The 142,264-nt window shown below is 43.4% G+C and overlaps 3 protein-coding genes across 3 annotated transcripts; 1 reads left to right on the top strand and 2 right to left on the bottom strand.

Moving 5' to 3' along the window:
- Positions 1-34,450: 34,450 nt before the first annotated feature.
- LOC133207227 (zinc finger CCHC domain-containing protein 14-like) lies at positions 34,451-105,653 on the top strand (the record flags this gene model as incomplete). Its single annotated transcript, XM_061343954.1, has 12 exons — positions 34,451-34,742; positions 88,416-88,489; positions 91,630-91,701; positions 91,894-92,003; positions 96,253-96,347; positions 96,442-96,496; positions 97,551-97,824; positions 99,529-99,620; positions 101,632-101,759; positions 102,325-102,465; positions 102,552-103,988; positions 105,281-105,653. Coding segments are annotated over 12 exons (2,826 nt in total), but the record flags the coding sequence as incomplete, so codon positions are not given.
- On the bottom strand, positions 41,771-42,987 carry LOC133207226 (uncharacterized). Its single transcript, XM_061343953.1, is given in 2 exon segments — positions 41,771-42,598; positions 42,601-42,987. Coding segments are annotated over 2 exon segments (714 nt in total). The 5' UTR covers positions 42,940-42,987; the 3' UTR covers positions 41,771-42,223.
- Positions 105,654-113,580: 7,927 nt separating the features above from the next.
- Positions 113,581-125,250, bottom strand: LOC133207225 (microtubule-associated proteins 1A/1B light chain 3B-like). The gene is made up of 4 exons (XM_061343952.1): positions 125,149-125,250; positions 122,758-122,835; positions 116,395-116,501; positions 113,581-114,434 (listed from the first exon to the last, which is right to left on the bottom strand). The coding sequence occupies exons 1-4, from the start codon at positions 125,248-125,250 to the stop codon at positions 114,272-114,274; spliced, it is 450 nt and encodes a 149-aa protein (XP_061199936.1). The 3' UTR covers positions 113,581-114,271.
- Between the last annotated feature and the right edge of the window lie 17,014 nt (positions 125,251-142,264).

Raw genomic sequence — 142,264 nt, 5'->3', positions numbered from 1 at the left:
GAGTAAATGGGCTGCACTAATTACACAACGAGCTCGAATAGGAAATCCCAGTCGTCCAGGCATTCTAGAAGTCATCATGGACTGGCCAGAGGGCAAAGATTTTGGGATGTCACCAGAGGAGGAGGTGATGCGTGCTGAAGAGGCCCCACCATATAATCAGCTGTCAGAAAGTGAAAAGCAATATGCCTTGTTTACTGATGGGTCCTGCCGTATTGTGGGAAAACATCGGAGATGGAAGGCAGCTGTATGGAATCCTCGACGACAAGTTGCAGAAACTGCTGAAGGAGAGGGTGAATCGAGTCAGTTTGCTGAGGTGAAAGCCATCCAGCTGGCCCTGGACATTGCTGAACGAGAAAAGTGGCCAGTACTTTATCTCTATACTGACTCATGGATGGTGGCAAATGCCCTGTGGGGGTGGTTGCAGCAATGGAAGCAGAGCAACTGGCAACGCAGAGGTAAACCTATCTGGGCTGCTGCACTGTGGAAAGATATTGCTGCCCGGGTGCAAAACCTGGTGGTGAAGGTACGTCATGTAGATGCCCATGTACCCAAGAGTCGGGCCACTGAGGAACACCAGAACAACCAACAAGTGGATAAAGCTGCTAAGATTGAAGTGGCTCAGATGGACTTAGATTGGCAACATAAAAGTGAATTATTTTTGGCCCGGTGGGCCCATGACACTTCAGGCCATCAGGGCAGAGATGCAACATATAGATGGGCCCGTGATCGAGGGGTGGACTTAACAATGGACACTATTGCCCAGGTTATTCATGAGTGTGAAACATGTGCTGCCATTAAACAAGCCAAACGGTTAAAACCTCTTTGGTATGGAGGACGATGGCTGAAGTATAAATATGGGGAGGCCTGGCAGATTGATTATATCACACTGCCACCAACCCGCCAAGGTAAGCGCCATGTGCTTACCATGGTGGAAGCAACCACCGGATGGCTGGAAACGTACGCTGTGCCCCATGCCACTGCCCGGAACACTATCCTGGGCCTTGAGAAACACATTTTGTGGCGACACGGCACCCCAGAGAGAATTGAGTCAGACAACGGGACTCATTTCCGGAATAACCTTATAGACACTTGGGCCAAAGAGCATGGCATTGAGTGGGTATATCACATCCCCTACCATGCACCAGCCTCTGGGAAAATCGAAAGGTACAATGGGCTGTTAAAAACTACACTGAGAGCAATGGGTGGGGGAACTTTCAAGCATTGGGATACACACTTACCAAAGGCCACCTGGTTGGTCAACACTAGAGGATCTGCCAACAGAGCTGGCCCAGCCCAATCGGAACTTTTACATATTGTAGAGGGGGACAAAGTTCCTGTGGTGCATATGAAGAATTTGCTGGGGAAGACAGTCTGGGTTATTCCTGCTTCAAGTAAAGGCAAACCCACTCGTGGGATTGCTTTTGCTCAGGGACCTGGATACACTTGGTGGGTAATGCAGGATGATGGGGAAGTCCGATGTGTACCTCAAGGGGATTTAATTTTAGGGGAAAACAGCCAATGAACTTAATTGTATGTTGTTGCCTGCTGTGTAATACTTTAATAGCCCATCAACCAGATGTCTTCAGGCCACCAGCGACTAGCCCTGACTTCCCTCCAACCATCATCCCAAGAGAGAGCGAACTTTGACAGAACCAGACAAGTTCTACAGTAAGGGAATGATCAGCATCAGCAGGCAACGACCCAATACTGCACGCGGCCTCTCCTGTTCTGAAAGACTGTTACAAGAGATGGCGCCTGACATCATGGACCAGATGGAATCAGCAGCTTTATAGGGACTAGTCTTTGCACTAAGATAGAAGTGCACTGAGTTCGGAGTGATGGTATATTGAAAATGTAGGATCTGAGCATGACGTGAATGGTATGGAATAAGGGGTGGATAATGTCCTGGGTTTAGCAGCAGCAGTCATTTTTTCTCCTTCTTGGTAGCTGGTGCAGTGCTGTGTTTTGACTTTCGGGCTGGGAACAAAGCTGATAAAAATGATGTTTTGGTTTGGCCAAGGACTTTGTGAGTCTCATGCTCTGCCAGGGAGAAGGGGAGGCCGGGAGGAAGCAGAGACAGGACACCTGACCCAAACTGACCAAAGAGGTATTCCATACCACAGCACGTCATGCCGAGGGGGGAACTGGGAGGGACCCGGAAGGAGAGGGGGTCGGCCGGGTCGGACTGGTGGTTCGGCGCGTGGTATTGTACTCCTTTCCTTTGCTGTTTTCTCTTATCATTGTTGTCGTTGGTGGTAGCAGTGGTGATTCGTATTGTACACTAGTTGCTAGACTGTTCTTATCTCAGCCCGTGGGAGTTGCATTCCTTCGATTCTCCTCCCCACCCCTCTGGGAGCGGGGAAAGGGGGCGGCAGCCCCTGGGGAAGGGGGGGGGCGGACTAACGCCTGGCACCACTCACTGGGAGTAAGTGAACAAGCTGTTTGGTTGGGTTAAACCACGACAGTTCTTTAAAAATCAGGAAGCCACGCCCCCAAACACATGCCCCAGTAGCCCCCCGCAGTCGAAGCCCCGCCCACATGCATCATTACAAGCACACATATTCACGCTGTTACTTTTCAGTTGTGCCCAAATGATGTTTAGCAATCATTGGTTTTTCTCTTCCCCTATCTCATTCTGCTTGGGGTATTCACGGTCAGCTCCTGTAGCTGAGTCGTCAGGTTCCTCCATTCGTCTGTCCAGCTCATGGCAAGGATTAACAAACTTTGCAGGCAGTCGCCATAGGCCTGTAGGCAGGACACCAATACACTGCCTCCTCCAGGTTGTCAGTTCTTGAGAAGCAGACAGGTTAAAGGAGGAGTATGCTGCATCATTTCTCCCCCCACCCCCGTCTTTTTTTTTTTTTTTTTTTTTTATCTGCCACCATCTGCAGCATCTGATTCATGACCTTCCTCCAGGTGGCCCCCAGATCTTTAGTGGGTTCATTCCCCGCAATGGTAGCGTCCCACAAAGAGTCCCCAATTTCCCTCCATTATGTAATGTTGAACATTAGCTATGGTTCCTTAAGATGTCCTTTCTCCTTCGCCCACAGACATAGCTCTCTGAGCTTTTTCGTGCTCACACTAGCCTCTCGCTTAGCAAGTAATTATTTTAAAAGTGTGAGTGCCGCCTCTTGATCCATGGTGGATTTTAGAGCGCGGTCTTACCCGTGCAGGTGTGGGTGCGCAGGCCACATCAGCTGTCTCTCCTAGCCGAACTTCACTGCTTTTGCCTGTAGCAGAGCTTCACTGCTTTTGCTGGTACACACTTACTGCACCTTCGACTCCTCCGCTTCCCCAGTCTGTGCCTTTGCTGCAATGGCGGGACGCAGATTGGAGAAGTCCGAGTCTATCCTCGAGGCCCCATCTCGGGCGCCAGTTAAATGTTGGAGAGAGCGACCCGAATCAAGAAGACGCCTCAAATAGAGTTAAGCTTATTGTTCGATTTCTTTTGAACATGGGGACCGAATTCTCATCAAATAACATATTTTTATTTTTTTTTTCCCCAAAGTTGCTCACCCTGCTTTGCATGGCTGCAAACGCCGGAATGCTCAGCAGCAGCTACAGCTGCCTGCCTGCTTCAGCAGCAACCATAAATATCTGCCGGCAACCGCACTTTTGCATTAACCCTTTCTTGCCTGAAATGTTAAACTACTATCTATTAGAAACTTTTACATGAACCCAACAACAAAAAATACACAGAACACTGTCTGCCCTCAGCATACACACACGCACGTATGAGTTCCCACAAGCACAGTCCACACAACTACAATATTTGAAGCAAAAAATCCCAACAACCATTACTTCCACTACACAATCCCACGTACAGAATGTGGCACAAGGACCCTGTGGAGACTAAGAAGAAACCAGCTCCAAGAAGCATCATCGCAGTGCAGGGTGGCAGGCTCAACCTTAGCGGGTGTCTCCGCAGAGGCTCTGCTTTCCCCCACTTCGCATGACGCTTGGGCTTTTATACTGACCCAAATGCACACTCATTCCGACACAGGTGGCCAGCCTATATTGGAGAAAGTGGCCAGCAGTATTTATAAAAGTCTCCAAAGGTCGATAGAAACCTGGACATACTTATTTTTACCAACTTCTAGTACATGAATATCACAGACTGTATTAAATGAGTTGTATATGAGGTCATAAGTCCACAGCCCATCACAGTCCACCCGATACCCCTGATAAGAGCATACGAAAGACCTTCGCACCACCGAAAAAGCATACAGTACGTCTGTATCCCGCACTGGTCTTGTTTCCCTGGAGGTTCGGGGGGGGGGGGTGTTCTTTTTGAACGACATTCAACTGTCTTGTGGCCATATTTGTCACATCTAATACATTTGTCAGCAAAACCAGTAACCCCACCCTGAGGGGGGCAGGTTGCTGAACTGGTTTTCTTTACAGTACACTGCTTTTTAAAATGTCCCATCTGTCCACAATTATAAAATCTCATGCCTTTAGTACCCACATGATCGCCCTAACCTTATTGTAGAAGGGGTTTAACAGCAGCGGCAAAGGCAGTAGCCATGTATCCAGCCTTTTCCTCTGCTGTGCCCACTTTAAATCATATCTGAAGGTGGGGAGTAAGCAACAATTGAGCTGTCATACAGATATCATATGCTGCTAAGATCATCATGGCTTAACTTCGTGAACGAAGATTTGGGAAGGGCATTTACCTGCGCTTACTACAAGCGCGCTGATGACTAAGAAGGCCAATGTGGGATAGGCAAATCCGGCTACAAAAAGCACAGCAGAAGGTCTCCTTGGGTGGAACAGGTGGGGCGCGATTCTTCCTGCGTTGTCTTTTCTCCTCGAGACTAGTTCTTCGTGAGCACTCAAAGGAGTCAGCGGCATTATGTATGGTGTGCCTCCAAGTCTCCCAATTGGAGGCCAAGGTGGACCACTGATGGTAGTCAATATGGCCAAGGCTAAGGTATTGTTTCAGGGAGTCCTTGTATCTCTTCTTTGGGGCACCTCTCTTGCGGCTACCAGTGGCAAGTTCACCGTAAAATGCGATCTTGGGGAGGCGGTGATCCTTCATTCTAGAGACGTGCCCTGCCCAGCGCAGCTGCAGTTTCAGCAATGTGGCCTCGATGCTGGTGACCCCTGCCTGTTCGAGGACAGTGACATTAGACACATAGTCAGTCCAATGGATGTTTAGAATTGTACGGAGGCAGCGCTGATGAAAGCGTTCCAGGAGTCGCAGGTGATGACGGTAGATGACCCATGATTCAGACCCATATAAAAGAGTAGACAATACAATGGCTCTGTAGACACTGATCTTTGTACTTTTCTTCAGGTGTTTATTACACCAGACTCTTTTATGGAGTTTTCCAAAGGCTCTATATGCCTTTGCTATTCTGTTGTCTATCTCTTTGTCGATTGTGGCATCCGAGGAAATGATGCTTCCCAGATAGCTGAACTGCTGAACTGTCTTAAGCTCTGACTCGCCGATGGTAATATGGGGATGGCGATAATCTTCTTGGGGTGCAGGTTGGTAGAGGACTACTGTCTTCTTCAAGCTGACTTCCAGCCCAAAAACCTCAGCCGCCTCCGCAAAGCAAGATGTTAAACGCTGCAGAGCTGCTTCTGTGTGGGCAACAAGGGCGGCATCATCAGCAAAGAGCAGTTCACGGACAAGATGGTTTAGGGTCTTAGTGTGGGCCTTCAGTCGCCTTAGATTGAATAGGCTACCATCGGTACGATATCGAATATAAATGCCATCTTGTTCGTCGAGGTCTGCTGTAGCCCTTTGGAGCATCATGCTGAAGAAGATTGTGAATAAGGTCGGTGCGAGAACGCAACCTTGTTTCACACCATTGGTTATTGGGAAAGGCTCAGAGAGTGCATCACCATACCTGACTTGGCCTTGCTGATCCTCATGTAACAGAATAATCATTTTCAGGAACTTGGGGGGACAACCTAATCGTTCTAAGATCAGCCACAAGCCTTTCCTGCTCACAGTGTCAAAAGCTTTGGTGAGGTCAACGAAAGTTACGTATAACCCCTTATTCTGTTCTCTACACTTTTCTTGCAATTGTCTGAGAACAAATACTATGTCTGTGGTACTTCTATTAGCCCTGAAACCACACTGACTTTCAGGTAGAAGTTCTTCTGCGATAGCAGGCACTAGTCTGTTCAATAGTATTCTTGCAAGAATTTTACCAGCAATGGAGAGCAGAGTTATAGCACGGTAGTTTGAGCAGTCTGACTTGGCACCTTTTTCTTATACAGGTGCTAAGATATATGCAGAAGAAATATGTGCGATAATTGCCTGAGTATATGATGATTTTAACCCATAGGATGTTACCGGTTGAAGCGCCTCCTTTACTACCTTTAAATCCAATGCCTTCCACTCCTTTCCCCCCTGTGGTGTGTTCAACACTGGGAATGCCGAGGGACCCATAGCCGAAAATTCCCCCATAAAAATTGCATCTTTCATCATCCCGACAGCATTTAGCAGGTTTATTACCATAATCCCCTACCCCGTGCCCAACACCCCCCTCCCACTCCCCTTTCTTTGCTACTGGATTGTAGGGGGGTGGGGCAGAGGGTTCAGAGGTTTCTTTTGTCTCCAATACTTCTAATTTCTTCAGCAGCTGTCGCAGTTGACCATCCCTGAGGCTGGTTCGACGAGCCGAACTGTCTGAACAGTCTGAGTCTGAGTCAGGGTCAGGAACGGGGGGGGCACAATTCTGGTTCTGCTGGAGACTCTGGGTCTGCTTCTAATTCCGATTCGGGGTCTCCTTCCTCTGGGTCGGAGGTGACTGCCTTTGCACTCTCTGCCTGTACTTTTGGGCGTGTCATTTCACTTTATCTTCCCCCTTATGCCGAGGAGGATTCTGCGATGCCATGCCAGGCACAACGGGGGGGGGGGGGGGGCAAATACCATAGACATAGCACTCTTCTCTACCTCTGACTAACTTTGTGAAGGAGCAGCGGCCAGGAAAACAGATGCCACTGCTGCCCGTTCCGATTTCATTTCGTTTAAAGTCTCAGTTATCCATCTCCATAACTGTCCTGGGTTTAGCAGTGGCAGTCATTTTTCTCTTTCTTGGTAGCTGGTGCAGTGCTGTGTTTTGACTTTCAGCTGGGAACAGAGCTGAAAAACAATGATGTTTTGGTTTGGCCAAGGACTTTGTGGGCCTCATGCTCTGCCAGGGAGGAGGGAAGCTGGGAGGAAGCAGAGACAGGACACCTGACCCAAACTGACCAAAGAGGTATTCCATACCACAGCACGTCATGCCCAGGATGTAACTGGGAGTGGCCCAGAAGGGGCTAGAGTGGATTGCAGGGTTGGAGGAGGTATCGGTCGGTGCTTGGTCGGGCTGGGGGACAAGTTATCGGTCGCCTGGTGATGGGGTGTTGTATTCTCTTCCCTTGTTATTTCATTTATCATTACTATTATTGGTGGCAGCAGTAGTGATTTGTGTTATACCTTAGTTACTAAATTGTTCTTATCTCAACCCGTGGGAGTTGCATTTCTTTTTTATTCTCCTCTCCGTCCCTCCGAGAGTAGAGGGAAGGCAAGAAGGGGGGGGGAGTGAGTTAACAAGCTGGTTGGTTGGGTTAAACCACGACAGTTCTTTTTGGTGCCCAACGTGGGGCACGAGGGGTTGAGATAATGACAGATCTGACCGTCACAATGCTGATTTATTGGCTCTCAGAGTTGTTCCTCTTGATCTCACACCGTCAGAATGTTGTAACTTACTTAGAGCCGGTATTTGCTGTGTTAGTGTTTATCAAGTGTGGGGCTTGGGCTAAGGTTTCTGTCTCACTGTACTTTATGGCAATCACTTGTAATACGGGTGGGCTCCAGTAGCAGGGCGGGACGGACGTGGCCGTGGACTGGTACCTGGCCGTCTGGCTGCTCCTCACCGTCCTGGCCCTCGCCCTCGCCTCCGTCTGTCTGAGGCTCTGCAAAGCTGAAGGGGAGCGGCCACGGGGACCTAGCGGGAGTGGGACCGGAGGCCTGCAGGGAGCAGCTGCCGGTGGAGGAGGTCGGGGTGGTCGAGGAGTGGAAGGAGGCGGCTGCCGAGCAGCGGGAGAAGGCGGCGGAGGAGCCGAGCCCCGCGGTCGAGCTCAGCCCAGCGACGGCCGAGAGCATTCCCCGGCAGCTGCCCGCCGAGCCCCAGGAGGATGCAGGAGACCCCGCAGCATTTCCCAGCAAGGCAGAGGAGGAAGAGCTGGACTCAGGAAAAGGGAAGCTGGTGGTGGGAGAGCCGGCAAGCACAGCAGCTACACCAGCCCCAGTGACAAGTACAGCAGCATCGCTTGAGAGTTCTGGTTTTGGATGGCCTTTGGGTATCCTTGGGACCTGCCTGCTGATTGTAATGGGGATCAGCATGTTGGCACACACACAGAGTGTGTTTTACCCACCACCATTTAGTCTGATCTCAAAAGTTAAACAGAGTCAGGTCTGGGTTTTGTCTGGGGTTAGACAACGATATGGGAGGACCAAGAGGTTTCCCCCAAGGCTGGACAGTCATGAGTGTCAGGGCATGTGGGACAGTATGGGCAAGTATCTAGTCCACTGGGCCCCTCCAGTGCTTTGGAAGCATTGGAGATGGAAGGACAGTGAATTATTTTGGCCTGGTGGGCCCATGACCCTTAAGGCCAAGAGAGCAGAGATGCAACATCGAGATGGACTCATGATCGAGGGGTGGACTTAGCAATGACACTATTGCCCAGGTTATTCACAAGTCTGAACACTGCACACAGCCTCTCCTGATCTGAAAGACTGTTACAAGAGATGGCGCCTGACATTATGGACCGGATGGACTCAGCAGCTTTATAGGGACTGGTCCATGGACTACGATGAGAGTGCACTTAGATAAGAGCAATGGTATATTGAAAATGTGGGATCTGAGCATGACGTGAATGGTATGGAATAAGGGGTGGATAATGTCCTGGGTTTAGCTGTGGCAGTCATTTTTCTCTTTCTTGGTAGCTGGTGCAGTGCTGTGTTTTGACTTTCAGCAGGGAACAGAGCTGAAAAACAATGATGTTTTGGTTTGGCCAAGGACTTTGTGGGCCTCATGCTCTGCCAGGGAGGAGGGAAGCTGGGAGGAAGCAGAGACAGGACACCTGACCCAAACTGACCAAAGAGGTATTCCATACCACAGCACGTCATGCCCAGGATGTAACTGGGAGTGACCCGGAAGGGCTAGGTGGACTGCAGGGTTGGAGGAGGTATCGGTCGGTGCTTGGTCGGGCTGGGGGGGGCAAGTTATCGGTCGCCTGGTGATGGGGTGTTGTATTCTCTTCCCTTGTTATTTCCTTTATCATTACTATTATTGGTGGCAGCAGTAGTGATTTGTGTTATACCTTAGTTACTAAACTGTTCTTATCTCAACCCATGGGAGTTGCATTTCTTTTTGATTCTCCTCTCCGTCCCTCCGAGAGTAGGGGGAGGGCAAGAAGGGGGGGGAGTGAGTTAACAAGCTGGTTGGTTGGGTTAAACCACGACAATAACGTAGAATACTTCAGAGCTTCCTTTGACCCTTTACTAATCTCATCCCACAACGCCTGACCTATACGTTCCCATTCAGAAACCTCAAAGGTCGCTTGCGCTGTGGGGATAAAGCCACGATCACGGGCCCACTTTAACAGCCTCTGTAAGGTGGCACTATCATGTTGCAGTCCTCTCTTAGAATATGTTGGAGGAGCTCCATCACTGCCTGTTTCTCTTTGGATAGCAAGTGCCCCTTCTCCACCCCAGCCGCTCACCTGATCAGGGCGAGATCCCTCAGTTTGCAGATGTCTGAATTCACAGCGCCGTGGCAGCGCCAAATTTCGGCTGGCTCTCCACCCCCTCTTCTTTGATCGGACCTTCAAACTTGCACGCCGCGTGTTACCGATCTGAGGGTCCCTGTTCGGGTGCCATTTGTCGGCGTGGGAGTCATGGACAACGCAGGAACAATCAATGTGATCAGCGAATGCCAATTTATTACAAAGCTTTAACTCCTTATATACCATTTCTTACAGGCACTTACAGTGATTTGGCATATTATGATTGGGTACATGTCTTGAAGACCCTCAGCGACTAACACATAATTGGTCAAGCACAGGTGTGAGAACTTGACCTCGAAAGTTTGCCAACAGTCCACAGTTCTCATTAACTCAGTGAATTACAGCTTCTTCTTATCTTGCTTGCTTAGGCTTCCTCGGGCCTCTCCCAGCCTTGCTGTATCTTTCAGGATTATTCAGTTTATGTACCAATTATCCATTCTTCTGTGAGAACACCGTCTCCAAAGAGAAAAATACCTGTTACAGCTGAACCAAGGACTGTATCCACCCCTTATTTCACACCATTCATGTCATGCTCAGATCCTATTTTTTTCAATATACCATCGTTTTTTGTCTTATGTATATATGTATGTATAATACACACCCGCCCACACAGAAAGAGATATCATTCCTTAGTCCGTGGACCAATACCTATAAAGTTGCTGAATTCATCTTGTCCATGATGTCTGGCTCCGTCTTTTGTACTCATCTTTCAGGGCAGGAGAAATGGTGTGTAGTGTTGGATTGTTGCCTGCTTACTATACCGCTGAACTTGTCCCTGCTGAGCTCCTCTGGTTTCATCAAAGTTCATTCTTTGTTGGGATGATGATCAGAGGGAAGTCAGGCTCAGATGATGGTGACCTCAGATGATGGTGACCTCAGATGATGGTGATCAGCAGTTCTGCTGATGCTGGCTTTTTCCATGACTTTATTCTCTGCTGATGATCATGACAGCACGTATTTTCTTTTTAAAGCCCAGATTAGTGATGGGCATCTAGCTGATGGGTTATAAAAGTGTTATATTGCAGGCAATAGCATATAATTGAGTTAATTGCCTGTTTTCACCTAAAATCAAATCCCCTTGAGGTACACACTGGACTTCCCCATCTTTCCACATTACCCACTAAGTACGTCCAGGTCCCTGAATAAAAGCAATCCCACAAGTGGGTTTGCCTTTACCTGAAGCAGGAATAACCCAGACTGTCTTCCCCAGCAAATTCTGTATGAGTACCGCAGGAACTTTATCCCCCTCTACAGCAAGTAAATGTTCTGATTGGTCTGGGCCAGCCCTGTTAGCAGATCCCCTCGTGTTGATCAACCAGGTGGCATTTGGTAAATGTGTATCCCTGTTCTCCTGATAGACAAGGTAGGCAACAAAATGACCACACACTAGCTGTATAATATGCAGAGTTTATTAAAGAAGCACACTAAAGCCAATAAGCACACTAAAAGCAAGCACAGTAATGTGAATTAGGTATCTCTATATATAGTGAATAAGTACAATAAGGCAAATCGGAGATACAGGTATATAAGTAAAGTACCAAAGTAAGTTAGCAATGCATTAGGTCATTACTGTATAGAGAGAATAGAGATTAAGAAGAAATATATCACCAAATACGACTGAATCATCATCCAGGCCCAGTAGCCTGCTTCAGACCAGATGGCTTTACCTCTGGGCTGCCACTTGCCCTGCTTCCATTGCTGCAGCTACACCCGAAGGGCATTTGCCACCATCCATGAGTCAGTAGAGAGATAAAGTACTGGCCTTTTTTCTCATGCAGCAATGTCCAAAGCCAGCTGGATGGCTTTCACCTCTGCAAACTGACTTGATTCACCCTCTCCTTCAGCAGTTTATGCAACTTGTCTTAGGACACTTCATACAGCTGCCTTTCATCTCTGATGCTTTCCAACAATATGGCAGGACCCATCAGTAAACAAGGCATACTGCTTTTCACTTTCTGACAATTTATTATATGGTGGGGCCTCTTTAGCATGCATTACCTCCTCCTCTGGTGACATTCCAAAAACATTGCGCTCTGGCCAGTCCATGATGACTTCTCAGATTCCTGGATGACTGGGATTTCCTGTTCGAGTTCGTTGTGTGATTTGTGTGGCCCACTTATTCCATGTAGCATCGGTTGCGTGATGTGTAGAGAAGACCCTGCCTTTGAGCACCCAGCCCAGCATGGGTAACCGGGGTGCCAGGAGGAGCTGTGCTTCGGTGCCAATCACTTCCGAAGCAGCTCGAACCCCTTCATAGGCTGCCAGTATCTCTTTTTCAGTTGGAGTATTGCCAGCCGCGGATCCTCTGTATTCCTGACTCCAAAATCTGTGGGGTCAACCTCGAGTGTCCCCTGGAGTTTTCTGCCAGAGGCTTCAGGTAGGACCATTCTCCCTGGCTGCGCTGTAAAGCACATTTTTCACATCTTGCCAGGTCCATACTGGTCTAAGGGCTACTGCATGAACTGTCTCATTTAATTTGCTCAAAAGCTTGTTGTTGCTAAGGGGCCCATTTGAAATCATTCTTCTGAGTCACATGATAGAGAGGGCTTACAGTCAGACAGTAATTTGGGATATGCATTCTCCAGAACCCCACAACACCCAAGAAAGCTTGTGTTTCTTTTTTGTTAGTTGGTGGAGACATTGCTGTTCTCTTGTTGATCACATCTGTGGGCATCTGGCTATGTCCATCTTGCCATTTTATTCCCAAAAATTGAATCTCCTGCGCAGGTCCCTTGACCACACTCCGTTTTATGGCAAAACCGGCTTTTAGCAGGATTTGGATTATTTTTCTCCCTTTCTCAAAAAATTCTTCTGCTGTATCACCCCACACAATAATGTCCTCAATGTATTGCAGGTGTTCTGGAGCTTGCCCTGTTCCAGTGCAGTCTGGATCAGTCCATGGCAGATGGTAGGGCTGTGTTCCCACCCCTAGGCCAGTCGATTCCAAGTGTACTGGACGCCCCTGAATGTAAAAGCAAACTGTGGCCTGTATTCTGCTGCCAAAGGAACTGAGAAAAATGCATTGGCAGTATCAGTTGTGGCATACCACTTGTCTGCCTTTGACTCCAGTTCATACTGAAGTTCTAGCATGTCTGGTACGGCAGCACTCAATGGTGGTGTGACTTCATTCAGGCCACGATAGTCTACTGTTAGTCTCCACTCTCCGTTAGATTTTGCACTGGCCTTATGGGGCTATTAAAGGGCGAGTGGTTCCTTCTGATCACTCCTTGGCTCTCCAGTCTACAGATCATCTGATGGATGGGAATCAGGGAGTCTCAGTTGGTGCGATGTTGCTGCCTGTGCAGTGTTGTGTTTGCAGTTGGCACTTGTTGTTCTTTGACCTTCAGCACCCCTACAGCAGAAGGATCCTCTGAGATACCAGGCAAGGTGGGCAGCTGCTTAATTTTTTCCAACTCCAAGGCAGCTCTACCAAAAGCCCATCAGTACCCTTTTGGGTCTTTTAAAGTGTCATCACCTGAGATAGTGTATGCTAAGGATGCCCGGAGCCTCTGGACCAGTCACAATAGGGTGCTTTTGCCACTACTTCCCAGTCAGTTTGATTTCAGTCTCAGTAGAGTCATTTCTTGGGATCCCCCTGTCACTCCAGAAATAGAAATGGGTTCCACCCCCTAATAGTTTGAGGGCATCCTGGCTGGAGGCAGGGCCCCTTTAATAGTGATCCTAAGATTCTCCACTTTGCATCTTTTAGAAAGTGATGAGAATTCCTTATCACAGAAGCTGGAGTAAAATCACCTCTTCCAGTCCTTCTGGGAAGCTGCTCACCCAAGACCGGAATAGCAGCTTTCTTGGGAGGATCATCCTTGACCACTGTTCTACAATTCACACACCCATTCCTCCAGAGCTAAGGTAGGTTTTCCATTCCACTTTCTCATGTCTTCTCTATGATCCCACAGGTAAAACCTGAGGTGGCTCATTGAGTATACCTCCTCTATGTTCTCCCTCAGGCAGTAGGGTGCATTCTGTTAGTAGCTGAGATGTGGGTTGGTACACGTAGGGAGCTGGATAGATCATTTCTCAGTTGTTTGAACTCCTGGGACAGTTTTTCCACAGCTGAAATGGTGGAAGGGGTGAGATAGTCTTCGAACTCTCAGAGTTGATGACTCACTTCATCCACTCTTGGTGCTGTTGCCTTACTCCAGGTCATTGATGCTAGTGAGTGGGCATATGATGATGGCGCACACCATGTAAGTTTCCACCTTATGGGTCATATCTATTCAACTTTGTATATATCTGCGGATGCATTCCCGGCATCTGGCCTACGATAGATCATTATCTTTGGAGGATGATCAAGGGACTGGAGCACCTCCTGTATGAAGATAGGCTGAGAAAGTTGGGTCTGTTCAGCCTGGAGAAGAGAAGGCTGCATGGAGACCTCATAGCAGCCTTCCAGTATCTGAAGGGGGCCTACAAGGATGCTGGGGAGGACCTCTTCACTAGGGACTGTAGTGATAGGACTACAGTTGGTAATGGGTTAAAACTTAAACAGGGGAAGTTTAGATTGGATATAAGGAAGAAGTTCTTTACTGTAAGGGTGGTGAGGCACTGGAATGAGTTGCCCAGGGAAGTTGTGAATGCTGCATCCCTGGAGGTGTTCAGGGTGTTGGACAGAGCCTTGGGTGGCATGGTTTGGTGGGAGGTGTCCCTGCCCATGTCAGGGGGGTTGGAACTAGATGATCTTAAGGTCCTTTCCAGCCCTAACTATTCTATGATTCTATGATCTCTAGAACAGCTAATTCCCTCAGGTACTAGATGGCTCTTTCTATCCTGGTCTACTTGGCTGAACAACTCGTAACATCATCCTTGTAGGGAAACCGTTCCTTGACAGCTGCCAAGAGCCACCTCCAGAGGCTAAGGGCCCATTTCTCTTTTGCAGTCTCTTTGTCAATTCCCCCTTCCCTAGCAAGTGATACCAGCTGCTTGGCTTCCCTACCTTCTAGTTCTTGACTGTCGGCCCCATTGTCCCATCATCAGAACAACCATGTGACGATGTGCTCTCCTGGATGATGGGTGAAATCTTTTCAGGTATTCCGCAGTTTGGTTGAGGTCCAGGATTGAGAAGTTACCTCTTCTTTCCCTTATTCCTGTAGTAATCCCTCTTGATCAGAAGGTCCCCTGTAGCACACACAATGGGTCTTTCTTCACTGCACGAGTTGTTCTTTGTGGCTCCCGTTTTCTTTTCCTCTTGCTTACAGGGGCAACTGGTGTTGGCACGGATTGGTGTTTTGGTTTATCTGCAGTGTCTTTCACTGTAATTGGAGTGGCTGCAGTTTCTGTCATCAGAGGTGGAGTGGCTGCAGTGTTTGTTGTTGGGGTTGGTGTATCTGCTGTGCTTTGGGGTTGAGTATCTGCATTCTGTTGCTTTGTCATGAGATCCAGTTACATCTTTTTTCAGAGACGCTCTGTATGCATAGGCCAAGCCCCAGCATGTTGCCATGATTTGTCCCTCTCTGATATTTCCAGGGTGACAGCACACTTTGTCTAAGTGTTCTGCTAATTTTTCCAGATTTCGCACTTGTTGAGGGTGAAATTCCAAAGCAATGGAGGGGCCACTGGCCTAGGAGCTTGCCCATATGATCCCACACACCCTGCCACTTATGACTGTCCAGCCTTGGGGAAGATCTCTTGGTGGTCCTCTTAGATTGTCATTTAACCTTAGACAAGACCCAAGACTGACCCTGCTTAACTTTCGAGGTCAGACAAAATAGGGTGTTCTCAGGATGGTATGGCTGTGGGTAAAACACGCTGTATGTGTGGCAACATGGTGATTCCCAGTAAAAGCAGCAGGCAGGTTTCAAGGGTATCCAAAGGCAATCCAAAACCTTTGGAATTCTCAAATGCTTCTGTTAATGGCCTGGTGGGTGAGCAGAGGGTGTGAGGGAATGTCTTCTTCATGGGTTGATCCTGTGAGGAGTTAAATAAAGATGTGTAATTGCTGAAAATTCCCATTATATGCCTCCCAAAGTATATAGGTGATGACCACACTGAGAACGTAAGCCAGACCACTTTCATGATCAATGATTCTAGCGTATTACAAGTCATTACCATGAAGTACAGTGAAACAAGAACCTTAGACCAGGCCCCAAAGTTGGTAAACATTAAACAGCAAATACTGGCTGCAAGTAAGGTATGACATGCTGAAACTCTGAGACCAAGCACAATGATTCTGAGAGCCAATAAATCAGCCTTGTGATGAGTGACTATTAATCCGAAACAATGAATGCTTATCACAAATACAATTAGATACACTCTGGTCAGATCTGTCATTATCTCATCCCTTCGAGTCCCATGTTGGGTGCGACAAAGGACTGTAGTGGTTTAAGCCGAGCTGGTAACTCAGGACCATGCAGCTGCTTGCTCACTTCCCTGTCTCTGCTGCTTCCCAGCTTCCCCTCTCCCTGGCAGATCATGACACTGAGAAAGTTCTTGATCGGAGGTAGCATTACTTAGCAACAACTAAAAACATCAGTGTTATCAGTGTTGTTCTCAGACTGAAGTTGAAAGCACAGCACTGCACCAGCTACGAGGAAGGACAAAAATAACTGCTACAGCTGAACCCAGGACACAAATTATTTGGGATCATGAGTTGCGTCCCTCTATTGGGAAATAGCAGCTTTTTTGCCTAAGAATGCCAGTGTTGTGTCATTGCCATCAAGCTCCTGCTGGAGCATTTTAGAATCATAGAATAGTAATGGTTGGAAAGGACCTTAAGATCATCTAATTCCAATAACCCTGCCCTGTAGCTGTGCTTGGGCTTGCCCCAACACAGGTGTAGGACCTGGCACTTGGCATGGTTAAACTTCATAAGGTTGGCATCAGCCCACCCCTCAAGTGTGTCAAGATCCCTCCGGACAGCATCCCTTCCCTCCAGCATATCAACCGATCCACATAACTTAGTGTTGCTAGCAAACTTGCTGAGGGTGCACTCAAATCCACTGTCTGTGGCGCCAAAAAATGTTGAACAAGATAGGTCCCAACACTGATCCCTGAGGGAAACCACTGGTCTCCACTTTGATGTTGAGTCATTGACCAAAACTCTTTGTGTGCGGCCATCCAGCCAGTTCTTTATCCACCGAGTGGTCCACCTATCAAATTGATGTCTCTCCAATTTAGAGACAAGAATGTCGTGTGGGACACTGTCGAACGCTTTACACAAGTCCAGGTAGATGACGTCAGCTGCTCTACCCCTGTCGATCAGTTCTGTAGCCCCATCATAGAAGGCCACCAAATTGGTCAGGCAGGATTTCCCCTGAGTGAAGCCATGCTGGCTGTCACCAAGCACCTTGTTTTCCATGTGCCTTAGCATGCCTTCCAGGAGAATCTGCTCCCAAGGTTTTGCCAGGCACAGAGGTGAGACTGACTGGTCTGTAGTTCCCTGGGTCATCCATTTTTCCCTTCTTGAAAATGGGGATTATATTTCCCTTTTTCCAGTCATCAGGGTCTTCACCTGACTGCTATGATTTTTCAAATATGATGGACAGTGACTTAGCAACTTCTTTCACCAGCTCCTTCAGGACCTGAGGATGGATTTCATCAGGTCCCATGGACTTGTGCCCATTCAGGATCTTAAGATGGTCTCGAACCAGATCCTCTCCTGCAGTGGGTCTAAGGTCTTCATTCTCACAGTCCCTGCGTCTGCCTTCCAAGACATGGGTGGTGTGGTCACAGCTATTCCCAGTGAAGACTGAGGCAAAGAAGTCATTAAGAACCTCAGCCTTCTCCAAATCCAGGGTAGCCAGTTCTCCTGATTGATAGCTTCTGGAGAGGACCCACATTGTCCCTAGTCTGTCTTTTGATTGGTATGTACCTAGAGAATCCCTTCCTGTTATCTTTCACATGCCTTGCCAGATTTAATTCTAACCATGCCTCAGCTTTCCTGACTTGGTTCTTAGCTTCCCGGACAACATCCCTGTGTTCTTCCCAGGCCGCCTGTCCTTGCTTCCACCTTTTATAAGCTTCCTTTTTCCTTCCAAGTTTTCTCAGCAAAATAGGATTGTTCAGTGTTAAAGACCTTTGTGTTGACCTCAAAATAAGTTGCTTTTAATACTCCCTAATATGAAACTGGCAGGAACAGAGTTGACTTTTTCCTCCTACCAGACTTCACTGCTCCAATCCCTGAATTCACTCTTACATGTTGCCTGCATCACCCTCAAGCATGGAGGTCAGTTTATGGTTATGAAAAAACTTTTTTAATGGAGACTTCCAAAGCAAATATTGGCAGAAGCATTTACCTGTGGGACTTTCCCAGTGTATCACTGGCTGTTTTCTTAAACTGAGTTTTATGTGAAAACATTTTCCTGCCTGATCAGTGTAATCACAGTATCACACAGTATGTTAGAGATTGGAAGGGACCTCAAAAGATCATCTAGTCCAATCCCCCTGCCGGAGCAGGAACACCTAGATAAGGTTACACAGGAACATGTCCAGGCGGGTCTTTAATGTCTCCAAAGAAGGAGATTCCACAACCTCCCTGGGCAGCCTGTTCCAGTGTTCCGTCACCCTCACTGAGAAGTTTCTTCTCAAGTTTAAGCGGAACCTCTTGTGTTACAGTTTGTACCCATTTCCCCTTGTCCTATCATTGTTTGCCACTGAGAAGAGCCTGGCTCCATCCTCGTGACACTCCCCCTTTATATATTTATATACACTAATAAGGTCACCCCTCAGTCTCCTCTTCTCCAAACTGTAGAGACCCAGCTCCCTCAGTCTTTCCTCATAAGGGAGATGCTCCACTCCCTTAATCATCTTAGTTGCCCTGCGCTGGACTCTCTCCAGCAGGTCCCTGTCCTCCTTAAACTGAGGGGCCCAGAACTGGACACAATATTCCAGATGAGGTCTCACCAGGGCAGAGTAGAGGGGAAGGAGGACCTCTCTCGACCTACTAACCACCCCCTTTCTAATACAACCCAGGATGCCATTGGCCTTCTTGGCCACAAGGGCACAGTGTCGGCTCATGGTCACCCTGTCGTCCACCAGGACCCCCAGGTCCCTCTCCCCTAATCCTGTGTAATGCAGGACCTAAATTTCATATCTAACTATGTATAGAAATTGTATTTTATTCTCTTGGGTTCTGTATCATTGTTGCATGCGTACTGTAGGTAGTAAGCTGCGGAGAAGGACTTGGGTGTGCTGGTCGATGAGAAAATGAACATGAGCTGGCAGTGTGCGCTTGCAGCCCAGAAAGCCAACCGTATCCTGGGCTGCATCAAAAGGAGCATGACCAGCAGGTCAAAGGAGGTGATCCTGGCCCTCTACTCTGCTCTCATGAGACTTCACTTGGAGTATTGTGTGCAGTTCTGGTGTCCTCAACATAAAAAGGACATGGAACTGTTGGAACAAGTCCAGAGGAGGGCCACGAGGATGATCAGGGGACTGGAGCACCTCCCATATGATGATCGGCTGAGAAAGTTGGGGCTGTTCAGCCTGGAGAAGAGAAGGCTGTGTGGAGACCTCATAGCAGCCTTCCAGTATCTGAAGGGGGCATATAGGGATGCTGGGGATGGGCTCTTCATTAGGGACTGTAGTGATAGGACAAGGGGTAATGGGTTAAAACTTAAACAGGGGAAGTTTAGATTGGATATAAGGAGGAAATTCTTTCCTGTTAGGGTGGTGAGGCACTGGAATGGGTTTCCCAGGGAGGTTGTGAATGCTCCATCCCTGGCAGTGTTCAAGACCAGGTTGGACGAAACCTTGGGTGAGATGGTTTAGTGTGAGGTGTCCCTGCCCATGGCAGGGGGGTTGGAACTTGATGATCTTAAGGTCCTTTCCAACCCTAACTATTCTAAGATTCTAAGAAACTTAGCCCAAAGCCTCCAGCCAGTAAACACTAACACAGCAAATACCAGCTGCCAGTAAGTCACAACATGCTGAAACTGTGAGATCAAGAGCAACAAAATTGAGATAGAATAAATCAGCATTGTGATGAATGACTATTAATCTGAAGAAATGAATGCTTATCACAAATACGATTAGACACACTCCGGTCAGATCTGTCATTATCTCAACCCTTCGTGCCCCATGTTGGTAGCCAAAAAGAACTGTTGTAGTTTAAGCCCAGGTCGTAAATCAGAACCATGTAATCTATTTCCTCCCCCGTTCTTCCCTCCGCTCTTGGAGGGATGGGAGGGAGAACTGAAAGAATGTAACTCCCACAGTTTGAGATAAAAACAGTTTAGTAGCTAAGGTATAACACAAACCATTACTGCTACCACCAATAATAGTAATAATAAGGAAAATAACTAGGGAAGAGAATACAACTGCTCACCGACAGATACCTAGCCCAACCCAGCAGTGAACCAGCCCTTCCGGGTAGCTCTCACTTCACATCCTGGGCATGTCATGCTCTGGTACGGAATACCTCTTTGGCTAGTTTGGGTCAGGTGTCCTGTCTCTGCTTCCTCCCGGCTTTCCCTCCTCCCTGGCAGAACATGAAGCTCAGAAGGTCCTTGGTCAGACTAAACATTTGAGCAGTAACTAAAAACATTGGTGTTATCAGCACTGTTCCTAGGCCGAAAGTCAAAAACACAGTGCGGCACCAGCTACTAAGTAAGTATGCTAAGTAGGTATGCTTTTATTCAGCGCCGAGACGCATGGGGATGGTTCCTCCAAAGGCATGCGTGCCTCAGTGTTGTTTCCCTCTACATTTATTCTCTAAAGTTATACATATTCATAAGGTTGCGCAATATGCCTATACATATTCATGTCTTATCCCCGCTTTGTATTATAATGAGCTAGAAGGTCCTTTGCGCCTGCACAGTGCCCTCTCTGGTCGTGGGCAAGGGTCTCAAGATGAAATAAATGAGTCTTCCTCTTGTGAGTAGGGGTCTTCAAGATGAAGTAAACGAGTCTTCCTCAAGCCTGAACTTTTCACCTCTGGCCGTCACGCATGCTCTTTAGGAGTCTGGTCAAAGTCCAAACCACAAAGCTGATCTTCACTGGAACTAAGTAACTGTTTCTCCTCTTATCATTCTATTTCTTCCCCTTATCAATAGCCTATTGTCCTGGTACTGCATGGCAAGCTTGACAGGTATTTGCAAACAGTGCTTTCTGTTAATCAGGCAGAATTCTTTTAACCCCCTTGTACAACCCCCTTGTACAACCCCCTTGTACATTGGTCAGCCCTCTGCATCAGTCCCCCCTGTTCTACAAAGTGAGTAAATTCCTTTACTCTTCAGACAAGTTCCTTTTTCCACCAACTTCTGCGCACGGTATCTCTCAGTGCCTTACTATGTGCTTTTTATAGAGAGGTCAAAATTATTATGCGTTGTAACGTCCGCCAGTTCCAAACAAATAATCCAATAGACTATATGAAACTAATATTAACTAATATTAGAAGGACAACAATGGGGTGACACAACATATTCAGTATACCAGTTGCAGTTGGTGACCATCCAAAAAGTACATCCCACCAATGGTGGCTTGTATCTTGTCCTACCCTCAATAGAACTTTGCTTATTTCTTCTGCGTCATGATGGATGGTAATTAAAGTTTTCTTTCTGTTTTCCTGCAGCCCTCTTATTATATTTATCAGGTCTGGATGTTCTATTAATTGTCTTATCAATGTAAGGTCCATTCCAGTGGGGATAGGTAATAGCTCGTGGTAGATTGTGTACTTGGATTTTATCAGTTGGTGGGATACAGCTGGTGCTGAATATGTAAAGTCACACCCAATAATCTTAACAAAGTTACAAATGCACAAATTAGAATGATTCTTAACAGTTACGGTTTCGTTATTATCTATCTTGATAGGAGCATAAGCAGTTGTCGTGGTTTAATCCCAGCCAGACAGCTTGTTCACCCACTCCCCCCCCCCCCCTTCTTGCCCTCCCCCTACTCCTGGAGGGATGGAGAGGAGAATAGAAAATGCAACTCCCACGGGTTGAGATAAGAACAGTTTAGTAACTAAGGTATAACACAAATCACTGCTGCTACTACCAATAATAGTAATGATAAAGGAAATAACAAGGGAAGAGAATACACCACCTCATCACCAGGCGACTGATAACTCGCCCCCCAGCCCGACCAAGCACCGACCGATACCTCCTCCAACCCTGCAGTCCACCTCGCCCTTCCGGGTAACTCCCAGTTACATCCAAGGCATGATGTGCTGTGGTATGGAATACCTCTTTGGCTAGCTTGGGTCAGGTGTCCTGTCTCTGATTCCTCCCAGCTTCCCCTCCTCCCTGGCAGAGCATGAAGCCCACAGAGTCCTTGGCCAAACCAAAACATCATTTTTTTCAGCTCTGCTCCCAGCCCAAAAGTGAAAACACAGCACTGCACCAGCTACCAAGAAAGAGAAAAATGACTGCCACTGCTAAACCCAGGACAGCAGTCCGTAAGCATAGGCAGCCTTGGCCGATGTATGCAAGTACAGTTTTTTTAGTGATGTCTGGATGAACTTCGAAATGACAAATGCCTTGTTCCACATCAAGGCATATGTCCTTAGCATTAATTGTGTTACCCTCACAAATGAATCCCTGTTGCTCTCGTGTAATACAGGATTCCATATTTACAGTTTGCCATTTCTCATTTATCTCTTAAGCTAGAGCCCACACCCTATGTTCGGAGGGATAAAGTACTGCTTATTCATTATTTAATCCTAATGCAATAATGGGGTGGATGGTTTAAATCGTTGCATTATGTATTGTAAGCACAAAGGCAGTAGCCATATTTGTAGTAGGGTCATAGGTGAAATTTACCAGGGTCCACCAAGATTGAAGTTTTCTTTCCAAATCATTAGCATTATCCCTAACAACTTTTTGAAATTCAACAGGGAAAACCTCTTCACTTCTTTCCCTTATAATTAAGGCAGCTACCAACTGTATCCATAATTGCGCCTCTATACTACTAAGAGCCAGGGATATGTTGTTCTGGGCCACACCTAATGCATCTGTTATCAACCTTTGGTCCTGTTCCTCAGTCTTTCTCCATTTTGTTAACACTTCTGAAACTTTCCACTGACTAGTTCCTAATGCTAGTAGAGAAGACTGGGGGGGTTGTCGGAGCTTTGTCAAGTCACTGGTTGCAGTGGCCAGTTTATTCATTAGTATTTCTGAATCGATCCCATTTAGGACTCCCAGTCCTGTTCCTAATATCCCAATCAGATCCCTTCGTTCCCTGCTTTTAAAGGGCACTTGTCTTTGTGACCATGCTGTCCATCCCTCAAAGGATGTTTTCAGAAAAGGGGAGCAGGCTGGTTGAATTCCAGAAATATTAGTTTGCATTAGTAATTCAACCCGTTTAAGAGACCATTCTGGGTTGAATATCATTTGCTGTTGGCCCGTGTTCCTTATTACATATGGACCGATTTCATAAACTTTGGGTTCTGAGGTGCTAACCCTTTGAATGGTTATTACTCTGGGGTGAACCTGGGTACTAGCAGAGGTTGGAATGGCAGAGGTGGTAAGGGACTTAACATTCATTTTGAAGAGAAATTATATCACTCTTGTGTCACGATCCCATAAACAAGCTAACTCAACATTCTGTGTTAATGTAAAATTAACACATTCTGTGTTAATGTAAAATAACTAAAGCAATCTGCTTCAGTTAGTTTTTCACAGATTGTCACCTGTTCCTGTTAGCTGGGGAAGTTTGGACTCTAATTTGAGTTGGCTTCTTGTGGGTGGCTATATTTCTACGTTTTAATGAGTTACATGTCATATTGTCTCTATCACAATCCAGTCGGCACCCTATACTGACTGATTCTCCTATATTTCCTTGAATTATTCTCTGTTCCAGAGGTACATGAGGAGAGGGGTATATTCTTTGATTATCACGTAAGACTACTATAGTTAAGGTTAGATGTTGTATCTCAGATTCCAACCCTATGTATCCTGTTTACCCAGGGAGGCCTAGATCCCAAAGTGGATCGTGTATAACCCAACTTGTAGCTTCCTCCCCCTTGTGGTATAATATGGTTGTACATAAGACTTTGACTAGAATTCTGCAGATTAGATTGCTGAACATTTTACCCACAACACATTTATCTTGCACAAATAAGTTTTAGTTTCAGTTCGTTACCGCCTGGTGCGGCTCTCCAAGGAGCCTTTGGAGCCTTCTTAACTCAAGTGTGATGAATCCAGGAGTTTTGTTCCTTAATTTTGACAGCTGTGAAGGTCGTGAGTAATACTTGGAATGGTCCTTTCCACCTTGGCTCGAGATCCTCTTCTCCTACGGATTTGAGGGATTTCACATACACATAATCTCCAGGCTATATATTATGGACTGGGCTATCCAGTCCCCTGCTCCGAGTTCCAGCCACATGTTTTTCAGTTTTTGAGTTGTTTCCCCAGTTCTGTTATATAGGTACTCATATCTTCCTCTCCTACTTGGGGAGAGGTTCCTTGTTGAACTCCATATGGTCTTCCATATAGAATTTCAAAAGGACTTAATCCTTCTCGTGTTCTTGGTTTAGTTTGAATCCTCAACAGGGCCAATGGAAGTGCCTGGGGCCAAGGTAAACAGGCTTCTTGGCCTAATTTCACAATTTGTTTGATTAGATGATTCATTTTCTCCACTTGGCCACTCGACTGAGGGTGGTAGGGAGTATGAAGTTGTCAGTCAATGCCCAAATAATTGTTAATTTGCTGTACCACACTTGAAATGAAGTGTGGTCCCCTGTCTGAAGATACAGTGGCTGGAACCCCATAGCGTGGTATTATTTCTTGTAGCCATGTCTTTGTTACCTCTTGGGTCTTTGCACTTCTAGTCAGAAAGGCTTCTGGTCAACCTGAAAAGGTATCTGTTAATACCAACAAATGTCTATACCCTGCTTTTTTTGGCAGTTCCGTGAAGTCAATTTGCCACTGTTGTCCTGGTTCATTACCTTTTCCAATTTGGCCTACTTTAAGTTTAGGAGTATTTTTGGGATTTGTTTGAAGGCAGAGATCACACTGGTGAGTTACTTATTAAATAGTAGCATACAGATTTCTAGGCATAATTTTGCTTATCAAATATATATGCAAGGCATCCACTCCCCAGTGTGTTTTTTGATGTTCATTCTTTACTAAGGACCATAACAAAGATGAGGGAACAATTATCTTCCCCTGTGGTGTACTAGCCCACCCTTCCTCATTAAATATTCCACCTTGATCTACAATCAATTTCTGATCTTCCTTATTATAGTTTGCCTTACCTTCCGGAGAAATTTTCCCATCAGGAATTAAAGCTCCTTCAATTGTTATCTCACCTTTTGCCTCTTCTTTTGCCTCTCTGTCCGCCAGCTCATTTCCTTCCTCTAATTCTGAGCTCACTTTCTGGTGTGCCTTGATGTGCATAATTGACACCTTCTCAGGTAGTTGGACCGTTTCCAACAGTCTCAGTATTTCTTGTTCATGTTTAATGTTTTTTCCTCATGAATTCAACAGTCCTCTCTCCTTCCAAATGGCTCCATGTGCATGCACAACCCCAAATGCATATCTTGAGTCTGTACAGAAGTTTAATCTTTTCCCTTTTGCTAGTTCTAGAGCTCTAGAAAGTGCGATCAGTTCCGCCTTCTGTGCGGAAGTGTTTATTGGCAAAGGTCCAGATTCTATTACTTCTCTGCAGGTGGTGACTGCATACCCAGCATGCCGCTTTCCACTGGTGATATAGCTGCTCCCATCAGTAAACCAGGTTTCTGAGTTGTCCAAAGGGGTATCCTTCAGGTCTGGACAGCTGGAGTATGTGGCTTCAGTGGTTTCCAGGCAATCATGGTGTACAGGTTCTCCTTCGTTTCCACTGAGGAAAGAAGCTGGGTTGACAATGTTAGTTACCACTATCTCTGTATCATCTTGTTCCACAATGACGGCTTGGTATTTCAGGAACCTCTGAGGGGAAAGCCAGTGCCCGCCTTTCACTTCCAACACTGCAGACACTGTATGGGACACTAGCACTGTCATTCTCTGGCCCAAGGTAAATTTGCGTGCTTCTTGGATATTCAGCATGACTGCTGCAAAGGCTCTGAGGCACCCAGGCCATCTTTTGGCCGCTATGTCTAACTGCTTAGAAAAATAAGCAACTGCTCATCAGTATGGACCCAAGTCTTGTGCTAGTATTCCCAGGGCAATCCCTTGTCTCTCATGAGAAAATAAAAAGAATAATTTTCTCACATCCAGAAGTCCTAGAGCTGGAGCTGGCATGAGAGCATTCTTCAGCTGGTCAAAGGCCTGCGTGGCCTCCTTTGTCCATTGGAGGTCTCTATTTCCATTGACAAGGAGTGTATATAGGGGCTTTACAAGCAGCCTGTAGTTGTAAATCCACAGCCTGCACCACCTCGTCATACCCAGGAAGGTCCGCAGTTCTTTTATTGTCCGGGGTTTCGGGGTTTGACATATTGCTTCCTTACGATCTTGTCCCAAAGTCCGTTGTCCAGTGCTAACCTCATAGCCCAGGTAAATCACTTTCTGTTTCACTACTTGGGCCTTTTTCTGAGACACCCTGTATCCCTGGAGTCCCAGGAAATTTAAGAGGCTTACTGTCCAAGCCACACAGGCCTCTTCTGTCTGGGTGGCAATTAGGATGTCATCTACGTACTGCTTCCCTTCTTCCAGCGGAGCCTTCCAGGACTCTAAGTCTTTTGAAAGTTGTTCTTCAGAGTGGGGCTTTTCTTAAGTTTTTGAGGCAACACCGTCCGTGTGAACTGGGTTTTGCACCCACTTTTAGGGCTTTCCCATTCAAATGCAAAGATTTTCTGGCTGGCTTCATGGAGAGGGAGGCAAAAGAAGGAATCCTTCAAATCTGGAACGGTAAACCAAGTTAGCCCTGGTGTTAAGCATGTTAGCAAAGTGTATGGATTTGTTACTATGGGGTAAAGATCCTCAGTTATTTTGTTGACAGCTCATAAGTCCTGTACCACACGGTATGACCCGCCAGGTTTACGAACAGGTAAAATAGGGGTGTTGAAATCAGGCTGGCACTCCTTTAACAGTCCTAATTGTAGGAAATATTCAATTATTGAGTAAATTCCTTCTCTGTCTTCCTTTTCCAGGGGGTACTGTTTAATCCTGACTGGCTGTTTTCCCTCCTTGAGCTTTATCTGTATCGGGGATGCATTTTTGGCCCTTCCAGGTATGTTTGTAGCCCATACCCCTGGGAATACCTGATCCAGTACATCTTCCCTGACTTCTTCCTCAGCATGATTGGCAGTTAAAACTAAACTTAACATCTCTGTATACTGCTGATCATTTACTTCTAAAGTGATCTCGCCTCCTTTGAAAGTAATAGTCACTCCCAAATGCTCCAGTAAGTCTCTCCCTAGGAGAGCTTTTGGGGAATTAGGCATATATAAGAATTTATGAATGCCCCATTGCTTTCCCAATTGATATTTCAATGGTTTACAGAAATGCGCCTTCTCACTTTGGCCAGTTGCCCCTTTTACCATAATATCGTCATCCCCTAAGGGCATTAAGGCTTTGTTTAAAACGGAATATGTTGTGCCCCTATCGACCAAAAACTCCACTTCCTTTTCCTCGTCCCCTAGCTTCATCATAACCAGTGGATCTGCTAGGGAAGATTCCCCTGGTCCTAGTCATTCTTCCTTCACATGCGCGACCACCCTCCCTTTAGTGGCCTTGTTTGGATGGAGGTTCCTTTTGTTTTCTGGACATTCGTTCTTTCAATGTCCAAACTTCTTACACAACGCACACTGATCTTTACCCTGTTGGGGTCGTTGTCTTTGTTCTCTTCTTCCTCCTTCTTCCACTACTGCCATCAATCTCCGCATTCCTTGATTATAACCTTCCTCCCGGTTACTGAATACTCACCATGCCTCATCCAGCAAAATTTCTAAATTTCTTCCCTCCGTTGGTTGTAACTTTTGGAGTTTCCTCCTAATGTCCCCAGTAGATTGTCCTAGAAATAAAGATATTAACTGCTGTATTCCTACCTCTGACCCCGGGTCTAATGGCATATTACGGCGCATAGCATCCCTTAATCGATCTAAGAATTCCGATGGTGATTCTGAAGGGCCCTGTTTCATCGCATATAGTGCTGACCAGTTTATGGTCTTTGGTATTCCTCTCTCGACTCCTTTTACAATCCCTTTTTGGTAAGCTTGTAATTTTTCTAACTCTGTCGAATGGTTTGGATCCCATTTTGGATCCAGAAGTGGAAAAAATTCCCTTACACCTTCTTGTTTTACTTTATAATAGTCCTCAGCTAGATCTTCTGCTGTTTTTAATATCAGTTGTTTTTCTGTTTCTGTTACTGCTTCTAATAGTAACTGCATATCACTCCAGTCCGGATTATGTTGCTTTACAATGAACTGCAAATGTTTCGTAGTGTTTACGGGATCATTATGATAATCCTTTGCCACCTTTTTCCATGCTTCCAAATCCAAGGTAGAGAAAGGTACTTTAATTAGCACTGGAGCTCCCTCAGGTCCTAGTGCTTCCCAAAGAGGTGCTTGCAGGACATGTTTTTGCTGTTTTTGTCGGGTTTGTGAGGAGACCGAACTCCCTGGGGGAGTAACGGTGTCCTCCGAGTCCATGTCCACCTGTCTCTTTGGTGGAGGCTTAAACACATCTATTAATTCCTGGTCTACATCTTGGTGAGTTTTATCCTGTTTGGTACATCTCTGACCTATATCACAGGATGAACAGCATCGCTTAGGCTTAATTTTAGTTTTTTTTATTATCCCGTTCCAGGGCTAATACGAAGGGATCCTGGGGTGGTATTATTCCACAGGCCCTCTGCCACTCCGGGTGATTCCGGAGGGTGAAAATCATATCTGTATATGATACCTTATCCCATTTCCCTTCTCTTCTTAAGAATAAAATCAACTGTAACATTGTGTTATAATCTAGAGTCCCATTAAGTGGCCACTTCACTCTGTCTTCTAGTTTATAAAGTGGCCACCATTGATTACGATATTTAATTAAAGTTCTCATATTTTCTGTGCCCCCAGGTCCTGCAATTTCTTTCCAATGTGCCAGAATGCATCCTAGGGGGCTCTTTTTTAAGATTTCTTTACTCTGACCTGTTCCCATTTTTATTTTCTACTCCATAATCATCTTTCTTCAAATTCTCTCCAATATTTCTTGCAAACCCTTTTCCATTTCTCTTTCCTAACTTCCTGACAAATCCCCAGGACTCTGTGGCTCTGTCCACAGATTAATCCACTTATTTTTGGTCCCAAGGAATGGCCAGCCGGAAATTTCTGATTATTTTCCTTTTTATATTTTCTAACACATCCAGGACAGTATCTAGCCCACTGGAATTCTGAATGACTATAAAAATAAGCTTTGCAGTGGACACACTGTCACAATAGTCACACAAAATGCCACTTTTAACATATAGTTACAATCCCACAGGACACATGTAGAATCTTTTCTTGGTGTCTAAGGACCTGTTCTGGATGTCGCACCAAGAATTCAAATTTCATTATCTGCCGTAAAGCTAGCCACTGTGGGAGGGGTAGTTGTTCCCTCCCCTAATTCTTAAACTGACTTTGGTTACAAACAAGACACACAAGACAAAAGACAGAAAACATAAACACTTCGTCTGTCTCCGGCTGCTCTCCTTGCGGAGAACATGGAACCACAGATTAGGACTCCACACTCGCTTCGTAGCTATGCTACGTCTCAGTCGCACAAGAGTACACACGGGATCCCACACATTCACACAGCGGTTTTGCTTACCCTTCTGCTTCCACTATGGTCATTAGCAGGTCTGTCTTGGCTCCCAAAATCTGCGATGCAGCGAAAACCGGAACTTGCCTGGTTTACGGCCACCCCCAGGTGACGAGTTCCTGAACTCACCCGACCCACCCTCAGGATCACTAGCGGCCACTCTATCGGTCGTCAAGTCCCCTGCTTGCAAGCCCTACCTGCCAAAAGGAACTACTCTGTGTGCCAGATGTCTCTGTGCACCTTACCAGCAGCCCCGGGCCAAGCGTAGGACTTATAGACCCCCAAAATTACTAACATAAATTTCAAGCATACTGTTTTTCTGCAGTCAGCACAAGTTGTTGTCTGTCCCCGCAGTGAGTGGACGAGAAGCGGAGATCCTCCAGGCAAATGGCCTGGGGAGCCTAGGATATCCGCCTCCCAGCCGGTCCTGCAGTTGACAGAGATCTCTTGTCTGGCTCTCCAAATTGATATGCGGATAGACTCACCAACTCGTTAAAGTTGTAAAGTATCACAGTATCACAGTATGCTAGAGATTGGAAGGGACCTCAAAAGATCATCTAGTCCAATCCCCCTGCCGGAGCAGGAACACCTAGATAAGGTTACACAGGAACGTGTCCAGGCAGGTTTTGTATGTCTCCAGAGAAGGAGACTTCACAACCTTCCTGGGCAGCCTGTTCCAGTGTTCTGTCACCCTCACTGAGAAGAAATTTCTTCTCAAGCTTAAGTGGAACCTCTTGTGTTCCAGTTTGTACCCATTGCCCCTTGTCCTATCATTGTTTGCCACTGAGAAGAGCCTGGCTCCATCCTCGTGACACTCCCCCTTTATATATTTATATACACTAATAAGGTCACCCCTCAATCTCCTCTTCTCCAAACTATAGAGACCCAGCTCCCTCAGTCTTTCCTCATAAGGGAGATGCTCCACTCCCTTAATCATCTTAGTTGCCCTGCGCTGGACTCTATCCAGCAGGTCCCTGTCCTTCTTGAACTGAGGGGCCCAGAACTGGACACAATATTCCAGATGAGGTCTGACCAGGGCAGAGTAGAGGGGAAGGAGGACCTCTCTCGACCTACTAACCACCCCCCTTCTAACACAACCCAGGATGCCATTGGCCTTCTTGGCCACAAGGGCACAGTGTCGGCTCATGGTCACCCTGTCGTCCACCAGGACCCCCAGGTCCCTCTCCCCTACACTGCTCTCTAACAGGTCGTTCCCCAATCTATACTGGAACCTGGGGTTGTTCCTGCCCAGATGCAGGACTCTACACTTTCCCTTGTTATATTTCATCAAGTTATTCCCCGCCCAACTCTCCAGCCTGTCCAGGTCTCTCTGGATGGCAGCACAGCCTTCTGGCGTGTCGGCCACTCCTCCCAGCTTAGTGTCATCAGCAAACTTGCTGATAGTACACTCAATTCCCTCATCTAAATCATTGATGAATATATTAAATAATACTGGTCCCAGTACCGACCCTTGAGGCACTCCACTAGATACAGGCCTCCAACTAGACTCCGCCCCATAGACTACAACTCTCTGGCTTCTCTCCTTCAGCCAGTTCACAGTCCACCTCACTACCCGATCATCCAGACCACACTTCCTCAATTTAGCTGTGAGGATGCTGTGGGAGACTGTGTCAAACGCTTTGCTGAAGTCAAGGTAGACCACATCCACCGCTCTGCCATCATCCATCCACCGTGTTATTTCCTCATAAAAGGCTACGAGATTGGCCAAGCATGACTTCCCCTTGGTGAAGCCATGTTGACTGCCCCTCATAACCCTCTTATCCTTGATATGCCTTAAGATGGCACCAAGGATAAGGTGTTCCATTACTTTCCCAGGAATGGAGGTGAGGCTAACCGGTCTATAGTTACCTGGGTCCTCCTTCTTGCCCTTTTTGAAGACAGGAGTGACATTTGCTTTCCTCCAGTCCTCAGGCACCTCTCCCGTTTCCCAAGACTTGGTAAAGATGATGGAGAGCGGTCTAGCGATGACCTCCGCCGGTTCCCTCAGCACCCACGGGTGCATCCCATCTGGACCCATGGATTTATGGATGTTCAGATTGCTCAACTGGTCTCTAACCCCTTCCTCATTGACTAAGGCAAACCACTCTGTTTACCTGACTTCATCTGAGGTCTCAGAGGTACAGGGCTCTTCAGGACTGCCTCCAGCAGAGTAGACAGAGACAAAGAAGGCATTCAATAACTCTGCCATCTCTGTATCTTCTGTCACCAGGGCACCCATCCCGTTCATCAGCGGGGCCAGGGTCTCTGTCTGAGTTGCTACAGTCCTCTTACTGCTAGCTCTCTTTCTGGAGACGACCATATTGGTCAGCAATGTGACCTACTTGTTCCTCCCTGCGCCTGGTGGGCAGCGACACGTCGCTGCCCTCTCAAAGGCTCTTTCAAGTCAAGGGGCAGGGGGGTGGTCGTCATCACCGTGGGAACGCTCCCCGCCACATCAGCCGCTCTCTCGCAAGGGCTGCTGGGGCTTCGGGAATCAGGAAATGTCGGGAATCGCGATGCCTCTGCGCTATCCCCTCTGATTTTCCTAATCTCTGTTGAACCTCGCAGTCGCTGAAGCATGCCGGCTGCGGCTCTAGCTGGGCTTGCTCCGATCAGCTGACTGTAGGTATGCTTTTATTCAGCGCCGAGACGCATGGGGATGGTTCCTCCAAAGGCATGCGTGCCTCAGTGTTGTTTCCCTCTACATTTATTCTCTAAATTTATACATATTCATAAGGTTGCGCAATATCCCTCTACATATTCATGCCCTATCCCCGCTTTGTATTATAATGAGCTAGAAGGTCCTTTGCGCCTGCACAGTGCCCTCTCTGGTCGTGGGCAAGGGTCTCAAGATGAAATAAATGAGTCTTCCTCTTGTGAGTAGGGGTCTTCAAGATGAAGTAAACGAGTCTTCCTCAAGCCTGAACTTTTCACCTCTGGCCGTCACGCATGCTCTTTAGGAGTCTGGTCAAAGTCCAAACCACAAAGCTGGTCTTCACTGGAACTAAGTAACTGTTTCTCCCCTTATCATTCTGTTTCTCCCCCTTATCAATAGCCTATTGTCCTGGTACTGCATGGCAAGCTTGACACGTATTTGCAAACAATGCTTTCTGTTAATCAGGCAGAATTCTTTTAACCCCCTTGTACAACCCCCTTGTACATTGGTCAACCCTCTGCATCAACTTTAACTGTTCTTCACCTTCCCCCCAAGCTTGATATTTAATGTCTGGTCTTCCTAATGGGAAGTCTTGATACTAAGTTTTTGTTACTGCTGGAAAGCTGTGCTGAAGCAACATACAGGTAAAGTTTATTTTTTGATCAAAAAATAGACATTGTTGAATAGGAAAGCAGGTACTCGTAACCCTGCTTTCTTCTGACACTCATCTGTCCTTCTGGATTGATTTCTTTGCACATTATTTTCTTATGGATGCCAAGTATACAAAGTCTTTAATTGTGCTACTGCCTATATTTATACTGTGTATAAATCTATTAATGTCAGTCTTAAAATGGAGCTTGCAATAGGTAATTTTAGAGTAAAGATGTGCTATTTTTGACTTGCATTATATATTCTGCCTGATGTCAATGTGTAAGGCTAATGGTAGGGTGAGCAAAGTATTGTTTTCAGCTTAAGTTGTACAAACTCACACCAGTCTCACATAAACAGGGTCTGAGTGAGCCTTTTTCCTTACAGGGACCTGTAGCCACTGGTTTTGGTTACAGTGAATAAAGGATAACTTCTCTTGTGATGTGGAGATGCAGGTTTTCTCCTGTGATTTGTGAAAGGCTAAAATTGATGCTAAATTCTAGTTACAGCTCTCTATACCAGGATTTTGCATTGATTCAAAATGTGGCAACTGAATTTCAAGTGATGCATTAGTTAGCATGAGTGCTTTTGTTAGTCTTAACTACCTCTTTAAAGCACACTTTCCTCTTTATGGTGCTTAAACCCTTGTGTTCAGTACTGCTAATATAACTGTTCATCAACTTCTGCTTCTCATTACCTAGAAAACAAGAGAGTAATTGACTTGCTTATGAGGCAGGCATTGAATGTTATACTACAAGTAATAGATGTGGTTTTGTTGCTACATAATTGTGAATGCTCTTATGGACAGCAGCTTGTGGGCAATGTTCAATTCTGCTTTTCCTAATGACCTCTGTTTGTTTCTGTAGCTTTAATGGTGAAAATAAGTTTTCTTATGGTAAATACAGTTTAGAAGGTATATGAAGGCCATGAAGTCTGTTTTGATGGTGCAGCCTTCTGCTTGGGCATTTTTAGTGTGCAATTTTTCATTGAAATAAGTCATGATAGCAGGCTTTTAAATTGCAAAGAACATTATTTTTTGTTGAATTGGAATTCATTCCTTGTATTCTTCATGGAAATACTTTGAAATGACCAAAACAAGAAATTTGTTCACCACTTCCCATTGGCAAGCCAATGTTATTCAGCCATCTCCAGGAAAGCAGGGGTTAATCATGTTAATGGCTACTTGGGAAAACAAATGCTATTACTCAGAATGTCTCCTTCTTCCCCCAGCTTTTATAATGCTGAGCAAGATGTCATGTGCTCTCAAATATCCCTTGGGTCAATTGGGGTCAGCTGTGTACCCTCCTAAATCCTTGTGTGCCCCCAGCCTGTTTGCTGATGGGGTGAGGAGCAGAAGACTGGACTCTCTGTAAACACTGCTCATCAGTAACTAAAACATCCCTCTATTATCAACACTGTTTCCAGCATAAATCCAACACACAGCTCCATACCAGCTACTGTGAAGGAAATTAATTCTGTCCTAGCTACAACCAGCACAGTGCCATAACATAAAAATGGTATTTTCCAAGAGCCCTTTTCCCCTATTTTTTTTTTCTTGAAGAGTTAAAACTGCAGTGTGGAGAGGTTAAGGATATTGCAGTGTTTCTACAATTGACTGCTGTGTGTCTATTGTTTAAAAAATATTTATACTTTAAGTAGCTTTATAGATTAGCCAAAATAATCTAAATTTGTGAATAGCTGCTAACTAAAACAACTTCCCTGAACTGTTACTTGTAGAATATCGGTAGTAACACCCCTTGGTTTTAGAAGAAACAAACTTCTAACTGCCATCAAAGTGTTTCTGCTCACTCTGGAGGAAGGTGTGATATTTGCACATTTCTTCAGTTTATTTTATTGGATTTTTGTGGTTTGTTTTTTTTTTTTTTTTTTTTCTTTCCAGGTCACTCCAAGATCCGAGACCCCCATCAACAGTGTCAGTACTAGTTTAGAAAATGTACTACATACATCAGCACATTCCATTGAGGAGTCATTACCCAAGAGGCCTTCAGGGAAACACTCCAAAGGTGTGTCCTTTTCCACATGCGCACTTCCAATGGGGTAACAAACTCCTATCTCTTGGTGGCAATTGGTGTTATTTTAATTGTGATTGGAGACTGGAATCTTGCTTCTTTACTTCTCAACAAAGGAAGCCACAGAAGGGGTTTTGAAGTAAGGCTATCAGTGAAAAAATCGTCATCAAGAGATAAATATGCTTATTTTTCTGTTGGGGAAATAAACAAGAACTTTCCTTATGAGCTGAAATAGCAGCTTAGCTCTCATGAAATATTCTCAGAGTGAATATCTGACACTATACCACTCATTCTTATAGTAGCAGGTTATTTCTTGGATGAACCTAATGGTGGTGAGTGTTGCTTTTCTGGGGAGAAGGTGTTTAAAACAGCAGTTAGGCTTTTACTTCCACCTTTCTCTTGGTTCCCAAGAATGTGTGAGAAGCTGAGGGAAGAGGAGTGGAAGACAGGAGAGAAAACTTGCACCTTTCTCTGCACGTGTGCACTCTGAACGTTGTTACAAAATAAGTCTTATTTTTGTAATGCTGTATTACATCCTGACCTGGCTAAAACCTGGGCTTAGCAAATTTGAGATAACAAGTATGCATTCCATTTCCACACTCCAGGCTATGATTACAGATATTAAAATGTTGAGGTGAAAAAGTGACTAATAGTATTTTTTTTTAAATGCGTACAAAAAGCACTGTTAAGTGAGGAAAGTCTTTGAACTATGAGCTGCTATTTGTGTAGCAAATAGCTACTCTTTGTGGTATTAATAAAAACAGGTCTATGTGGCAGAGCTAATGTAGGGGCGTTGTGGTTTAAGCTCAGCCGGTAAATCAGAACCACGCAGCCTCTCTCTCACTCCCTCCCCTGCTCCCAGGGGGATGGGGAGGAGAATCTAAAGAATGTAACTTCCACAGGTTGAGATAAGAACAGTCTGGTAGCTAAGGTATAACACAAACCACTGCTGCTACCACCAATAATAATAATGATAAGGGAAATAACAAGGGGAGATAATACAACCACTCACCACCTGCCGACAGATAACCCAGCCTGACCCGGGCAGTGATCTATCCCTTCTGGGTAACTGCCCCCAGTTCTACATCCTGGGCATGACGTGCTGTGGTATGGAATACCTCTTTGGCTAGTTTGGCTCAGGTGTCCTGTCTCTGCTTCCTTCCGTCTTCTCCTCTTCCCTGGCAGAGCATGAGACTCACAAAGTCCTTGGTCAGAGGAAACATTACTGAGCACCAACTAAAAACATTGGTGTTATCAGTGTTGTTCCCAGGCTGAAAGTCAAAAACATAGCACTGCACCAGCTACTAAGAAGGAGAAAAATGACTGCTACTGCTGAACCCAGGACAAGGGGAAATGCACCATCATAGCAGCATCACTAATATATTGCCTTTAAATGTTGGTCTTCAGAGTTCTGTTTCCTTCTCTGCCACTGGCTTGCTGCATAACCTTGCAAATATAGTTTAATGCCACATAAATGGCAATGAATGATTTCAAAGCATATCTTCACTCAGAGAAGCTGATATGGATTGGAAAGTGTTACATGTCTCAAGAAAATGCTCTTAGCTTGCCTGGACCAGGCCTCCTTTTCTGTGACATATTCAACTAGAATCCCAGAAGCTGTAAGCAGCAGTAATTTTTTACAGCAGAATAGTGCTTTAAGTAGCTATTTTTCCAGCTGTAAAAACTATCTGAGTAGAAGAAAATGCAGCACTAAGCAGAAGCATGGCTAAGATTTGTGGCTTCCATCTGATTCAAAATAGGACAGGGTTCAAAACTGTTTTCAGTTGTACTCAGTGGTTGCTATTCCAATACCATATATGCCAAGATTAGTCATGGGTAGCATTTTGTGATCTTTCTGTCTAGCCCTTGTTGGGAAGGATGTGCTTTTCAGTAGGTTTTCCTCTGATCTGTTTTTCTTTTGTAGAATACCTGCTTAGTTTTCAGGGAATGTAGCTTTTATAGATTTTAGAAGAATTTGAATTTTAGAGGAATTTAGAATTTTATAGATTATTCATAGATTGCCTTAGTAATAGCGATAAAAGGAGTCGTGGAACAAATACAATTTTCTTACTAACTGATACTCTCTTTTCTGGTTCACCAGCAACAGAGTGTTGAATTCTCCATGATATATAATCTGTCCAGTAGGGAGTTCTGCCTCTTAAGGTTGGAGTACAGCTGAAGATCATTTGCCTGCCTGGAGCCACCATTGCTCACTTACAGATTTCTGATTCTCATAGCAAATAGACACATCTCTTAATTTAGCACAAACTTTTAAACCTAGAGTACATGAAATTCAGTTGTGCAAGTATGGGTTGGACAGGTTGCTTGATGTTGAAGGTTGTAATTCTTGTGTTGATATTTTCTAGTGAGTCTTGTTTCAGACAGTTTGAGAGGATGGGATTTCTTCTCATGGTCAGAAGTAGTGAGCTGCCCAAGTTCATCATTCCTCTCTTGGCAAAGTACTGGAGCTGGATGTGTCTCAGTGAAAAAGGCTGTAGCTAAACCAGAAGAAAAATGGGAAGCTCATGAAAGGTGCAGTATCCATGTTCTTAGCTGTCTTAGAGACAGTTTGTATTAATCCAGTGAATGGTTTTAATCCTGATTTGCAGAAATGTTAGTAATTTAACTTACTCTGTATGTAGTTGAACAGTGAACAGGTTTATAGTAAGCTTGGACCTGAAAGCTGTCAGTGGCTGTATCTTCCCTAAACCACACTTTGAAAGTAGCTTTTAGTATAAAGTATTTCCAGTTTCTACATTGGAGAGAGATGAGAAGAATGGAGTGTATTGCTGAATACTCCCTAAGCTGTGGTGGAGGTCTGTATGCACTTGTTTGCATTAAGTGGTTAGCTGGAAATTTTCATACATGCTTCATGTAGAGACTTGTCAAATACATAACTTCTGAATAATTTCACCATCCTATCTGCGCAGAATATTGCTGCCTTGGGAAACAAATTTATACAATGAGTGTCACTGCAAACACAGTGGTTGTTTTATGAGTATCAGGTATTTAGAGTTAATTCTAGCAATCAAATCCAAGGGTTAGTGTACTTTAAAAAAAGATGTTTGGATGCTTCCCCTGTGCTAGAAGATTATTGTATATTAAGAAATTTCTTGAAGCCTGTATGTTGCATAAATCACGCAGCTTGGTCTTCTAGAGTTGTAGTTCACTTAAGGTTGCAGGTCTGATTTGGCAGTCAAGACAGTACTCAGGAGTTTTTAATTTAGTTTAAAAAAAAAAAATCAAAACCATTGCATTTCATCTGAAGTCTTTTCTGAATGTGCAGTTGTACTCTGTGCTTATGTAGGCAGGCACTGAAGCCCATTATCTGCCCCGCAAAACCAGGTTAAGTAGCTCACCTTTGGGCTGTGTCACAGCTGGGAGTTCCACATTCCTGGGGTTGCACTTGAAGTCTGGCAAATTTATGTTGTTAACTGTTAATAAGTTAACTTTTGTACTCTCTAGAGATCAGAGTCAGTATGTATTTGTCTTCCTTGTCACTGCCCTTTCCACATAACAATCCTGTCAAGTGAGATCAGGGATTGCTATGACAAGATGCAAAGGGGGGAGGAAGCCGGAGCAGAATGGACTCTTGTAACTGAATGAAAAAGAGGGTTCTGATCTGCCTACTCATGCAATAATTGTGATAACTTTTTTTGTGCAAATACTCAAAGGCGCTCCTTATTGATGTTTGGAAGTCAAGGCCTAGATTCCTTCATGAGGGCAGCCCTTTTGTGGTTCACCGGCACTTTACATGAGGACCAGCAGGTCTACAGCTTGCCCAAGAGTTGCAGTGAGTTGGCTTCAGTGGAAAGGCATGCTGTGTATGGTTACCAGTGGCTCCAGTTTGAGTTCATGACTCACTAATGCACACTTATAAGCACTTTTAATTATATATACACCATATGCCTTGTTCACATACCTAAAATAATGTTTATATCAAGGATATGCCTAAGGGCATTATCTTGAAGCTGCTGAGTGGTTCTTTTTCTTTAGTCTTGCTTGAGCTTCTTGATTATTTTGCCTCAGTAAAGGTGGTAGAATCATACTGCTTGGGCAGCTCTGTCAGTCCCTACATTATTAGCTACTAAACCTGTTAATTAATCAAAATTTCACAGAGGTATTTGGAGTTTTTATTTACAGTAGTGTCATAGAATCATAGAATCACAGAATAGTTAGGGTTGGAAAGGACCTTAAGATCATCAAGTTCCAACACCCCTGCCATGGGCAGGGACACCTCACACTAAATCATCTCACCCAAGGCTTCGTCCAACCTGGCCTTGAACACTGCCAGGGATGGAGCATTCACAACCTCCCTGGGCAACCTATTCCAGTGCCTCACCACCCTAACAGGAAAGAATTTCCTTCTTATATCCGATCTAAACTTCCCCTGTTTAAGCTTTAACCTGTTACCCCTTCTCCTGTCACTACAGTCCCTAATGAACAGTCCCTCCCCAGCATCCTTATAGGCCCCCTTCAGATACTGGAAGGCTGCTATGAGGTCTCCACGCAGCCTTCTCTTCTCCAGGCTGAACAGCCCCAACTTTCTCAGCCTACCTTCATATGGGAGGTGCTCCAGTCCACTGATCATCCTTGTGGCCTTCCTCTGAACTTGTTCCAACAGTTCCATGACCTTTTTATGTTGAGGACACCAGAACTGCACTCAGTACTCCAAGTGAGGTCTCACAAGAGCAGAGTAGAGGGGCAGGATCACCTCCTTCGACCTGCTGGTCACGCTTCTCTTGATGGAGCCCCGGGTACGGTTGGCTTTCTGGGCTGCAAGTGCACACTGCTGGCTTATGTTCATTTTCTCATCGACCAGCACACCCAAGTCCTTCTCCACAGGGCTGCTCTGAATCTCTTCTCTGCCCACCCTGTAGCTGTGCCTGGGATTGCTCCGACCCAGGTGTAGGTCCTTGCACTTGACATGGTTAAACTTCATGAGGTTGGCATCAGCCCACCTCACAAGCGTGTCAAGGTCCCTCTGGATGGCATTCCTTCCCTCCAGCATATGAACAGCACCACACACCTTGGTGTCATCGGCAAACTTGCTGAGGGCGCACTCAGTCCCACTGTCCATGTCACCGACAAAGATGTTGAACAAGACCGGTCTGATTTGGAGAAAACTCTAGGAACATATTTACCAACAGAGTTTTCAAATTGACAAGCTGGTATTCTTTATTGTGGCACGGGGAGACACGGGGGATAACTCCTCCTAACGTGTGTCTCCCTTATTGCTACAGAAGCTACTGGGCATACATGCATATTCATGAGGTTACCTATGAATCACATTTATTTTCCAGAAAGTTTCCTGCATGCGTACAAAATTGTGGTGGCTGGTCTCTGAGTGTCGTTTACTTCTTCCAACAATCTTCATCACTTCTGGCAGCCTTTGAAGCACTTGCAGTAGATGCTCATACCAGCTTAATTGGTTTGGTAGCACAAGAGACATAATAATCCTCCTGTCCTCCTACTTATCAGTTAGTTTAACTGTAGCCCACCCTGGATACTTGCCATTCCCAGATACTCCTTATCCTTGCATCCTTTTCTTCTAGACTGTTTTTCTTAAAACTATGTCAACTATAACAGTTTATCTTGTACAAAAATTCTCAGTATGTTCTCTATCTGCACTCTATTTTTTTTCTATGTATCATGCACCCCACTAATTTTCCATTGCTGTTGTTACAAAGCCATCAAACTTAACATTACATAAAACTGATTCTAAAGGCTTATATATTCCATTTTGTAATTTTGTGCCACCACCTTGTCTCAGATCCCAACCCCGATCCCTGAGGGACACCACTCGTTACTGGTCTCCAGCTGGACACTGAGCCATTGACCGCAACGCTTTGCGTGCGGCCATCCAACCAGTTCTTTATCCACCGAGTGGTCCACCTATCAAATTGATGTCTCTCCAATTTAGAGACAAGGATGTCATGTGGGACAGTGTTGAATGCTTTGCACAAGTCCAGGTAGATGACATTAACTGCTCTACCCCTGTCCATCAGTTCCGTAGCCCCATCATAGAAGGCCACCAAATTGGTCAGACAGGGTTTCCCCTTAGTGAAGCCATACTGGCTGTCACCAAGTACCTTGTTGTTTATCATGTGCCTCCACATGCCTTCCAGGAGAATCTGCTCCAAGATTTTGCCAGGCACAGAGGTGAGACTGACTGGTCTGTAATTCCCTGGGTCATCCATTTTCCCCTTCTTGAAAATAGGTGTTAATTTTCCTTTTTTCCAGTCCTCAGAAACTTCACCTGACTGCCATGATGTCGTGGTTTAAGCATGGTGAGCCATAAATCACACAGTTGCTCTTTCACTCCCTGCCTTCTTGCCCTCCCCCTGCTCCGAGAGTGATGGGGAGGTGAATCAAAAGAATTCAAGTCCCACGGGTTGAGATAAGAACAGTTTAGTAACTAAGGTATAACACAAATCACTACTGCTGCCACCAATAATAATAATGATAAAGGAAATAACAAGGGAAGAAAATACAACACCTCACCACCCACCGACCTATAACTCAGCCCCCGCCCCCCCCAGACCGACCAAGCACTCCCTGATACCTAGTCCAACCTTGCAGTGCACTAGCACTTCCAGGTAACTCTCAGTTGCATCCTGGGCATGACGTGCTGTGGTATGATATACTTCTTTGGTCAGTTTGTGTCAGGTGTCCTGTCTCTGCTTTCTCCCAGCTTCCCGTCTTCCCTTACAGAGCATGAGGCTCAGAAAGTCCTTGGTCAAACTAAACATTTGAGCAGTAAATAAAAACATCGGTATTATCAGCACCATTCCCAGGCCAAAAGTCAAAAATCCAGCACTGCACCGGCTACTAAGAAGGAGGAAAAATGACTGCTACTGCTGAACCCAGGACAGTATCCATCCCTTACTCCATACCATTCACGTCATGCTCAGATCCGACATTTTCAATATACCATCGCTCTTACATATATACACCCACATACACACACAGGCAGAGAGAAAGATAATTTCTTAGTGCAGGGACCAGTCCCTATAAAGCTGCTGATTCCATCTGGTCCATGATGTCAGGATCCATCTCTTGTGACAGTCTTTCAGAGCAGGAGAGTCTGTGTGCATTGTTCACACTTGTGAATCACCTGGGCAAGTGTCCATTGCTAAGTCCACCTCTCGATCTTGAGTCGATCTATATGCTGCATCTCTCCCCTGATGGTCTGAAATGTCATGGGCCCACCAGGCTCAAAATAATTCACCCTCCCCTTCAGCAGTTTCTGCAACTTGTCACTGGGGCCTCCATACAGCTGCCTTCCATCTCTGACACTTCCAAAGCACTGTAGGGGCCCAGTGGACTAGATCCTCTCCCATGCTGTCCCACACACCCTGCCACTCATGACTGTCCATCCTCAGGGAAAATCTCTTGGTCCTCCTATATCGCCGTTTAACCCCAGACAAGACCAAAACCTGCCTCTGTTTAACTTTTGAGATCACACAAAATGGTCATGGGTAAAACACAGTCTGTATGTGTGCCAACATGCTGATCCCCATCACAATCTGCAGGCAGGTCCCAAGGGTACCCAAAGGCCATTCAAAACCTTCAGAACTCTCAAATGATTCTGCTGTACTTGTCACTGGGGCTGGTGTAGCTGCTGTGCTTGCCGGCTCTCTCACCACCAGTTTCTCTTTCTTTGAGTCCAGATCTTCCTCCTCTGCCTTGCTGGGAAATGCTGCGTGGTCTCCTACATCCTCCACTTGTCCTGGGTGCCTGAGACTGGACCCAGCTGAGCTTCCCAAAGGTGGTATCTTGGTCTCCACATCCTCCTGGGGCTCGGGCTCACAGGGCTCAGCGGGCGGCTGCCTGGAAATGCTCTGGGCTTGGCTGCGGGGCTCGGCTTTTCTGCCGCCTTCTCCCACTGTTTGGCAGCTGCCTCCTTCCGCTCCTTGACTGCCCCCCCCTCCTCCACCGGCAGCCACTCCCTGCCGGCCTCCAGCCCTACTCCCGCTGCCATTTGGTCCCTGGGAACGCTCTCCCGGGCTGCTTTGGCCAATGTTGGCTCCTGGGGCCGCTGCCCCTCAGCTCCCTGCAGCTTCACGAAGACGGAGGCGAGGATGAGGGCCAGGATGGTAAAGAGCAGCGGGATGGCCAGGTACAAGTCCACGGCCACGTCCATCCTGCCCTGCTGCCAGAGCCCGCCCGTATTGCAAGTCATTACCATAAAGTTCCAGAAGACAAGAACCTTAGCCCAAGCCCCACACTTGATAAACACTAACACAGCAAATACCGGCTGTAAGTAAGGTTCAACATTCTGAAACTTTAAGATGAAGAGAAACAACTTTGAGATCCAATAAATCACCATTGTGATGAGTGGCTGTTAATCCAGTCAGGTCTGTCGTTATCTCAACCCTTCAGGTTCTTAAGATTGCCTCAAACCAGGTCCTCTCCTACAGTAGGCCTAAGGTCTTCATTCTCACATTCCCTGCATCTGCCTTCCAAGACTTGGGTGGTGTGTTCAGAGCATTTGCCAGTGAAGACCGAGGCAAAGAAGTCATTAAGAACCTCAGCCTTCTCCAAATCCAGGGTAGCCAGTTCTGACAGTTTCTGGAGAGAGCCCACGTTGTCCCTAGTCTGTCTTTTGCCTGCAATGTGCCTATAGAATCCCTTCCTGTTATCTTTCACATGCCTTGCCAGGTTTAATTCTAACTGGGCCTTAGCATTCCTAACTTTGTCCCTAGCTTCCCAGACAACATCCCTGTATTCTTCCCAGGCCGCCTCTCCTTGCTTCCACCTTTTAGAAGCGTTTTTTTTCCCTTGAAGTTTCCTCAGCAGCTGCTTATCCTTCCAAGGAGGTCTCCTCCCTCTCCTGCTTTACTTCCTTCTAGTTGGGATGCAACACTCCTGAGCTTGGAGTAGGTGATCCTTGAATATCAACCAACAGTCTTGGGCCCCTCTGCCCTCTAGGGCTGTATCCCATGGAACCTTACTGAGCTGGTTCCTGAAGAGGCCAAAGTCTGCTCTCTTGAAGTCCAGGGCAATGAGCTTGCTGCACACTCTTCTCACTGTCCTGAGGATCTCAAATTCGACCATCTCATGATAGTTGCAACCAGGGCTACCCTGGAGCATCACATTTCCAACAAGCCCTTCCCTGTTGGTGAGCACGAGGTCAAGCATGGCACCTCTCCTTGTTGGCTCCTCTATTACTTACAAAAGGAATTTGTCTTCCACAGAATCGAGGAACCGTCTGGATTGCTTGTGCCTGGCCATACTGTCCCTCCAAGAGATATCAGGGTGGTTGAAGTACTCCATGAGGACAAGGAATCCTTGCTCCTTATGAATTCATCTTGCTTTTATTTATTCTTGTTTAAAGATTTGTTCTGAATATGTGTACTGGGCAATATAGTTCTCTTATTAAACACTAGAAAATGACCAGCTTTCTGCTAAAGTAAGGTTTGTCAATGAAGTACTTGATTTTTGAGTACTGTGAAGCCTGTTTGGTTTGGCTTTAGTGGGAGTTAGATGATATTTCTGTTTATAATGAATCAGAATCAAGCTACTCTGGAAAAATGAAAATTTTATGAATAATATGCTGGTAAATTCAGCCATGGCAAGGAGTTTGCCTCACTGTAATGCATTCCTCAGACAGATTCCTGATCTTGGATAATGCAATGTAGTTGTCAATATCTAATGTGAGACTATAAACTCATATTTAGTACTATTTGCCTTTTTTATGTCTCTTCAGAAGCACAAAAGGCAACACTGAGGCATGTGCATTCCTTGAGGGACTCTCTTGTATTGGCAGTTCATGTTTATGAGGTCCTGGAAGTGCCTGCTATAGCACATCAGTTTCTAATGGAGGTGAAATTAAGAACCATTACCTCAACAACTATGGAAGCAATAGCATGACTTTCTGTCAGTAATGGAAACAGCATAAGCAACTTGAGCTTTTATTTAAAATTCTATTAAATGAGCAAACCCAGTTTTTCTCAAATCTTTAGGTAATAGCTTAATGCAGCACATCTGGAAAAAATGTAGCAGAGTCAGAATAAAACTTTACCTGTTGGACCTAATGCTTAAACCTGCATTTATACTGAAAATACTTTATAAAGTGAGGGTGTGGGGGAAAGGGAATTTGAAATCTAAGGTCCTTTCCAACCCTAACTATTCTATGATTCTATGATAGAAAACATGTTAGGCAAGACTTTAAGAAAAAATGACGGTGAATATTAACTGCTGATTCTTCTCTCTTGGCAGTTCCTGCTGCAACCTGATGGCAAATAGCTCTCACTAGGACTGGACATTTCTATGTCTGCTGCTTGAAGATTAAGGGCTGTGTGAAACGTTCAGAAATGCTCAGCTGTTCATTTCATCTCTTTAGAACTTAGCACCCCTTATAATATCTGGAAGTGTCTGTTTAAATAACCCTTTTCACTGCCATGTTAAACAGAGGGATAGAGGAATTTAAAATAAATGGTTTGCTTATCCTTACAAACTGAATTGGACAAAAATCAAAACCCACTTTTAAGAGGAAAATAAGTGATTCATGTGTTCCTAGCAAACCATAATGTCCTTGCCCATTTTTTTACATGCTGTCACAAGTGTACTAATGACAAAATGGCAACTTTCTTGTGTATGGCATGCTTCATAAGCTTTTATAGCTGGTTAAGTTTTAGCTGGTAGATATTCCTTCCCTTCCTGTATCAGTTTATTGTTAAATCCCCCATTTTCCAGAGCATATTTTTCATTTTCACATACCTTTACATTTAGATTGTTTTTTTCCAAAAGGTGGTTCTTTGAGGGCGATAGGCTTAAAGTACAGTAATTGTATCAATAGCTGGAGTTTTTACAGGTAGTTGCATATACAAATTAGAAATGTTTACATCCCTCACAGATTTTTTGTGTGTGTGTCCATCTGAAAACTCATGAGAGCTTAAAGTAAATCTTGGGTTTCTTGCTTGACTTTTGATGTCAGCCTTAGAATTCTGATACTGTGGCTTTTCTCTGCAGGCACGGGAGGCTGTTTTCAAAAGAATCAGACTACAGTAAGGAAAAGATACCAGGCTTTGTAGGACTTGAGTTAACATTAGAGGAATTGGTGGTATTGGGAACTGGAAACAAATTCTGGTTTCAAGTAGGGCAGTAAGTCAAGGAGGAGATGCATTTTCCTTAGTACTGAGCACTGACAGGACATACTGGTCTGGTTTGGAGATGAGGAGGTGGGTGGAGAGGAAGGATGAGAACATGTTGGAAAAAAGAAAAAATAAAATATTGTTTACTTTGCCAGCAATTTTCTTTGCTTTCCCTACTACTACAGCAAGTATTTCTTTACTCTGCTTCCCTTCTTTCTAAACTGGAAGTGACCTGTCCTGGGTTCAGCGGTAGCAGTCATTTTTTCTCCTTCTTAGTAGCTGGTGCAGCACTGTGGTTTTGCCTTTCAGCCTGGGAACAGCACTGATAACACACCAGTGTTTTTAGTTGCTGCTCAGTAATGTTTCCTCTGACCAAGTACTTTGTGAGTCTCATGCTCTGCCAGGGAGGAGGGGAAGCTGGGAGGAAGCAGAGACAGGACACCTGAGCCAAACTAGTCAAAGAGGTATTCCATACCACAGCATGTCATGCCTAGGATGTAAACTGGAAGTTACGCGGAAGGGCTAGTTTACTGCTCGGTTGGGCTGGGTATTGGTCAGCAGGTGGTACTGTATTCTCTTCCCTTGTTATTTCCCTAATCATTATTATTATTGGTGGCAGCAGTAGTGATTTTGTGTTATACTTTAGTTACAGGACTGTTCTTATCTCAACCCATGGGAGTTACATTCTTTCGATTCTCTTCCCCATCCCTCTGGGGGGGAATGAGCGGGGACTGCGTGGCTGATTTACGACTGAGCTTAAACCACGACATGACCTTATTTAGTAAATGATAGGGCTTTATTTCCATGGAAGTGATCATTTCTCACATTCAGTATCTGGCACAAAGGAACAGATGGACTACAAAGTAGAAACAATGAATGTAATGATACTTATGGTAGTGAGAGAGATCTTTTGCAAATGGTAACTCATGAGTCTAACTGCAGGGCATGCAGTTAAAGGGGAGGACATTTTAATGAGTGTTCTCCTGCACTTTAACTACCATCTGATGCCAACCTTGATTCACAGATCAGAAGACCGTGGGTGATTTTATTATATTTTTTTAGACTGCAGATTCAAACTCTGAAGTAATTGGTGCTTTGTGTTCTCCAAGGATCACTGTGCCAGAGCTTCCGATTCTTGTGTTCTAGATATGACTGTGCTCAAGGTTTATTGTAGTGTCTTGTTTATGTATCCATCAAGCTGGGGTGGTTCTTGCTTCACATCAGGGCTGGATTAATGTTTGTATGGCTCTAAGGAAAAGCTCTGGTTTATGTCAAAATATTTGGGATTCTTCCAGATGGTGGTCAGAAAGGTTCTTTGGACACTCTTTTTAGACAGAAACAAGTTCTTCTCCTTTGTTTTGTTTAAATAGTTAGATATTATTTCTTAAATTATATGTGCCTTCACTAACCTGTATCTCCTTTTGCTAATAACCAGATATTGAGTTGATTATAAATAGAATCAAAATAAAGAAAAAAATATGCTGAGGAAAGTCAAAGCAGTGAAATTTTGTTTATGTATTAAATTTTATTTGGGGTTGTTTGAAGAAAGATGGGTTCTGTTTCATGCAGGCTTCATGTGGTTTTCATACGCTGCATCTGTTGAAAATGCAAGAGCAGAGACAGATGTTGAGACCTGGATTAAGAGATTTGACAGCTGTATGGTAATGAAAGCATCTAGAGTTGTTCATGGGTTGATGCTAAGAAGTTGAGACTAAAATCTCATTTGCAGATTGTAGGTAGTGGAAACTGGGAGAAGTTTAAGGGGTCATGCTGCCCCAAACCTGTGTGGAGCAGGGTATCTTAAGCATTTGATGCTAGTGCCATCAGATGCATTCCTTCAATGGAGGAGCTGTGGCTCTAGTCCATATGGTGTATCTGTTACTGTGTGCCACACAAGTACAGGAGGAGACATATAGTCAACTTTAGCATTGATGAGGTGCTGTCAGATTTTATTTGTAATTTAATGTTCTCTTGCTCTTTTATGCTGGAAAGTCATATGCTGTAATCATGCAATACATTTGTTTTGATTAAAATGATTTTTTTTCTCAGGTGCTAAGCTAAAAGGTTAATGTTTCATTTGCTTTCTGACTTGTTCTTTTATGTCCCTGGGGAGAAAAAAAGAAAAAAAAAGGCAGTAGACTTGCTGTGCTGCATTACTTTACTGCCAGAAGTGAATGTATTTCATCATTATATGGTGCGGATGCTATTTTTAACAGTAATTTGAAGGGGTAGTCCTGCTGAAAGGAAATGGCATAAAACACAGCAGTGCCTTAGATTATCTCCATTGTGTTTTCCACTTCTGTGGATGAATTAATTTGTATCATTCAAGCAGAGATATGGTTGGACCCCACCATATTTTCAAAGTATTCAGACTTTGTTTTCTTGTAAGTAGTCCTGTGGAAGAGTGTAATAAGTGAACTTTGTCTGCAAAAACAGTAGGTATGAAATGGATATTAGTGGCTTGGGAAGCACAAAGTTTGTGTTCCTTCCTGTCCCTGTTACTAAATAGTTCAGGGATTTGATGGATCTCCTACTACTGCAAAAGATGCTGGGGAACAAGGGTGTTAAACTCTAGTTTTGCTAGAAGTGTGTTTTGCTTCATTAGGTAATGCATGCTGAAGAACCTAGTGCCAAGTGTGGAGTGTCAAAGCTTTAAAACTCTGAGATTTTTACTGGATGAGGTTTTGTTTTGGGGTTTTTTTGTTATGTTTTTGTTTGGTTGGGTTTTTTCCCCTTTCAGTTTCTGGGCACTCTCACTGCCTTGGCAAATACTAATAAAATCTACTTTCATCATCTTTTCCCTCTTACATTTGCTTCATAGATATGTTAGAAACAGTTGTCTAATAGTTGATACTATCTCAAAATAAGCTTAAATGCTGAATTAGAACTTTTTTCTGTCTCTTTAAATTACTGGTCAAATCTTGTCTGGGATCCAGAATGAAGAAACAATGATTTATAAAAAAAGTAGAAAAGGGAGCAAGGATATTAAAGCCTGAGACCAGAGACCTGAAAATGTACAAGAACATAATTGCCAGCAAAAGGAGAACCTCACGGAAGTGGCTGTGCAGAAGGATATCTGTTTTTCGCTGAACTAAGTGCTTGAATGCATTTGTGGCTCTTGGCAAGGCTGTATGTACTCAAGGTTTTGCCTATTCAAGGCCAGGTTGGATGAAGCCTTGGGTGATATGGTCTAGTGTGAGGTGTCCCTGCCCATGTCAGGGGGGTTGGAACTTGATGATCTTAAGGTCCTTTCCAACCCTAACTATTCTACGATTTTATTCTAGATTAGTCCCTGAGCCTCGTGTTTTTACATAGTATGCTAACAGAATATTTTTTCATTGTTAGCAAAATTTTCATGTTATAATTCTTTAAGAAAAAAAAAAAAGCTGATATAAAATTATTTTGTCCTTGATGGTTATTGCAGACTTAGTCATGAGTTTCAAGATGCCAGTACTGTTCTCAAACATGCAGAAAACACCACATGCTTATTTGCATAAGCACTAAACTGTATTGGTCCGGAATAGCTTCCTTTTAAATAAGACTATCTGGATGTATTCATGTGCCTTTGAGTTTGAAATGCACACTGCTGCTGTATTTTTGCTTCGGAGTTAGAAACTCTCTTAACTCCTTTAGGTAGATGAAGAAATCCTTCAGCCAGGGTTGGAGCAGGTGGCATCTGACCTCAGAGCTCTGGTGTTTTATCACCAGGTTGCCCTTCAAGCCAGGGCATGCTGTCTGAGCAGCTGCTGTGCTGTAATCTCGCTGACATGAGTCCAGCTATACTGACATATGGTTACATGCTGCAGCTCACAAGTGGTATTTGTGCTGTAGAAAAAAATATATGAATATATGTATAAATAAAATGTATCATTAATATGTATACATGTAATATTCAGGTCCTGACTTGGTAACTTTTAAGCTTAAACTGTTGCTGGGCAAATCCTCATGTGATGCAACTGTGATTACAACTAATTGTTTTTATGCAGTGGGGACTGGGTCTTGTTAATAAAGAGTAATAGCATATTATAATTATCAAAGTGGGACCTAGAAGACTTAAGTGAATAAAATCTAGTGTGATGAAGAAAAACTAATGGATAGTAGGCAACCTTAACTCAGTTCCCATTTTCCTCATCCTTCCAGAAAAGGTAGTTTGTTGGTAGTTCAAACTGCACCCAAAGGTGGCATCTTGCATTACTTCACTGGTAGGTTCAGGTGTGTTGGTGTGAGACTCGATTTGTCTGTCTGTATGTAGGACACTGCTCAAAGCTTCAAAGCAAAGGCTTTGATTCCTAGGATTCCCAGCTGTGGAGACTACCTGAATGTGTCATGTTTTCCCCATCTGGTTTTCTTTCAGGGTGCATTGGCAAGGTTTGTATTCTCTTTTTAAGCTCAGGGTAAATGTCTCTTCCATGTAGACATAGAAACTTCAAAGGCTTCAGCTGAATTGTGTTTTTTTTTTCTCTGATGATGTTTAGGATTTAGTGAAGCCTGGCATTTCTGGGATTTGACACACTTTAGCACAAAATCTGTCATTAGGAAAGGGCCTACACTACCAAGAGTGTTTTCCATGGAAAACTGACTTTGCAGTTTTAGTTTTGACATTGAATATAGCATTTGGATTGGAACTAATCATCTGGCTTGCCTTGGGTTTGCAGGGGTTTATGAATTATGTGCCAGAGAAAATTCTTTCTAGGGAAATATAAAACTTCTCTAGGATAAGCTAACCTCTTAAAAAATAAGAAAGACAATATTTTCTTTAAAAGGAATCCAAGAACAGCAAATAAAATAATTACTTGATCAGGTAAAACTATACTAAATATACAGCACCCTATTAGTAAGTAAAAGTATTTATATACTAACTTGAACATCTCTCTTGATTGCAGAGCTATTTTTACTACCATGGGCTGTGTAATTAGATACGAGAAGCCTGCTTATTTGAATTGCCTGTACAAGAATGTATGTCAGTGGTTACTGAAGCTGCCTTCAAACTGTTTGGGCTTATGGTCACTTTTGCAGGAGTACTTTTCAAAAGAGAAGTCTACTCTAGTTAAATCAGAGGAGTCAGACACTGGGCAAATTATCCAACCAAATTCACAGCTGTATTCATAACTTACACATGCTTTGCTCAGTTGTATGAAAATAGCTAATTAGCTAATGTTAGATGTACATTAGCTAGCTTGGGGAATTAAATTCTGAAGTTATTTAAAAATGCAGCAGTACCTCAGCCACCAAGCAACAAAATTTCAGCACATGCTTACTTTCAAACACTGCAACTAGTCTGAATTTGTTGTAGGATACCTTTAAGCCTTCAGTGTTGCAATTATTTACCTAAAATCATGCTTGAAAATGCCTAAGTGTTTCCATGGTATTAAAAAACATAGTTAAGTGTTCCTTTCTGGATATGTTCTGCCTGATATTACAAAGAGATACATCTTTGCTTGATTAGAGCTGCTTGAATAAAGGAATATATTTTACCTGTTGCTCAGTTGTCCTTAGCTAATGTCTAACTCTTGGCTCTGTATCATAGAATCATAGAATCACAGAATAGTTAGGGTTGGAAAGGACCTTAAGATCATCAAGTTCCAACCCCCCTGCCATGGGCAGGGACAACTAGCTCTAAACCATATCACCCAAGGCCTTGTCCAACCTGGCCTTGAACACTGCCAGGGATGGAGCATTCACAACCTCCCTGGGAAACACATTCCAGTGCCTCACCACTCTAACAGGAAATAATTTCCTCCTTATATCCAATCTAAACTTCCCCTGTTTAAGTTTTAACCCATTACCCCTTGTCCTATCACTACAGTCCCTAATGAAGAGTCCATCCCCAGGATCCCTATAGGCCCCATTCAGATACTGGAAGGCTGCTATGAGGTCTCCACGCAGCCTTCTCTTCTCCAGGCTGAACAGCCCCAACTTTCTCAGCCTACCTTCATATGGGAGCTGCTCCAGTCCCCTGATCGTTCTCGTGGCCCTCTTCTGGACTTGTTCCAACAGTTCCATGTCCTTTTTATATTGAGGATGCCAGAACTGCACACAATACTCCAAGTGAGGTCTCACGAGAGCAGGATAACCTCCTTCGACCTGCTGGTCATACTCCTTTTGATGCAGCCCAGGATATGGTTGGCTTTCTGGGCTGCAAGTGCACACTGAGGCTCATGTTCATTTTCTCATCGACCAGCACCCCCAAGTCCTTCTCCGCAGGGCTGCTCTGAATCTCTTCTCTGCCCAACCTGTAGCTGTGCCTGGGATTGCTCCGACCCAGGTGTAGGACCTTGCACTTGACATGGTTAAACTTCATGAGGTTGGCATCAGCCCACCTCACAAGCGTGTCAAGGTCCCTCTGGATGGCATTCCTTCCCTCCAGCATATCAACCGAACCACACAGCTTGGTGTCATCGGCAAACTTGCTGAGGGTGCACTCAATCCCACTGTCAGTGTCAGCAATGAAGATGTTAAACAAGACCGGTCCCAACACCGATCCCTGAGGGACACCACTCGTTACTGGTGAGACAAAGGGGCACAAAATCACAAAATGGGGTATAGAAACCTTTATAAATAGTTTTACGTAATGTTAAGTTTGATGGCTTTGTAACAGTAGCAATGGAAAATTACTGAAGTGCAGGATACATAGAGAAAAAAAAATAGACTACAGCTAGAGAACATACTAAGAATTCTCACAGGATAAATCGTTATAGTTGGCCTAGTTTTAAGAAAAATGGTCTAGAAGAACAGGACACAGGGATAAGGAGTATCTGGGAACTGCAGGTGTCCAGGATGGGCTACAGTTAAAGTAACTGATAAGTAGGAGGATAGGAAGATTATTATGTCTCTGGTGCTAACGAACCCATTAAACTAGTATGAGTATCTACTGCGCGTGCTTCAAACGCTGGCAGAAGTGATGAAGATTGTTGGAAGAAGTAAACGACCCTCAGAGACCACCACCACAATTCTGTACGCATGCGGAGAACTCTCTGGAAAATGATGTAACCCATACGTAGCCTCATGAATATGTATGTATGCCCAGGGACTATATAAGGATGGCTTGTATAGCAATACGGGGACACACGTTAGGAGGAGTTATCCCCCGTGTCTCCCGGCGCCACAATAAAGAATACCTGCTTGTCAGCTTGAAAACTTTGTTGGCAAGTTTGTTCCTGGAGTTTTCTCCGAATCAATTTGGCACCCCAGATGGGACCCTCTCTGCTCGGCTGCAGGACCCGCTGAGGACAGGGCTCCCTAGGGCCCTCGGGAATTTTTCCTGGAGGGACCCCTCGACTCATTCGGATCACTGCGGGAGCAGACAAGGACCATCTCATAAAAGGTATTCTTTTTTTTTGTATAGTCTGTAAGGTGCAGGGGGCACCTCGGTTTGGTAAATTGGTTTGGTAAATTGGTTTGGTAAATTGGTTTGGTAAATTGGTTTGGTAAATTGGCTTGGTAAGCGTACGCATGGTTTGGAAGCCTTCCGTAAATCGAGATAAGAAATCTCGTAGGTAAAGGCGTATACCCGGCTGCTAGCGTCCGTTTGGTATACACCCGCAAGAAGCAGGGGGCTTCTTGTGGTTTGGGTCCTGCAAGACACAGGGGGTGTCTTGCAGAAAAGGTTTTGGATTTTACTGGTATACACCCAAAGGAAGCAGGGGGCTTCTTGTCATTTGGGTCCTGCAGGACGCAGGGGGTGTCTTGCAGAAAAAGGTTTTGGATTTTACTGGTATTTGATTTATTTTGTGGCTTGTTATATTAAGGATTTTGGTCTTGTGATTTTGGTATCAGTGACAGACTGTTATAACTAAGCAGGGGGCATCTTGTGATTTAGGTCCTACAAGACACAGGGGGGTGGCTTGTGGAAATGGTTTTGGGTCCAGTGTGCTATCAACAGCCCATAAGGGATTTGATTCAGTGATGCTGTCAGCGTGGGTCCCTGAATAGGTTAGTAGAATCACCCTCCGATACAGTGGGCTGTTCAGTATGGTTCCCACAGTGGGACGCAGACAGGCTGGTCAGACACAAGGGTCTCATCCTTCCTGGGACACTGACAGGCTGGTCAACTATAAAGGGTTCAAGGAAACCCCCCTATTAATGTTACAATATGGTCTGAGCTATAAGGGTTAGGAAGTATTGCTTTTGATTCTACTGGTATTCGCTTATTTTGTGGCTTGTTACAGTAATGATTTTGGTCTTGTGATTCTGGTACTGGTGACAGGATGTTATAACTGTGTTATTAACTGTTGTTTGTTTGGTTGAATTTAAGTCTCTGTCTTTGTCTCAAGTGTTGTAACTGTGTGGAGTATGTCTGGGGATCCCGTCTGTGTGTGTGTGAATGTGAGATTGATAATGGAAAATCAGCAGAGTGAAGAGATCTTGAAAAAGAATCCTTCTGGGTGCATTTTGGCACACTGGAAGAAACTTGGAGGGTCTCCTGAGGGCTTGGTAAATAAGAAAATATTGGTAAAATATTGTAACAAATGGTGGCTTTTGTATACTTTGGAAGATCAGGAAAAATGGCCTAAAAATGGAACTCTGAACTATAATACAGTGTTACAATTAATGTTGTTTTAAGGGGGCAAGGAAAATGGGATGAAGTAATGTATGCAGATATGTTTTTCACTTTAAGAAATCACACGGAGTGACAGACTGAATGCAAAATTAATATAGCTCCGCCAGATTCCTTAATTTTGGCTTTGGAAAAGGACAGGGAAAAACTGAAAGTTAAGCTGGAGATGCTCAGCCTGTGATATTGGGGAAAGATGTTTAAAGTTAAAAAACAGTAATCACGTAGATAGGGTGGAAAATCACGTACCACAGGTACCCCCGAGAGGAGCACCCTCTGCATCTGTCCTATCTGATATTGATAAGGAGGAAGAGATTTCTGTCACTGGCAACAAGAGGCACATCCACATTCAGAGTTAAGAAGGGGTTAAACCAGAAGCGCTGTTGCAGAGGCAGGCATCTGCAGGCCCTGCAGAGCAGGGTGAGCCGCTGTGAGAAAAAGGAAAACAAAAGGGAAAACCAAGGGGGAAAGGGGGGGAGCTCGAGCAGCTCCTGTGTTTGAGTGTGGGAGGAGGGATGTCGGCAGGAGGTGGGGGAGTGGGCTCTTATTTTGTGAAACCGGATCGGTGTGCGTGCGTGCTATGGGGAGTCTGGACGCTGGAAGTAAGACTGCCCGGGGGGGCGCAGTGCCCTGGAGTGGCTCCGGTGACTGAACCGGAGCTAAACTGACATGGACCTGGGGAATCTACCCTAGCAGATCCACTGGTTACATTAAAACTATGAACTAGGGGAAATAAAGTGGAATTTTAGTGGGTACAGGAGCAACTTATTCGGTGTTAAATCAGAGGGAAAAGAATTTGTTACAGATGTGGGAGCTACTGGCCACCAAGAAAAAGAAAAAAAAAGAAAAAAAAGAAAAAAAAAAAGAAAAAAGAAGGCATTCTTTCTGACACCTTTAAAGTACAAATTGGGAAACCAAATAGGAATGCATAAATTTTTATGCATGCCAAATTCTCTAAAATCTTTGTTAGGGCGAGAAGCAACATTTAAGGAAGGCAAAATGGAATTCAGAGTTAAAAACAGTTGATTGCAGTTTTGAGTTTATCTTTAATTCAATAGAAAAGCAAAAAGGAGGATCTCCCTGAAATAGAAGAAATCCTTAATCACGTATATGTGGGAGTATGGGCATCTGAAGTTCCAGGTAAGGCGAAAAATGCTTTGCCTGTTAAAGTGGAAATAAAAAGGGGGGCCTACCCAATTAGAATAAAACAGTATCCCTTAAAATTAGAAGATCAAAGGGAATTAAAAAAAAATTTTGATAAATTTTAAAATATAGATTATTAATTGAATGTGAATCGAAATATAATATTCCTATCTGGACAGTAAAGAAATATGATGAGAAAAGTTGTAGATTGGTTCACGATCTCAGGGCAATCAACAAAATTGCAGAGGATATTCGTCCAGTAGTAGTTAATTCGTATGACTAATTGACTAAACTGAATAATAATCAGAAATGGTTTGCCATCCTGGATTTAAAGGACACTTTCTTTTGCTTACCATTGGCCAAAGAAAGCCACAATTATTGGCTTTCCAATGGGAAAATCCTGACAGAGGAAGGGAAACTCGATTAACTTGAACAGTATTACCTAAAGGGTTAAAAAAACAGTCCGGCAATTTTTGGAAATCAGCTAGCATGAGAACTAGAATCATGGAAGCCACCTACTCAAACGGGACTCTGTTACAATATGTGGATGACCTGTTAATTGCTACAGAAACAAAGGAAGAATGTATCAAGTGGACAGTGGAATTGTTAAATTTTCTGGGACTGAATGGTTATCGGGTATCCAGACAAAAGGCCCAACTAACCCAAACCCAAGTTTCCTACCTAGGATATGAAATAACAGGAGGACAGAGAGAACTTGGAACTGCTAGAAAATAAGCCATTTGCAAGACTCCATGACCGTCAACCTTCAAGGAGCTCCGGACATCCCTGGGAATGACTGGACGGTGCAGACTTTGGATCCATGATTATGGTGTTCTGGTAAGACCACTATATGAACTGTTGAAAGGAAACTCTCCCTCTTTAGAATGGACTGATACAGCAGAGGGGGTTTTTAGAAATTTAAAAACAGAGCTAATGAGAACTGCAGCTCTGTGACTCCTGGATGTGACTAAATCCTTTTGGCTATATTCCTGTGAAGAGCAAGGAATAGCTTTGGGGGTCCTTGCTCAAAAACTAGGACCCTACAGAAGGGCAGTGGCCTTTTTTTCAAAACAGCTGGATGAAGCGAGCAAAGGATGGCCCAGATGCCTAAAAGCTATGGCAGCAGTTATCACAAATATTAAAGAGGCTTGCAAATTTACTTTGGGACAAAAGATTACTGTACTAGTGTCCCATGTGGTATCAGTAGTCCTGGAGCAGAAAGGAGCCCACTGGTTATCTCCTTCACGCTTTTTTAAATACCAGGCCACCACTGTAGAACAGGATGATACAGAAATTGTGGTCACTAGCGTTGTGAATCCAGCATCCTTTTGCAGGAACAATCGACAGAACCACTAACACACAACTGCTTGACCACCATAGAGACTGTATATTCGAGCCGACCAGACTTGAAAAGAAAAACCTCTGGAAGATGCTGATTCTTGGTTTACTGATGGTAGTAGCTTCATGAAAAATGGTAAATGAAAGGCAGGATATACCATTACCACCACTTCAAAGGTAAAAAAAAAATAAAAAAAAATCTAAACCTTTACCTGGTAACACCTCTGCCCAGAAGTAAAAAATAATAGCATTAATAAGAGCCCTGGAACTGGCTAAAGATAATAGGATAAATATTTGGACTGATTCTGAATATGCATTTGGTGTGGTCCATGTCCATGGTGCTATCTGGAAAGAATGTGGACATTTGAACACCCAAGGGAAACAGGTTAACCATGCTACAGAAATTCTACAATTACTGGAAGCTGTTCAGCTACCTGAAGAAGTAGCTGTTATGTACTGTAAAGGACATCAACAAGGTGGCTCTGATCAAGAAATTGGAAATAATTTGGCCAGTTTTGAAGCCAAATGAGCAGCTGAACAATTTCAAATCATATCCTTAATCCCTGATGGCAAACTAACAATTGAAAAATCTAAACCTAGATATTCAAAAGAGGGTAGAAAATTGATCGAGGATCTAAAGGGACAGGAAAATAGAGGGTTGGGCTCAAATACCTGGTGGGCCAATTGTAATCCCCTATAACCAGCTCTGGATGTTAGCTCAGGAAGAACATAATAAAACTCATTGGGGTAGCAACTCTTTGCATAAATATTTAGACAAACAAATTGTAGGAAGGAATCTATACACCACAGTTCAATTAGTGACAAAACAATGTCAGCTATGTCTTAAGAATAATCCTAAGACTGAAAATAGAAATCAAACTGGGACAACTGGGAGAGGAAGTTATCCGGACAGCAGTGGCAAATAGATTTTTCTGAATTACCAAAAAAAAAAAAAGGGGTGGTTATCGATATTTATGGGTGTTAACGGATACTTTTTCAGGCTGGCCAGAAGCATTCCCTTACAGAATAAATAATGCAAAACAAGTGATTAAAATATTATTTAACAAGATAATAAGATCATTTTGGGGTACCAGAGGGAATTTCTTCTGACCGAGACTCGCACTTTAGTGCAAAATTGTTACAAAAAATTAGGAAAAAATTAGAAACTGATTGGCAACTGCATGTTCCATATAGGCCTTAGGCCAGTGGGCAAGTAGAAAAGACGAACCATCTGATTAAACAACAAATTAGTAAAATATGTCAGGAAACAAATTTATATTGGTACCAGGCATTACCACTGGCTTTATTAAGAATTCGAACTAGACCCCGGTCAAAAGAAGAGGTTAGCCCATTTGAGATTTTGTATGGAAGACCGTATCAGTCCCAGTTTAAAGGAGAAAGTCTTCAGGAAGTGGGAGAAGGCTATCTCTGACAGTTTCTGATCAATCTGGGAAAACAATTGGAGGAGATAATAGGGAAAAGAGCAAGAGGTTTGGATTATCCAATTCACCCTTTCAGATCTGGAGACTGGGTTTATGTTAAGAATTTTTCAGGAGATCCTCTACAGGAGAAGTGGAGCGGACTATACCAGATATTATTGATCACCTTTACAGCAGTGAAGATAAAGGAACAACCTGCTTGGATACATTATTCAAGAATTAAGAAAGCACCAGAGCCAGAGAAGACATGGCGGATCAAACCTTCAGTACCCTTGCATATGAAATTGTGTCGGTCATAATTTGGACTCATATGATAACTGGCACAGAAGCTTGGAACCAGAATTTATACCTGAAATTAGTGCAGAATGTTACTAATGTTTTAATCGTAGTGACTGTTGGGTGTGTGCACAGTTGCCTAAATCAGGAGAAAGCCTGAATCTCCCATTAATTGGAGTTCCAATTCCTAACACTGTCTCATGGACAAATTTATGGGTGAACACTAGTAATCTGTATTCAAAGGAAAGTTTAAAATTTGGAATAGTTAATCCTAATGTAGATAACAAATATTATACCTGCGCACAAAGATGTATTACACCAGAAACCAGGGTAAGAAATTTTGCTTGTTTAAATGCCACAGATGTAGGTCACCATTCAAATTACAATCATACAATTAACATAGATGGTATCGTAGTTCAGTGATGGCCCGTTCCTAAAGGGAAAGGATGGTATTGGTTATGTGGAAAAATGCTTATAAGATTCTACCCCCAACTGGAAGGGGGCATGCACCTTAGGTGCTGTAATACCCAATTTTACTATTATCAACAGGTACCCTTCCAGGACCTGGATTAGAAGTTTTGCTAAACGAATTAACTGAGGGTTTAACCCTATTATTGAACGGCACAACTCATTTCACAGTTTTGTAAAAGGGCTAATTCCATCTTTGGCAGTAAGTGAATTAGAGAAGGCAATTGTAAATATCTCGGCAACCATAGAGGAAATGGAAAGTAAAAACATCGATATAATCCAGGCAGAACAACAAGAGATAACTAGCCTATCTAAGGTGATATTGCAAAATTGAATGGCTCTAGACATGTTACTGGCATCACAAAGAGGGGTTTCTTCCATAATCAATGAAAGCTGTTGTTCCTATACAGACTAAAGTGGCGGAATTGAAACAGATCTGGAGGAAATTTGGAAACAAACTAAGATATTTCATGAAATGGCCATGGATGACACCTCCTGGGGTTTTGAAGAAACATGGAAAAAGTTAACTTCATGGTTACCCGATCTCTCCTGGTTGAGGCAACTGGTTGCAGGAATATTGGTGTTAATTATTTTAATATTGATTACTTGTGGTATGATACAATGTTCCCTCTGGTGTTGTAAACGGTCTATGATAAATTACGAAGAATGGAAAAGGAATGAAACTAAGCACCAGGTAGAAATGGGAAATTATTTCAAAAAGACTTTTGATGGTAATGGTAATATATAAAATGTTGCAAAAGAATTTGCAAAAGGACAGAAAAAGGGGGGAATTTGAGACAAAGGGGCACAAAATCACAAAATGGGATATAGAAACTTTTATAAGAAGTTTTAAGTAATGTTAAGTTTGATGGCTTTGTAACAGTAGCAATGGAAAATTACTGAGGTGCAGGATACATAGAGAAAAAAAACAGAGTACAACTAGAGAACATACTAAGAATTCTCACAAGATAAATAGTTATAGTTGGCCTAGTTTTAAGAAAAACAGTCTAGAAGAACAGGACACAGGGATAAGGAGTATCTGGGAATGGCAGGTGTCCAGGATGGGCTACAGTTAAACTAACTGATAAGTAGGAGGATAGGAGGATTATTATGTCTCTGGTGCTAACGAACCAATTAAACTGGTATGAGCATCTACTGCGCATGCTTCAAAGGCTGCCAGAAGTGATGAAGATTGTTGGAAGAAGTAAACGACCCTCAGAGACCAGCACCACAATTCTGTACGCATGCGGAGAACTCTCTGGAAAATGATGTAACCCATACGTAGCCTCATGAATATGTATGTATGCCCAGGGACTATATAAGGATGGCTTGTATAGCAATACGGGGACACACGTTAGGAGGAGTTATCCCCCGTGTCTCCCGGCGCCGCAATAAAGAATACCTGCTTGTCAGCTTGAAAACTTTGTTGGCAAGTTTGTTCCTGGAGTTTTCTTTGAATCACTGGTCTCCAGCTGGACATTGAGCCATTGACCACAACTCTTTGTGTGCAGCCATCCAGCCAGTTCTTTATCCACCAAGTGGCCCATTCATCAAATTGATGTCTCTCCAATTTAGAGACAAGGATGTCGTGTGGGACAGTGTAGAACGCTTTACACAAATCCAGGTAGATGACATCAACTGCTCTACCGCTGTCCATCAGTTCTGTAGCCCCATCATAGAAGGCCACCATAGCTCTCCTTTTGCCCAAAGCATTATTTTATATATTTTAGCAGCACATCCTTGTAAGTATACGTTTCAAGGCGCAGCACCTGTTTAGTGACATGTATTGGTGCTCAGATTTGGTAATGCAGTGGAGCTGTTACACAAATATGTCCAATACAGCAGCCCTTTCTGGATAACTTATTCTGCAAAAGCTTTTTCTGGCCTTAGAAAAGAAAAAAGGCAACTTGTAAGGCAGTTCTCTTCAGTGGCAATGCAGGCAGCTTGGCAGCAGTAATGTGAATGCTATTGCTCTTGGCGTAAAGTAAGAAAATACTTCAAATTGTGTTTGAAGCTGTAGCTTGATTTTGAAAGCAGCTGACTGATTCTTCTGGGGTTTACATTTTCCTGTCCAGATGAAAGTCTTCTCCAGCCTTCAGTGCAGACAGCTTTTTGGTTTATTTAAGCTTTTTGAATCCAGTGAAGTTGCAGAACCATTCTTTAGATTGACTGGCTTTTATGGTTGGCTAAAGTGCTGACAGTATCATTCAGTAGGCTCAAAACAATGTATGAATTCAATTAAATCTTAAAAGCTAAAATACAGACTTTTTTAAATATCTTTTTTTCTTGAGAAACATAAGAAGGTTGCTTAGTTGGCAAGTTAAATAAGCCAAATTGAGGAAATAGCAGCAACGTGAAAACTACTAGTTTGATTGGGGATGAGTGATAGAATTCCAGTGTATTGCTGCTTCCTATATGCTGCCAAAAGCAAACTGATGTCCTTGATTTTATTTTTAAGCTGTGCAATTATTTCCTGTGGAATATTGCAGTTCATAGTCTTAAGTCTGCCTTTTAAATTAAAGGAGTATTAATTTGTCACTTAAAGTCATGTTACAAATGTGTTGTTTGTGATGTTAAATATTCTCTAAATTGGAAGAACCCCTATTTCTAAGGAAGTGTGGGCTTGATGATCAGGTAGTGAGGTGGATCAAGAGCTGGTTGAAAGGAAGAAGGCAGAGAGTTGTGGTCAATGGGGCAGAATCTAGCTGGAGGTCTGTGACTAGTGGAGTACCTCAGGGGTCGGTGCTGGGACCAGTGCTGTTTAATATTTTCATCAACGACCTGGATGAGGGAACTGAGTGTACCCTCAGCAAGTTCGCTGATGACACTAAACTGGGAGGAGTGGCTGACACACCAGAAGGCTGTGCTGCCATTCAGCGAGACCTGGACAGGCTGGAGAGTTGGGCGGGGAGAAACTTGATGAAATTCAACAAGGGCAAGTGTAGAGTCTTGCATCTGGGGAAGAACAACCCCATGTACCAGTACAGGTTGGGGGTTGACCTGCTGGAAAGTAGTGAAGGGGAAAGGGACCTGGGGGTCCTGGTGGATAGGAGGATGACCATGAGCCAGCAATGTGCCTTTGTGGCCAAGAAGGCCAATGGCATCCTAGGGTGTATTAGAAAGGGTGTGGTTAGTAGGTCAAGAGAGGTTCTCCTCCCCCTCTATTCTGCCTTGGTGAGGCCACATCTGGAATACTGTGTCCAGTTCTGGGCCTTCAGTTCAAGAAGGACAGGGAATTGCTTGAAAGAGTCCAGCGCAGAGCCACAAAGATGATGAAGGGAGTGGAGCATCTCCCTTATGAGGAGAGGCTGAGGGAGCTGGGTCTCTTTAGCTTGGAGGAGAGGAGACTGAAGGGTGACCTCATCAGTGTTTACAAATATGTAAAGGGCGAGTGTCAGGATGATGGAGCTAGGTTTTTTTTCAGTGATGTCCAGTGATAGGACAAGGGGCAATGGGTGTAAAATGGAGCATAGGAGGTTCCATGTGAACATCAGGAAAAACTTCTTTGCTGTGAGAGTGACAGAGCACTGGAACAGGTTGCCCAGGGGGGTTGTGGAGTCTCCTATGTTGGAGATATTCAAGGCCCACCTGGACAAGTTCCTGTGTGATGTACTCTAGGTTACCCTGCTCTTGCAGGGGTGTTGGACTAGATGATCTTCTGAGGTCACTTCCAACCCTTGGGATTCTGTGATTCTGACGATGAAAAATGACAGTTCTAAGAGCATTTCTTCTGCTAATGTGGCTCCTAATTTTTTTTTCATTATGTCCATGAAGCTTTAATTTCCAGTGTCTTCCTGTGTGTGTTTGTAGAAGCAACAACTGTCCAGATGACTTTCTTGCTAACTAGTAAAACTAGTTACAAGTTTTTTCCTAGCTGTAGCTTCCTTTTCAAGCAGACATTGTGGAAAAGCTGCTGTCTGCTCTTCTACTTTTAGTTTTAACAGATACCAGCAGAAAACAGGATAGTGGACCCCATTATGAGGCTGAACTGGGTCCTAACAAATCCAGCATACCTTTAAGTTGAGTTCTGTTTTCTCCCTTTTTCTCCATAAAACTATCTTAGGAAGAAAAAAATTAACAACTTAGTCTCGATCTTAAGAGAAGTAATGGCCAAAAAGTGGAAATATAGGGAGCAGAAAGTGATATGACGTGCTCAATAACTGCTAGCCAGTAATTCTTGGGTCATGCACTATGACAGATGCTTCTTGATAAGCTTCAGTTACAGAAATGGGCAAGAAGCAGAGGCCCCTTTTTGTCCTCTGCTAAATTTTCCCTCCTTTTTTTTTTTTTTTTTTTTTTTTTTTTTATTTATGAAAGCTGTGATGGTAATTAGTCCTATCTCCTGAATTTGTGTTAGCAGAATTAGTTTGTGCAGAATACTTGGTTTAAAGAGTTTGGTAATCAGAAAATGCTGCTCCATTTGGAGTCTCAGGTGAATGTGTGATTTTTTTAAGAGTGTTTCAATGAATTTTTTATTTTATTTTTTTGTATTGCTGTGGTCACCGCTAAGTTTCAAAGCTATTGTACATAAAGTAATCTCATCTCTGGAACACAGTCCATGATTTCCTGGATGGATCAGGTTTCATGGAGTATTTTGAAAATACCTGATGTGGGAAGAATAAGCAAAGATCTTATTATCTTTTCATACCAAGGTTTTGGGATCACTTAAGTGTCCCAATTATGCCTCTTCACATGTTTTCTCAATCCATAACTATTGTATTATATAAAAACAGGTTAATATCTTAATAAATTACTTTGCTGTGTCTGGAGAGTTCTGAGAATATGTCATTTCTCTTCACTAATATAATAATGAAAGGTCATTATTATATGTCAACTCAGTGTAGTGATCTGTAGAGAAATTGCTTCATACTTTCCTAGGTTTGACTTTTTCTAGAAGTAGTAAAATAAGTTAATTTTCAAAAAGAAACACTTCCCTACCTGTTTTCCCTGACCTTTAAGGAAATATTCTAAAGGTGGTTCTTGATGCTTTTGAGTGGAAGCTTTTTTCCCTCTAGTATAGCTATAGATAGACAAACTCATAACTGAGTGATATGCACTTGTCACTTAAGTTAAATTTACCTGATGCCTTTTAACTGTTTGATGCACTTACATTCTAAGTGTATTGTTTCCTGTCTTTTCATGTTCTTTCCCTCCCCAAAAGCACAGTTTCTGTAAGTATAAACTATTTCATAGCAGAGAGCATCTCTTGTCATTCCATTATTTGGACTCTGGCCCATCAATATTTTGATGCAGACTGGTATCTCTTAAAAGAAATAGTTTGTGAGTTAATGTGTCATGAAACAATCCAATGTATGATTTTGCTGGTTGTTGAATTGAGCAGAGTTCAAGCTAAATGTTTTCAGTGTCATCCTCTTAATATTTAGGGATTCAGAACCTTTTAGGTCAAAGTCTGAAGTGAGGATTTGGGGACATGCTTCCAGTGAAATCTTCCTCTAAAGGAGTCTTGGGGACAGATCAACAGTGTCACCTCTTTCTTGGCATTGATGACAAAACTATTACAAGCTAATACTGCAGTTCTCTGATTTATTACAAGGGATTTTATTAAATAAACATGAGACTGACCTGATTTGAGGTCCTGGGATATATCATTAACATAAAATTCTCAGCAGCCTGGAAGTTGCTGATCAATACCGGAGTTAGGTAGATCTCAGTTCTCACTTATCTGCTCATCTTACAGACTTTGGCCAACCATTTCTGTATGTGCTTTGAAAACTTAGTATTTGATTTGCAAGTTTTCTTCAGGCTTCCAGTATTGTAGTTAATAAATAATTTCAGTTTTGAGAAGTACGAGGCTAGTGAAATAAAATAAAATTAGTTGGTATGAAAACAGCCGTGGGTGTGGCAGAAGAGCTTCAGTGTATTTGCTGATGTCATCAGTAGCAGTCACTTTTCTCCTTCTTAGCAGCTGGTGCAGTGCTGTGTTTTTGACTTTCAGCCCGGGAACAACGCTGATAACACCAATGTTTTTAGTTGTTGCTAAGTAATGTTTACTCTGACCAAGGCCTTTGTGAGTTTCATGCTCTGCCAGGGAAGAGGGGAAGCTGGGAGGAAGCAGAAACAGGACACCTGACCCAAACTAGCCAAAGGGGTATTCCATACCACAGCACGTCATTCCCAATATATAAACAGGGGGGAGTTACCTGGAAGGCCCAGATCGCTGCTTGGGTCAGGCTGGGTATCAGTCAGCGGGTGGTGATCAGTTGTATTCTCTCCCCTTGTTATTTCCCTTATTATTATTGGTGTTAGCAGTAGTGGTTTTGTGTTATACCTTAGTTACTAAACTGTTCTTATCTCAACCCGTGGGAGTTATAGTCTTTTTATTCTCCTCCCCCTTCCTCCAGGAGCAGGGGTAGGAAGAAGTGGGAGAGTGAGCAAGTGGCTGCATGGTTCTGAGTTACTGGCTGGGCTTAAACCATGACAGATCTTTTTGGTGCCCAACATGTAGCATGAAGGGTTGAGATAATGAGAGATCTGACCAGAGTGTGTCTGTGTTTGTGATAAGCATTCATTGTTTCTGATTAATAGTCACTGTCACAATGTTTATTAATTTGCTCTTGGAGTTGTTGTGCTTGGACTCCTAGTTTCAGCATGTCTTAACCTACAGCCAGTATTTGCTGTTTTAATATTTATTGGCTTTGGGGCCTGGGCTAATGTTCTGGTTTTGCTGTACTTCATGGTAGTGACTTGTAATACACTAGAATCATTGATCATGAAACTGGCTTGGCTTGTGTTCTCAGTGTGGTCATCACCTCTGTACTTTGGGAGGCATGTAATGGGAATTTTTAACGATTACACATCTTTTTTTCTTCCTTGGCTGGTCAATCTATGAAGGAGACTTTCCCTCACACCCCCTGCTCCCCCACCAGGCTATTTACAGCATCATTTGATAATTCTAAATGTTTTGGATTGCCTTTGAATACTCTTGAAACCTTCCTGCTGCTTGTACTTGTTATCAGCACCTTGCTACATATACGGTGTGTGTTTTAACCAGGACCATACCAACCTGAGAATGCCCTATTTGTTCTGATCTTGAAAGTTAAGCAGGTTCGGGTTCACGTCTGGTCTGGGGTTAGACTATGATATAGGAGGACCACCAAGTGATTTTCCCAGAGGCTGGACAGTCATGAGTGGCAGCATGTGTGGGATCGTATGGGCAGGTATCTGGCCCCTCCAAAGCTTTGGAACTTTACCACTCAACAAGTGCAAAATCCATAAAAACTAGTAAAGCACTTAAACGAGGTGTGTTGTCATCCTGGTCATACCAGAGAGGGACAAATGGCAACATGCTGGGGCTTGGCCTATGCCTACAGAGCCCTGTTCAACACTATCCAGCACCTTCAAAGGGAAAAAGATGTCTCTGGATTTAATGGCAAAGCAACAGACAACGCAGATACTCAACCCCAAAGCACAACAGGTACACCAACCCCGACAACAGACACTGCAGCCATTACATCTCCGGTGACATATACTGCAGCCACTCCAGCCACCGTGATAGACACTGCAGTTAAACCAAAGGACCAATCCGTGCCAATACCAGTTGCCCCTGTAAGCAAGGGGAAAAGCAAACATGAGGCACAAAGAGCAACCCGTGAAGTGAAGAAAGATGAAGACCTAATGTACTTACTAGAGGGGACAGCATCTGAACAAAAGTTATTAATAAAGGAATCAGAGGAAGAGGAAGAGGTGACTTTTTGATCCTGGACCTCGGCTGAGCTGTGGAATATGTGAAAAGATTTCAGCCATCTTCCAGGGGAGCACATCTTCACCTGGTTGCTCTGATGCTGGGACAATGGGACTGACGGTCACGAACTAGAAGGTAGGGAAGCCAAGCATCTGGGATCACTTGCTAGGGAAGGGGGAATTGACAAAGAGACTGCAAAAGAGAAACAAGCCTTCAGCCTCTGGAGGTGGCTCTTGGCAGCTGTGAAGGAAAGATTTCCCTATGAGGACGATGTAATGTGTCTCCCAGCCATGTGGACCAGGATAGAGAAATGCATCCAGTACCTGAGGGAATTAGCTGTTCTAGAGAAGATCTATCATAGGCCAGATGCCAGGAATGCATCTGTAGATCCAGATGAAGTCGCATGTACACGACCCATGGGGCGGGAATTTACACAGAGTGTACCATCATTGAATCATAGAATAGTTAGGGTTGGAAAGGACCTTAAGATCATCATCATACACACAATCATTGGCATCAATGACCTTGAGTGAGGCAGCACCATAAAGAGTGGATGAAGTGAGTCTTCAGCTCCAAGAGCCTGAAGACTCTCACCCCGTCCATCATTTCAGCTGTGGAAAAACTGTCTCAGGAATTCAAGCAATTGAAAGACAATCTATCCGATATATCCAGCTCCCCACATGTACTGACCCGCGTCTCAGCTATTAGCTGAAGGTGCCCTACTGCCTGAGGGAGAAGATACAGGTGGTACACTCCACGGGGCACCCTATGGTTTTACCTGTGGGATCATGGAGAAGACATGAGAAAGTAGGATGGAAAACCCACCTCACTTCTGGTGGAATGGATGCATGAATTGAAGAGAACACCAGTCAAGGATGATCCTCCCAAGAAAACTGTTGCTCCAGCCTTTGGTGAGCAGCTTCCCAGATGGAGTGGAAGAGCTGATTTTCCTCCAATTTCTGTGATAAGGAATTCTAATCCCTGTCTACAAGACCTAAGTGCAGAATCTTATGATGGCTATTAGAAGGGCCCTGCCTCCAACCAGGTGGAGGAGGGGGGCAATAGTTTTTACTGGATGTCCCGGGTATGAACTTTGATGAAACCAGAGGAGCTCAGCAGTGACCTGACGAGTTACATGGTGTCATCGGCAGGCAACAATCCAACAGCGCACATCATCTCTCCTGCTTTGAAAGACAAGAGATTTAGCCCAACATCATGGACCAGATGAACTCAGCAGCCTTATAGGGATTGGTCCATATACTAAGGAATTATATCTCTCCCTTTGTGTGTGTGTGTGTGCATATATATATATATATGAGACAAAAGCGATGGTATATTGAAAAATGTGGGATCTGAGCATAGCATGAATGGTATGGAATAAGGGGTGGATATTTTCCTGGGTTCAGCTGTAGCAGTTATTTTTCTCCTTAGTAGCTGGTGCAGTGCTGTGGTTTTGACTTTAGCCTGAGAACAGTGCTGATAACACTGAGATACTGTGATCTTGCTAAGTAATGTTTACTCCAGTCAAGGACTTTCTCAGTCTCTCATGCTCTGCCAGGGAGGAGGGGAAGCTGGGAGGAAGCAGAGACAGGACACCTGACCCAAACTAGCACGTCATGCACAGTATAGAAGCTGGGGGGAGTACCTGGAAAGCTCAGGTAGCTGCTCAGGTTGGGCTGGGTATCGGTCTGTGGGTAGTGAGCACTTGCATTCTCTCCCTTGTTATTTCCCTTATCATCATTATTATTATTGGTGGTAGCAGCAGTTGGCTTGTGTTATACCTTGGTTACTGGACTGTTCTTATCTCAACCCGTGGGATTTGCATTCTTTCAATTCTCCTTCCCATCCCTCCGAGAGTGGGAGAAGGAAGAAGGGGGGGAGTGGCTGTGTGGTTCTGAGTTACCGGATGGCTGGGCTTAAAACCACGACAGAATAGATCTTAGGGTTTTGGGGTTTTTTTTCATTCTTCATCGTAGCCTAGATAGAAAGCTTCTAAAGGATCAGAAAGGTGAAAGCAGGAAAGCTTTCTGAAAACAAGCAAATAAATAAATAATAAAAAACTCTCTTTAAGTTCATACTTATAAGCAGTTTCTTAGGTTCAGTTCAGTTGATCAGTTGATGTGTTTGTTAAACAAAAGCAACCATAAACAACTTTAATTTCATGTTCTTATAGCCAAAAATATGATTTGAAACTTGCAAATAAACTGTTTCTTGTCTGTTTTACTCCCCCTCCTTTGCCTGTATGTATGGGAATATAAATACTGGTGGGTTTGAGGGTTGAGTGGGGAGACTTTGTGGGTTTTTGTTTCCAGTTTTGGACAGTCATATGTTATTACCTTCTGATGTCTTATGGAAAACAGTAACTGAGTAATGCTGCTTTTGAAGTGTTTCTTTTCGCGAAACTAAAGGAGGTAGCATGTGAAAGTCTTGGTGTTACATTTTTGGTTACCACTTTCATGGAAATAAAGATATGGAAAGTATTTTATTAGGTCCCTTTTGTTAAGTAGACCTTTTCAGCAAAAGTTCAATTGCTGTATTTGTGTTTGAATGCCTGTTTCCATGAAGGCACAGCTTCATGAATGAAAATTAATAAGTGTTTAAATCCAGAATCATCAATTATGATTATGTACTTGGCCTCCTATATAACACAAACTAAAGGATTTTATTTAGAATCCTTTCCTGCTTTATATAAATGCTATGATTTATTTTTACTTTTTTGTCTGGTACCATGTCTCAAGAGCTGTACAAGTTCAAGCCAGTCTCTTGACACTCAAATTTTACTACCTCAGTGCTAGAGAACAGTGTTTCCATGCCACAAAAAGTGAACCTACAAGCAGTGATTTAATAAAAAGGAAAATTATGAGCTGGATATGGAGTATAATTACTCTTTCAGATGGTGTGGTAAATTCTTCCTGGTAGTGTCAGTGTCATTCACTTTAATCCAATTGCTCAGCTCTTGTGATGTGCTCCTGGCTTGCAGTCTTTTCTGTGGTTTTCATCTAGTGTTGTACAGAAGAAGCTCTAGGCTCCCATCTATGTTTTCTTTTGGTAAAGAAAATGGCTTAAATAAAGGTGCTGTTGTAAAGCTATTCATGAAATCAAATATAAAACATACTGGTACAAATTATACTGATATGCACAGTAAAACTAGTGAAAGATGGAATGGGTGTTTGATTTAATTCTAGACTGCTGATGTTAGAGCTGAAATATTGGATGTTATGAAAAAAAGGTAGCCTTCGATCAGCACTTATGTGATTATCTCAATTTTATTTTTACTTTTTCAGGAGGAATACAAAAAAAATCTCAGTGTAGACGAAGACATTGATATATCCAGTCCTTTTACTGATGATCAGGGGTTCCTTTTACTGGTTAACAGTGGCTTGATCTAGAAGTTGAAAAAAAGAGTTACAAAAAAAAACAACCTACAATGGGGTATTAAGGTGTCTTCCACAAATTATGTCTCTTCTGCTCTTGCTCATATCCACTGTATGTTTTACACTGACCTGCCAGGAGTGGCTAATCTAAAAATGTTTGACTCAGTCTTTCACTTTATGTAGCTGCTGATATTTTGGGAGGAGGAGGTCCAATATTCTGCTTTTTCAGATGGAGAGGCTGGCATCAAGAAAGCCAGAGGGTTGTATGCCTGGTTGTGAGGAAAGGGGAGTTGTCTGTGTCTTCATGGAAACACTCAACTGATTGATGACAAATGCACTAATACCAGCAAAATGGGTAAAAAAAACAGGGTAGAATAAGAAAACAGAACTGAATAAAATGCCTTCAAACCTACTCAATCTCTTTCACCTGGACATTTTGGACTAGGGAGTAGAGGAGAAGCATCATCGGAAAATGAGAAAAGATGTAGTTTCTCATGTGGGTATGATTTCTTCCTCTCTGCTGTAGTATTTCAAATGCAAGCTTCCATACTTAATACAATTCTATGTACAATTGAAAACTACATGAAGGTTTCTCTTTTGTGTTTAAATTAAAAAAGCAAAGAAAGTAAAAAAAAAACACACTTGGGAAATTTTATTACAGAAAATGCGTGAGTGAATGAAGATGTTTTGTGCTGTAGACTTCAGCAAATGACAGATGCTCAGCTATTGAAAAATCTGACTCCTTGTAACTACAAATGGGTGCATAGGGTGTGGAATATGTATATGTGTGGATATGTTGCAGTAATCTGTCCCTTGCTGAATGATGTTACAAGGCACTTGTAAGCCAAAGGGTGCCACAGCCTCCTTTGCATTTCTCTACCCCTTTCATTTGTCATGTGTGATCTCATCTGACACTTTCACTTGCCTGCCTTAATTCCTAGATAATTATGGATAAATCTCCATGATGAAAAGTCTTCTGTGCCCCTCTGCCAATGCGGCTGTCCTGGGTTTAGCAGTAGCAGTCATTTTTCTCTTTCTTGGTAGCTGGTGCAGTGCTGCGTTTTGACTTTCGGGCTGGGAGCAGAGCTGAAAAAAATGATGTTTTGGTTTGGCCAAGGACTTTGTGAGCCTTATGCTCTGCCAGGGAGGAGGGAAGCCGGGAGGAAGCAGAGACAGGACACCTGACCCAAACTGACCAAAGAGGTATTCCATACCACAGCATGTCATGCCCAGGATATAACTGAGAGTGACCCGGAAGGACAGGGGGTCTGCTGGGTCGGACTTGTTGTTCGGTGGGTGGTACTGTACTCATTTCCCTTGCTATTATCTCTTATCATTGTTGTTAGTGGTGGTAGCGGTGGTGATTTGTGTTGTACATTGGTTGCTGGACTGTTCTTATCTCAACCCGTGGGAGTTGCATTCTTTCGATTCTCCTCCCCATCCCTCTGGGAGCGGGGAAGGGGGGGAGCCCCTGGGGAGGGGGGTGGGACGTGGGCCTCAGTTGCTTCCAGCCTCGCACCACTCACTGGGACTGAGTGCACAAGCTGTCTGGCTGGGTTTAAACCACGACAGCGGCTTAGAAAGCCTAGTAGCGAGTGAGGCGTGTACACTGACACACACAAGCACTTTTCTTGGATCATTTTACAGGGAAGTGCTGGGAGAGCAGACAGTAAGGTATGTCTCTGAGATCTTGTGTTGTGACTGATGCCCTGCCAAGCTGCTCTGTGTGGTTCCTGCCTCATGCACAACAACAAAGCCTAATGTGGAGAACATAGACTGCTTGTGGATGAGTTCCCATTGATTAGTTCCAGAACTAAAGCTCAAATGTCAAGTAGTGCAGATATACTGTCTCTGGCTATCTCCTGAATTAGAAGCAGTAACTTTTTTTGTTTTATTATTTGTTAAATTCAGCATCCTGAAAAACAATAGCATCATGTGTCCTTAATTCCGTATAAAGGCTTTTTCTGGTCAAGGAATCATTTATAGTGATACTGGGTACAGACAGCTCTTTGAGCAATTTCCCATGCTTTTAATAGTAAGTACAGTAAAAAAAAAAAAAAAAAAAAGAAGAAAAAAGCTGTTGCTGGGTGGGTTTTTTTTTTTGTTTCTTTGGTTGTTTTTACTTTTGTCCTGGGTTCAGCTGTAACAGTTCTTTATCTCCTTAGTAGCTGATGTAGTGCTGTGTTTTCAACTTTAACCTGAGAAAAATGCTGATAACACACCAATGTTTAGTTATTGCTAAGAAATGCTTACTCCAATTAAGGACTTTTCAGTCTCTCATGCTCTGTCAGTGAGGAGGGGCATGGGAAGCTGGGAGGAAGTAGAGACAGGACACCTGACCCAAACTAGCCAAAGGGGTATTCCATGCCACAGCACGTCATGCCCAGTATATAAACTGGGGAGAGTTACCTGGAAGGCTCAGATCGCTGCTTGGGTTGGGCTGGGTATCGGTCAGCAGGTGGTGAGCAATTGTGTTGTGCAGCACTTGTGTTTATTGCTGGTTTGTGGGTTTTTTTTCTTCCTTACCTTTTTAGCTTTATATTTTCTCCCCTTGTTATTTTTCTTATCATTGTTATTATTGGTTGTAGTAGTAGTACTTTTCTTTATACTTTAGTTACTGGACTGTCCTTATCTCAACCATGGGATTTACATTCACGCGGGAACCTGCGTGATTCTGAATTACAGGCTGGGCTTAAAACGTGACAGTCCTTTATGGGGCTTGAAGGGTTAAAATAGCAACAGATCTGACCGGAGTGTATCTAATCGTATTTGTGATAAGCATTTATTGTTTGGGATTAATAGTCACTCATCACAATGCTGATTTTTTTGCTCTCACAGTTGCTGTGCTTCATCTTGGAGTTTCATTATATCACACCTTACTTGCAGCCAGTATTGACTGTTTTAGTGTTTATGGGCTTTGGGGCCTGGGGTAAGGTTCTCATTTCACTGTACTTTGATAATGGCTCATAATACAATAGAATCATTGATCATAAAACTGATCTAACTTATCTAGTATGCATTTTCAGCGTGGCCATCACCTTTGGACTTTGGGAGGCATGTAATGGGAATTGTTAACAATTAGATCTCTTCCCCCAGAGGGCCAACCTATGGAGGAGATATCCTCCCCCAACTTCCTGTCCCCCACCAGGCTATTTACAGTAAATTTCAGGAATGTTAAAAAATTTTAATATCTTTTTGATGCCCCTGAAACTAGCCTGCTCCTTTTGCTGGGAAAAAGCATGTTGCTGAATATGCTGCTTGTGTTTTAACCACAGCCATACCACCCTGATAAGCAGGGTTGGGCTCAGGTCTTCTCTGGTTATCTCTTGTTGTGCTGTCTGGATTATATAATGTTTTTGCTTTCCATTTCCTCTATAGTTGCTGAGATATTTACAATTGCCTTCTCTAATTCACTTACTCCCAAAGATGGAATTAGCCCTCTTACAAAACTATGAAATGCGGTGTTCCATTCAATAATAGGGTTAAACCCTCGTTTAATCCATTTAGCAAAACTTCTAATCCAGGTCCCAGAAGGATACCTGTTGATAATAGTAAAATTGGGTATTACAGCACCTAAGGTGCACGCCCCCTTCCAGTTGGGGGGTAGAGTCTTATAAGCATTTTTTCCACATAACCAATACCATCCTTTCCCTTTAGGAACGGGCCACCATTGAACTATAATACCATCTATAGTAATAGTATTGTTAAAAATACTCTCAAGCCAGATTTGAGTATATAAAAAAATTTAATGAGCAAGCAGCAAGCAGACAAAACAGCGCTGGGCGCAAGGGACCTTAGTCCGCCATAGTATCTCTAACCAGTCCTGTGTGATCTGCATATATACAACACTCTTCTTTAAGTGCTACACATACCCCTCCTTGTTGTAAATATATTAAATCTAGTCCTCTTCGGTTTTGTAATACCACTTCTGATAGTGATCTAACGGATTTTTCTAAAGCAGTTATTGATTGTTCAGTTCTTACCAGGTCCTCGTCTACTGCCATTCTTAGTGCTTTAAATTCCTGGCTTTGTTGTATCAATGAAGTTACTCCTGTGCCTACTCCTACGCCCCCTAGGATCATTAAAGTAGCTAGTGTTAATGCCGTAAATGGTTCTCGTTTAGTTAGGTGGTGTTCCTGAGTAATGTATGAATCGTATACAAAGTTTTCAGGGTGATAAAAAATGTTAGGGACTATTGTTACCTGAATACAAAAGTCTGAGGATTCATTAAAATGTTTTAATGATAGGCAAGGTGTAACTCCTATAATGGAGCAGACCCAATTGACATTTTTAGCTGGTAATAACCATTTTGCAGGTTTTTTGGTTTTTTTTTTTTTTTTTTTTCAGTCCCTTTCTATCAGTATTGGCACATAACTGCCTTTTGTGTTCTGGAATCTTTCCTATACACAAACCTTTTCCCGTCACTTGGGTTAATGTAATTCCTGGTTTTTCTGTGTCCCATATGCACTGTGCCGGGTTAGTACCATTTGTACGTTGAGGTTTTTCAGTTACTCCCACAGCCTCATAAAAGGGTGGTTTCACCCCATAACACAACCAACAGTGTTCCGTAAGGTTTGGATTAGTTTTGTTCAACACCAAGTAACTAGCGTGCATTAACTTCCAAAGGGGGTCATTTTCAGGGGTTTTATCAGGAATTTGGGTTATTTGAGTAATTTTCATTTGAGGAGTCATTGTTACCTCAGGAATTCTCGTTGTACTATCCATTGTTTCTTCAGCTAAATCATCCATTAATACCTGGTTAGGGCCTACTGGCAGTGGATCATTTGGGACTATTTCCTTTTTTTATGAGAATTAAACTGCCCTTATCTGTTCCTGATTCCTTATACCTCACTCCCCACACTCTCCCAATTATCCATCCTACATCTCCGGGGTTGGTGACATTTAAAAAGAGGTTTTTACAATTTCCATGTCCTCCCCACCCTTGTGGTGGTCTCCACCCATATGGACCCCACTGAACTTTTAAGTATTCATCTATACTGCTACCCAGTATCCAATCAGGGGCTATGGTTTCACAACCCCAATAACCGCAGTAATAATGATTAGGGTAGTTACAGTGTCCCTTCCCAGGATTTGACTTAGGGCACATGTAGAATCCCAGGTACGCCTAACATCGGGGTCTTGGGACAAGTTGACATAGAGTAGTATTAAAGCTTGGTTCTCCTGGTGTTATTTGGGTTGTGATAACCTGTTGATCTTCAAATCGGAGTAAGGTCCACTTAAAAGGTTGGTGGGGTTGGTAATTCATTTCCTTAGCCCATGGGGTAGATGATATAAGCAGAATAAGCAGAATGTCTAGGATGTGCCAAAAAGGGTGGAATCTTTTCCATTTCTTTGTTATTGATAGTTTTGGATTAATTGTACCAATATTATTCCTCCAATTAGAACCTTGGGTATGTTTTTTATAGGGAACTCTTAAGTCCCTTTGAATATTGAGGCAGTTCTTCCAGTACTCCCGTGTAGCTCCAATGACAGGAGTTAGTTCTCCACAGTATTTTACTTCTCTACCTCGCTTGTCGACTCGGTTGCCTCGAGCCACGAGGGATAACATCTTCTCGGTAGCAGGGGTAGTCTTCAGGAGAGGGAGTGCTATTTTAGGTGTTTGCCTCCGTTTATACCCGGTTCCTTTTTTGGAGTAATAGTTTAATATATTTAATTTCTATATATACGTCAATATATTCTATTACCACTGGTTTTGGCACTCCTGCAGATAACTGATTTTACACTGATCTTAGAATGTTATTGTTTTTGTTCCTTTAACTGAAAATCTCCTGTGACATTCTTTAACAGTAGCTTCCCATTCTTCCTCAAATATTTCCCATAACTCAGGTACCTGGTACGGTTTCCACAAAATACTTTTATAACTTCTACCTTTGCTTCCCCCCAATTGGAATCCAATGGGGACTGTCTACACTTATAACATAATAATCGTCTTCGTCCAGCAGAACAATACCAGTGTTTTTTTTTTACACTTCTCACATTCAATCAGGACCCAAGCAACATGAATTCCTCGATGTTGATTAAGAACGCTTATTTTTCCACATATACAAGGTATATATAGCGGAAATTGCATCTAACGCAATAATTCAACCTTTGGTTGTTCCCAGTCTAAGCTAACTATATTTCCAGCTGATATATAATAAAGTTCCTTCTGCCTAGGGTACTCCTGTATAAAGTCCCATGTATCAAGACCAAACCATTTCAATGCTGGATGTCCTCCAGTTCCCCTGGTATCAGCCGCTTTGAGATCTCTACGTCTTTCTTCTTAAGGTTAATTTCAAATCTTCCGGATTTCCAACGGCCTTCCACTGATCTTTGGGTAAGGGTCCTTTTACTCGTGACACATGCGTCCACCCTTTTTCAGCCGTTCAAATCGCTGTATCTGTAGTCAAGAGAACAAGAAAAGGTCCCTCCCATCGAGGGGTTAAAGGATTTTCTTTCCATGCTTTATCACAACCTCGTCTCTGTGATCTATATTATGTATACGCATGTTGAGGGGTGGTCTTTGTGAGAGTATCCCTCTTTTATGTAGTTTGTCCCTTCGCTTGGCTAAGCAGATCAGATACGGTTCCACTGTTTGATCTCTTATTGCTGGATGGGTTTGAGGTCTCTCTAAATAATAAGGCATTCCATATAACGTTTCGAATGCTGATATTCCTATATCTGATCTTGGATGAGTTCTAAGATTTAGCAAAGCCAATGGTAGACACTTTATCCATGACATCTTTGTTTCAATCATTCATTTTGTCAAGATCTTTTTTATTTCTCCATTCATCCTTTCTACTCCCCCTGAGCTCTGAGGATGCCATGGAGTATGATATTCCCATTTAATTCCTAATTGATCTATTATTTGTTTTATTATTTTAGAAGTAATATGTGTGCCTTGGTCAGAGTCTATCGTTTCAGTTACTCTGTATCTTGGAGTTATTTGTTCCAACAAGATTTTAGCTACAGTTTGTGCTGTGGCTCTAGACGTAGGAAAAGCCTCTACAAAATGAGTAAGATGGTCCACTATAACCAATAAATATTTATATCTTCCCACCTTTGGCATTTCAGTAAAATCTATCTGAATTTTTGCAAAGGGTCTTGTGGCCGCTTCTCGACCTCCAGGTATATGACTCCTTAGCTTTGTCTTATTTACCTTTTGACATATGGGGCAAGACATGGTAATTCCCTTAGCAATATCATAAATACCTATTGTCATATACTGAAGTGCAAATTGATCAACCATTGCCTGAGCTCTCCAATGAGTCTGTTCATGTATTCCTTTCATGAATTGTCCTGCCAAGGTTTTTGGAATCACTTCCCTTCCATCCTCTAATTCCCATTTACCATCCTTTTCTACTAATCCCATCTTTATCAACTTTTCCTTTTCTAATTCAGTAAACTTATGGCTCTGTATTTCTTCTACCTGCTTTATCGGCATTAAAGCTGCCCGTTTAGCTTCTTCATCTGCCAAATTATTCCCCCTTTTAGTTTTATATATATATATATATATATATATACTTTTTTTTTTTTATGGCTCTCTGGTAACAGGGAGGCCATCCTTCACAGCAAGGTCTGGCATGGCATGTGTCCCCACTGCTCCACGCCTGCTGGGTTGCAGCCAACAGCGGAGCTAAAGGTTCTTCTTGGTGGCAAACACAGAGGCCAACCCAGTCTTGCCCTTGATTGCGGTAGCAGGCATTTGGTCAGCCTCAGTCCTTGCACCTTGTTGTCAATGCAGTTTCACCTGCTTCATCCAATAACAAGTTGTTATTATTGCAAGGCACACACACAGATTTACATTAGCAGAGTAACTATTACAGGGTGCAGCAGCATGCTGAAGATGCTAATGGCAGCGAGGAACTAGCTGAAGAAATTTATTACCAGTGGAATTCTCCCACCCTCTTAATTTGTTCCATTACCTGCTCTATAACACTACCATTGTATTAGAATATTTCTATCCTTTTCTTTAGCATTTTCTAGCAGCTACTACAAATTTGCATACTCTAACATCTCTTTTACAAGTGACAAATCTATACAATACAAGGTGTAGTTTCTTATTAACAAGTGGCTAGTAAATACAGGTGGTTTTATACACAAAATCACAGCATCTAACAATAGCTACTTTACAAGCACACATATTCAGTTGCCCCCAAGTGATGTTTAGCAGTCATTGGTTTTTCTCTTCCTCTATCTCATCCTGCTTGGGGTATTCACGGTCAGCTCCTGTAGCTGAGGCATCAGGTTCCTCCATTCGTCTGTCCAGCTCATGGCAAGGCTTGACAAACTTTGCAGGCAGTCGCCATGGACCTGTAGGCAGGAGGACACAAATACACCCCCTCCTCCAGGTTATCAGTTCTTGGGAAGTAGACAGGTTAAACGAGGAGTTTGCCGCATCATTGCCCCTTTTTTTTTTCTTTTTTTCCAAAGCCGCTCACCCTGCTTTGCACAGCTACGAACCAATGGCCTGCTTGCTCGGCAGCAGCTACAGCTGCCTGCCTGCTTCAGCAGGCACCAAAAATATCTGCCTGCAACCGCACTTTTGCATTAACCCTTTCTTGCCCGAAATGTTAAACTGCTACCCATTAAAAACTTTTATATCAACCCAACAAGAAAGAAAAGAAAGGAAAAAGAAAAAAAAAATACACAGAACACTGTCTGCCCTCAACACACACACACACACACACGTATGGGATCCCACAAGCACAGTCCACACAACTACAATATTTGAAGCACAAAATCCAGACAATCATTACTCCCACTACACAATCCCATATACAGAACGTGGCAGAAGGATCCTGTGGAGACTAACAAGAAAACCAGCTCCGAGAAGCATCATCACAGTGTGAGGTGGCAGGCCCAACCTTAGCGGGCGTCCCCCCCCACAGAGGCTCTGCCTCCCCCCACATTGCATGAGGCTTGGGCTTTTATACTGACCAAAATGCACACTCATTCTGACACAGGTGGCCAGCCTATGTTGGAAGAAGTAGCCAGCAGTATTTATAAGGGTCTCCAAAGGTCGATAGAAACTCGGACATACTTATTTTTACCAGCTTCTAGTATATGAATATCACAGAGCCAACTTCCTCCTTATATCAGGCCACGAATTGGCAACAAATTGGGTTCTCAACAAAACTTGCCCAGCCGGGTTCTCCGGATCCATTCCAGAATATAATTGGAAACTCTTTCTTAATCTTTCCAAACACTCAGTGGGGTTTTCATCCTTTTTTTTTTTTCTCTGATGTTCACTACATGCTTTATTTATATTTTGCCCTCTTGGCACTGATTCTCGAATTCCTTGAATTATAATCGTTCGCAAATCCTGCATATGTTCTCTATGCCTTTCATCCTGGTTATTCCAGTTTGGCTGCTGGAGGGGCCATTTTACATCTGTTGCCGGGCCCTGTTGGTGTTGTTGGTCCCATATTCTCATCCCGGCTCGTCTAATCATATCCCATTCCTCTGCAGTAAATAAAATTGCCAATATCGCCTGCAGTTCTTCCCAAGTATAAGTATTCGGTCCTAAAAATTGATCTACCCTCTCAGCCACTCCAAGGGGGTCTTCTAATAAATTACCCATCTCCTTTTTAAATCTCCGAACATTTTCCGAATTCAGGGGTACTGAGACAAATCCTATCTGTGGCTGAGGTCCTCCCATTGAGATTTCCCATAGTGGATATAGGAAGTTTTCATCTCTTTTCTCAATTCTTTTACGAACTGATCGCCTCATCAGTCGCGGGGAAAACTCACAACCCTCAATAGGGTCAGATATATCAGACCCCGTTTCTTTAGGAGCCGTAGGCTGAGGTTTTTCCACCGGGGGTGCCGGTTGGGGGGGGGGCGGAGGAGGTATATAAGGAGGAGGAGAGAAGGGGACCTCTTCCTCTGAATCATTTTCCTTTATTTCTCTCTTTTCTTTAAGAGGATATAGATTCACCTTTGTTTCTGACCCTATCCACAAACGGGCATAATCACTTTCCTCTAAATCAAGAGGCTCCTTTGAATTAACATATATATTCAAGGCTTGACATATCCAATCCTCAAAGGACCCAAAAACCAGCCAATATAAGTGAACTCCCCTAATTTGTTCCCCCCCTCCCCCCCCCCATATCTCCAGACAATAATGTATCATTTTTTTGCCTTATCCTTCCCTTTCCGAGACGGATAGTCATCCCAAAATTTTAGCATAAGCCCCAAAGGACTGTCCGGCGGTATCTGAGGCAACCTTAACTGCACCCCCATACCCCGCATAGGATCAGAAGACTTGCTCTTCTTCTGTCCCATCTTCCGGTGTGCTTCCTTTCACACACTCACTCTTTTCCCTCTTTTTGTGGCCCAGTCCCTCGCGGGATATGGGAACCTCACTGCTCAGAGGTCTGCACTCTCTTCGTCCGGTCGGCTGCTAAGCCCTGTGGACGTCTCACTCACACACACCAGGATTCACAACCCCGACCGAACAGATCTCCGCTTATACTCACGTTTCCGTGACTTCGTTCGGACTTCGTGCACAAAGGATTAAGGGGTTGTGGCCAGTTCTTTTGTCTGTTTGCTGAAAATCAGGCTCGTCAATAGAGAAGTCGAAAGAGAAACCCCGTCGGAGCCGCTTTTAAACGCAAGCGGGGCGCCTCTCCGAAAAGAGTTCTCCGCCGCTCTTCTCTATCCGAGTCACGGCACCAAATTGTTAAAAATACTCTCAAGCCAGATTTGAGTATATAAAAAAATTTAATGAGCAAGCAGCAAGCAGACAAAACAGCGCTGGGCGCAAGGGACCTTAGTCCACTCGTTTTGCGCGCCAAAATAAAAAAAATTCTTCTCCCTTATAACCACACTGGTGCATATTCATGGCGTTACACAACACGTCTATACATATTCATGACCCATCCCCGCTTCCTATGTTAATGAGCTAAGAGTCCTGTGCGCATGCGCAGTGCCATCTGGTGGTCGTGAGCGAGGGTCTTAAGATGAAGTAAACGAGTCTTCCTCGGGTCTGAACTTTTCACCTTCAGTTTTGCACATGCTCCCTGGTAGTTTGGTCTCTGTCCAAATTGTAAAGCTGGTCGCCGCTGGTTTGGAGGGTCCAGACAGTAGGAGCTGAGTTATGGCTCCTTCCTCTTATCAATGGCCTTGGTCCTCTCATCCTGCTCTGGCAAGCACGGTAAATGTTGAGCTCAGGCAGTAACATACACAAGCAAACCTGTACGGCTACCCCCCCTTCGAGGATGCTTTGATGTGCAAACAAGAACTGGTTCAGCGAGATTTACCACATACTCACTTTGATGAGCAAACACACCCCATCACAGTATGATTGCAATTTTAATGGTGACCTACATCTGTGGCATTTAAACAAGCAAAATTTCTTACCCTGGTTTCTGATGTAATACATCTTTGTGCACAGGTATAATATTTATTACCTATATTAGGATTAACTATTCCAAATTTTAAACTGTCCTTTGAGTACAGATTACTAGTGTTCACCCACAAATTTGTCCATGAGACAGTGTTAGGAGTTGGAACTCCAATTAATGGGAGATTCAGGCTTTCTCCTGATTTAGGCAACTGTGCACACACCCAACAGTCACTACGATTAAAAATATTAGTAACATTCTGCACTAATTTCAGGTATAAGTTCTGGTCCCAAGCTTGTGTGCCAGTTATCATGAGTCCAAATTATGACTTATGCAATTTCATACATAAGGGTCCTGAAGGTTTGATCCGCCATGTCTTCTCTGGCTCTGGTGCTTTCTTAATTCTTGAATAATGTATCCAAGCAGGTTGTTCCTTTATCTTCACTGCAGTAAAGGTGGTCAATAATCTCTGGTACGGTCCGCTCCACTTCTCCTGTAGAGGATCTCCTGAAAAATTCTTAACATAAAGCCAGTCTCCAGATCTGAAAGGGTGAATCAGATAAACCTCTTGCTCTTGTCCCTATTGTTCTCTTATTTATCTCCTCCAATAGTTTTCCCAGACTGATCAGAAGCTGTCGGAGATAGCCTTCTCCCACTTCCTGAAGACTGTCTCCTTTAAACTGGGACTGATATGGTCTTCCATACAAAATCTCAAATGGGCTAACCTCTTCTTTTGACCGGGGTTTAGTTCGAATTTTTAATAGAGCTAGTGGCAATGCCTGGTACCAATATAAATTCGTTTCCTGACATATTTTACTAATTTGTTGTTTAATCAGATGGTTCATCTTTTCTACTTGCCCACTGGCCTGAGGCCTGTATGGAACATGTAGGTGCCAATCAGTTTCTAATTTTTTGCTAATTTCTTGTAACAATTTTGCACTAAAGTGCGAGCCTCGGTCAGAAGAAATTGCCTCTGGTACCCCAAAACGAGCTTATCATCTCGTTAAATAATATTTTAATCACTTTTTTTGCATTATTTATTCTATAAGAGAATGTTTCTGGCCAGCCTGAAAAAAGTATTCGTTAAAACCAATAAGTATCAATAACTCCCTTTTTTTTTTTGGTAATTCAAAAAAATCTATTTGCCACTGCTGTCTGGGTAACTTCCTCTCCCAGTTGTCCCAGTTTGATTTCTATTTTCAGTCTTAGGATTATTCTTGAACTGTGGTGTATAGATTCCTTCCTACAATTTGTTTGTCTAAATATTTATGCAAAGAGTTGCTACCCCAGTGAGTTTTATTATGTTCTTCCTGAGCTAACATCCAGAGCTGGTTATAGGGGATTACAATTGGCCCATCAGGTATGTGAGCCCAACCCTCTTTATTTTCCTGTCCCTTTAGATCCTCAATCAATTTTCTATCCTCTTTTTAATATCTAGGTTTAGATTTTTCAACTGTTAGTTCGCTATCAGGGATTAAGGACATGATTTGAAATTGTTCAGCTGCTCGTTTGGCTTCAAAATCGGCCAAATTATTTCCAATTTCCTGATCAGAGTCACCTTGTTGATGTCCTTTACAGTACATAATAGCTACTTCTTCAGGTAGCTGAACAGATTCCAGTAATCGTAGAATTTCTGTAGCATGGTTAATCTGTTTCCCTTGTGTGTTCAAAGGTCCACATTCTTTCCAGGTATCACCGTGTGCATGGACCACACCAAATGCGTATTTAGAATCAGTCCAAATATTTATCCTTTTATCTTTATCCAGTTCCAGGGCTCTTATTAATGCTATTATTTCTGATTTCTGGACAGAGGTGTTTGCAGGGAAAGGTTTAGTTTGTTTTTTTTTTTTTTTTTTACCTGTGAAGTGGTGGTAACGGCATATCCTGCCTTTCATTTACCATTTTTCTTGAAGCTACTACCATCAGTAAACCAAGAATCAGTTCTGAGGGTCGTTTACTTCTTCCAACAATCTTCATCACTTCTGGCAGCCTTTGAAGCACGCACAGTAGATGCTCATACCAGTTTAATTGGTTTGTTAGCACCAGAGACATAATAATCCTCCCATCCTCCTACTTATCAGTTTAACTGTAGCCCATCCTGGACACCTGCAGTTCCCAGATACCCTTTATCCCTGTGTCCTGTTTTTCTAGGCTGTTTTTTTCTTAAAGCTATGTCAACTATAACGATTTATCTTGTGAGAATTCTCAGTATGTTCTCTATCTGCACTCTCTCTATATATTTTTCTCTATGTATCCTGCACCTCAGTAATTTTCCATTGCTACTGTTACAAAGCCATCAAACTTAACATTACTTAAAGCTACTTCTAAAGATTTCTATATCCCATCTTGTAATTTTGTGGCCCCCCCCCCTTGTCTCAACAGTCATGAGTGGCAGGGTGTGTGGGATCGTATGGGCAAGCTCCAAGGCCAGTTGGCCCCTCCAGACCTTGGGAACTTCACCCCTGAACAAGTGTGAAATCCAGAAAAATTAGCAGAGCACTTAGAGAAGGTTTGCTGTTGACCTTGCAAAAGCAGAGGGACAACTTGCTGCAATGTGCTGGGACTTAGCCTACACCTACAGAGCCCTGCTCTGTAAGGAGCAAAAAAATGATGTCTCTGGATCTGATGGCAAAGCAACAGTCAACACAGCTACTCAAACCCCAAGCACAGTAGCTCCCCCAACTCCCAAGACAAGGACAGAAGCTACTCAAACCGCAACAACAGACACTGCAGCCACTCCAACCACAGGGAAAGACACTGCAGCTGAACCAGAGGACCAATCAATGCCAATATCACTTGCCCCCATAAGCATGGGGAAAAGCAAATGAGAAGCAGAAAAAACAAATCCTTGTCCTGGGTTCAGCTTAGCAACAACTAAAAACATCAGTGTGTTATCATCATTTTTCTCACTGAAGTCGAAAACACAGCACTGCACCAACTAGTAAGAAGGAGAAAAAGAACTGTTAGAGCTGAACCCAGGACACTTGTGTAGTGAAGGAAGATGGAGACACAATGAATGAACTAGAGGGGGTAACATTTGAATGAGAGGAATTAGTACAGGAATCGGAGGAAGAGGTAACTTCTCCATCCCTGACCTTGACTGAGCTGCGGAATATGTGAAAAGATGTCAGCCGTCTTCCAGGGAAGCACATCATCACCTGGTTACTCCGATGCTGGGACAATAGGGCTGACAGTAATGAACTCGAAGGTAGGGAAGCCAAGCATCTGGGATCACTTGCTAGGGAAGGGGGAATTGAGAAAGCAATTGCTAAATAGAAATGAGCCCTCAGCCTCTGGAGGTGGCTCTTGGCAGCGGTGAAGGAAAGATTTCCCTATGAGGACGATGTAATGTGTCTCCCAGGCAAGTGGACCAGGATAGAGAGAGGCCTCCAGTACCTGAGGGAATCGGCCATTCTAGATATGATCATTTGTAGGCCAGATGCTGGGAATGCACCCCTAGATCCAGATGAAGTCGAATGTACATGACCCATGTGGCAAAAGTTTACACAGATTGGGTTATCATATGTCCACTTACTGGCAACAATGAGCGTGAGGGAGGCAGTGGCACCAACAGTGGATGAAGAGAGTCATCAACTCTGGGAGCTTGAAGACAATCTAGCCACTTCCTTCATTTCAGCTGTAGAAAAACTACTGTCCCAGGAGTTCAAGCAATTGAAAGACAATATATCCAGCCACCCATGTGTACTGACCCACATCTCATCTATTAACAGAAGGCACCCTGCTGCCTGAGGGAGAAGATATAGGATGTACACTCCACGGGGCACCCTATAGTTTTACCTGTGGGATCATGGAGAAGACATGAGAAAGTGGGATGGAAAACCTACCTCAGCTCTGGAGGAATGGGTGCATGTATTGAAGAAGAAAATAACGGTCAATGATGATCCTCCCAAGGAAGTTGCTGCTCCAGTCTTTGGTGAGCAGCTTCCCAGATGGAGTGGAAGGGTTTATTTCACTCCACTTCCTATGGTAAGGAATTACAATCCCTTTGTATAAGAAGTAAATGAAGAATCTTATGATCACTGTTAGATGGGCCCTGCCTCCAGCCAGGTGGAAGAGAGGGACAATCAGGTTTACTGGACTGTGTGGATGAGATGGCCTGGTACATCAGTCCCACAGGAGTATAAGGCTCTAGTAAATACCAGTGCACAGTGTACCCTGATGCCATCAAGCTATCAAGGGGTGTAACACATTTGTATTTCTGGAGTGACAGGATGAACCCAAGAGCTGACTCTACTAGAGGCTGAAATCAACCTGATTGGGAAGGAGTGTCAAAAGCACCCCATTGTGACTGGGCCAGAAGCAGCAGGAATCCTTGGCATACACTATTTCAGGAGAGGGTACTTAAAAGAACCAAAAGGATACTGATGGGCTTTTGGTACAGCTGCTTTGGAGACAGAGGAAATTAAGCAGCTGTCCACCTTGCCTGGCCTCTAAGAGGATCTTTCTATTGTGGGGCTGCTGAAGGTCGAAGAACAAGTGCCAATTGCAACCACAACAGTGCACCGGTGGCAATATCGCACAAACCAAGACTCCCTGATTCCCATCCATGAGCTGATCCGTAGACTGGAGAGCCAAGGAGTGATCAATAGGACCCACTCACCCTTTAATAACCCCATAAGGCCAGTGCAAAATCTAACAGATAGTGGAGACTAACAGTAGACTATTGTGGCCTGAATGAAGTCACACCACCATTGAGTGCTGCCGTACTGGACATGCTAGCACTTCAGTATGAACTGGAGTCAAAGGCAGACAAGTGGTATGCCACAACTGATATTGCCAATGCATTTTTCTCAGTTCCTTTGGCAGCAGAATACAGGCCACAGTTTGATTTTACATTCAGGGGTGTCCAGTACACTTGGAATCGACTGGCCTAGGGGTGGAAACACAGCCCTACCATCTGCCATATGAAATATATAAACCTTTAGAATCAGTTTTAAGTAATGTTAAGTTTGATGGCTTTGTAACAGTAGCAATGGAAAATTACTGAGGTGCATGATACATGGAAAAAAGAGTACAGCTAGAGTACATACTGAGAACTCTTGTATAAGATAAACCATTGTCGTTGATGTAGTTTTAGGCCCTTATGACTTTAGTACAAAATGACTGTAAGAAAAACAGGCTAGAAGAACAGGACATAAGGATAAGGACTATCTGTGAATGGCAGGCGTCCAGGGTGGGTTGTAATTAAACTAACTGATAAGTAGAAGGAGAGGAGGATTGTTATGTCTGTGGTATTAATGAACCAATTAAGCTGGTATAAACATTATTTACTGGGTGTGCTTCAAAGGCTGCCAGAAGTGATCAAGACTGTTGGAAGAAGTAAAGGGCCCTCAGAGACCACCACCACAGTTCTGTACGCATGAGGGGAAACTTTCTAGAAAATGATGTAATCTCTATGTAGCCTCATGAATATGTATATATACCCAGTGGCTATATAAGGACGGCTTGTGTAGCAATAAGGGAGACGCACATTAAGAGGAGTTATCCCCCTTGTCTCCTGGCACCGCAATAAAGAATACCTGCTTGTCAACTTGAAAGCTTTGTTGGCGAGTTTTTTCCTGGAGTTTTCTCCAAATCAAGGTTGATCCCTCAGCTTTTGGAGTCAAGGATGCAGAGGATCTGAGGCCAGCTATACCTCAACTGAAAAAGAGATACTGGCAGCCTATGAAGGGGTTCGAGCTGCTTCAGAAGTGATTGGTACTGAAGCACAGCTCCTCCTGGCACCCCGGTTGCCTGTGCTGAGCTGGATGCTCAAAGGCAGGGTCTTCTCTATACATCATGCAACCGATGCTACATGGAATAAGTGGGCCACACAAATCACACAACGAGCTCAAATAGGAAATCCCAGTCATCCAGGAATCTGAGAAGTCATCATGGACTGGCCAGAGGGCAAAGATTTTAGAATGTCACCAGAGGAGGATGTGATGTGTGCTGAAGAGGCCCCATCATATAATAAACTGTCAGAAAGTGAAAAGTAATATGCCTTGTTTACTGATGGGTCCTGCCGTATTGTCGGAAAGCATCAGAGATGGAAGGCAGCTGTATGGAGTCCCCTCAGACAAGTTGCAGAAACTGCTGAAGGAGAGGGTGAATCAAGTCAGTTTGCCGAGGTGAAAGCCATCCAGGTGGCCTTGGACATTGCTGACCGAGAAAAGTGGCCAGTACTTTATCTCTATACCGACTCCTGGATGGTGGCAAATGCCCTGTGGGGGTGGTTGCAGCAATGGAAGCAGAGCAACTGGCAACGCAGAGGGAAACCCATCTGGGCTGCTGCACTGTGGCAAGGTATTGCTGCCTGGGTGCAGGAGCTGGTGGTGAAGGTACGCCACATAGTTGCTCATGTACCCAAGAGTCAGGCCACTGAGGAACACCAGAACAACCAACAAGTGGATAAAGCTGTTAAGATTAAAGTGGCTCAGATGGACTTAGATTGGCAACATAAGGGTGAATTATTTTTGGCCCAGTGGTCCTATGACACCTCAAGCCATTAAGGCAGAGATGCAACACAGAGATGGGCTCCTGATCGAGGGGTGGACTTAACAGTGGACACTTGGAGGGTTGGTGTTTGCTTCTTGATGTTATTAAGATAAGTCCATGCACGTTTGATTAGCACTCTGTTATATAGATGAGTGGTATGATAAGGCCATGAGGAACTTTGCATTTAGTGTGTTGTTTGGGTGCTTGTTGAGATGAAGCTGTGCTAAGGCTGGAGTTGAAAGCATCACGCAGTGGTGTTATCAACCTTCCTGTCTGCTGAGCGAGGCAATCCTGAGCTGTGCACCTGAAGGACTTCCACAAGCATCAGGTGCTCTCAAAGCAAGTCCTGGCACTCACCGAGAGTCATCACTTTTGCATGCATTTAAGAATATCTGCTTCATTCTTCTGATCTCTTTGTTTTTTCATAGTGAGTGTTGAAAAAGTAGAACTAAAGGGACTAGCACACAAGAAGAATGAAAGAAATGCTGTATATTCCTTTGAGGTAAGTTGGGGTTTTTTTACTATGAAAGAAGGGAGGATAATAATACCTAAGGAGGATTTAAGTTCTCAAACCTCATTGCTAGATCCCAGAAACTGGTCTAGTGGATCTCCTGTGAGATAGATGGTAGCATTTTTTAATCAGTGATTTGGAAGTAGTCATATGATGCTGGTTATGAACATATGTGGATGATGCAGAGATTGTCTGGTTAGTGGGATACAGGCAAAGTAGATATAGATTCTAATGCAGCAAGTTATGGCTAAGTATATATTTAGGAGAAAATATCATGCCACACTTATAGAACAGTTATCTATGTGCTGAATGCAGAAGCTAGAAAGAATTTAAGTCTTAATATGGACAAATGTGAATTTAAGGCACTTTGGGCACTGCTGCACATACAGAAAAAGAGGTGGGATGGTCATGTAGTTTTGCATGCAGTGCTGAGGGGAATGTGAGACTGGTGTATCCTTCAGGCATTACTGGTTATAAAAGGGGTATTGAGGAGTACAGAAAATAGCTCTGGAAATTATTCAAAGCTTGAGGAAAATGCCATGTAGTGAGAGACTTAAAGAACTTGACTGAAAGATGATTTTCAGTATCATATAAAAGCATTTTCAAAGGTAAGAAAATGTTATACTGTAAAGGGGGCATTAATCTATCAGAAAAAGGCATAACAGGAACTGTGGTCTGGAAATTGAAGTCAGACTAATTCAAACTGGAAATGAGAATAGTTTCTTTTGTATGAGGGTGGTTAGTCACAAGCTGCTAGAAATTGCTTCCCCCCCACACCCCCCCCCCTTTTTACTCATCTTTTGGAGGTCCGGTCATTGCTCAGTTTCTGTGGAGGGATGACTTCATTCTGTGAAGCCTTGTGTTAATAGTGGACACTGAATTCTGGGTGCTGGTGAGCAAGAATGACAAACTGCTTGTCTCCCATCTAGTTGGAATGATGTATTCCAAAATTCAAAACACAAAGCCCAGAAAATGTCTTTGGTTTGCTTAATGAGGCAGCGGAGCCAAACGGTGAGAAAAGGAGAACCTGAAAGCAAACAGCAGAATTTCAATTCTCTGCAACTTCTACCAAAAATAAAAGGTTATTAGTTAAAACTACCACCCAAGATAGAGCATCAATTCACCATCTGCTTGTGGTGTTGACAGTGTTAAACTCTGTGACTTAGTTCATGGATAATGTTCTGAATTTTCCAAATCCCATGATTGTTCCAAATATCAATATTAGAAAGGAGTTTTTCAAGGGGTTTTAAAAAGTCTTTATGAAGTATGCAGTTGTGGTGATTCCAGTTGCATATTAGCATCTTGTAAAGCATCTTTTCCTATTATAAATTTTTCTTTAAATACCAGAAATTGCTTTTATCAGCTTTTTACTTGACAGCTTATAGCTCAAAGAATAGTATGTAGTTTAGTTAAGCTAATAAATTGCTGTTTGCTTGGTTAGAAACCCAACTATTAAATGTTTTGCTTGAGAATAGAAGGTCAGTAGCGTAGTTTACTGTTTTCAGCATCACTTCCCTGTATTTATGGTTCATATTTTTGTTTTATAAGTATTGAAAATTATAACAAGTTGGCAAAATGGTAGTCATAGCAAATATTGGGTTATTACAAAGCTAGAAAGTTCTAGTTTTTTCTGAAATTTCTCATGTGTCGATGCAGGAGTCACAGACAACGCAGGAACGATCAATGTGATCAGCAAATGCCAATTTAGTACAAAGCTTTAACTCCTTATATGCCATTTCTTACAGGCACAGTGATTTGGCATATTATGATTGGGTACATGTCTTGAAGACCCTTAGTGACTAACACATAATTGGTTAAGCACAGGTGTGAGAACTTGACCTCAAAAGCTTGCTAACAGTCCACAGTTCTCATTAACTCAGTGAATTACAGCTTCTTCTTATCTTGCTTGCTTAAGCTTCCACGGGCCTCTCACAGCCTTGCTGTATCTTTCAGGATTATTCAGTTTATGTACCAATTATGCATTCTCCCATGAGAACACTGTCTCCACACTCATGAATCTAAAAAAGTATTAATTTATCATGAATGTAAAAAAAAAAAAAAAAAAAAAAAATACCAAAAAAGCCCCACCAAACAGCAAAAAACCCCACAGGCTTTGTAAAACCAGAAACTGCTTAAGTTCTCTTTATCTTTTCCTTTTTTTTTTTTTTTTTTTTTGTAGCAGCTCTTTAGAGAGGAAATTCCTCCATTATGTAACGTATTTTGAAATACTCTTCTCTCACCAGTCTTTTTGGCAGCATTCTGATGGCTGGAAAAACTTTCTGTATGTTTTCAGTTGTCATTGAAACTAGTGCCATTTGAGATGATGGTCTCCTGATTCTTAACACATAAACCCAGCTTTCTTCCCTAGCAGTTCTAACTGCTGAAGATCCATATTCTTCCCAAATGCCATGAACAGATACTTGGAGTCTGAAGGCATTTATCATTGGCCAGTCTCATGCTGATGTCCTTTGTGCCAAGAAATCCTGGCTTTGGCTCAGTTAGACTAATCATCTATCAAGCAATAAATGCCTTTGTATCTAAGAATGTAATAACTTAATGCATATGAGAAGGGATACTGAATCTTTTCCTTCTTCTAGGGCATATACAAGATGGTGTCTAAAGAGCATAGCTAGAGCAGGAACTGCAGGTTTCCTTTCTAAGGCTATACCTCTCTTTGCAGTGGGGTGATTTACTGCCATCTTCAACTTTGCATGGCATATGGAGTTGTTTAACTATAAATGAGTTCTGTTGTGCTGTGGTGAGTTGTTCATATTGTATATCAGATTCTACAAAGCAGGTGTTTTAACAGTGATGAGAGGAAAAAAAATCTATTACTTAGTAGTCTGTTGCTTAATACAACATCTGCAGTGTGCAATAGCTGTGTAAACTATGGAGTGCTTTTTTAAGCATTTAGAATAGCTGTTAAGTATAATAGCAAGAACAGGGCAGTGAGGGAGAACTGAGTAATAGTTACTTGTGCACAAAGAAAAAAATTTTCCTTATTGCTGTCACACATTGCAAACTTTATTGCAGTCTGGGGGGTGACATTTGATACTTATTATTGATCTTTTGCAACAAAATTTAAATCCCTGACCATTAGTTACTAAACTGAATGCTGTTTACTTCCTAAGGTCCTGTGGTCTGATTCTTCAATGACATTGGTAACCAAATCTTCCATTGAAGTGACTGAATTTATTTCAAAGGTAAAGGCAATATGAAAAGTACTTTGAACATGGAAAGCTGTTTTATTCCTGCATGTAGTTTTTATTAAATGACATTTTTTAAATTAGACTGAATTTCATAAAATGTTTGACTTAAAAGTTATTGTGCATCGAATCTCATATGAGTAACAAGTCCTCTTTTCACTTGTTATTTGTACTATACTCTACATTTAGCTATCTCAGCTGTATCCAGAAGAAAACTTGGAGAAATTCATTCCTTGCCTAGCTGGTCCAGATTCATTTTGCCTAGAACAGAACCACACGGACCTGGAATCAGACCTTAGGTATGCTGGGATTTCTGTTGTTGTGGGGTTTTTTTCTTGACACTTGGCTTTTTTCACCAACTGAAAGAAAAAAAACAAAACAATCATTTTCTAAGATACTCTCAAGAAATTACAGCCTGATCCTAAGCATTATTTCTTGATGTTCTACTAATTCCAGTGCAGAAGAATTTTCCAGGAATTCTTTATTCAGAAACATAGATGGTAATAATATTCAGTATTAAGCTTCCTGGAAAACATTTCCTCATTCCTTGTTCAAAACAAATAGGATTTGCAGAAGCTTGGTTTGAGATCAAAAAATAGCCCAAACTGCTTTAATAAAAAACAAAAAAAACCCAAACCCACAACAAACAAACTCACACCCTAAAACTCAGCAAAAAGATAGCTGCCTGAATAGTCATCCTTCTGTACTGATGGATGGGTTGTGGGGATTCCCCCCCACCACCACCCCTTTAGAGAGGTGTGATTTTTTTTTTTTTTGTGTGTGTGTTTGTTTTGTTTTGTTTGGTTTTGTCTTTTTGTCTCAGTTGTTTTAGGCTGTCATGGTATTTATTTTACTTTACTTTTTAAAAAGTAGGTGTGTATGTATATGTAATAGCATTACATTTGTGGAAGCCATTAACAAATAAAATGTTTTTAAAGCATTAGATAGTACCTCCTCGAATTATCACAAATCGCTTGGCCTTTATCTAATCTAAATAACCATTTAAAAAAGTCTTCATCTGTTTCAGGTCACATCAGTTCTCTCTTTCAAAATACTGAAATAGTTTTGCTAGGAAAATTTGAGGGACTTCATTATTTTCATCTAGTACTGTCTGTATCTATGCAAAGTATTAAATGGCATTTTAAAATACTAACTTTTATTAGAGCTTATGCTGAACACCTATTTTCCCTAAGTTAAGAAAGACCCCTGGCAGAGCCACCATGGATATTGGTTTTCCACAGTCAGAGCCGGAAGATGCATGCCTAGATTAGTTTTCATGGCAAACAGCATTACAGACCAGTCAGTCTCACCTCTGTGCCTGGCAGAATCTTGGAGCAGATTCTCCTGGAAGGCATGCTAAGGCACATGAAAATCAACAAGGTGCTTGGTGACAGCCAGCATGGCTTCATTAAGAGGAAATCCTGTCTGACCAATTTGGTGGCCTTCTATGATGGGGCTACGGAACTGATGGACAGGGGTAGAGCAGCTGGCATCATCTACCTGGAACTGTGCAAAGCATTCAACACTGTCCCACAAGACATCCTTGTCTCTAAATTGGAGAGACATCAATTTGATGGATGTACCACTTGGTGGATAAAGAATTGGCTGGATGGCCACACGCAAAGAGTTGTGGTCAATGGCTCAATGTCTGGATGGAGACCAGTAAGGAGTGGTGTCCCTCAGGGGTCAGTGTTGGGACTGATCCTGTTCAACATCTTTGTCAGTGACATGGACAGTGGAATTGAGTGCACCCTTCAGCAAATCTGCTGATGACACCAAGCTGTGTGGTTTGGTTGACATGCTGGAGGGAGGGAAGGAATGCCATCCAGAGGGACCTTGACATGCTTGTAAGGTAGGCTGATGCCAACCTCATGAAGTTTAACCAAGCCAAGTGCAAGGTCCTATACCTGGGTTGTGGCAATCACAGGCACAGCTACAGGTTGGGCAGAGAAGAGATTCAGAGCAGCTCTGCAGAGAAGGACTTGGGGGTGTTGGTTGATGAGAAACTTAACATGAGCCAGCTTCAGTGTGCGCTCGCAGCCGGGAAACCATCCATATCCTGGGCTACATCAAAAGGAGCATGACCAGCAGGTTGAAGGAGGTGATCCTGCCCCTCTACTCTGCTCTTGTGCAACCCCCCTTGGAGCACTGTGTACAGTTCTCGTTTCCTCAATATAAAAAGGACATGGAGCTGTTTGAGCAAGTCCAGAGGAGGGCCACAGGGATGATCAGGGGGCTGGAGCACCCCCCATATGAAGACAGGCTGAGAATCATAGAATCATAGAATAGTTAGGGTTGGGCAGGACCTTAACATAGAATCATAGAATGGCTTGGATTGGAAAGGACCTTAAGATCATCAAGTTCCAACCCCCCTGCCATGGGCAGGGACACCTCACACTAAACCATATCACCCAAGGCCTCGTCCAACCTGGTCTTGAACACTGCCAGGGATGGAGCATTCACAACCTCCCTGGGCAACCTGTTCCAGTGCCTCACCACCCTAACAGGAAAGAATTTTCTCATATCCAAGCTAAACTTCCCCTGTTTAAGTTTTGACCCTTTACCCCTTGTCCTATCACTACAGTCTGTAATGAAGAGTCCCTCCCCAGCATCCCTATAGGCCCTCTTCAGATAGTGGAATATACTTCATCTCCGAGAAGCGGAGCCGGTTGGGGATTTCAACCATGTTATCCTGGAGGAACTTGTGACGCTCGCACAGAGGCCTGAAGAAAGGTTTGGAGAATGAAGGGCAAGCAAGTATCAGACGTGAACACTGAGAAAAGCTATTTAGAGAATTAAATGATGTATCCTACAGAGTTCCAGAAAGGACAATCAATTCTTACTTTCCTCCAGGGAGAGAGTTATAAAATAGAAGTTACATGTTAAGCATGCATTTTGTTTCAGACAGAAGATGAGCTGGGCACTAAACCACGCTCACTGAAATAGAGTCAAACCTGGTATTTTGAAACTGCAAAGCAAGGTAGAGCTCCACAGTGAAACTCCTCAGGACAACAAGGATCCTCCCGTGCTGTCTGGATTTTCTGGGCTCAACAGCTCACGTAAACCTCTCCCTCTGTGGCAAGTTCATGCTGGGAAACTGGTCAGGCTACTCTCACACTGTGCCAGACACATACCTGTCCATCAGGCTGACATCATTGAAGTAGATGCTGTCAAACACAAATAAGCAAACGTTGGCATCTTGGAAAGCAGCTTTGTGCAAGACAATTAAAGCCTGGTCTGTTCAGCCTGGAGAAGGCTGCGTGGAGACCTCATAGCAGCCTTCCAGTATCTGAAGGGGGCCTACAAGGATGCCGGAGAGATCCTCTTCATTAGGGACTGAAGTGATAGGACTAAGGGTTAATGGGTTCAAACTTAAACAGGGGACATTTAGATTAGATATAAGGAAGAAGTTCTTTACTGTAAGGGTGGTGAGGCACTGGAATGGGTTGCCCAGTGAAGTTGTGAATGCTCCATCAGTGTTCAAGGCCAGGTTGGACGGAGTCTTGGGTGACATGGTTTAATGTGAGGCATCCCTGCCCATGGCAGGGGTTTTGGAACTAGATGATCTTAAGGTCCTTTCCAATCCAAGCCATTCTATGATTCTATGATTTTAAATAGTCCCTTCTGTGCTTTGAGGATCACAGCCTATTGATGAGAATTAAGGAGGGTAAGACAGAATGCATGTTGCTGCAGTTCAACAAGCAACAGTTTCTACAAATCTAGGTTAATGGAGCAGCAATCTATGTTCACAGAGTGATGGTTGTGTCTCTGGAGCAGAGAAAGAAACTGTTCTGTTAAATGCTATATATTTGAAATATTCAGAAATAAATTGTGATTTTTCAAGTTGGAAAGCACATTTGTGTGCATGTGTATAGTTGTATTACTTTTTACTCAAAGACTTTTTAAACTTGACAAAGATATGTTCAAAATTGTCTCTTTTTTAAAACATTTTTCTATATATTTTTGAAATCTATAGAAGATTTGGCCAGAGTTTTTGCATGACTACAAGTTTAGTCATGTTGATAGAACATACTTTATACTTTGCAAAGTTTTAGGATATTTTCCCCTAGAAGAGGCAGGGTAATCCCAGAGAAAATGTGACATAAGTTTTACGGACTTTTTCCCTACACTGCCAGACTGTGCCTCTGCTCTTTATCTCCAAGAGGAGAAAATTAAATAACAGATCTATCTATACTTTATGGTTGTCAGATTCGTGAATTTGAAAGGAAAATTTCAAGTTTATGTTTGAACATTTTCTGCCTTACAGGTGTTCAGTGTTCCTAAATTAAGCATCTTTACCAAAATACTCAACAGAGTTGAAAGCAACACAATGGTAACATGTTTAAGTAGTATTCAGCATAAGAACATCCATACTTTGATTCAGTATTGCATGGTGATATTAATTTCAAAGGTCTTTTATGTTTTATTTTTAAAATTTCAAATTCAGTTTCAAAATGTCATGTACATTCTGTAATCTTTATTGTATAGGCGGCTTCAAATCAAATATAACAGAATGGGGGGGGTTGTTTGCTTTTGATGAGCATGCAGGTATTTGGCACCATTACCTTCCCATATGGTGAAAAATGACCACGTTAGAAAGTTCTTCAGCACTTCATCTCCTTCACAGCAACTTCAGAGTTCAAGTAAGTTTAAATAAAGTTTCAATTTATTTTTTTTTGTACTGATATACATTTCATAAACCAATGCCACTTGTAACTTCTGTTTCCTGTTTTTTAGATCCTGGCGACCCCTCCCTTTATAAAGTAGGAGCTACACTGGGAACATCTGGAAGGTGAAACATTTATTATGCTTAAATTTGCTCTGATTAGTTGTAAAACCCCATCACCTCAGGAGCTATCTGTCATTGGCAGTGGCTCTCTTGCCCTAAGAAATGTGTATATTCAGAGAGAAGAATTTAGGGAAACCTTCTGACCACTGTTAACATGGGAGATGAGATCAGAGGACTGCAGTGTTCCTGCTGGCAGAAAAAGCCTATGAACACCTTCTCTAAGCAGCCTTTCTCTGAAGGTTTAAAGCTTCAACACTTTAAAGTTAAAGCTTTAACACTTCAGTGTTGAGCTGTGGTGATGGATGATGTCTTTGTGATACACTGCTTGCTGCAGAAGTTGTAATGGTCTCAATCACATACTTAGAAGGAATTGTTTTGCATCAGTTGTAGGTGTGTGTCATCCATAGTACAGTTCTTTGTGGGCAAAGGGAGACTAGAGCATCTCTGAAAGGGTTTTTTTTCTCTGTACAGCATATTTGAATGTTTCTTTGTACATCAGGGTTTTTCATTTCAGATGGAGGAGGAGACCTCTTCCAAGGGCAGTAGAAATCAGCTTTTGGAAAAGGAGGAAAGAAATTCTTTTGCCTTTTGTTAGGATTTAGCCAACTCAGAACTCATTCTCTTAAGAGGCAATTTTAATTTTCTCCAACAAAACCCAGGACCCTCCAAGGAGCCAATATTGTGGATTATTTTGCTACCTCCACATGTAAAAATTCACACAGGATTATATTTGGGCTTCATTTTAATAATGCAGAGAATTACAATGAACCGTGGCCATTATCTCTAAACTTATTTTAAATCGCAGAGGTAGTAGAACGTACACTATCTGTGATTCTAGAAGGAAACCTCTGCTTAAGCTAAAGATAACACTATTTGCCCTAAACTGCACTGGTTTTATTGTGCTATTGAACAGCAGAGAGATAAATCTGTAACTTGGATCCAACAGTGAAGGTTTTATCATAAATCCTTGAAGTGGTAGATTTGTATGGCCGTAGTAGCTGAACTATGGGTGAGATGGATTCAGTGTGCTAAACTGAATTATGTTACTGTTTTGCAGACCTATATGTGGAGTGACTGGCATTCAGTCTTCTCAGAATCACATTCAGCACTCAGCTGCTGCCGCCGTTGCACTACCCCACTGTTCCCATGCAGGAGGTACTGGCTCATCGTTGGCCTATCGCACCCAGATGGACACCTCTTCTTCACCCATGTTAATGTCTTCCAGTCCACAGACCCCTCAGACGCAGGAGCAAAATGGGATCTTAGACTGGCTCAGGAAACTGCGGTTGCACAAATACTATCCTGTCTTCAAACAGCTCACAATGGAAAAGGTAGGGCAGTAGATTAAACAAAGGGAGCCGGCTTTTAAATCATACTTATGTTCTCTAGTGCAGAAAGAGAGGCTGCAGACATCTGCATCAACAATTGCAGAAGTTATTAGCAAATACTGTGAAGGTTTTGCTTTCTTGAAGAAATAATATTTTGATGAAAGCCTTTCTATTTTGGCTCTGTGTTGTGTCTGGGGCCTGGGCTGTTCCACAGCTGCCTCCTGTTTCAGAATTCTTAACTGAATGCTTGAAGATCCAACTTGCATGGGGCCTTAGGAGGTATGCTTTGGCTCCCTCTGTTCATCTCTTTGATATGCAGTACATAACTAAAATATGTAAAGATTTTTTTTATTCTGCTGCTTTGTGGATTTTTCTCTGAAAATATTTGGTTATCCTGATTAAAAAAAAAATAGATTCAGAGATTTTTGACATGACCATTAGCATGGCATGTACCTGCAAGTGAACGTGAGGTGGGTTTTTTTTCTGCAGAAATTCTTGTGGAAAACTAATGACTTCTGTATTTGCATAGTAAGAGTCACAAATGGTATCTTTGTTTGCTGGCTTTTATCTAAATGGAATACCTTTACAGCATTTACCCACCTCCATCTATAAAATTAATGTCCTCTTACTGTCTTGAACGCCCTCCAGTGGAGCAAGGACTTAGGTTGAGCTAAGTCTAAATTGGGGTGGCTTTGTGCTTGCTGGTTGTAGTATGTTGTATGGATTTAATTCTAATCTGTTACCAGAGTCATAGCATGAATCATAGCATGTTTAGGTTGGAAAGAACCTTAAAGATCATCTAGTTCCAACCCCCTGCCATGGGCAGTGACACCTCCCACTAGACCAGGCTGTTCAAGTTCCTGTGCAAACTGGTCTTGAAGACTGCCAGGGATTCTTCTTATACTATCAAGCTGTACCTACAGAAAGTTGTTTATCTTTAAAAAAAAAGGAATGTTAGTAAATAAAAACAAAGTGTCTTTAATGTCTTGCCACAAAAAAAAACTTCCCCATATTAAAAAACTACCTACGCACAATCCTGGCCACCTAACCCTTGGTGACCATATGATTCGATTTTCTTCATTATGTGAGGGAAATATATAGGAGGTTTTTTCTCTAATAAAGTAGCAAAACTGTGCATATTCTAGCATGTTTTAAAAAAGCATGTGTTGTTATGCATACTTTGCTGCCTTTAATTTTCATTACGTTCTATTATAAATGTGTATATTTCAATTTCATATTCTATATCTATATTTTATTTTAAGATTTAATTTTGGAGTATATTTTCTAATTAAGGTGATGAGATGATTGCACATTGATTTCTATGTTAAATGACACAACTAGGTAAACTAGAGTGGTTTTGTTTGGAGTTTTTTTGGTTTTGTTTTGTTTTGTATTCAGAGAATCATATCCTTAAACCCATTGTAGAACAAAGTTCTATTTAAATTATGTACACAAATTACTTCATCTTTATTGTGAATAGTTAATATAAGCACATACCTAATTAATCTATGTATGTTCTTTCTTTTGTTCTGGTCCCCCACACTTTTTTCTACATTGATTTTATAGTTAAAAACTAGAGAGTTTCTTTGAATTAACACATGTTAAAAAAATTGCTTTAAAGTTGATTTTCAGAATTCATCTCTACTGAAAATGTACATAAGTATATTCCAGGCTGTAAAACTAAGCACACATTTTTTTCTTTACAAGTTTCTGAGTCTTACTGAGGAAGATCTGAATAAGTTTGAATCCCTCACCATGGGAGCAAAGAAGAAGCTCAAGACCCAGCTAGAGTTGGAGAAGTAAGTGTGTGTGTGGGGGAGCTCTTTTTAAGGCCATAAGATATTTAACACAAGTTCTGTGATGGTCTTTGCTTTCTAGAGCATAAACCTACCAGGGTTCCCAGCTTTAAATATAGGTAATGCTTATCTCCCTTCCTCTGAAGTTGTATTGGTTACTTTGAAAAGCTCTTACTGGATATTTAGTACTTAGTGGTTTACTGTTGCCTGTTCAGGGTTGTGGTATGGATCACCAAATGGAAAGAATTTGTGAACTCTTTTTTAAAAGGATACAATGACCCACTTGTAACATAAATACCAGCTAAATTGAGGAAGTGTGGTCTGGATGATCGGGTAGTGAGGTGGACTGTGAACTGGCTGAAGGAGAGAAGCCAGAGAGTTGTAGTCTATGGGGCGGAGTCTAGTTGGAGGCCTGTATCTAGTGGAGTGCCTCAAGGGTCGGTACTGGGACCAGTATTATTTAATATATTCATCAATGATTTAGATGAGGGAATTGAGTGTACTATCAGCAAGTTTGCTGATGACACTAAGCTGGGAGGGGTGGCCGACACGCCAGAAGGCTGTGCTGCCATCCAGAGAGACCTGGACAGGCTGGAGAGTTGGGCGGGGAATAACTTGATGAAATATAACAAGGGAAAGTGTAGAGTCCTGCATCTGGGCAGGAACAACCCCAGGTTCCAGTGTAGGTTGGGGAACGACCTGTTAGAGAGCAGTGTAGGGGAGAGGGACCTGGGGGTCCTGGTGGACAACAGGGTGACCATGAGCCGACACTGTGCCCTTGTGGCCAAGAAGGCCAATGGCATCCTGGGTTGTATTAGAAGGGGGGTGGTTAGTAGGTCGAGAGAGGTCCTCCTTCCCCTCTACTCAGCCCTGGTGAGACCTCATCTGGAATATTGTGTCCAGTTCTGGGCCCCTCAGTTTAAGAAGGACAGGGACCTGCTGGAGAGAGTCCAGCGCAGGGCAACTAAGATGATTAAGGGAGTGGAGCATCTCCCTTATGAGGAAAGACTGAGGGAGCTGGGTCTCTATAGTTTGGAGAAGAGGAGACTGAAGGGTGACCTTATTAGTGTATATAAATATATAAAGGGGGAGTGTCACGAGGATGGAGCCAGGCTCTTCTCAGTGGCAAACAATGATAGGACAAGGGGCAATGGGTACAAACTGGAACACAAGAGGTTCCACTTAAACTTGAGAAGAAACTTCTTCTCAGTGAGGGTGACAGAACACTGGAACAGGCTGCCCAGGGAGGTTGTGGAGTCTCCTTCTCTGGAGACATTCAAAACCTGCCTGGACACGTTCCTGTGTAACCTTATCTAGGTGTTCCTGCTCCGGCAGGGGGATTGGACTAGATGATCTTTTGAGGTCCTTTCCAATCTCTAACATACTGTGATACTGTGATACCTGTTGTCACGTGGTCTCAGGAAGACCACAGCTTCATGTGGTGAAGGTGATATAAAGAAGGTGACATAATATTGCCAGTGCTTTGTGCAGTATTAATAGCCCTTTGGGGAAACTGATGCAACAGACTGTCCTATTTTTTGCATCTCCTCTTAGAGGGAAATGTTTATTCTGATGCTACTGCAGTTACTTACAAAGTAATTAAAAACCCAAATCCATGCCCATTTATCAAAGCTCCTTGACAGCACTTTTCATCAGTTTTAGTTTTCCCAAAGTGTGTTTACAAAAAGAAAACTTTGGGCTGCTTATGGGTTTTCTCTTTGGTTTTGGTGTGCATGGATAGGCTTTAGGATGTACTTATGTGGTAGAATTTAGTCACTGTTGGGTGATATTTTCCCTTGTACAAATAAAAGCATTAGTAGCTTCTTGCCAGCAGTTATATTTGGACTGTGTGCCAAGATTGATGTGTTTTCCAAATGTTTCCAGTTGAAATTAGCATAGCATTTAGTGGATTATTTAGTGGGCTCTGTCTGCTTCAGTTTCATTCAGAAATCAATTTATCTATTGTGATTTAGCCAGTTTCTGTTTCCTCATATGTTTCTCCATCACCCTATAGAGAAAAGTCAGAGAAACGGTGCCTAAACCCCACAACACCTTCTTCAGTTACCAGCAGCGGTGTGGCAAGGGTTCCCCCTACTACACACGTAGGGCAAATACAGAGTATTTGTGGCAACCATGCTGCAGGTAAGAAGGAGGAGCTGAGGACGCTGCTCTGCTCTCAAGGCTGAATGTGTCCTTGCACAGGAGTAAGCTCATTCTTACTGTGCTTTTTCACCAAAATGTCATTGGCTTAATGGGAGCAATCAAAAAGTCCAATTCCTTACTGTGAGGGTGGTGAGTCGCTGGCACAGGTTGCTCAGAGAAACTGTGGCTGCCCTATCCCTGGCAGCATTCAAGGCCAGGTTGGACAGCGGTTGGAGCAACCTGGTCTAGTGGAAGGTGTCCCTGCCTGTGGCAGGGGGTTGGAATTAGATAAGCTTAAAGGTCCCTTCCAACCCAAACCAGTCTGGGATTCTGTGTATATGTAGTTCAATAAAAAGTAATTTCCTCCTCGTGGCTTCATATGAATGGCTGGCTGCACTAGTCAGCGACTTATGCCTCCAGACTTCTGCTCCTTAGATGATGCATGTGTCTGTAAATCTTGACCATCACTGTATGTTAGATGGTGTCATGAAACAATTGTAATTAGGCACTGCCAAGTAGGTGTTACCACTCTTGTTTGCACTCCCTGATGGCCTTTTATCTGCAGAGCTGCGAGTGGATGTGGATCAGCCAGCACACCCACTGCCCCCTGAGGGCAGCTCTTCGGAATACTCCAGCTCTTCTTCCAGCCCCATGGGGATCCAGACAAGGGAAGAAAGCTCGGACAGCGCTGAGGAGAACGAGAGATGTAAGCAGAACCAACCAAAGAGGGTGCCTGTGTTGCCCAGCTTTGTCTAATGAAGCAGTTGTATTTATAGATGTTTCTGTCCCTAGGTTTAGAGATTCACTTAGATGGTTCAGAAAAGGAGAAGTCAGTGATGTTACTGAACCATTTCACTTCAAGCTCTGCCAGGCCCACAGCTCAGGTCTTACCAGTGCAAAATGACACGGGCTCCAATCTGTCCAGCCACCATGCTCTGCCCATGCAAATGATGTCAGCAACCTCTACTCACATCACCCCTATTCGGATGCTAAACTCAGTCTATAAATCAGAGCATGGAAATGCAGACATGAAGCTACTTTCATCGTCTATGCATTCTCTTTTATCTTTAGAAGAAAGAAATAAAGTTTCTCCTGGATCTAGGAGCAGCATAAAAGTGGAAAAGAGCTTTGAAAATACAGTGGTGGATGTTATTTCTGCATCTTCTCCCCACCAGCCCTTGCAAGTGCTGTCAGGGGCCACTGAGAACATCTCACTCACTTCTACTATTAACTTTGATCCTCGAACCAAAGCTGTGCATGCTTCAACTCTGGACAGAGCGATAAAAACAGCTCAGCAGCCAGGATTAATAGTAGAAACAAGTACTGCTGCCACTGTAACATCCAGCACAGTCTTCCACGTGGCTCATCCACCCATCAAACTCCTGGTGTCTTCATCTTTTCCTACTGATTCTGCCATTGCTGGACAGACTTCCTGCTCCAGTAATATGCAAATAACAGTGTCTCCTGCAATAATAAATCCTCGAACTGTTCTGTACACAGCTAACACCAAAGCTGCCTTTTCTGCAATGAGCAGCATGCCAGTGGCTCCAATGCAAGGCAGCTTCTGTGCAAACAGCAACACAGCCTCCTCCAGCAGCCACCCCTCCATGTCTTTTGTGACCATGGCCAATCTGCCCAGCTGCCCCGCACCCAGCTCCAGCCCCACGCTCTCCTCTGTTGCCGAGAACAACTTCTACAGCAGCAGTAGCAGCAGTGGATCCGCAGGGAGCATCCCAGTACCAAACCAGAACCACCACCACCATCACCACCAGCAGCTGCAGCCGCCTGGGTGCATGGTGTGCAGCTCCTGCGGGTGTAGTGGGAACTGTGGATCGAGTGGTATGACCGTCAGCTACACTAACTATTTTCAGCACCCGTTTTCAGGCCCGTCAATGTTTACTTTTCCATTTTTGCCCTTCAACCCTTTGTGTAGTAACAGCTACATCAACACGCATCAGTACAACAGCAGCACAACGTTCCCCATGGTCCACACCACTTACAATAGCGGTATAGCACCAGACTCTGTGACTGGGCAGTCGACATTTGCAGTGCCACCAATGCAGAACTTTATGACAGGGACAGCAGGGGTGTATCAGGCACAGGGAATGATGGGAAACAGCAATGGTTCAAGTCACAAAAAAAATGGGAATCTCTCCTGTTACAACTGCGGGGCCAGTGGTCACAGAGCTCAGGACTGCAAACAGCCTCCAATGGATTTCAATCGACAAGGTAAAGCAGAAAGAGGGACTGATACAGGACATGGCTTCCACATGGAGTGCTGTGCTTAGCCAAGGGGAATGGGTGCATGCCCCGAGGGCTGGAGGGAGGCTGATGGCAGTTCCCTGTCTTTAACTTCTGATTTGCATAAACAAAAATCTTGTTCTTGAAAGCTGGTGGAGTTTAGCTGTATTTGTAAATTGAACTTGGTTTTGTGCAGACCCAGTGCAAGGACACAGGGCCCAAGTGTGGTCCAGAGTCAGACCTGGGTGCTCTGCAAGGCAAGGGGAGAAGCATGGAGGGAAGGAAGGTTCTTCTGTTGACAGGTTGCAGCTGAATTGTTGCTGCTTATACCTTGTCATCCAGGTCATCTTTGGTTCTGATGGCAAGTTCCCCTGGAAGTTTGCCAGCTGAACAGCTCTGTTCCCCCTTTCCCTTCCTCCCCAAAATTGTAACCTAAATGAAGAATTACTGTTCAGATGCTCCTGAAGGTCCTGTGTTTGCTGCTATAATTATTTTTTTAGGGCATATTGCTTGCACAGTTATAGCTCAGGCTTCTTCAGGAGAGAGCTGAAATACTTAATTCCAGGTGGGAAACCACTAAGATAGAAACATTACTTTTGCTGAGAGCACTTTCTAGTCCCATTTTAATTTGTTTTGATTGACATACTGTGGTGGGATAATTTGCATGTGGTATAGGTTGAAAAAATGAAATATGAACTTTTGATTGGAGGGAACTGCACTGAGGTGCTCATTTTACACAGTGTCTCGTCTGTAGTGGGTGTCTGTATTTGGTTTTATATGGTGCAGACAAGTATTTGAACACTATAAATTAACAAGTTGCTCTAGTTTTGAGGCAGCAATTGAGATCACTGCTAAAATATGCATAATTAATGGTGTTTCTGTGGATAATATTTTGATAGTGGCCAATGGGGAAGAAGCGACACTGCCTCATCAGTCCTAATTCAGAGAACTTGAGAAACACAGTCCAATCATTTTTAATCTGAATTTCATTTCATTAATTAAATTTCCATTTAAACTATCCCAAATGAATTTTTGCCAGCCCTAAAACGATATCTGAGCCAGTGACGTTGACTGTGTAAAACCAAGCTTTGATTTTTAGCTCCACCAGCTGCAGATATACGTTTATCAGCCTCTTCTGCAGCTTCAGTGGCATGCTGCAAGCCAGCGTTCTACTGTAATATTGTTCTGTGTCTAAGAAGCAGTTTGTTTTAGAAAGTGCAGGGAAGTAATGGATATGAGGGGGTTGATGTTATTTAATTATTCTGTTTCCTCTCCCCCAGGTACGTTTAGGCTGAACTATGCTCCTCCCTCTGAAGGTCTTGACTCCACAGACTGACAGTTTATCGACTGGCAAGAAAATACTGTAAGCCATGGAGATATAAGGAGATTGAAAAACAAAACTGAAACTTCCAGTTGCTGTTAAGCTTAATGTATTTTTTTAATCCAAAGGTGCTTTACTTTATTAGACTAGGTAGAAAATCTAGCTTAGGGGTGCATCAAACCCATTTTTGATTGCCAAATTCAAGCTTGGATCTTGTTGTTGGAAATTCTGAGTACATGTCATAGGATTGATGGATGGTGGAGCTGGCCTGATGCGAGTACAACATCTGAGGTACTTTCTTTTTGCTGGAGCACGTTGCCATATGCAGACTTCTGAAGGTGAAACGTCAAACTCCAGGGCACCTACATTCTCAAGTGGAAGCTGGAGGCTGGAGGTGGGAGTAGCTGTTTGCCAGAAGGACTCTGGCACCCTTGGGCTAGGTAAAATGTCTATTTTTTTTTCAGAAGTGATCAGGCACTGATCTCTGGGATTTTTAAGGATTACACTACAGAAGAATGTAAAACTCTTCAAGCTTTCTGCACTTTTAGCAGACAGTGTCACTCTGAGACCAGTGCAAGAGGCAAAAGTTCCAACTTTTAACAGTTGGCACCAGAAGGCTATGTGACTTAACCACACAATAAAAATCTGAAGTAAGGCTCTCCTTTCCCTTCCAGAAGAACACACATGGCAGTTTTGGTTCCTTCTGGAAACAAACTTGTACTTCATTGTCTAGTGCTAGGTTCCCAGAAGTGGAATAAACTTAGTTTCCAAGGGTCCAAGTCCCAGAGACTCCGGAGTCATAAAGGCTTCAAGGATATATTCCTGTAATACACAAAACCTTTGCATACTGTTACTGTACATAGGTCTCTTTCACAGAAACCTTATTATTCTGCTTTTGTAAATGAATTTTAAACCATCCTAAAAGGAAAAAAAAAAAAAAACCAAAAAAAAAAACACAACAAAACCCTGTGGCAGCAGAGTTTGCAAGCTTTTGCTTTACTTTATATAAAAAAATACCCCTTTGACTCCTACCCTGAGGCTTTTGCTACAGGATTCAGAAGTGCTAGAAGTCAAACATGTAAAAGGTAGTAAACTTCATTATTATCAAGACTTTGGAGGATTACTCGTCAGCCTCTATTGCAATAGATTGTAGATGACTAGCTTTGGTGCTAATCACTTAGTGAACATCATTTGTGGGTGACATATCTAAATTAGGACTTGAGAGGAAGCCAAACAAATCTTGAACTGCTAATTTGAAACAGTTTGGTCCTGTCTGGTTGAAAGAAGGTACTAATACTCGTGGTTCACCCAGGGAATCTGATGGCATTAGATGGGTGAGGCCTTCTCTTTAAAGCATCTGACATCATAGCAACATTTGCTTACTGTAATTGAGAAGACACCTTGAAAGTCTGAAGTCTTGTTTATACTTGGAGATATTTCTTACACCCATTTAAACCACACCAGGATGAAGAGTATTTGTAGTGGTGCAGCCAATTTTGCTTGGAAGCAAGGGAAGTTGTATCGGAGAAGGTTGTAGAGCTGCCCTGAGGGGCCTTAGCAGTGAAACATTCATGTGAGGGGGTGATGCGCTAGCTTGACAGCTGAGACCTTTCTGGACCATGTTCATAGGAAATAAATGTTCTGGGCCATCCTTCAGTCCTGTGTTCTCAGAGAGCGGTTGTCAGCCTCACCAGGGAGGTAAGCAGGAATAAGGAGCATTGCTGGAGGCGCACAGCAACGTGAAATGGCCAGGAACTAGGCTCAGTCCAGGTAGCGATCTGCAGCTTGTAGTGGATTTGGCTTCATGGAAACCCAAATCTAAATTTGCCTAACATTCAGTTTTAAAACAAACAAGATTAATTTTTATTCCTATGCAATGAAGAAGAAAGATTTGTGTATCCCCAGCCCAGCTCACATCCTGCAATACTGCATGCACTGTGGAGATTCTTCCTTCACTCTGCCTGTCATAGAGGAGGTTCCCTGAATTCTAACAACCAACCTTCAGACCTACAACACTGGAGTGATGAAAACTAACAATGCAATTTACTTTGCCTTAATGAGCTTGAGACAATGGTAGGAACAATCTGTCATACTGTGTTGCACTAAGGAAACATGCAGTTTTCAGTGGTGATGTTTACTCTTTACAGCTTGGAGGGTCTCTTCAGTGGCCTGGAACATGTGCTGAAAGCTAAACCTTATTTTATCGGGGGGGGAATTCACTTTTTTTAAACAATATTTTAAAACTGAATTGTATTTAAGTAAATTGTATTTCAACACACATGCAAGTGTTACAATCCCTCTCAAAATAGCAAAAATCAACAACAAAAAAAAAATAATACTAATTTCTGTACCAGTTGTATTTTGGTTTAATGCCTAAGGCTGGGCACAGTGTCTTGACTAATATTTATCACAGTCTCAAAACTGTAACAAAAGGACTGTAAAACTGAATTTCTGTTCAGCAAACTGTTTTATTCCTTTCTTCTGAGCTTTCTTTGGAATAGTTTTCTTAGTGTAAAGTTAAGGCTGATGATTCTTAAACTGGCTTCTGTGTACTTTTAGGTAACAGTTTTAAGTGGTGGAGTCTGGGTTTAGAGTAAGTTCAACTTCAGAGGTCTCGAATACCTTAAATCAGCATGAGTGTTTGATGAGCTAACAGCAGTTCCCAAGCCTTCCCTACACCCAGTGAGCTGAGGCTCCAGATATGTGAGCAAACACTGTCCACTTTAAAGTACCAAGAACATCCCAAGTTGATAAGTCTGAACAGAGCACTTTAGTACCATAAAATAATCTTTACATCTGTTTTTAAAGGCACAAATCCATCTTTTTACCCCCAAGAAGCAAGGCAGCTTGGTTTGAAATTGTAGTTCCAGCTTCACTGGCTGAAAGAACCAGTTCTTAAAGCCTATTTTTATACATTGAGAGATGGGGATTTCAAAGAAAGCTATTTTTTCCTGTCTGTGTCCTTGAAGTATCAAAAGAATTAATTCTCAAAATGGATTTCACTGTGGAATAGAAGTGATTTTTAAATGTAAGGTGGAAGGGACTCTTGAGTCCTCTCCTGCAGGGGCACAGAGAAGTTAGTGCTCAAGGGAGTGAGTGATGATCAGTGCCTTCTCAGAAGTGGTTTCCATTTGGGAGTGTTGGTGATGGAAATATTTTAAATAGGATGGAATTTCCAGCAAGCTCCTCCTTGAACTGGAAGTCTGCAAGTTAAGCGTTAATAAATAGGCTAGGCTTGCCACTGAACAGCAGGAGGGCAAAGAAGGAAGCCTTGTTTTAGCAAGCGGGGTATGGATCAGAGTTCCATGAGACTTCTTCAAACAGCATATTGCACTCCCCTTTATGTGAAACCTTTTCATACAATTAAGTGCTAGACTTCCAAAAATAACAGTCTAATGCTAGGCCTTTACCATTACCCCAGTTCCATTCTGTGCTATTCTTGGCTGGCGAGCTGCAGGGTGAGAGGGTCATCATCATCATCATCATCATGGCTTGACTTCGCGAACGAAGATTTGGGAAGGGCATTTACCCACGCTTACTACAAGTGCGCTGGTGACTAAGAAGGCCAATGTGGGATAGGCAAATCCGGCTACAAAAAGCACAGCAGAAGGTCTCCTTGGGTGGAACAGGTGGGACACGATTCTTCCTGCGTTGTCTTTTCTCCTCAAGACTAGTTCTTCGTGAGCTCTCAAAGAAGTCAGCGGCATTATGTATGGTGTGCCTCCAAGTCTCCCGATTGGAGGCCAAGGTGGACCACTGATGGTAGTCAATATGGCCAAGGCTAAGGTATTGTTTCAGGGAGTCCTTATATCTCTTCTTTGGGGCACCTCTCTTGCGGCTACCAGTGGCAAGTTCACCGTAAAACACGATCTTGGGGAGGCGGTGATCCTTCATTCTAGAGACGTGCCCTGCCCAGCGCAGCTGCAGTTTCAGCAATGTGGCCTCGATGCTGGTGACCCCTGCCTGTTCGAGGACAGTGACATTAGACACATAGTCAGTCCAATGGATGTTTAGAATTGTACGGAGGCAGCGCTGATGAAAGCGTTCCAGGAGTCGCAGGTGATGACGGTAGATGACCCATGATTCAGACCCATATAAAAGAGTAGACAATACAATGGCTCTGTAGACACTGATCTTTGTACTTTTCTTCAGGTGTTTATTACACCAGACTCTTTTATGGAGTTTTCCAAAGGCTCTATATGCCTTTGCTATTCTGTTGTCTATCTCTTTGTCGACCTTGTGCTTGGCCTCCATGCTTCCATATTTCAGGTGGGACTCCGTCAACCCCAGCTGCCTTGCCAGTTTTCACCTGCTGTATGGCCTTAAGAGTCTCTCCCATGGTAGGGGCTAAATCCAATTCGTTTTTCACCGGATGTTGCGGAATGTGCTGGATTCCTTCACCTTGGACTACACGATTAGCACTAAAGAGGGTTTGAAAATGTTCAGACCAACGATTCAGGATGGAGATTTTATCTGTAAGAAGCGTTTGGCCATCTGCACCAAGTAAGGGGCTTTGAACCTGGAATGTGGGTCCATACACTGCCTTCAGAGCCTCATAGAATCCTCTGTGGTCACCCAAATCTGCACATAGTTGAGTCTTTTCTGCTAGGTTGAGCCACCACTTGTTCTGGATGTCTCTAAGTTTCTGTTGGAGTTTGCTACATGCAAGACGAAAGGCTGCTTTTCTTACATGGCAGAGTGGCTGAGCGAGGTGTGCTTGATCTCTTTTTTGTCAGCAATTCCTGGACCTCCTGGTTGCTATCGTCAAACCAGTCTTTGTTTTTCTTTGAGGAGAACCCAATGGATTCTATGGAGGACTGCAGGATGCTGTTTTTGATATGTTGCCAAAGCGCTTCAGGAGAAGAAACTATAAGTTGGTCTTCAAGCCTAGTTTGAAGGTTAGCCTGAAAGCTGTCCCTCACTGCAGCTATTTGAAGATTATCAACATTGAGCCTCCTCCTTGGAATGCCGCCCCTCTTAGGTTTGGGCTTGAAGTGGAAATTAAGTTTGCAACGCACAAGGCGGTGGTCTGTTTGGCATTCTGCACTAGGCATCACTCTGGTCTGGCAGACATCACGAATATTTCTCTGGCGTACTAAAACATAATCAATAAGGTGCCAATGTTTAGATCAAGGATGCATCCAGGTTGTCTTCCAGCTGTCTTTCTGCTGGAAGATAGTGTTGGTGATGGTAAGCTGTTGCTCTGCACAGAACTCTAGTAAGAGACGACCGTTATCATTGCAGTTGCCAACACCGTGCTTGCCTAGTACTCCTTTCCAGGCTTCAAAGTTCTTTCCTACTCGGGCGTTGAAGTCACCAAGGATTATGATCTTATCTTCTATAGGAACTTTCTGAGTGAGGTGACGCAGGTCGGAGTAGAATTTTTCTTTTTCTGCAGGGTCAGCTTGCAGAGTTGGAGCATATATGCTGAAAAGAACAACGTGTTGCTTATTGTGCAGTGGAAGACGTAAGGAGATAATATGGTCGGAATGACCTATCGGCAAATTTTCAAGTTTGGAGGCTATGGAGTTTTTAATCATGAAGCCGACTCCAGAAAGATGACTTTCAGTTTTGGGTTTGCCTGACCAGTAGAGTGTATAGCCAGCACCATGTTCTTTGAGGCTACCTTCCTCATGAAGGCGAACTTCACTGAGTGCAGCGATATCGATGTTAAGACGTGACAATTCATGGGCAATTAGCGCAGAACGGCGCTCAGGACGCCCACTGTTCACTGTATCAAGCATGGTTCTGATGTTCCAACATGCGAGTGTCAATCTGGACACACCTTTGGAGGCAGGTGTATGCCTTTGTCTCTTTGTTTTTAATTGACCGCAATAGAAGATGCCCGTTGGCTGTGGCTAGCCAACCAGGTGGAGGGGGAGATGAGCTTTGGTTAGGCCACCTTTTCTAGGCCTCTCTCCATATGGAGCAAGCAGTGCTCAAGTCTGACCCAGGAGATGACAGTCTTGTTCGGCAGCATCCTGAATGACCAAGCAGCCTTTTTCAAGGACAGCACTGCTTGCTCCATATGGAGAGGGTGAGAGGGTACTTGGAAATGAAACGGGGCCTGGTGGCATTCAGAGCAACGCTCCTCCCCAAAATAAACCTGACATCATCTGAACCCCCAGAGCATTGGTCCACTGCCTGGTTTTTAGTCTGGAATGCTGTTAAATGAGAGGGATGTGGACAGAGAAATCTGTGACTGAGCACTTCAAGAGGCCCAGAAATATGTTGGGTGGGTGAGGCCACGGCCCAACGACACCTCCTGTACCAAACCCTTGGAACTACCCCTTTGCTCCCTTCCATTTTTCCTAACATAAGGAAGAACCATGTTGGTACTGAAGCAGAAAGCAAATCTTGTGTGTTTGCAAGTGCAGTTTAACAGCTTCTCTTGAACATAACTTTCCACTAGGAATGAAAGAAACTCCTGTTCCGTTTGAGCCATTTCTTTTACTTCAATCAATTCTAGTATTACAAATTGCGCATGTAACTTTATAAATATTTTAAATAGTTTTGGAAATATTTAGTATTCAGCTAATTTGATTTTGAATTGTAAATGTCAGGTATTCTGGTATTGGGATTTTTATGTTTTATTATACTTTGTTAAAAGTAAAATTGTACATTTTTAGAATGTTTTTATCTGAATAAATTTAATGTATGGAAAATAAAGAGTTAAACAGAATCCCTTTGTATTTTTGTTTTGCTGGGGGGGGGGTTGGTTTGTTTAAAGGGGCTTCATCTGTGTGGGGGCTTCTCCTGCCTGGCACTTACCAGGGGCTCTTCTTTTTGATTCCTTTAATTGCTGCTACTGTCTCTCCACCCATAGACATCTGGTTGTGAAACACAGGCCTATTGTGCTTGCAAATGCTCCATTCCCAGCTGAGCCAAGGAAGACAAGCTGCTCTGAAAGGGTTTGTTACCAAGGGTATCTGTGGCCCAACTCTAGTGCCTACCCACGGCAACATCATGGGGGGACAAGCAGGGAAGCTTTGGCCCCTGTTCTGTAAGAAGGTGTCAGCTGAGCCTCTGGGCTCCACTCAGCCACCTCACGTCAGCCCTCATGTGCTGACTGCAGAGCAAGGTATGGGTTGGGGGTGAGCAAGAGGAATTGCCACCTTGCTGTGTCCTTAAACCTTCTGTGGCCGGTGCCAGGGCTCATTCCAGAGGAGCAGAGTCCCAGTTGTGAGAGCATAAGGATTCTGAAGCCGTGAGGGAGAGGTAGGTCAAGCAGGAACAGCAAAATGGAGGTATGTAGGCACACTCTGGGCTCAGTGATCAGCACCAGCAGGTCCTGTACCTAAGTAAGCTGTCTAGAAATAACCACACAAGCTGTTGGGATGTAATCCATCTGTATTGGCACTGTATTAAGTTTAAAAAGGCAAAATTTGTACAGGAGTATCAATCATGTAATTACAAGTATGGTTGTCAGTTATGAGTTAAACAATTCCTTACACGAACAAAACTAAACATAGAACAAGCTGCATTTAAAAGTTTACATTGGAGTACAAACACAACAAACAATAAAAAAATCCCAAGTCAGTCAGCCTTGTGAGGGCGATGCATGCAGAGATGTGTAGGTAGTACAAAGTGTACACCTTGCTGAGCTAGAGCACTGAGGAGCAGTAGTAGTATTGCTTCTTTTTCCTCCATTATAGTAAGTTAGTGTCCAGTAACAGATGCAGTTAGTTCACAGACACATAATATACATGAGTAATCTCATCCTGCTACGCTTCACTTGACAGCAACTCTAGAGGAGAAACACAGGTCCTACGCCATACCATTTCTCTGCACAGGCTGCTTCCCTGCTCAGGACAGGCCTAATACCAGGATCTTCCCAACACCATGCAAGTGGCAGGAAACATCAGTGATGGCAAAAATCATTTGTTCATCTCTGGACAGCAGCTCCTGGGGCTGAGCTGCTTCCAAAAGCCGTTCTCCCTGACCCAAAACAAGTGCCAGACTGGTTAAGCAGCATGGGCCGGTAATTCTAGTGGCAGGTCCAAGTTTAGTGCTAAGTACAACAGGAGGGGTACAACAAAGCCATTGGAGGGCTTGAACATTCCAGCCAGCACTGGCCTGCTCCATGTCTGGCCATGCACATCCCAGAAGCCCCAGTGCTGCTAGCGGGTCCCTCCACTGACTCCTCCTGGCAGTCTTTGCTGAGCAAGGGAACAGGCAAACCTCTGGGCTGGGGGGGGGGGGGGGAATCTTTAGGAAGCAAGCTCATATGAACAGTGTTTCACTGAACACACAGGAATAACAGACTGGAGTTTATTTCAATGTTACCTGTCCAGGTGTGTATTTTACAGTTAAACACTTCCTAAAACTACAATAAAGCTGTGGTGTTTGGTATGAGTATTTCAGAAACTGGCACCGTTCCTACATTTGAGATGCCACAAAAAACAGACAAAAAGAGTTGGACTCCCCCAGCTCACCTCAAGCGCTCACCTTAAATCACTGCAGCACTGACACGAGTCTGATTATGCTGCAGAAGACAAAGCTTCACTCTGGAACATTAAAACATTTGCATAAGAAGCCTTCCCATTATTTAAAAAAAGAAAGCTTTAAGGAATCAGGGAGATTTTCTAGAAAACTGTCACAGAACACTTTAGGTACTCCCTGGTGCCTGTTTGCTTGTTAAAAGTCAGTCAAGTGTCTCTTTATTTGCAATGGCCATATGCACAATCAGGTTCCATTCATAAAGTCCAGAAATGTAAATGTGCCTGTGTGGAATATTACAGCAGGTTTCAAAGCTGGAGGTGCTCATCTGTACTGTTTAATAGTCACAAACAAAACAAAGTAAGATGAGACACCTGCTAAAGCAAGACTATGCTAAAGTACTGAGAGCATAGGTGACATCTGTTTCTTTTCCTGGGGAAGAGTGAGGGTGACAGCCAAGGGTAAACCAGAATGCTAGGCTAGAAGCCACTTGCATGTCTTAGACGGAAGACTACACTCCAAAAGTCTCCTGAGAGGCATACACCATGTACAGGAATCCATCCTCATCCTTCTCGCTCTCGTACACCTCGGATATGGGTGTGGAAACACTCACCATGCTGTGTCCATTCACCAGGAGGAAGAACGCCTGGTTGGAGTTCAGCTGCAGGCGCCGCCTGTGAGGGAGAGGTTAGGGGAGCAGAGGAGGAAAGAGTGTGACAGTGATGACTTGGCATTTCTACACACTTCATAAAGGCTTTACAACACACGGCAAAACAAAGTCCTCCACCACTGGCAGCAGTAAGATGACCCCACACAAAGTAGCCCTGCCACTGGAGAAGGCATTTGCTTCCCACCTCAAAGTTCTACTAAGTTCAACTACTCAGCCTAGTCAGACATATCCACTGGCAGAAGCCCTTATTCCTCTGGAAAAGCTCCACTTGACAAGGCTTCTAAACTGAAGGGAAAAGGAGAAGCCAAGGTGATCCCAGTACAACTAGGGAACACACAAGGCCTGAAGGTCCTTGGGCTCACACCTTAGCTCATAGAATCATAGAATCATAGAACAGTTAGGGTTGGAAAGGACCTTAAGATCATCTAGTTCCAACACCCCTGACATGAGCAGGGACACCTCACACTAAACCATCTCACCCAAGGCTTCGTCCAACCTGGCCTTGAACACTGCCAGGGATGGAGCATTCACAACCTCCCTGGGCAACCCATTCCAGTGCCTCACCACCCTAACAGGAAAGAATTTCCTCCTTATATCCAATCTAAACTTCCCCTGTTTATGTTTTAACCCATTACCTCTTGTCCTATCACTACAGGCACTAATGAAGAGTCCATCCCCAGCATCCCTATAGGTCCTGGAAGATACTGGTCCCTATAGATACTGGAAGGCTGCTATGAGGTCTCCACGCAGACTTCTCCAGGATGAACAGCCCCAAATTTCTCAGCCAATCCAAACCCAATCTCTCATCACCCCAAAGACACCAGGCTGGGAAAAGGCAGCAGCTACCTGAGGGCTGGGAAGGACACGCCTTGCTATGCACAAGATGGGCTGGCAGAAGACCAAGTCCAGCTGGTACTGAGTTATCTATTAACAATAAAGCCAAAGCAAAAAGGTGGGAAATATCCTTTAGCTTGCTGTTAACCTTTTTGCCCAGGACCTTTAATATTCATGAGAAATTCTGGAAGACTTGAACAATCTCGATCCTGCTTCCAAAACCCTATCTCACTTTCTTACTCGTGTAAGAGCTGGGATTTGTTCACAACAGACAGTTTCTGTACAAGTCTTGGAGACGGGATTGTTTGGACAACCTGGACAAGTCTCAGTTTTTACAGCTTATGGCCTCCAGGAACCAGCTCCCTGCTATACCATGACCAACAAAAAGCAAACTCTGGTTTGTTGTTAACTTCCAAGTTTACCACTTGAGAGCTTTTACTAATCAACAACTATTCCTTCTAAACCAGGAGAAACGCACTTCTAGCAGAAATTTTGACCACACAACTTCCACTCCATGGCTATTTTTCCTGCTCTTGTAATCAAAGCTGCAGTACCAGAGTTGAGTAGTCCTCAAGCCACAGTCTGTACAAACAGCTGGGACAAAGACACTAGTCTGAAGGGGTGTTTCTTCAGGCCTCAACACCATCATTGAGGGAAACCTCATTTCAGGATCAAAGGGTGCCAACATCTACCCTGAGCAATAGCTCAGAGCTCTGACTGTGAGCTCACACTCCCCCTCCAGTGGGTGGGAAGATACAGGAACTCCAGAGAGGGAATCCCAAGTGGAACACCAAGAAGGCAGCCTAAAATAGCCGAGCAGGAAGCACTGAAGCACTGAGACAGAGGCACCACTGTTAGATGGGGATTCACAGACCCAGACTCTCTCCTACGTCTCAGGGAGACAGTTATTTCTCTTGAAAGCAGACTAACAGCTCAACAATTTTCAGAGGTTTGGGGTTTGTTTCCTGAAAAGCCAAAGGAAAAGTACCAATTTGTCCTAGTGATGATACCAAGGGCCCATTAGATGAATTTTCTATTTAAAGAGTTCCCAAATGCATACACCAGGTGAGGAATTAACAAAGAAACAGTCTTAGGCTAATGCAACTTACACTGAAATCACAGCATACTACCTGATAATTTTGATTAGCTCGCTCATGTTGACATGATCTGGCACCAGGAACTTGGTCTTATCCAAAACTGGAAGCTGCTTCTCTCCCTTGTACCTTTCAATGATCACCTAAGGAAAAACACAAAAAGAAAGGAGCAGAATACGTGAAAGGCAGAAACTGTGTCTGATGCCCTCATCTCCCCCCTCCATTCTAAACACAACAAAGTATGAGCATTTATGCTAAACTCCATTTCCCCTAATTTGTGAATGCAGCCTCTCACATCTGAAAAGAAACAATTACTATTGTCTTCATGTGCTCCTCTTGTTCTGTTCATGAGTCACTGCTCAAAGGGGGAACAAACAGGGATTTAGCAGCACACATTCATAGCTTCAGTGCAGTTTTAGAACTGCAGTTAATTTGATGGAATCATTTAATCTAACATTGAATTGCCCAGCAACAAGGAAACCATGATTTGTAGAAAAATGCTAAGAACTCGCCAACAAAGTTTAAGTTGACAAGCAGGTATTTTTTATTGCGGCACCAGGAGACACAGGAGATAGATCCTCCAAGTGTGTCACGCTCGAGCACAAAACAAGCCATGATTATATAGTCATCAAACATATATATTCATTCCATTACATGCGTATTCATAAAACTACTTATACATGACATCACTCTTCCAGAAAATTCCTCCTGCATGCACACAAGAATGTGGTAGTGGTCTTTGGGACTCCTGGTGATCATTTCTTCATCATCTTCCTCTTCATCACTTCGTCCTTTGGCTGAACTTTGGAGTTGGCCAGCCTTGTCTGTTTGCCAGCTCCTTAGTTGGTTCTAACTGATTTCCCTAAACATTAACTGAAGGGTTCTCTTCCTTATCACTGCTATAAAGTCCACCTGGGGTCCAGGTCACTTAGTTATAAGCAAAAGGTTAGTTCTATATACGAGCTATCCTTCATTCTCTTTCTTGTTCTTTCCCCATCTCAATCAAGAAAAAGCACACTTCACTCTAGCACATTACAATGGCTGATTAGGAGCTTGGGCTGCTACAGAAGTCTGCAAAATCAATCAGTTTTCACTAGAATTTCACCAGTTTAGGGCCTTCTCTTTCTAAGAACTACACCTCCAGATTAGTATGTGATTCCATTCACCTCCCATGGTAACTCTAATGCATGAGAGAAAGCTACTTTTGAAGACTATAAAGCCTCAAAGGAAAGAACTTTCTCCTTCTTAATCTCAAGACAGCATGCTTAGGAATCACTAATTCCATCAAGATTGCTAGGTAGTAAATACCAAATTCACAAGGAAGTTGCAGGTTTGCCAATTTAAGCTGCACCCTGCCCAGCAACTGTATGTAGCTCCTGTTTTTAAGAAATGATCTCAGAATTTGTGCACGCCTGCTTCCACATCCATGTGGGGTTTGTTGTTTCTAAAGCAACGGTAGCAACGTGACACCATTCCCTTGGATCGTTTCCATGCTTACCGGGCCTGGCTGTGTTGATATTCAGAATCTGCACAGATTAAGAGATAGCAAGCCAATTTAATTATTTCAGAGAAAGACTCCCTTACAGCAGTATAAATAAATGCTGGCTCATTCTGGAAAAAAAAACCCACACCCTTATTTTTAAAAAAGCAGACCATAACCAATAGATAATATTTCCAACAGCAAAACAAAGGATGTTAACAGCATGGGAGGGATTTACCAGCTAGCGTGACACGGCCATCTTATCTCAAAGCTAGGACACATACAGGCAAATCCAGCAAGCCTCTAAGGATCCCAGCAGGCCTCTGCCATCACTGGGAGTTTGCATCACTGTATCTTCACCAAGTTGCGTACGTCCCTTTGAATTTTTGCTAGTAGCATATCTGTGGCTGACTTAAAATGAGAGCTTTGCTTTCCATCTGTGGTCACAGAGCTTGGGGACTACAGTGAGCTGTGAAAGGTGGGTGTAAAAGCGTGACCAGCAGGTTGAAGGAGATGATCCTGCCCCTCTACTCTGCTGTCGTGAGACTTCACTTGGAGTGTTGTGTACAGTTTTGGTGTCCTCAACATAAAAAGGACATAGAACTGTTGGAACAAGTCCAGAGGAGAGCCACGAGGATGATCAGGGGGCTGGGAGCACCTCCCGTATGAAGACAGGCTGAGAAAGTTGAGTCTGTTCAGCCTGGAGAAGAGAAGGCTGCGTGGAGACCTCATAGCAGCCTTCCAGTATCTGAAGGATGCCTACAAGGATGCTAGAGAGGGACTCTTCACTAGGGACTGTAGTCGTAGGACAAGAGGTAATGGTTTCAAACTTAAACAGGGGAAATTTAGGTTGGGATATAAGGAAGTTCTTTACTGTGAGGGGGGTGAGGCACTGGAATGAGTTGCCCAAGGAAGTTGTGAATGCTCCATCCTTGGCAGTGGTCAAGGCCGGGTTGGACAGAGCCTTGGGTGACATGGTTTAGTGTGTGGTGTCCCTGCCTGTGGCAGGGGTGTTGGAACTAGATGATCTTAATGTCCTTTCCAACCCTAACTATTCTATGATTCTCTAAAAGCAATGTTTGGTCAGGAAACAGGATTTGTTAGGAAAGGGCCTTTTGGGAAAATTGTGCATTCCAGAAAAGTACAAAAAAAAACCACAGCCTTCTGCTGTAAAATAGAACTTGTTCCCATGCCCAACAGCACAGTAAAACAGCAGCAGCAGCTTTGCGATGAAACAGTTTAAAGCTGAACGGAAGCTGAAAACCTTTTGGTTTTTATCCAACATGGAAGCAACAGCTGCTTTGTTAATGAAGTCGTACAGGAAGTGCAGATAGTTTGCAATCAACCTGCTCACAGCAGAATTTCCACTCACAGGGATCATCAGCTTTCATCACTGAGTACCAAAGGCTGATGCATCCAATACAGTTCTCTCTTCCATCCCCGAAGATCTCCTATGACCATCCCTGTTCCAGCCATATGTATTTATTGCTTACTGCAGTGACAGCCATCACACAAAGCCCACCAGCTGCAAAGAATTCATCATCGATATAACATGATCCATGCCTATTGCTTCCTAAGATGCTTTACTTTGCATTTGTAACCTTTAGGGTGCCATAAGTAAAGGAAAACAAATATTCAGGTAGCATTTGGAGATGACCAGCTAAAGAATAAGAAGGTGAGGGCTGATCTCTTCAAGGTAAGGGGTTTAACAGCCAAGTAGCATTTGGGGCCCTCATTTCTATGAAGACAAACATTTCTGTCTCAACACAGATTGGTGATAAAAGGTGGATCTGTCTCTACATTACTTTGTATTCTCCTTGGTTAGCCCCTGCGGACTCTTCTTTTGGAGAAGAAAAACACTGAGATAAGGAGAGCTGAACACTCAAGGGAATCTCAGAACCAAGCCAGGGTATAGTTTCCTTTGAAGTTACAACACACAACTGCAATACACAGGAAACCCCACTTCCTCCAGTGCCAGCTAGCACCTTGCTCTGCTACACCAACTGCTGGCTACTCATAGAATCATAGAATAGTTAGGGTTGGAAAGGACCTTAAGATCATCAAGTTCCAACCCCCCTGCCATGGGCAGGGACACCTCACTCTAAACCATATCACCCAAGGCCTCGTCCAACCTGGCCTTGAACACTGCCAGGGATGGAGCATTCACAACCTCCCTGGGCAACCCATTCCAGTGCCTCACCACCCTAACAGGAAAGAATTTCCTCCTTATATCCAATCTAAACTTCCCCTATTTAAGTTTTAACCCATTACCCCTTGTCCTATCACTACAGTCCCTAATGAAGAGTCCATCCCAGCATCCCTGTAGGCCCCCTTCAGATACTGGAAGGCTGCTATGAGGTCTCCACGCAGCCTTCTCTTCTCCAGGCTGAACAGCCCCAACTTTCTCAGCCGATCTTCATATGGGAGGTGCTCCAGTCCCCTGATCATTCTCGTGGCCCTCCTCCGGACTTGTTCCAACAGATCCATATCCTTTTTATGCTGAGGACACCAGAACTGCACACAATACTCCAAGTGAGGTCTCACGAGAGAAGAATAAAGGGGCAGGATCACCTCCTTCGACCTGCTGGTCATACTCCTTTTGATGCAGCCCAGGATATGGTTGGCTTTCTGGGCTGCAAGCGCACACTGCTGGCTCATGTTCATTTTCTCATTGACCAGCACCCCCAAGTCCTTCTCCACAGGGCTGCTCTGAATCTCTTCTCTGCCCAACCCATAGCTGTGCCTGGGATTGCTCCGACCCAGGTGTAGGACCTTGCACTTGGCATGGTTAAACTTCATGAGGTTGGCATCAGGCCACCTCACAAGTTTGTCAAGGTCCCTCTGGATGGCATTCCTTCCCTCCAGCATATCAACCGAACCACAGAGCTTGGTGTCATCGGCAAACTTGCTGAGGGCGCACTCAATCCCACTGTCCAAGACAGTGACGAAGATGTTAAAAAAGACCACTCCCAACAGCGATCCCTGAGCCGGACATTGAGCCATTGACCACAACTCTTTGTGTGCGACCCTCCAGCCAGTTCTTTATCCACCGAGTGGTCCATTCATCAAATTGATGTCTCTCCAATTTAGAGACAAGGATGTCGTGTGGGACAGTGTCGAGCGCTTTACACAAATCCAGGTAGATGACATCAACTGCTCTACTGCTATCCATCAGCTCTGCAGCCCCATCATAAAAGGCCACCAAATTGGTCAGGCAGGATTTCCCCTTAGTGAAGCCATGCTGGCTGTCACCAAGCACCTTGTTGTTTTTCATGTGCCTTAACATGCCTTCCAGGAGAATCTGCTCCAAGATTTTGCCAGGCACAGAGGTGAGACTGATTGGTCTGTAATTCCCCGGCTCATCCATTTTCCCCTTCTTGAAAATGGGGGTTATATTTCCTTTTTTCCAGTTGTCAGGAACTTCACCTGATTGCCATGATTTTTCAGACATGATGGCCAGTGGCTTAGCAACTTCATTTGCCAGCTCCTTCAGGATCCGCAGATGGAATTCATCAGGACCCATGGACTTGTGCACCTTCAGATTTTTAAGATGGTCTCGAATCAATTCCTCTCCTACAGTGGGCCCAAGGTCTTCATTCTCACAGTCCCTGTGTCTGCCTTCCAAGACTTGGGTGGTGCGGTCAGAGCCTTTGCTAGAGAAGACCGAGGCAAAGAAGTCATTCAGAACCTCAGCCTTCTCCAAGTCCAGGGTAACCAGTTCTCCCAAGAGCTTCCTGAGGGGGCCTACGTTCCCCCTAGTCTGTTTTTTATTTGCTATGTACCTGTAGAATCCCTTCCTGTTATCCTTAATATCCCTAGCCAAGTTTAATTCTAACTGGGCCTTAGCTTTCCTAACCTGGTCCCTAGCTTCCTGGACAACATCCCAGTACTCTTCCCAGGCCGCCTGTCCTTGCTTCCACTTTTTCATTTGAATTTTTCTTTTTTCCTTTGAATTTTCCTCAGCAGCTCCTTATCCATCCAAGGAGGTCTCCTGGCCCTCCTGCTGCACTTCCTTCTAGTTGGGATGCAACACTCCTGAGCTTGTAGCAGGTGATCCTTGAATACCAACCAAGAGTCTTGAGCCCCCCTGCCCTCTAGGGCTATATCCCATGGAACCTTACTAAGCAGGTTCCTGAAGAGGCCAAAGTCTGCTCTTTTGAAGTCTAGGGCAGTGAGCTTGCTGCACACTCTTCTCACTGTCCTAAGGATCTCAAATTCAACTGTCTCATGGTCGCTGCATCCAAGGCTGCCCTGCAGTGCCACATTTCCAACGAGCCCTTCCCTGTTGGTGAGCACAAGGTCAAGTATGGCACCTCTCCTTGTTGTTTCCTCTATTACTTGCAGAAGGAAGTTGTCTTCCACATAATCAAGGAACCTCCTGGATTGCTTGTGCCGGGCCGTACCGTCATTCCAACAGATGTCAGGGTGGTTGAAGTCACCCATGAGAACAAGGGCCTGTGAGCGTGAGGCTTTTCCTATACGCCTATAGAGTGCTTCATTCGCAGATTCCTCTTGATCAGGCTGTCTGTAACAGATCCCCACAGTAATGTCTCCCATAGCTGTTTTCCCTTTAACCCTGACCCACAAACTCTCTATTAACTGCTCACCAGTCCCCAGACAGAGTTCCATACTCTCCAGCCTATCCCTAACATAAATTGCAACTCCCCCTCCCCGCCTGCCAGGCCTGTCTTTTCTAAAGAGTCTGTAACCTTCCATTCCAACACTCCAGTCATAGGAGCCATCCCACCATGTTTCTGTGATGCCTATAATATCATACGTTTCTGAAATCCAGGCTTTGTGACCCTGAGCAGCCAGACTTTCATCTGGTCTCATCAGGACAGCACTTTCACACGTTTCTCACTACTAAAAGGAATATGAGACTGGAAATTGAAATGAAAAATGAAAAGAACCAGACTTACTGGTATTTTACTTGGGTGCTGCTCTCGAATCAGCAGTGCATCTTCCACTCTTTGCTCTGTAAGAGATTTATAAAAAGTCTGTTCAAAAATCCACACTTAATGTCATTATTACCTTATTTCTCCACCACTGAAGACTGCATGTTAGCAAAAGCAAATTCAGGCAAAGCATTTTTCAAATGGAACAGCACTGTCACAAGTAAAACCTCTCCTGTGACTGATGACACTTTGCTCTTTAACACGTGACAAGTAGTACATGCACATTACCTGGGAATCCTTGAAAGCGCTGAAGGAGACAGCTTCCTCCCCACACACCCCTCTTTTTCTGCTCACTAAAGCAAACATTTAATCTCAAATTTATGGCACCAAATTACACCGCCCAAGTTAATGACTAACTATTCTGTACAATTTCTATGAGATCCCAGAAGAGGAAATAGTAAACAATTATGTGACAGCTGAGACAAGCCGAAGCCTGGCAGCATCAATTTACCCTTTGCGTTCTGGTATAACTAATTTACAGTTTTCTGTTTTGATTATGCTGCACCCATTGTTGCAGAAGCCGCTGGTAGATTCTTCTGTACCTAGACAAGTTTACCACTCAGGCATAAATATTAATAGCACAGATATTATAAACCAGGCTAAAGTACATGTCCCAGGCAAAGTAAATAGGTGCAGTTGCTTTTAAAGTCAGTTGCATCTGCTTATACCCTGCCTACTTTCAGATTCAGCAAACTTAATTTTAACCTCACCAGTCCTTTTCAGTGGGTCAGGACTTCCCAGGACATCTCCATCTTATAAACACCTCTCAGAGAGGAGATTTAATGTTGCATCACAGTTTTAATAGACACTCAGCTAGGGAGAAGCGCTTCTCATCGGAGAGGAAGAGCTTAGATCAGCACAAATCAGCTAAACCCGTGTGCCTTTTTACAAGCCTGGTTAAGGATACGCAACTCATGTGAATCACGGTTTTGAGCTGGAGATCGAACTGTGGTGTATAGATACCTTCCTACAATTTGATTGTCTAAATAATTATGCAAAGAGTTGCTACCCCAATGAGTTTTATTATGTTCTTCCTGAACTAACTTCCAGAGCTGGTTATAGGGGATTACAACCCGCCCACCAGGTATCTGAACCCAACCCTCTTTATTTTCCTGTCCTTTTAGATCCTCAATCAATTTTCTATCCCCTTTTGAATACCTAGGTTTAGATTTTTCAATTGTTAGTTTGCCATCAGGGATTAAGGACATGATTTTAAAATGTTCAGCTTCTCATTTGGCTTCAAAATCGGCCAAATTATTTCCAATTTCCTGATCAGAGTCACCTTGTTGATGTCCTTTACAGTACATAATAGCTACTTCCTCAGGTAGCTGAACAGCTTCCAGTAGTTGTAGAATTTCTGTAGCATGTTTAATCTGTTTCCCTTGTGTGTTCAAAAGTCCACGTTCTTTCCAGGTAGCACCATGTGCATGGACCACACCAAATGCTTATTTAGAATCAGTCCAAATATTTATCCTTTTATCTTTAGACAATTCCAGGGCTCTCATTAACGCTATTATTTCTGCCTTCTGGGCAGAGGTGTTAGCAGGTAAATGTTTAGCTTCTATTACATGCGAAATAGTGGCAATGGCATATCCTGCCTTTTGTTTACCATTATTCATGAAGCTACTACCATCGGTAAACCAGGAATCACCATCTTCCAGAGGTTTTTCTTTCAAGTCTGGTCAGCTCGAATATACAGTCTCTATGGTGGCCAAGCAGTCATGTGTTAGTGGTTCTGTCGACTGTTCCTGCAAAAATGATGCTGGATTCACAACATTAGTGATCATAATTTCTATATCATCTTGTTCTACAAGGGTGCCCTGGTATTTTAAGAAATGTGAAGGACATAACCAGTGGGCTCCTTTCTGCTCCAGGACTGCTGATACCACATGGGACGCTAGTACAGTAATCTTTTGTCCCAAGGTGAATTTGCGAGCCTCTTCAATATTCATGACAACTGCTGTCACAGCCCTTAGGCATCCGGGCCATCCTTTGCTCGCTTCATCCAGCTGTTTTGAAAAATATGCCACTGCCCTTCTGTAGGGTCCTAGTTTCTGAGCAAGGACCCCCAAGGCTATTCTTTGTTCTTCATAGGAATATAGCCAAAAGGATTTAGTCACATCCAGAAGTCACAGAGCTGCAGCTCTCATTAGCTCTGTTTTTAAATTTCTAAAAGTCCCCTCTGCTGTATGAGTCCATTTTAAAGAGGGAGAGTTTCCTTTCAACAGTCCATATAGTGGTCTTACCAGAACACGAAAATCATGGATCCAAAGTCTGCACCATCCTGTCATTCCCAGTGTTAGAAAAGAGTGAAGTTTGTAAGATAAATAATCATATAAAATGGTCAGTCCTTACGCTAACATTTTGGCGACCCAGATGGGACCTCGTGGGCATTGCCGAGGTGGATCGCGTTTCGGTCCTGCTCCAGCCGGCACCGAGAGATTCTCGGGGAGCCATCGACCGCGACCGACCTCCGCTGCTCACGACAGACCTCTGATAGGGTAAGGAAGGTAATTTTTCCTTTTTTCTGATTCGGTCACAGTGCCAATTTTGTAAAGTATGGTTTGGTAATTATGGTACCGAAATTTTGTATGGTTTGGTAATTACGGTACCAAATTTTCGTATGGTTTGGTAATTACGGTACCGAATTTTTGTATGGTTTGGTAATTATAGTACCGAATTTTGGTAAAGTGTAAGGGTATAGACTTCTGATAAGCTTGGCTGTAGGCGAAGCCTGCTTGGTTTGGTGAAACTTTGGCTTCGAAAAGTCTACCAGAGAGATGCGGTGAAAGCTGCATCTGGCCTCACGAAGTCTGATTTGGTAAAGCCTGCCTGTTAGACGTGGCGAAAGCTGCGCTTAGTTGGGGCTAGGGAGCTCCCGGGGTAAAAGCCTAGGCGCCGTCCGTTAGACAGTGGTGAAAGCTCTGCAGGTTCGGCAGAAGTGTTATTGGTATTGGTATTGGTATTTGTGCTGCAGGATCAGCATCTGTCTGGCTAAATGTTGTAACTTAGTGGCAAGTGTGTGGTGTGTGTGGAGTAGAGAAAAAAAGAGAAAAAAAGAAAAAGAAGAAGGAAAAAAGCGAAAAAAAGAAAAAGAGAAAAAGAGAAAAAAAAAGGAAAAAAAGGAAAAAAGAAAGAAAAAAGAGAAAAAGAGAAAAGAAGAGAAAAAAAAGAAAAAAAAAAGGGAAAAAGAGAAAAAAAGGAAAGAAAAAAAAAGGGAAAAAATAATAAAATGCTGTCGGTTCCCAAGTCCTCTCCATTAGGCTGTATTTTAAGCCATTGGAAGGAGGGTAGATTTTGGCAGAGTATGCTGAAAAGCAAATTAATTAATTATTGTAATGTATGGTGGACACAATATGAACTGGGGGATCAGGAGAAATGGCCTGAAAAATGGGACTTTACAGTATAATACTATACTGCAGTTGATGTTATAACAGGAAAGAAAAATGGGACAAGGTATTATATATAATTCTTTACTTTAAGAAATAATGATGAGTGGCAAAAATCTTGTGAAATAATGGGTGTAAAGGTAAATGTTAATGAACAGTGTAAGGAATGTGTTACTGAGAAAATGTATGAAGTGCCTTGTTTTAGACAATAGCTTGCAACACCAGAGGGATATTGAAAGTTTGGATTTGGCAGTCGCTCTGTCAGCCCCGCCAGCATTAAATGAAGAAAGGGGGGGGAGAAGATGACAGTGATAGTGATCTCGAGAGTCTGGGTGTGTAAAAGAGATCAGAAAGCAAGCCTCCCCATTACCCCAGTCTTGCATAGAACTCGCCAGAGGGGAAATAAAAAAGAAAAGTGCAGGCTCAGACGCCCAGAGGAGTGCTTGCACCTTTAAGACAGGGAGTTGGAACAGAAGGACCAGTGTGCATTAAAGTACCCTTCTCACCTGGAGATTTATTTACCTGAAAACAATCAGCAGCAGAATTTGTTGGCAGCAATCCAGGGGATAGAACAGGGTCTCTCTAACCCTAGAGGAAGAGGATTTTGTAATCCAAAAGCAGGAATGAATGTAGAAAGGTTAGGATATAATCAATGTGCATACTGCAAACAGGAAGGACACTGGAAAAATGAATGTCCGTTTAGGGGAGGACAATTTATGTCTCCAGGGAATTCTTTTATGGGATCTGATGCAGCTAAGGCGATGATGCTAGGAGAGTTTGATAACCAAAGCTGACTTCCTGAGCTGAGGGCGAGAAGTGAAGAGCCCCTTGTGAAAATACAATTGGGAGAGAAAGAAGTGAAACTTTTAATAGACAGAGGGGCTACCTATTCAGTTTTAAATGATTTACACGGAAGGTTAAGGGAAAGAACTACAACAACTGTGGGAGCCGCAGGGAAGGAGGAAATACGACCATTCTTGCAGCCCCTGAATCTGCGACTTAGAGGAAAGGAATTAACACACAAATTTCTATATGTACCTGAATGCCCCACTCCCCTTTTAGGACGGGACTTATTGGCCAAATTGGATGCAGTGATTATTTTTGAAAATGGTGAATATAGATTAGTACGGGATCTGAGGGTAATAAATCAGAAATCAATTACAGTTCTTTTGCATTTGGTGTGAAACTATAACCTCATTGGAACAGTTGTTGTGGATCAAATATTACTGTCATAATAGCTGACGAGAAATATACCTCTGACCTGCCAGAGAGGGCAAGACCGGAGGGAATCAGTGCTGCAGCTGGAAGGGTCTGCCAAGGGCTGCAACCCCTGGGGCTGTGACTGCTGAGCACTATGATCCTGACCGGACCTCTTTTGGCGATGGTTCTGTTTGGGCCCATATGGGCAAATGCCACGGCTGATAAAAGCAACGACTGTAATGAATGCATTGCCACAACTAGGCGAGGAGGAGTAACCTCTCAAATACTAGTCTATCACACCATGTATGAATGTAAAGGAACAATAATTGGCAATTGTGTACACAACCAAACTCAATACAGACTTTGCAAAGAAAGAAAAATAAAATGGTTTAAAACAGAACTGGGACACAATTTGATCAATGAGCATTTTGCAGAAATTTCAATATATCGGGAATACATCTTGGTGTCTTAAATGGAAAGGAAAGCAAAATGTAGGAGAGAATATAGACATCGATGATTTGCTGTCTATAAATAGGGTTAGTCGGGATGTTATCAAAAACGTTCCTTGGTGGAATTGTACCAAAATTTTAGATTGTGGCACGGACCCTGAGGAAATCACAATACCTCCAGTTAAGATTGCTTTAATGGCAGGATTTGCATGCCCGGAACTAAAATTGGAGGAAAAGGAATACAGGTCCCAAGTGGCAATGAAGATTGTAAATATTCTACGGTGCGTAGTATAGGGCGTTTTGTTTGGGCAGCAAGTGATGGAACCTGGACTACTCACCTACCCATAGAAGGCCCAGTTAAAAAAAAAAAAAACAAAAATCACCCTGGGATTACCAACTCTTTGTCCAATTTGCAAAACGTCACCAGTCAAAGACAAGTTAGAAACCCTGCAAATTCAAACAAAAAGAAATGTAGATGATGATAATGATGACAAATGGCAGGAGCCCTCCATAGGGGTTAAAATAGGGTGGGTTTTTGAATCTTTATTTGCACAAATAGCAGCATATCGAAATAGAGAAATGATTGACAGACTGATTGCCCAAACAAAAAGATTAGCCAGGGTGACAAAGAAAGGATTCAGAGATTTAAATTTGCAATTACAAGCAACAACTAAAATGACCTTGCAGAACAGAATGGCATTAGACCTGTTGTTACTCAAGGAACATGGTGATTGTGGATATTTGAAAGATAGATCATTGTTGTGTTCACATTCCTAATGTAACTGCAAACATAGAATATGATATTTCCCAGCTGACCAAAGTGGAACAAGAAGCGGAAAGAGAAAGAAAATACATTGAACAAAATTGGATTGAAGCACTCTTTGATAGTTTGGGCCTTCACCTTACTGGATGGATCCGCTCCTTCTTGCAAACTGTAGTCATAATGATAATCGTGTTTTTAATGTTATATCTGATGTATTTTTGTATTCGAAAGGAAATACCCCGGAACAATGCATGGACCCATCGAATTATAGGGGCAGTAACTAAAGAACATCCAAAATCTCCCACACCTCCTCCTATTTATCAGGAAACAGCTACCTAAGAGAATGAAAATACTTAACTTAAATTCAGTGAAGTATTTCAAAGGGGGGAAATGTTAGAAAAGAGTGAAGTTTTAAAGATAAATAATCATATAAAATGGTAGGAACGATTATGTTTGAGAGGTTTATAAATCAATAGTGTGATTTTGTAGATTAGAAAGAGCTATAATTTTGCAGGTCCGTCTGCAGTCCGGTATCGTGGTTAACCTGTAACCAGTGATACAATGGTAGTCTTGGTAGCAAGAGCTTATATAACCATATATGGTGAAGGGTGTATGGGTGAATTTAGAGAGGTATATTGTGAAATTCTATCCAAGCAGAACCTAGAAATTACCAGAGGTAGTCAAGGGAAAATAGAAGAATGCTGGCATTCACATAATGGTTGGGATATGTCCAAAGGACAAAAAGGTGAAAAGAACAAGCCGAGAAAGACTTCTTACTTCATCCGAGGAAGACTCTTACTTCATCAGGGCGACCACCAGAGGGGGGCTGCACAAGCGCAGAAGAGGCTGATGTCATAAAAGACTGATGTGGCAATCCTTAATGCATATGTATTAGTTAATGATGCAATCTGTATTGAATATGTATTAGTTATGTAACCTTCAGTGTATAAATTGCGAACACGATGTGACGAGGTCGAAGCCAGATTTGGGCACGTGCCCCTGGTTTCCCAGCGCTGCAATAAAGCACCTCATATAACCATTCCGGCGGTTATGTGTCAGTCCTTACGCTAACACCAGGAATGTCTGGAGCTCCTTGATGGTCAACGGTCATGGAGTGTGACAAATGGCTTCTTTTCTAGCAGTTCCAAGTTCTCTCTGTCCTCCTGTTATTTCATATCCTAGGTAGGAAACTTGGGTTTGGATTAGTTGGGCCTTTTGTTTGGATACCCAATAACCATTCAGTCCCAGGAAATTTAATAATTCCACTGTCCACTGGATACATTCTTCCTTTATTTCTGTAGGAATTAATAGGTCATCCACATATTGTAAGAGTCCCCATCTGAGTAGGTGGCTTCCATGATTCTAGTTCTCGTGCTAGCTGATACAAAAAATTGCTGGACTGTTTTTAAACCCTGTAGGTAATACCATACAAGCTAACTGAGTTTCCCTTCCTGTGTCAGAATTTTACCATTCAAAAGCAAATAACTTTGGCTTTCTTTGGCCAATGGCAAAGCAAAAGAAAGCTTCCTTTTGTGGAGACAGTGTTCTCACAGGAGAATGGACAATTGGTACATAAATCCTGAAAGATACAGCAAAGACATGAGAGGCCCAAGGAAACCTAAACAAGCAAGATAAGAAGAAACTGGAATTAAGAAAGTTAAGGAGAACTGTGAACTCTTGGCAAGCTTTTGAGTTCAAGTTCTCACACCTGTGCTTAACCAATTATGTGCTAGTTATTAAGTGTCTTCAAGACATGTATCCAATCATAATACGCCAAATCACTGTAAGTGCCTGTAAAAAATAGTATATAAGGGGTTAAGGCTTTGTAATAAATGGCTTTTGTCTGATCATATTGATCTCTGACTGGGTCCATATATTTTCTGCAGCATACTTTATATCCAGGACAGCAAACCATTTCTGACTATTTTTAAATTTATTCAATGTCATACAAATTAGCTACTACTGGACAAATATCCTCTGCAATTTTGTTGATTGCCCTGAGATCATGAACCAATCTGCAACTTTTCCCATCATATTTCTTTAATGTCCAGATAGGAGTATTATATTCCAATTCGCATTCAATTAATAATCTATATTTTAAATGTTATCAATGATTTTTTTATTCCCTTTGATCTTCCAGTTTTTAGGATATTGTTTTGTTCTAATTGGGCAAGCCCCCCCTCCTTTTTTATTTGCACTTTAACAGGCAAAGCATTTTTTGCCTTACCTGGAACTTCAGATGCCCATACTCCCACATATACCTCATTAAGGATTTCTTCTATTTCAGGGAGGTCCTCCTGTTTGCTTTTTCTGTTGAATTAAAGATAAACTCAAAACTGCAGTTAATTGATTGTTTTTAGCTCTAAATTCCATTTTGCCTTCTTTAAATGTTGCTTCTCGCCCTAATAAAAGATTTAGAGAATTTGGCATGCATAAAAATTTATGCATTCCTATTTGTTTTCCCAATTTGTACTTTAAAGGTTTCAGGAAGAATGCCTTTTTTTTTTTTCTCTTTTTCTTGGTGGCCAGTAGCTCCTACATCTGAAACGAATTCTTTTCACTCTGATTTAACACCAAATAAGTTGATCCTGTACCCACTAAAATTCTTCTTTATTTCCTCTAGTCCTTAGTTTTAATTTAACCAGTGGATCTGCCAGGGTAGATTCCCAAGGTCCCTGTCAGTCTAGTTCCAATTCAGTCACCAGAGCCACCCCATGGCACTCCCCCCCCCCCCGGGCAGTCTCACTTTCAGGGTCCAAACTCCCCATAGCGCGCACACACTGTAGCGGTTCTACACAAGAAGAGCCTAACCCTAACCCACCTCGGCCCAACATCCCTCCTCCCACGCTCAAACACAGGAGATGCTCCAGCTTCCCTCCTTTCCCACTTGGTTTCCCTTTTTTTTATTTTCTCACAGCGGCTCACCCTGCTCTGCAGGGGCTTCGGATGCCTGCCTCTGCAACAGCGCTTCTGGTTTAACCCCTTCTCAATTCTGAACTTGAATGTGCCAATTGTTGCCAGTGACAGAAATCTCTTCCTCCTTATCAATATCGGATAGGACAGATGCAGAGGGTGCTCCTCTCGGAGGTACCTGTGGTACGTGATTTTCCACCCTATCTTCCTGATTACTGTTTTTTAACTTTAAACATCTTTCCCCAATATCAAAGGCTGAACAACATCTCCAGCTTAACTTTCAGTTTTTCCCTGTCCTTTTCCAAAGCCAAAATTAAGGGATCTGGTGGAGCTATATTAATTTTACATTCAGTGTGCCACTCTGCATGATTTCTTAAAGTGAAAAACATATCTGCATACATTACTTCATCCCATTTTCCTTGCCCCCTTAAAACAACATTAATTGTAACACTGTATTATAGTTCAGAGTTCCATTTTTAGGCCATTTTTCCTGATCAAAGCATACAAAGGCCACCATTGGTTACAATATTTTACCAATATTTTCTTCCTTACCGAGACCCCAGGAGACCCTCAAAGTTTCTTCCAGTGTGCCAAAATGCACCCAAAAGGATTCTTTTTCAAGATCTCTTCACGCTGCTGATTTTCCATTATCAATCTCACATTCACACACACACACACACACACACACACACACAAACGGGATCCCACGGACATACTCCACACAGTTACAACACTTGAGACAAAGACAGAGACTAAAATTCAACCAACCAAACAACAGTTAATAACACAGTTATAACATCCTCTCACCAGTACCCAAATCACAAGACCAAAATCATTACTGTAACAAGACACAAAATAAGGCAAATACCAGTAGAATCAAAAGCAATACTTCCTAACCCCTATGGCTCAGACCATATTGTAACATTAACAGGGGGGTTTCCTTGAACCCTTTATAGATGACCAGCCTGTCAGTGTCCCAAGAAGGACGAGACCCTTGTGTCTGACCAGCCTGTCTGTGTCCCACTGTGGGAACCGTATTGGACAGCCCACTGTATTGGAGGGTGATTCGACTGCCTGGACAAGTTCCTGTGTGATGTGCTCTAGGTTACCCTGCTCTTGCAGGGGGGTTGGACTAGATGATCTTTTGAGGTCCCTTCCAACCATTGGGATTCTGTGATTCAGGGATTCAGGGACCCACACTGATGGCATCACTGAATCAAATCCCTTATGGGCTGTTGACAGCACACTGGACCCAAAACCATTTCCACAAGACACCCCTGCTGTGGAGACAGTGTTCTCACAGGAGAATGGATAACTGGTACATAAATCCTGAAAGATACAGCAAGGGCATGAGAGGCCCTAGGAAGCCTAAACAAGCAAGACAAGAAGAAGCTGGAATTAACCAAGTTAATGAGCACTGTGGACTCTTGGCAGCTTTCAAGGTCAAGTTCTCACACCTGTGCTTAACCAATTATGTGTTAGTTACTGGGGGTCTTCAAGACATGTATCCAATCATAATACGCCAAATCACTGTAAGTGCCTGTAAAAAATAGTATATAAGGGGTTAAGGCTTTGTAATAAACGGCTTTTGTCTGATCATATTGTTCTCTGACTGGGTCTATATATTTTCTGTGGCAAATGGCACCTGAACAGGGACCACCCCTATTTTTCATATTGAAACTGAAGGAATTAAAGCGTGTGGCACTGAAGAAAGTGGAAAACACGGAGCCGCAGGGACGTCAGCTGGGTTCGATCCGCAGGACCAGGATCGGGAGGTAGACGCCTCGGAACGGAGCCTTGTGAGCCTGAGAGACACTGTGCAGTGCAAATAAGGTAGCAGCCTACGGGGTCTGGAAGAGGGTTAGGATGGGAAATCAAGTAAAGAAGAAATGGTCATCCTTAAGCTCTTCCAGCATATCCTCTCAGTGAGAGGGATAGAGTATGATGATAATCTGTTAAAAAGACTTGCTCTGGAGTAAAGAAAAAGAGCTGATCAAGGGGGTTAATGAAGCTTTTGATCTCGGGACTTGAAAAAAAAAACAAACAACAAATTGGGGCACACTTGTGGGATGAAGTTACTTGTGGGTCTAAGGAGGCGAAGTCTCTTGTTGTTGCCCCCTGGCTACTATTGAAAGAGACTCTAGCCGCAATGAAGGCTGAGAAACAGGCGGAAAAATATGCTTTTGCAGCTGTCTCTGACTCGCCTTCACAACAGCAGGGCTCAGCACCTACACTAGATTCAGCACCCAGCGCTACAGCCATGGTAGTGTCGTCTGTTTCAGTCATAAAACTTTCTGGCCAAAAAACGGCACGCCATAAGGTACAAATGCTAGAGGACCCTGCGCCTTTCCCCTGTCCTGTGTCAACAACGCCTTTACCAGGGGTAGCTCCAGCTGACACTCGGGAGCCAGTAGCAGCTACTGAGCAACCAAAACAAACTGATGTTAACCCTTTTCGTGCTGCTACTGCCCCTAAACTGAATCTCCAAGATCTTTTGCTGGGATGGGAGTCTCCTAAGGAGGAGAGTGTAACTCCGAATAAATACCCACCTCCTCTACCTACACCACCACTTGCATCGCTCCCACCGGAGCTGCAAAATGAGTGGGACTGGGGACAATGGACAAAATCCTTAGATAAACAGTTACAGGACTTGCGAGACCGTCTGGACAAATTGGGGGAGGAGAGGGAACAAGCCCCAGAAAAAAAGGAAAAACAGAATAAGATCAGTCCTTGTGATGTGCCGTTACCACCAACTCCTACATCTAATAAAGTTAATCAGAGTGCCATGAGATGGCAAGGCTGCATTCAGGGTTATTATAAATACTCAGGGCTATTATAAATCAGGGTTTATAACTGTATATATAATAACTCAGGGTTATTATAAATCCAGCCTCTCTGGATTCCTATGGACTGGAAAGTTATGAAAGAAATTAAGGGAGCAATTACACAGTATGGGTTGTCTTCCCCATATACACAGCAAATGTTATCTGTTTTCTTTTCTATTACTGTTCTAGCTCCAAATGGTTGTCTTAGAGTGGCTGCAATTTTATTAACTCATTCACAGCTCCAACATTTTAAAAGTGGGTTTGAGGAGCTTGCTGCAAGGGCTGCAGATGAGAATTCAGAGTGTAATCCTCGTCCCTCTTTGCACGGTGTTTCATCTGAAATGTTACTGAGAAAAGGACAATTTCACCCTGATGGAGTACAAGCTCATATGAAAATTGAAGTTTTACAGCAAGCAAAGCAATTGGCTTCAGCTGCTCTAAAAGCTGTACCAGAAGCAGGAAAACCTAACACTTCATATACATCAGTAAAGGAGGGACTTACTGAGCCATATTTATTGACAGATTGACAGAGGCTATTGAAAAGAATATTGATCTGGCATCTAATGCTAAAGAATCGAGCTTATATGAAAATCACACAAGGCAAAAATGAGCCATTTGATTTATTCTTAGACTGTATTGCAAATGCAATTTCAAGGGCTCATAATTTACCAGAGTATATGAGGGGCGCACTCCTAAGACAATGTGGGCTGCAAAATTGTAATAATGCCACAAGACAGATTTTGGTACAGCTTTCAGCAGACGCGTCTGTGGCACAAATGCTAGAGCGGATGTCTCGCATACCAGTAGGACACCAGACATTGATAGTAGAGGCAGTTCATACTTTAGGTGATAAGGTATTGGCAGCTTTGACACCACTGCAGAAACCAGGTCAAAAAAGAGGGAAAGGTCCACGCTGCTTTCGCTGTGGTCAGAGCGGACACACGCGAAGGGAATGCTCCGCAACGGTTTGGTGTCCGAATTGCCAACTAAACAACCACTGCCCCGCTACCTGTCTTCGCCGAAAGGCAAAGTCGGGAAACTCCCCGACGAGTGCCAAGACCCGCCGCACGAAGACCCCAAGAGCAGGTCCCGTTCGGCAAGCCCCAGCTGCACCTCAGCCGCAAGTACTACAAGCCACTCCACCATTTTACAACCAGCAACCAGTGGCAGCCTCGGAGTGGACCTGGCAACCACAATAGACACTACATTAATTGACAAAAGTGTCCAGTTGTTACCTACTGGCGTATACAGCCAGTTAAAGATAAATGGCAGTAGGGGCACTTTTGCTGGGGCGCTCCTCCGCTGCTTTAAAAGGGCTTTTAATTATTCCCAGTGTTATTGATGCTGATTATATGGGCGAAATCAAAGTTATGGTGAAGACGGACTTTCCTCCTCTGTTAGCTCCTCAAGGTAGTCGAATTGCCCAGCTTGTACCTATGACTCAAGCTGTAGCTGGGCCAGCAACTAAGGTTCGTGGGCAAACAGGTTTTGGTTCAACTGAACAGCTTGCACTGTTCTCCGTTACCTTGGATTCACGTCCGGAGATTTCTGTTAAGCTTACATATAAGGACAAAACTGTTAAAGTGCAAGCCATTGTCGATTCTGGAGCGGACATTACTATAATTGCCATCAGGTGTTGGCCTAAGGAATGGCCTTTGGAACCCAGTGCTGCTAAAGTAGAGGGTGTCGGTGGATCCCAACCTGTTTATAAAAGCCCGCCCATTCAGTTAACTATAGATGGCAGTGTTGTTACGGTAATGTTAACAGTCATGCCTTTTCGGATCGGTGTGTCAATGCTACTTGGTCATGATGTACTTGCTCAGCTTGGAGCACGACTGACTACTGAACAAAGTTTCTGATAGCGGCCTCTGCATGGGCTTTCCCAATCCCTCTGACTTGGCTAAGTGATGACCCTGCTTGGATTGAGCAGTGGCCGCTTAAAGAGGAAAGCCTTCAACAAGCACATGCCTTAGTTGCTGATCAGCTTCAACAACGCCACCTTCGCCCCTCCACCAGTCCTTGGAATACTCCTATTTTTGTCATCAAAAAGAAATCAGGAAAATATCGCTTGTTACATGACCTACATGCAGTTAACAAACAGATGCAAGCTATGGGCGCCCTGCAGCCAGGCCTCCCTTCTCCTTCTATGCTGCCTGAAAGTTGGTTCCTGTTAATAATTGATTTGAAGGACTTTTTCTTTAATATTGCTTTACATCTTAATGACTGTCAATGCTTTGCCTTTACTCTTCCAGCTATTAATCGTCAAGCGCCCGCGTCATGCTATGAATGGGTGGTACTCCCACAAGGGATGAAAAATTCCCCTACCTTATGTCAGTTATATGTTGATGTAGCCTTGCAACCTTTGCGCTGCAAATGATCAGCTACTATTGTTTATCATTATATGGACGATATTTTATTTTGCCAAGAGTTACCTTTTACTAACTCCCAGTATAAATACATTCAGACTCACTTGCAACAATTTGGCCTAACAATAGCATCAGACAAAATTCAGTTAACTGATCCCTGGAAGTATCTGGGATGGTGTCATGGTTTAACCCCAAACAGACAGCTTTCACTCACTCCCCCTCCCCTTCTTGCCCTCCCCCTATTCTCGGAGGGACGGAGAGGAGAATAAGAAAGAATCCAACTCCCACGGGTTGAGATAAGAACAGTTTAGTAACTAAGGTATAACACAAATCACTACTGCTACCACCAAAAATAGTAATGATAAGGGAAATAACATAGGAAGAGAATATACACACCCCATCACCAGGCGACCGATAACTTGCCCCCCAGCCCAATCAAGCACCGACCCATACCTCCTCCAACCCTGCTGTCCACCTAGCCCTTCCGGGTAACTCCCAGTTACATCCTGGGCATGACGTGCTGTGGTATGGAATACCTCTTTGGTCAGTTTGGGTCAGGTGTCCTGTCTCTGCTTCCTCCCGGCTTCCCTTCCTCCCTGGCAGAGCATGAGGCTCACAAAGTCCTTGGCCAAACCAAAACATTGTTTTTATCAGCTCTGTTCCCGGCCCGAAAGTCAAAACACAGCACTGCACCAGCTACCAAGAAAGAGAAAAATGACTGCCACTGCTAAACCCAAGACAGATGGTCTATTACTGAATCAATAGTATCACCACTGAAACTTGAATTCCATCCACAGCTGCATAATCTACATGATGTACAAACCCTAATGGGCGATTTGCAATGGCTTCACCCTGTCACAGGAATTTCTAATTATGATCTTGAAATTTTTCGGCCGTTGTTAAAGGGTACTGATCCCGCTAAACCAATAACCCTTACCCCTCTGCAGCAATCGAAACTGCAAGAACTTGGAGCTCGTATCGTTACCGCAAAGGTGAATCGCCGTGACCCACAGCTCCCTGTGTATCTCGTCATTCTCTGCGGTACTACACAGCTCCTTGCTGCTATTGCACAACAAAAGAAAAAGGGGGAGATCCGGGTGTTGGAATGGCTGTTTACCGCCCTAGTACCTAAGACAACGTTGCAAACAGAAATTGAGAATTTGGCAGAACTTATTATTAAAGGTCGCCATAGGATCATTTCTGTGACAGGAAGGGAACCCAGCACCATTTATTTACCTTTAAAAAATGATGTCTTGCAATGGTTTATGGAAAACTCAGCATCATTACCTGTGGCCTTGCTGTCTGAAGGTATTACCATATCCACAAGATCTCTAAACATGCCCCTTTTAAAGTGGATAGGCTCTCAGAACTGGATAGCCAAGCCACTTGCATCGTCAAGACCTCTGAAAGATGCTTTAACTGTGTTTACTGATGCAGGGAAAAAATCACGAAAAGCTGCTGATACTTGGCAGCAAGACGGTCAGTGGCAACATACAATCCTCCCTGGTAGCGAATCTGACTCATTGCAAACATTAGAATTATGGGCTATAGCTTGGTCTTTAGCTCACTGGCCCACTCATCGTCTAAACATTATATCAGATTCCCTTTATGCTGTAGGAATAGCATTGCGCATTGAAACTGCACGCTTAAGAGAGGTCCAGAATAAACGACTGTTTGAACTTTTAATGTTTATGAGAAGAGCAGTGAAGCTGAGAACTGTCGAGTATTCCGTACTGCATATTTGGAGAAGGCTGAGGTTCTGAATGACTTCTTTGCCTTGGTCTTCTCTAGCAAAGGCTCTGACTGCACCACCCATGTCTTGGAAGGCAGACGCAGGGACTGTGAGAATGAAGACCTTGGGCCCACTGTAAGAGAGGAATTGGTTCGAGACCATCTTAAAAATCTGAACGTACACAAGTCCATGGGTCCTGATGAAATCCATCTGCGGGTCCTGAAGGAGCTGGCTAATGAAGTTGCTAAGCCACTGGCCATCATATTTGAAAAATCATGGCAGTCAGGTGAAGTTCCCGACGACTGGAAAAAGGGAAATATAACCCTCATTTTCAAGAAGGGGAAAATGGATGAGCCGGGGAATTACAGACCAGTCAGTCTCACCTCTGTGCCTGACAAAATCTTGGAGCAGATTCCCCTGGAAGGCATGCTAAGGCACATGAAAAACAACAAGGTGCTTAGTGACAGCCAGCATGGCTTCACCAAGGGGAAATCCTGCCTGACCAATTTGGTGGCCTTCTATGATGGGGCTACAGAACTGATGGACAGCGGTAAAGCAGGTGATGTCATCTACCTGGACTTGTGTAAAGCGTTCGACACTGTCCCTAAATTGGAGAGACGTCAATTTGATGAATGGACCACTCGGTGGATAAAGAACTGGCTGGATGGCCGCACACAAAGAGTTGTGATGAATGGCTCAATGTCCAGATGGAGACCAGTTACGAGTGGTGTCCCTCAGGGATCAGTGTTGGGACCGGTCTTGTTTAACATCTTCGTCGCTGACATGGACAGTGGGATTGAGTGCGCCCTCAGCAAGTTTGCTGATGACACCAAGCTCTGTGGTAAGGTTGATACGCTGGAGGGAAGGAATGCCATCCAGAGGAATCTTGACACGCTTGTGAGGTGGCCTGATGCCAGCCTCATGAAGTTTAACCATGCCAAGTGCAAGGTCCTACACCTGGGTTGGAGCAATCCCAGGCACAGCCACAGATTGGGCAGAGAAGAGATTCAGAGCAGCACTGCGGAGAAGGACTTGGGGGTGCTGGTCGATGAGAAAATGAACATGAGCCAGCAGTGTGCGCTTGCAGCCCAGAAAGCCAACCATATCCTGGGCTGCATCAAAAGGAGTGTGACCAGCAGGTCGAAGGAGGTGATCCTGCCCCTTTATTCTGCTCTCGTGAGACCTCACTTGGAGTATTGTGTGCAGTTCTGGTGTCCTCAACATAAAAAGGACATGGATCTGTTGGAACAAGTCCAGAGGAGGGCCACGAGAATGATCAGGGGACTGGAGCACCTCCCATATGAAGATCGGCTGAGAAAGTTGGGGCTGTTCAGCCTGGAGAAGAGAAGGCTGCGTGGAGACCTCATAGCAGCCTTCCAGTATCTGAAGGGGGCATATAGGGATGCTGGGGGTGGACTCTTCATTAGGGACTGTAGTGGTAGGACAAGGGGTAATGGGTTAAAACTTAAACAGGGGAAGTTTAGATTGGATATAAGGAGGAAATTCTTTCCTGTTAGGGTAGTGAGGCACTGGAATAGGTTGCCCAGGGAGGTTGTGAATGCTTCATCCCTGGCAGTGTTCAAGGCTAGGTTGGACGAGGCCTTGGGTAATATGGTTTAGGGCGAGGTGTCCCTGCCCATGGCAGGGGGGTTGGAACTCGATGATCTTAAGGTCCTTTCCAACCCTAACTATTCTATGATTCTATAAATGGGATTGTGGCTCCAACATGGTACAAAAGCTAGGCAAGCTCTAGTCCACTGCATTTCTCAGAAGACTTTTAAGACATCGGCTGTCCTACTTGCAATATGAATTCTAAAGTGAAACAATGGTATAAATGGGAACTTATATTTAAAATAGCCTTTCATTATAGCTGCAAAATTGCAGCCATTTCCTTCCAGAGGAGGGGAAAATACTATCAGGATAATCAGGGATAATTAGCAGAATATTTAGATGGAGCACAAGCTAAGTTGTGCCAGTTTTTGTCACTTGAAACTGTGTGCTAGCTTCAGCAGTGATGTAAACATGTGCAGCAGACTTGTCCTCCAGTGCAAGCATCTTACAGAAGCAAAGCTACAAACCCAGTGTTTCATGATGCACTGGGAAATTCTGAAAATCCTCAAAACCCAACTTGCACATTACTTTGATTCCAGTAGAATTTCATTTAAGATTTTCGGAGGTCTTGGAAGGATCAGAATCTTTCTTGAAAAGCCACCGATATTCACCCATTGACAAGGACTCCGGTGTTACCTCAATTCCCTGTTAAATCCTACAGTTCAGGTCCCTCTGGCAGGTATATTTAAACAAATACTTTGTGTGGGAAAAGTGTGTGGAGGGGTTCTCAGTCACTATATATCCTGGCATTATTATTTTATCCCATTTATTTTATCTTTTAAATGTAAACTGCTTACAGTTACTTAGTTTTGTGAAACATCTGGGGTGACTATGGATGCTTAATAATGGAGAAAATAGTTTGTATTCCGCTAGTTTGCTATGAAACACAGTTGAATAAGGAACCACGTTTTTACTCAGGCCTTACTTAGGTAAAATCATACACCCCAAACCAAAAACAGCTTAAGAGCCAGGTAAGAATATCAGAGCTTGAAAGAGCATTGCTTTATCAATTAAAAAGATGTTTTAAGCCACATCTGTTCTGAATTTGCAGCAGTTATGTTGCAACTCTCCGAGTGGCAAATGCATGCAAGGTGTTGTCTGCCAGACTCGACTAGCTTTGACAACACATGCACACGTTTTACCTATAATCACAAAGAATTTCAACTTGTGTTCTGGTATGTGTAACATGGATCTGTAAACAATTCGGTGCCTTTCCATGCCTCAGTAGATCAGCAAGAACGATGAGTTGGCAAAGGACTACTTTGCGTTTTTCTGGCTGAAATTTAGTTGCTTCTTTTACATGAAGTTTTTCAGATATACTTTCAAGGGAGCAAACTCCATGCTGAAAAACATGTATGAAAATGCTGAAGTTACTGTAACTTTTCAAACTTCCCTCTGACACCACCATCTGAAGTCTCCTGTTTCTAAGCTCAAGTATGCTTGGAAGAGTTTCACAATCACATGCTGGAGACTACAGTTATCTTTATAATGCAGAACCACGTGAACAGCAATGGAGCTAAACTGAAGAAAAAAACAGAAAAAGCCCCACCAGCATCTGTAGGTATCACAGAGTCAATGAATGCATTAGTAATCAATGCTTGCTACAGTCAGCACAATGGAATTTCTGAGAACATTGAATATTCTGCAGAGCTTAGTGAAGAAACTCAGTCATTAAAGAGGAAAAACAAAGATTATGTTCTTATAGACAGTTCAAACTGCTCTCAAAGCTCCTGGAATTGGTTTCTGAAGATTTACAGTTGGCTTAAAACTTGAAATAAACTTTCAGCCTTAGAATGCTAAGACAGCATGTGTACTACAATACTTTTATGCCCCGTGGTGTTACACAGATGTAAGAAGCTACCAGAAACTAAGTCACATGCACCACAATAGAAGTATGATCAAGAGATGCTTTTACTTTCACCAAAATCTGCAACTATCTGCTGTCATTCCATTTTGCCTTAGGCCAACAAAAACAATGACTGCACAGAGCACTACTTTATCCCAGTTGTGATCTGAGTTCTGTGTTCTTTTTCTGCAGGCCTGAAAAAGTTCAATTGTTCTTTTTTACCTTTCATCAGAAAGATTTATTGACAATTAACTGTAGAAGAATGAGGAAAATAATCTCTCCTTAATCTTTAAATATGATCTGTTACCTGAATGGATTAAACATGCATTCAAATTTAATACTAGGAACCGCGTATGTGATACTTGATCCAAAGCAAA

This window comes from Neopsephotus bourkii, unplaced genomic scaffold, assembly GCF_033783945.1.
Source record: "Neopsephotus bourkii isolate Nb327-2 ecotype Australia unplaced genomic scaffold, CSIRO-AGI_Nbou_v1 NB_1835, whole genome shotgun sequence".
Taxonomy (NCBI): domain Eukaryota; kingdom Metazoa; phylum Chordata; class Aves; order Psittaciformes; family Psittacidae; genus Neopsephotus; species Neopsephotus bourkii.
The sequence above is the reverse complement of the archived record's forward strand: the minus strand, read 5'-3'. Positions and strand labels throughout refer to the sequence as shown.

Excerpts from the sequence above, each read along its gene's own strand:
- LOC133207225 (XM_061343952.1), bottom strand. The coding sequence starts at position 125,250 with ATGGCTCCCCGAGAATCTCTCGGTGCCGGCTGGAGCAGGACCGAAACG. Across the intron at positions 122,836-125,148 it reads TGGGTCGCCAAAATGTTAGC|ACTTTTTATAAATCTCTTAC; the intron begins GTAAGGACTGAC and ends ATTTTTGAACAG. Across the intron at positions 114,435-116,394 it reads GAGCTAATCAAAATTATCAG|GCGGCGCCTGCAGCTGAACT; the intron begins GTAGTATGCTGT and ends TCTCCCTCACAG.